At 41.1% G+C, this 144179-nt stretch overlaps 2 protein-coding genes across 4 annotated transcripts; both read left to right on the top strand.

The window, feature by feature from the left end:
- Positions 1 to 30195: 30195 nt before the first annotated feature.
- On the top strand, positions 30196 to 55998 carry LOC124269330 (long-chain-fatty-acid--CoA ligase 5-like). The gene is given in 23 exon segments (XM_046704344.1): positions 30196 to 30467; positions 38296 to 38467; positions 39569 to 39680; positions 40129 to 40196; positions 40867 to 40935; positions 40937 to 40969; positions 41652 to 41751; positions 42564 to 42736; positions 43156 to 43188; positions 43881 to 43932; positions 44275 to 44348; positions 44674 to 44751; positions 45533 to 45667; positions 46405 to 46487; positions 47385 to 47535; positions 48179 to 48251; positions 49208 to 49296; positions 50063 to 50179; positions 50831 to 50884; positions 51603 to 51692; positions 53979 to 54080; positions 55023 to 55094; positions 55715 to 55998. Coding segments are annotated over 22 exon segments (2064 nt in total). The 5' UTR covers positions 30196 to 30467; position 38296; the 3' UTR covers positions 55850 to 55998.
- Positions 55999 to 62170: 6172 nt separating this feature from the next.
- Positions 62171 to 116179, top strand: LOC124269329 (long-chain-fatty-acid--CoA ligase 1-like). 3 transcript variants are annotated; one of them, XM_046704342.1, is made up of 21 exons: positions 62171 to 62446; positions 73255 to 73445; positions 76819 to 76936; positions 79369 to 79436; positions 80169 to 80270; positions 80630 to 80729; positions 81222 to 81394; positions 82001 to 82033; positions 82460 to 82511; positions 84950 to 85023; positions 90662 to 90874; positions 92473 to 92555; positions 92895 to 93045; positions 93421 to 93493; positions 94081 to 94169; positions 97204 to 97320; positions 100319 to 100372; positions 100910 to 100999; positions 108191 to 108292; positions 109824 to 109895; positions 113968 to 116179. In XM_046704342.1, exons 2-21 carry the CDS (start codon positions 73287 to 73289, stop codon positions 114106 to 114108), a joined length of 2064 nt encoding a protein of 687 aa, XP_046560298.1. In that variant the 5' UTR covers positions 62171 to 62446; positions 73255 to 73286; the 3' UTR covers positions 114109 to 116179. The 3 variants fall into 3 exon arrangements, with proteins under 3 accessions (XP_046560298.1, XP_046560296.1, XP_046560299.1); XM_046704340.1 differs by having other exon boundaries at positions 62172 to 62442; XM_046704343.1 differs by lacking the exon at positions 62171 to 62446 and adding an exon at positions 65529 to 65588.
- The last annotated feature ends 28000 nt before the right edge of the window (positions 116180 to 144179 follow it).

Here is a 144179-nt window from a genome sequence, read left to right on the forward strand (position 1 = left end):
TGTTATACAGATGCGGATTAGTCGTTTTTCACAGGTCGAATATGACGTCATGACTTTCGTCCAGTTACCCTCACGTCAAAAGCCATGAAGTGTTTTGAAAGGATCATGCTAAATACTCTGGTATCTGACGTTGGACACCATCCTTGACCCTCTTCAATTTGCATATAGAGCACGACGGTGTGGAAGATGCTAAAGTTGTTATTTTAATCAGTATTTACAAACATTTAGAAACCCCAAATCTTATGCTAGAGTTCTTATTATTGATTTTTCCTCTGCTTTTAACACTATTCAACCACATATTTTACTGAAAAAGCTTTTATCCATGAATGTGAACCGGAACCTTTTACTGTGGATTGAGCAATTCTTGATTAAGCGACCCCAATATGTGCACGTGAATCAGCCAAATTCATCAACAATGTACACTAATACTGGAGCACCTCAGGGCTGTGTCATCTCGCCTGTGCTTTTCATTCTTTATACCAATGATTGTGTAAGCCGTAACTCTGATTGTCTGACAGTCAAATTTGCTGATGATGCGGCTTTGGTCGGTCTGATTAAAGGGACAGAAGCTCATTACAGAAACGATGTAAAGGACACTGGTGTGACGACAACTACCTGCAATTAAATGTTACCAAAACAAAGGATATCGTCGTGGATTTTAGAAACCAAAACAGTGACACTGTTCCTGTTGATATCAAGGGTGAAACTGTCGAAATTGTAAAACAATACAAATATCTTGGTACTATTATCGACAATAAACTACAGTGGGGTCCAAACACCGATTTTATTTTTAAAAAGGCCAGCAAAGATTGTGTTTTATGCACAAACTGAGATCTTTTAACATAAGCAAAAAGGTGATGCTGTCGTTTTGTCTTTGTTTTGTTGAAAGTATTTTAACTTTTTCAGTTCAATGCTGGTATGGCTCTCTTAATATCAAAAGCAAATCCTATCTTAACAAAATCATTTTGATTGCAACTAAAATCTCTGGGATGTCTGTTTCGGATTTATCTTCTCTTTTTAATTCCCGAGTTATTACCCTCGCTGAGAGAATTTTATCTGATCCCAGCCATGTTTCATTTTCTGAATACCATTTTTTACTTTCAGGCCGCCGATAGCAAATGCCCCGTTTTAAAACAAAAAGAGTTCAAAATTATTTTATTCTAGCAAGTATTCGACTTTTAAATGGCTGTTAACTTTGTCTGTCTATTGTTTTGTTTTGTGTTTTATTAACCTATATGTCATTTTTTATATGTAACCATGTGACCACTTTCAAATGTAAAAAGAATTCCCCTTGGGGTAATAAAGTATTGTCGTGTCATTGTCATGTCACTCAATACATTGAAATAATCGATGTAGTTTCTTGTCATGGAAGTCTGATAACTGCTGGTCTAGATCACCTACTGTGTGTACCCCTCTGGCGAGTGTAATCCCCTAGAAAGTGTAATCCAAAATATAAACTATGTGACAAGATTGTCGTCTTTTAGTTAAATTCACTGACCTATTTGAATATTGAAGTTCATCATGTGTACAGAGTATGAGTTAATGACAAAACCAACAAAAGCCAACTTATTACTGTGAGAGCCACTTTCCATTCTGAATATTACATACCATTGCCTGAACAGTACTACCAAGGTTTCGATAATGATAAGATCTGTGAACTGCCCGGCTGATGTGATATCATTAATTCATCTGCAATTGGATCTTGGCACTTAGAATAACTTAAAGTACTCGTTCTGAAAATTACAAGCCCTTTTTATATACACAAAGAACTTAAGTAGGCACCCCCTGTATTTTTCTGACTTTTTCTGACCCGTGTCATCATTTGACTGATAAAAACCGATAAAATAATTGGAATCCATGTTGACTTTGTGATGATATAAGCTCATATCACAATGATTTTCACACAAAACCATGTCTGGACAAGTATGGTCCTGGAATGTTTAATGTCGAATTTATTGGCGAATGTGAACATTCACAATGTCATTTTGCCTGCCTTACACGATTCAAGGTCAATACCGAGTGTAACCTCCATGTGACTGTATGACAGCCAGCACTCTCCTCTTCATACCCCCTGTCAAGCTCCTGATCCTCTGAAATGGCAGTCTACGCCACTCCTCGTGTAAAGCAGCTTCCAATTGGGCCAGGTTCTGTACAGGAGGATCCGTTTGTTGCACAAAGGGTTAAGATCGGGGCTCATTCAATCGTGAGATGTGTTAGGGTTTGCTTAACTAAGTTATTTGTGTATATAGTTGGCTTCATGGGTGTACCACATTGCAAACACATGTAGACTCACCGACTCCTGGTACACAGACATACATACAAGCAAGTAGACGTTGGAGGGCTAACACCCACATTCACAGGTAACCCATCAACAGGTTAATTTATAGTCCGAAGAGTAATTGTGTTGTCAAAGAAAGGTGCCAGTCGTTGACTGTTCTCTTTCATGTACCAGTGCCCAAGTAGACATCCAATTTCGTTTGACACACAGTTCACGTCACGTCAGGCTATCCCTTGCAATAGCCACTTAACATAACTGACTTTAGTTTTGCAATGGACTTCCACAGTGAAGTAATCACTTTCTGTCTGGTTGTAGAGTGCTGGCTGTCAACGCCTCTGTTTGGTCATGCATGTTGATATCGATCAATATAAGCTGTGATTGTTCCTCCCAACGCTATCCGGAAAGGTTCGTTTAGATGTTTTGACGAGGTGTTGAGTGTAGACTTAGAAAGTGATCATTGTCTAGAATTGGATTGGCCCCGAAGACCCAGACCTGGTTCCACTTGCCCTTGGATTAAGTGTTTCCGGGACACTTGAACCATAGTTTTGCATACTTCTGCATCCTTTGTTCATTTCTTCTGTTATTGAAAATAAAGATATGTGTTACAATCAGACTCAGTTGATGCATTTTAGAATGGTCTTTGGCACTGTTTTGACATGGTGGCCATTTAACAAGGAACGGGGCTATAAGGTGGCTGTTCCAGACTCCACATCGGAAGCACTCCACAGGTTAAAAGAGGTTAGGAAGAGTTATGTCAAACAACACGTTGAAACAGTTGAATAGACATTGTACTGGTATGGTGTTGAACTTGAGAGGTGTGGTAGTCTTGATATCAAACAGTTGTGGCATCCGTTAGGAAGCAATTGTAGTCTCAAATGAATTCAACACTCAAAAAGTAAAGACTTGCTGGAGGGTTGATAACAGTTGTGAAAAAACTATTTCCAGGTGTATAATTGGTCCTGCTGAGCCACAGTTAAATATTGGATAGTATCAAGTATGAAACGGTGTGTATAGCGCGTACGTCTGTCATTCAAATGTTGCTCCCACTGACGTCAAAGTATGGAATGAAAGGACCCTTGTCCACTGTATTTACAGTAAAAGAACGTTTTCCTAGCAGTTGTAGTTGCACGTAGGTAAGACAGGTCACTTCGTCATTGGAGTCTTGTGAAAGTATCGACAATAACATCTTTAACATGTAATGTACTTGTAGTAAATATATATGATCATCCCACGTTTATGTCAAGAATACCTGGAACTGAGATTGGCATCAAAAGTATGCAAAGCAATTTTATAGTTTAACAAATGCGGGGTGGTAATTGTGTTACCATGTTGGATTAATGAGGAACAGCTAAATCAAACCTCCTGTTACTGCCGAAGGAACATAGTCTTTTGTCTCAGACATTTCCAATCTCTCCCCCGAGTGTTGATGAGTATGTCCTACTCAGTTGAGACACTCAATGAATCTTCTTAGCTGAAGTACATCAACCTTTCTAAAATAGAAATAAATGGATAATGTCATAAAGAAAACTCATGTCAAGGATCGTATTAAAATTATTCACAGATATTTTCAGTGCAGCTTTAATGCAGTTGTTAGGTAAATGTTGAATGAGGTATGGGAAGCACTTGTATCCCCGCATCTTTGCAAAACAAGTGTTTCCATGGGAAGGGTTTAACGTGTACCCATTCATTTTGATAGTTGTAACAATTACATCAGTTTTGTTTCATTGTGTTCACAGTACACAACGCAGGCTATACAGTTTAGGAGACATAAACCAACCAACGAAAAGAAACAAATACACAAACCAGTGAGACGTATAAGAATAGGTGGCAACTCATATGTAGTTTCAACCTCTGTAGTCTTCATGTCTATGAGCACAGGTGTGTTTCCTCAGAGAGATTAACGAGTGAAGAAGTAAGAATGTCATGTTGCCGTTCGTACCCATATATATCTCGAGCGCCTACTTCAGCTTCTGATACTAAATCTATATTATTTTGGGTAGTTTTATTGACGAAACGTTTCAATTATTTCTGATTATTTTCAGGTCCTTAATGACATCCATGACAAGGCTTGACACCGGAAACATCAGAAGCATTCCTCACATCTTCATCCAGACACTCGTTTCTGGCAGGATTTCTCGGGAAGGTTCTTCATGTTCTTATATAGCAATGTGGCGGTGCATTCATGTAAGAGAGTATTTATGAAAATACATATTGTTTACAGAAAAGCAATGAATACAATTGATATTCTTTCTCAAACTACATCGTGTCGCTGTTGAGGTTACTCTACCTGACTAGATGTGTCTGAAGGGATATTTGTCAACGTCAATACATAGATAATAAATAATATCATAAAAAGATGTCATAAGAAATTCAGCCGAAATTCTGAAATGTCGTTCAGATGTATTTTTGTCTGAAACGCCAGAAAAGACTGATGGTTTTGATTGACACTTTAATTTGACATTTTAATAGTTATCCTCACAGTTCTATTTTAGTGGTTGGTATTTTCTTTCATTTGCATGAACACCACGATCTATGAACTCTTTATATGTATGATGGTATTGTAACATAGCACTAGTCTACATAGCATTAACTTGAAATAGAAGAAAGTTTGATATTCTATAACGGGTTGAATATTCAAAATAACTTTCTATAACGGGTTGTTTAGTAAAAAAAGCTACATACAACACTACGAAAGGCAATTTTCAAAGCATGGAAGTTGCACTTGCTGGTTTGGGTTCCACAAAGTTTTCTTCAACCATCTATACCTACATGTGCCGTGATCTCTCTGTGAGATTCATAAGGGCTTTGAAAGTATCCCATGTCCGACACAACGATAAATATACATAACTTGTCCTTCATGACACAGTTTCGTGCTGATAGTAATAGTAATGATGAAAATGGATACAATCGCTGACCTGCTTAAATACTTCTTCAGACAGGTCATCTTACCATAATATAAATGTACATTCACACGGGTCATCTACCTTACAATACATTTACACACCGGAGGGGCCTTTCTGTCAAGGACATTGGTGTAGCGAGACAGACGGTGTTTTTTTCTCAGTATTATATTATATACTCAATATTTGGTATGTTTTATCCATTTCAAATCATGTTACAGCAGCACATAACAATAGCCTCAAGTATCATAATATCACAATTAGTTAGGTAGCATCGAACATTCTCTTTCTACGAATATTTCAAAGACTATCAAACAACTTTTGCTGAAAAAGGTATTTTAATAAATAATAACCTTTGAGTTTATATATTTGATAGCGTCACGGATTTTCACTTCTGGAAGATATGTAAGTGTAGGTACGAGTAAACACCAACGAATTTGATATACGTACAAACAGGTTATCGATGAAACGAGCAACACATTTAAGGTTCAGTGAGCGAGCATATTTTTTGCAATATTCCAACAATGTCATTGTGGGACAAGACATCATCTTAAGGATACAGGCCCAACGTTTGAACCATCATAGAGCCTACCGTCCCTGACGTATATGGACGAAGACCTGGAACATACAATCTAGTCGCCTGTCTGGCAGCACTCCAACGGTGAGTCAGTATATCCATAAATGTCTCAATATCTGTAAAATGTCTATGAAAAAGTTTGCTTGGCAATGCGTTTTGGTTGTTCGCTTTGCAATGTTATTATCAAAGTCAAGAAACCCAGCCAACCGTTGAATATTCGCTTTTACGATCCATAGACCCTTTGAGGAACAATGCATACTTCATCGGACACGAAGCGAACCCCACATCAAGGCAATCTTCAGAAATATGCACTTAAGGTAATTGGCTGTACTTTTAGATTGATCGTTTCCAGTCTTGTAATCATCCAACAGTTCCGCCCTGGTCACCCATGTTGATGTTGATGTACTGTATGGTTTGATTATTCCTGCCAACCTCGTGGTATGTCTGTACAGATTAGGTAAGATGGATTGACGGAGATGATGTGTCCACAGTGAACCTTTGTCTTTGTCAACGAAAAAACCATAGCTGTCCCTCAAGAATACAAGATAACTGGAGCTTGAGGGAGATGGGTCACGGATACCCAAACCTGACCCTTGTGAATAGATTGTTTCTTTAACACTGAAACCTTGGTCTTGGTGATACATGTTATTAATTCCTTTCTTTGTGCCCTCTGTTATTGAATAAAGGATAATCCTCGCATCCCTACTCAGTTGGTGACCTGTCCGATCAGACTGTTCAGACACAGGTGTGACATGGAGGCGAATGAGATCTCCTGATGCGAGGGTCACCCAACCAAGACAGTTTAAAGGGGAGCGGTGTGATCATGATGTGGAAACAATGTTGTGGACATTTACCGTTATGATGTAATCTAAGCCCTTCATCCAATCGCGACGATGACAAGCGCTGTATATCCATTTTCCAAATTACTGACCCGGTTAAAATTGGTCTTCAGCAACCCATGCTTGTTAGGCTAAGAACATTAAACATGACATTGCAAAGCTGAATTTTTCAGGAAAGCTTCAGAACACCATTGCCATGTGCAAGATACAAAGTTCTGCAAATTCTACCTTGTGGCATTTTCCAAATGGCCGCCAATTTCAAGATGGCCGCAAAAATCATTAAAATTATTATGCAAACAGATATTTTGTCAATAATTATGTCATGTGATGTATCAAATGAAAGCTGGAGCACATTTGCCTCTTCGAAACGACAAAAGGACAAAGGTCATCTGATGATTAAGGCAGTCTGGGTTCAAATCCAGTGCGCCCAATTTTACACTTTTCAGCTTTTTGTACCAGATATATATATTGATTTTGTATATATATTTGTTGCTAATCTGATTGTTAGAGACTCTTACCTTTCATTGTAATTTCTTTTCAATTCCATGAAGGAGCGCAGAGTGTAGACAAGCGCTAGACCATCTTATAGTTTGTTAAGTTGCTGTAGTTTGTCCACGTTCCGCTTTATGTAATATCAACAACACATATATATGGTACTGCATGGCTTATTATGAACTTCATTTTCTATTCTGGCACTTTTTAGACCCTTTTGGCAAGTTGACTATTTGGGCTGTAAAATTGTGACGATTTATGAAATTTGTTGTATCCCTGTCACCATATCACTATATATTTGAACAAAAAGGAATCGCACGTTAGAGTGCCACGGAGAATACAGAAGTGAGACATTCCATTTGAAATGCAACTACACCAAGAATTGTCTGCTTGACACTTCGGTGTCATTTATCATGAGTTTGTCATTTTCTTCTGTTATCGATTGTCTCTTTGCTTAAAGTTGTGAATTGTTTGAAATCGTTCGTATAATATCAAAATTGAAGTGTCAGAAGGATCATCCAAGCGGACAATCATCTTGGAACTGATTATTCAATACGTGCTTCACATTCAATCCATATATCAGTTTGGAAAGCTCTGATCTCAAACTTGAAGTCTTCTTCCTCTTGTTATATCTTGTAAATAGTTTTTCCAATTTGAATCGATGAATGTTAGAAAGATGTCCTTGACACCAATGTACTTTAGTTGCTTTTAACTGACATCATAGAAATGAATGTTGTCAAAGACACTGTCAAATATCAGTGGGATTATGAAAACACAGGAAGCACTGCAAACCAATAAATTATACGGAATTGTCAAGCAAAACCGATTTAATTTTCTGTGAGCCCTTTCAGAAAACATTTAAATGATTTGTTTCAATTTTAAACGTGACCCTAGAGGGACGTTGAGATATATCATCTCTGACAAATTTGCCAAAGCTCAAAATCTTGTTTATCAGTCAGTGACATATCTTTCAAACAATTATCACGATTTCAAGCCATTTGATGTCAAACACAAATGTCACAAATGTTCTGTAATACAGACGTATCATTGTTCCCGACAGGATGAAAAGGTCAGCGTTTCGTTTCGACGTGCTTCTCTGTCAGAATTACCTCAAATGATTGTCGTTTTACAAGACGATTTTTGTTCATGCAGAAACATGGAATTTTCAGTCATTTTGTGGAAACACTTCTTGATTTTACCATCGGAGAGGACGCACGAGCCCTTCCAAGTTCCCACTGTCCTCACAGTTGGTTCACAGCAACAAATTGATTTGGCTATAAAAGAGCACCTGCGGCTCAATGTATATGATTACTGTAAACCCAAGCACCTGATTGGCTTACCAAGCAAAATCGTTCGTGCATACTCCTTTGGTCTATTTCTCAGTTGTCCTGTTGGTCAACCTGTGAAGGTCCGGGTTAGAATGAACCTTCAGTATCCCATGCTTGTCGTAAGAGGCGACTAACGGGATCGGTTGGTCAGGCTCGCTGGCTTGGTTGACACATGTCACCGGTTCCCAATTGCGCAGATCGATGCTCATGCTGTTGATTGGACTGTCTGGTCCACGCTCGATTACTATAGACCGCCGCCATACAGCTGGAATATTGCTAAGTGTGGCGTAAAACTAAACTCACTCACTCACTCCTGTAGGTCAAATGATACATTGAAACAAAAAAGGCGTTTTCTATAGTCCCTGTGCATAATTTAAAAAATATAGTTCCATGCCCGATAGCGGACAAATGATGTCCGATAGGCTGTAAATCGTTGATGGGTACAGGTTCCACAGAACGATGATTTCGTAATGTTGTGTACAGTATTTTATTAGTATGTCTAAATAATTGTGTCATTTTTATTGTTGACCAAATTTTTTAAAAAGTTACTTCACTCTGTTTTGCGTTTAGAAATGTACTCAGACTCACAAAATGTCTCCCCAAGGTACTGAATGCGATTCTTACTTTACTATCCATCTTGATCAGACAGTAAGGAATAGATTCTAAAACATTTTTCTAACATTTGTCATCATGCTGTGCTCTCTCAAGAAGTAAAATGATTAAACTCAATGTTAAAAGATTCTCTCTAAAACTGGACAAAAAACTACACATAAACTCTTAAAGTCTTTCCTCTTGAAGAACATGATCAGTTTAAAAAATCTAACACACCTTAACATGGGAGAACTGGTTTAGCGTGAACTGCACCACTGGACACCACTTCTTCGCTCGTTAGTCGTACCAAGGAAGCACTTTTCTCGAAACACGGTCGATAAAGAAACATAGATCTACAGCATGTTCTACAATTTCGTGCGTGTTCAGTTTTGGTTTAGTTGCATTAGTTTCTTGGTTTCTCTTCGGTATGTTTCGGCCAAACTCCCCCTGCATAGTGTCCAAAGCTAGGGCGACTGAACAGGTTGAGTAATTGTTTGTCAGTGTGTATATATCCTCACGATTTTCCAATTGCCGTTGTCAAATGAAATGCTCTTAGAAGAGATTTAGGTTGCAGTTTGGACAGATATTTATAGTGTTCCTGGTGTGCCTTAATTTCTTAACAGCAGTTTTAGCTGAGTTTCGTCATACATGTATAGAGGAATATAATTATTATCCTCTTCACAGACAGAGGGACATAATGGCCCAGTAGTCATGGTGCCACAATGGTGCAGATGGTCGTTGGTTCGGATTCCACATGCGCTTTCATATTTGTCTGCACCGTATCCTGGATTGAATCAAATGTTTTTCTCTGTCACGAGTTGGATTATTACAGTGATGAGCGTACTTTGCATTTGCCATTTGGACACATCATTTTCAAAAATTGGTTACATGGCCCCAAGTTAAGATCTGTATACAATCTCTGTCCCCGACGTTTCATTTCAGCAATCACCAGACATACCAGGCTGGGATTCAGCCATAACTTTCCTTAAAATTGTTCAGGAATATACGTCATGGTAAATATTAAAATCACACAGACATCAGCTGGCAATGGTCAAATATCTTTGCATTCAGTAACAAAGGAAGTAACTCCATACGAGCAAGCCAAATCTTCGATGTCAATGGAATGCTTTATTCTATAGGCCAGTGGGATCAGGTCGGGGTCTTCGCGGCCAATCTCTCTCTAGCTGCTGTTATCTTGACAGCTGAACCGATTCCATTGACAAAGACATCCACATCATACATCCAACACGTCTGACCGGTGATACAATGAGGTGAGAAGGAATAATGACGATATACAGTGTATCAGCCTCAACAAGGATGGACAAAACAGAGTTGTTGACAGGCGGGGCTCGGTGTGATGACTGGAGCCAGTGGGTGATCACTCGACTGTAGAAGTCCCACCTTAACCACCAGCCAATTATGTTAGATGCGTATTACAGGATGGTCTTGACGTGCCGTGCACTTTGTGTCAGAGGAAGCGGTCTGTATCCTTCAAACGTTCATTGGATCATGAAAGAGAATATTCAATGATTGCTTCAATTGGGTTTAGGTCTCAGCACTTAATGAATAGCATGTGTTGATAAGGAACATGTATAATTTAGGCAATTGTTTGATTCTGAGGGCCAGCATACTGAGTACGATAGCATGACACTAAACGAGACAGGTTACAGTTGAAAAGATAATGGTCTTCCTCCACCCTGCAGGGCGTTGGGGTAGTCTTAATAGCTTGTTGAAAACACCAAAGACCATCAGACTTCCTACTTATTCAATGAATATGTTGACATTTGCTCGTCCCAACAACAAAGTCACATCTTAGATGTGTCGCCTCCAACCTTTTCATCAGGCTGAATTTGTCTCTCAGGTTAAATCTTTCTCTACACTATACACTTGGATTATTCAAAATGAACTAAATGCTTAGTATCAAATGTTAGTCTCTTTGTATTTTGGAAATTGTAAATGACCAATGAACATAGCTGTAGCAAATTATGAGCCACATGACTATGTGGGTAATCCAAAATAATTGTCCCGCTTTACTTCATAGTTAATACGGAAATCGAGTGGGTATGTCATCTTTTGATGACTCGTTACCGTCCGCCATAAAATAGAAGCACTAAATAGGACCAAGGTCAACAACGTTATTGAAATTCAAATCAGCTCGATACTAGATCAAGGGTTAGTATTCTTTTATATATCTAAGTCGAAGCTACACTCAATCCTACCAAAGACAAACTTGTCTGTTATACTCTACTAAACTAATTATGACATCCCACGAAAACACTCCAGACCTATGAAGTTATAATACTTTTGTTACATGACGTGAATACACTTAAAAACGGTCTTCAATACGTTGTCTCCACAGCCGTGTCTGCCTTGTTATACAGATACGGATTAGTCGTTTTTCACAGGTCGAATATGACGTCATGACCCTCACTCATTGAAATAATCGATGTAGTTTCTTGTCATGGAAGTCTGATAACTGCTGGTCCAGATCACCTACTTTGTGTACCCCTCTTGCAAGTGTAATCCCCTAGAAAGTGTAATCCAAAACATAAACTATGTGACAAGAATGTCGTCTTTTCGTTAAATTCACTGACCTATTTGAATATTGAAATTCGTTATGTGTACTGAGTTAATGACAAAACCAACAAAAGCCAACTTATTACTGTGAGAGCCACTCCCAATTCTGAATGTTACATACCATTGCCTGCACAGTACTACCAAGGTTTCGATAATGATAAGATCTGTGAACTGCCCGGCTGATGTGATATCATTAATTCATCTGCAATTGGATCTTGGCACTTAGGATAACTTAAAGTACTCGTTCGGAAAATTACCAGCCCTTTTAGTCTCGGTATGGATATCTTCATGGCTTTTGGAAACCGGATCGATTTCTAGAAAGCCTGATTGGAATGAACAAGGTCCAATTGGTGTTGGTTTATGAAGTGCCTTCCTGCGGTGAACCCCTACATGGAGAATCAACATGATTCGTTATCTGGACATGAATGCAAATGGTAATGACAATGTTGGATGGTTTACATCCGGTGCACAAATCCGTAAATGTGCCATGTTAACAGGAGTCGTTGATGACGTTGAACTTCCTCAAGGTTAAAGACAGTGTAAACATACACTGGCTATAGCGAACGGAGCAAACGGGACAGTGGTGAATATGACGCTAGAGAATAGCTAGTCTTGATTAACAAACGAAACGAATTCTGTTGAACTTAAGGCAAAAAGCGGTGAAACATTACATGAATGGATCATATCAGCAATGACAACAGGTGTTTGCGAACTGGTATGTAGTGAATGACTAGGTGTATAACGTTTTACCTCGACTTTAGCAATATTTGAGCAATATCACACCAGAAATCGGTCGCTCAGGTCGTATGTCGAACGTGGGTCATCAACAAATCCTTTAGCACAAGGCTACCCTCATCCCCTGGAGGTGTGGTGGAAGGAAGGGATGAGTGAGCTTTCAACAGTGTTTCAGTTCTATCATGACTATTAGCACGATGAAGGATGCAAGCCCCAAGTGATGCGAATGTATGACGCTCAGATTTAGCAATATTATCCCGGTTTAGTTCAACTCTATGTACACGGGTAACTTGCCTGAAAGGAATACATATAATCTGTGGGAGTATGGGACTGTATACAGAGAAATGACTTATTATGATCACATAGAGGAAAACGATCAGTCTAAATGTCTCAAATAGGTTATTGCCAACTAAATCAATCATTCATTTAGATCGCCAATGTTGACATTTTGATACTGGATTCCCTCTCGTAAACATTGGAGAGTTCGGTCGATATTTACAAATAAGATAAACATCAATAAATGCAGTTTTACAACCAATCTTTATCCGAAATGACGTCGTAATGTCTCTGGACACATTCCAAACTGTAAATAATAAAATGGTGGATTACATATACCCAACATTATTTATCAGGGTTCACATATACAATGAGGAGAAAACGTCGCATTTTCAACTTCCTAAAGTGCTGTTCTGTTGCATCTTGAATGAACCACGTTATGCCCATAATGGATGTTCTTTTGTCATGTATGATACGTACATGGGTGTTCAGACGTCCATTTTGTAGGTAGCTACTTTCACTATCTTCAATCAAGAACTTATAATTGATTTTAATATATTTTTCTAATCTTACCAGTTTCATAAAATCACTCAGTCAGAGGCACATATGCACAAACAACGTGTTCATCAAGTGTTCATCATAATATCAGTATTTACTGACCTTCTGATGATTGTTGGCATTGTTGGCATGTGTGGTAACCTACATGTCTGAAGGTGACCATACAGTGATGACGTTGAATGTGTATCGCAATCGAAAATAGTAATATAATAATAGCTAGGGCGATAATATCTGAATATATCAAAAATACTGACTGTACATACGCCCACCTATGACAGTTATGAAGCCACATTCTCGTTCTCACATATTGAAACATTCTGGCAAAACCTTACATTGACAGAATTCAATCCAGAGCGACCCAGTGTCCGAGGGAATGGCTTCATGGACAAGTGAGTGCCGCCTAATTTGGTGTTTCAGACTCTGGCTGCCTACTGTAATTGCTTATAAACAACATCTATGGGTTCCAACAGTCCTCCGTGTCTCCAAGTATTGACATCCCAAACCTTGCAAGCAGATGTGTGCCGACAATTTGAAGGGCAGTTTTCGTTTGAAGTTTTTTTGCTTCCCATGCCGTCTCTATCAAAGTTGACGCGGATGACAAATGCCATTTGCGTTTGTAGAAAGCACCCCTGTGTTTTTGCAATGAAAAAACACTTTTTCTGGGTTTTTCTGACCCGTGTGATCATTTGACTGATAAAAAAACGATAAAATAATTGGAATCCATGTTGACTTTGTGATGATATATGCTCATATATCAATGGTGTTCACACAAAACCATGTCTGGACAAGTATGGCCCTGGAATGTTTAATGTTGAATTTATTGGCGAATGTAAACACTCAAAATGTCATTTTGCGATTCAAGGTTAATACCGAGTGTAACTTCCATGTGACTGTATGACAGCCAGCACTCTCCTCCTCATACCCCCTATCAGCCTCCTGATCCTCTGAAAGGGCAGTCTACGCCATTCCTCGTGTAAAGCAGCTTCCAATTGGGCCAGGTTCTGTACAAGAGGATCCGCTTGTTGCACATGACGACCAATCATGTCCCAGATATGCTCCAAAGGGTTAAGATCGGTGCTCATTCAATCGTGAGATATATCAGGATATGCTTAACTAAGTTATTTGTGTATATGTACAAATAGTTGGCTTCATGGGTGTACCACAGTGCAAACACATCTAGGCTCACCGACTCCTGGTACACAGACATACATACAAGCAAGTAGACGTTGGAGGGCTAACACCCACAATCATAGGTAACCCATCAACGGGTATTTTGTATTGTTGCCAGCTCCAGCTATATGACTGCGGTCTGAAAATAATCGCGTTTGGGTCAGACAATCCAGTGATTGACATCACTCGCGATTTGTATACGATGATATACTTCAACCAACATTATTCAGGCGATGAATGCTGTTTTATGCCACAGTCCTAGATGAAGTTGACCTGTAGATATCAAGGATGAGGAACAATAAACAGTGATTGATGGAAGGACTGATTATAGACAATATTATATTCTGTCAAACATACAGCATTCTCTAATGCAAACCCAGCAAAATTCTATGCTTTCTGGTCCTTCTTCCATACACGTTTTGCTAATTACACCAAAGATGTTATTTAAATATAACGCAATTGACAGTACATCTGAACACTTGTATACATATTAGCCTTGGGTAAAGATAGCAGATATATTACTGTTAATTCAATATGTAAATCCTGGTAAGACATTGACCCCTGAATACATGATGATGATGCTTTGTATGATGATGATGATGTTGTTGTTGTTGTTTATATGATGCTGATGCTTATATGATGTTAATGCTTGTATGATGTTGATGCTTGTATGGTGCTGATGACGATGATGTTTTGTACAATGTAATATGACAACACCAAACGTACTTTGGGAAATAGAAATACATAAAAACATAATAAATATATATATTCTGTCAATACCTAACATTGTCTAACAGACTTGTACTGACAGGTATATTGAGATCAATACGAGAGTAATTCAAATATAAGTTTAAGCTTAAAATGGTCTTCATGTTGTGTGTTTATGTTTACAAATACACAGGCATTTTAACATAAATACCGGCATTTTGAGGACAATTGTCAAAACAAAAGAATATCTTCTGTTATTAGCACAATTTTTCCTTAATAGTGGCATTTTAACAACGCAAATGTAAACCTCGGGGCAAAAGGGAATTAACTTTAGATAAAGTTTGAGTTCTTCTGTTGTGAGCTGAAATGTAATTGTCTGTATGGTTACATAAACATGTCCATTCGTATGAATCTATATTGATAAATCGCGATTTGAACATAACAACGTTCAGTTTGTGAATACAAAAGGTTATAATGCACTTCTATATCATTTTATATACTCTCTTGTCTGAAGCATTGACCTATATGTGTCCTTCTGTATTCTGCCTTGTCACATACAGGGGTCTAAACGTGTCCTTCTGGCAGTTCTCCTTGGCGTATAAAGGAGTCAAAATGTGTCCTTCTGTATTCTCCTTTGTCTTTTATACAGTTGTCTAAATGTGTCCTTCTATATTCTCCCTTGCCATATATAACCCTTATATGTCCAACAGTAGTCCTAATTCTGTCCTTTTATATTCCCGCTTGTCACATACAATCCCTACATGTCCTACAGTTGTCTAAATGTGTGCTTCTATATTCTTCCTTGTCACATACAATCCCTACATGGCCTACGGTTGTCTAAATGTGTCCTTTTGCATTCTACGTTGTAACGTGCAATTACGTACATATGCTTGTCTGTATTCTTCCTTGTCTAAATCTCGTCCTTCTACATTTCCCTGTCAAAAGCATTAACTCTTCAGGTATACTATATCGCACCTACCAGATACACAAGATTGCACCATGAGATATTCACACATGTGTGTTTTTCTGTGTGGGACAACGACTGGACGCAGTGACAGAATTTTTGTCACACACAGAAAGAGCATAGTATTACAAATGTCAACTATGTCGAGTTATAAACTCAGGCAGATTTGGTATAGGCATATTATGGCTTACTTGACTTAATCCTCTTAGGTCCTTGAGAAGCATAGGGCCTCAACAGTTAATCCTCCACCCTTGTCGGTCAGTGGCTATGCTCTGTGGTGTTCTATTTGAGGTGTCTTTAACGATATGTTTCACGTGGATCGGTTGATAGCCCATTGGCATAACCCAATAGGCATGTTTTATTTTGGAAATCATTTGGATAGAAGTTGTACAGAAACAATCTATATTTTTACGTCACTTATTTTACAGTTTCATAACTTCAGTGCATTTCGTTAAATTTATACAGATACTTGAAGAATAAAATGGTACTCATCTTTCTTCAAAATTTAATGTACATCTTTCAAATGTGCAATACATGAAATGTGATAAGCATCTGAATCTAGAAAATGTATCCCATAGTTGTGCATCAAATAGTTTCATGCGCCGTTCCTCAGTAGGAAAATCTTTTTTAGTAGAATAAAACATTAACATTTTTGATAATGCTAGTGATCTGTAATCTTTGTGCAGATACTCTTATTTCAGTCTTTGATTGTTAACAAACATTTCTATTCAATCTACACTTTGGCTTTTCAAAATCTTCAATACAGTTTTAAAATAGTTCTTTACTATAAGACTGAGGAATGAACGCCGAAACGTCGCTTTGCAATTGCATGTTAATGAAGTTGTTATCCATAAATTGTGTCCATTTATCATCCGTCATCTTCCAACATATTTCGCAGATATTTCCATGTGAAAACAACCTTTTCTGTCACATACAGAATATGAAACGTATTTGCAAGATTTTCCTAAAATATTCCATTTGGCAAAATAGCTGTGAAACGTACATGAATGAACCACTCAAATCAAGGTTTTGTCATCTAACACAAACGATGCATAAACTTTGCAAGCTTTCTAGAAAAAGTGCATTAACATATTACGTAACAATGTCAGTAGGTAGCTTATTTTGTTTAATGAACTAATGAAAACTTTGAAAGGATCTTTCATTTTTTGGCAGCAAAAAGACAATTACCTACACAAAGGTTTTCAATGCCTTTTTTCTAAGCATTTTACAAATATTGTGTTTGAAGATCTTCCAGATCGAGTGTCCTATATCAAAGGAAACAGCTCTCTCTATGAGATGTTTTGCCTTTCTACAGTCTTGTCATTACAGTGAAATAGCGTTACGAAGTAATGTAAAAATTAAACAAAGTCACTGTGTTATTCCACAAAGGATAAAAGCATTGATATGGAAACTGGGTGCCTTAGTACTACTTGATCTTAACGCTATGGTGATCGTAACTCCCATATCTTAACACTGACTTTCAACAGACTTAGCCCTAAGGTTGTTTTGTACAGGGAGCCCGATCAGGATCTATGGCGCTGCCCAATTTATATTTCCAATTTTGCCAACACTTGTAAAGGCCTCAGCCCTAAACACAGACTAATATTTGGATAATGACAACAATTATCACGGCACCTTGTTCTGATCCCCCAAGTCAATCTTGACTCGATCGACATCGGCGAGGCCATGTTTGTCGGCAAACGCTCAAAACACTACCCACCTGATCAGACTACTTTCAGTATTTATCTGTAAATATTTGATCAACCAAAAAATGCTTTTTATGATAGGGATGCACTTGTCTTTTTAAGGGTCACATATTGAGAAAGTATACATACTTTTGCGTTGGTGTTGTTGTGGTTGGTTATGTCTGTCTCTGTGTGACTGAGTGTCTCTGGGTGTCTGTGTGTGTCTGTGTTCATTTATTTTCCAAAAGTAATATTCCCCTGCTTACTTTACCGACTTGTCTAAGTGAAACAATTTGCCCAATGGAAGTTTTGTGGACATTCTTCTCTGTCACTATGTACCGTCCACTTCAAAACGTTTCACAATTACGCAATATATCCACCCCTAGCATATCCAACAAAGCCCCTTGATGCAATAATGTCTAGACTATAGGTTGCACAGCAACACTGCAGCCTGTCGTCTAGTTTGGAACCTTAACCAGACAAACGCCTAGCTTGTCTACTTCTACCTAACTGATTCTGATGAGTTCAGTGGAGCACAGTACACTGAAGCCTCATATCGGCTATGAGATCCCTATAAAACCTTGATAAAGTCTCCTTTATTCCTGCTTATAACCACAAAACCAGTTTTATAGGTGCCTGGAAACTCCGCTATCAGAGCAACACAAGCGTGGCCAAATCCTTAGACAAATAACCTGACAGTCATTCGACAAGCTTCTGTGTTTCCCAACAATGACTGTGCGTGTGTATTGATTCTGTATTATCTATGTAATAGGCTATTTGTTGTAGTGATTACGACTCGGTTGGGATCAGATTGTCGCCCATAAGCCAAGGCTAAATCTGCAGGGGTTACAAAAATACAATTTTCAAAAGAATCGACTTAGGAATATGGGTTTCTTGGCTCTAAAGAAGTTTTCATTCTGGCATCTTTCCACCGAAGCCGCCATATACAATCACGTTGTCAATGTATTCGTTGTGAATTGAGTTACGTAATGAAAGATGGATAGTTATTACACAGTAAATGACAGTTAGGAATTTCATACAGAAAATGACAATTCCATATCTTACAGTAAATGGTAGTTCATATCAGACAGTAAATAATCGTTCAAATACACACATACACGTACAGTAACGGAAAATTCAATATGATACATTAAATGGTTCATATCACACAGCAAATGCCTTGCATGATATATGTCATAATAAATGGCTGTTCCATATCATAAAGTAAATGGTAATCCATATTACACACTCAATGACAGTTCCATATCACGAAGTAAATGGCAGTTACATATGACGCAGTCAGTGGCAGTCCCATCACCTCATATTGCACACTCATATTACGCGGTTCAAATCCCAAACACAAAGTAAATTGCAATTCATATGACGCATTAAACTGTCGATGGCAATCCCATATCACAAAGTAAATGACAATTCCCATATCACAAAGTAAACGGCAGTTCCATATGACGCAGTAAATGGTAAATCCATATTACGCAGTTTAACATATTAATAGTTTCAGCAAAGTAAACAGCAGTTCCATATTGCGCATAGGCAATGGCAGTTCCAAACACACAGTGAATGGCAATTCCATACCAGAGCAGTAAATAAAGTCCTTATTAAAACAATAACATGTCATAAAGTAAAATGATATACATGCCAGCAAATATGCAATGAAGAACACTCTGAAGTAACTGTTATATAATCATGATGTCATTTTTATATGCTTCATATATGTATACTATTAGATATTCCAATGTGGGTGTCAGGGAATTACTGGTAAAGCCATATAGCCACAAGGCTGTATCTAAATCACAGCATCTTGTAGAAAATGCAGACCAGTCATTACAGATGGTTATGAGCAATGTCTATCAGGAAGACAGTGGTGACAGAGAGCGGTCTCTGTTGGTCACATGTGTCGTTTGCTTGCCTGTATAGTTTTTGTGGTTTATTAATACGCAAATTGTGTCATCTATGATTTAATGAGCGGAATTTAAATTATCAATCTGAAATCCATTTCCTGGGCGTAATCATTAGGTTGCGAGTCTTGAAAAAGTACGTACATGTGTAATGGAGTTTTATACGGAAATGGAAGCAAAATGATTCATGCGGTCGCACTTACGCCGCATATCAGGTTCGACTGCCAGCTCGTTTAACGCTGCAGCAACTTTCCATCAATATGACGCCGGTGTGTAAATAGTCAAGTCTTGACCCGACGATCCAGTGATTGACATCATGAGCATCGATCTATTCCGTTGGGATACAATGAAATGTCTCAATCCAGTCAGCGAGCATGGCCGCCCGATCCTGTATGTCGATTACGACATACAGTATTTATACTTATTAAAATGTTCAACTTTCTTTCCCACTCTGTCGACAGAATTTAGTACCTTGAGATGTAAATAACACGATCATGTCAAACTGTAATTCAATCTTGCCTTTGTGAAACGATTCTGTACATCTTATCAAACATGAAACAAACTCCGGTTCTATAAGCTTTTTACAAACTATATTTACTGCAACACGCTTTATTAGCTCTTAATCACATCGCTATCCAGTGTAGGCGATGGCTGGCACATGTAAACTTCGTGTTTGGTGTTAATGCAAATTTAGATCGAAACAAATCCATCAAAGACAAAGCGCTTTCACTTTTATTACCTCCTCTCATCTGGAATCATTCTATAAAGGTTATTTTATATGTCGGACAAATTCCTTGCGCCACTCTTTTTATGGAACATCTCTAACTCATTTATACACTAATTAAACACGGGGGAGCTTCATCTTAAGCAGCTGAAAGCATCCCGTTTTCTAGTCAAAGACATTGTTCGGTGCTCTTTGATACAAGAAACCCAGCCTGCAAGATACATTGATCATTGTCCAATATAGCATCACTGGTAACGACAATTTAACGTGATCGCTGTCGTGGACGTCAAAGGCGACAACATCATGCCTTTGGCTAGGTTCTACACATGTAAACATTCCGTATGATGCATCATGCAATATTGTGTGAGACCGCGGGCTGCAATTACGCCGTATCTTTAATGTCCTTAATATTAAAAATATATAAATGATGTTAAGAAGACTTGTCTGCTATTTGCGTCGTTGCCTTTTGCATTGACATCGGAAAGAAACTTTTAAACTTTGAGTTTGGAAGAAAAGAACAGTATTTTGTTTGTAATTTTGGGAGACATTAGAATGTCTTAAGGGATCATCTATAATACTAGAATGGGATATAACCTAATGACTGACGTTTACAAACTGAAGGAATGAATATATGTGACAATAAATTAAAATATATAATGTATATAAGTTATAATATAAGGTATTTATAAGGTTACAAATGTATCCAAAGGATTGAGTCTTTCAACGGCATTTAGAAGTAATACACATAAAGGCAAGAATTTATGGATGTGTTTATTCCTAACACCTTAATTCTTACATTTTATTATGATTTATTGTTATGTTTAAACCTTCGCAACACCTTTTCACTCACTATCTCTATGTTATCGTCTTCAACTACCTCCCTAGTACTGAGCGTATTTGTGAAATCAAAACCCCAGTGATAGATAACTGTCCTCATAATGGCATCAAACAAGGTAGCAAGCCAAATCAGTTCATGGCCGCTGTCCCACGTGCTAAAACGATCATGCACATGCCCCCAGGCCCTCGTCTCGTCTCGTCTAGATGGGCTACAAATTGCGTAGGCCGTCAAGGTTATAACCAGAAATGGGTCAAATGGACAAATCACAGACGAGGAACCATTTAGTTCCAAAATCGTATGAACAAATTCAGCTTTAGTTCGAAAATATTTGGTTGCCTTTTTTAACGAAATGACAAGCTACCACCGGTTTAAAGGTCCATGGACATATCAAGTTGTTATCACTCTAAGGTGGTTCGTTTACCGACAGTTGACTTACTTAATGACAAGGATGCTTACTGAGGGCCCAGGATGTTCATAGCTATGGTAAACAGGCCTAATGGTTATTCATGCTATCGATCACTGAGCATAAACAATATTTTATATACGTTCCATTTTCATTATATGGAGCCGAACTATATGTGTTCAACGTAACAATGTTAGGGGCATCTTGCAGTATTACAGTGAGATTGGTGTGTAACGACCTTTTCCGGCGGAAGGTGGTGTTTTGGGAATGTTTTTGATTCCATGTTTTCGGTGAAGTTAACGTAGATGCTTCTGAGTATTATAGCACAGAAGAGCCACATTTAACATGCTGGGTTTTTGTATTTGTTGTTGACACCCAGTATTATACAACGACATGGTGATATAGCTAACGCCAACGCCAACAACAACTGCGAGATCATCTCATGGCTATTTATATGTTACAGAAACATAATGTTGAAATGGGTGCTTTCAACCTCAATTTCAGGTTTTTAAGGTAAGGGTATGGTTGCAAGAAATACGGAGTGATCATCTTTGCTTTCAACCTCAATTTCATGTTTTAAGGTAATTGTTGCAAGAAATGGAATGTGCTTATAAGAACATGTGCAACCCGAAATTGAAGTTACGCCATTACAGCATTAGACGTAAGAGACACTTTTAAAAATCGAAACAAGTAAATATGTAACTTTTATCTGATACGTAATTTACGGACGGAATTTGTTTTAATGCTATCCCATGACTGAAGATGGTAAAGAGGTCAACAACATGTCAATAATATTTTTTTCTATATAATTTTTATTATTTATGTTGCATGTTCATGTAGTTGTGGTCATAAATAATAATGAACAGGTCCATCATATGATGACGTAAGAGATATATTGTTTTCACATTCAACAGCTATAAGTCTCAGTTGCTAACGCGGCTCTGACCAAGGTTTGAATTGTAACTCCCGGATTCAATTGGCGTTTGTGAAACATCACCAAATTTTACTAATTTGATATCACAATGAGTGGCACTGGACAATGTACATAGAGAACGATTTCAAGCACTACCCACTAAACCAACCGTTGCTGATTGATTTATCTCTTCCAGATAATCGATCGCATGTCATTGCAGAATTTACCAAGAAGTTGGGTGCCATCATTACCAAGACAGAATTAGGCTAATGCATTGAACCGATCCGTGGTTTAGTTGGCGTGCCCAGTAAAAACGTGATCATCTTTGCTCACGTGTTTTTTCAGTCGACACAACAGTCGTGCTGACGTCAGCCTCTCGTCTCCAACAGCTTCGACGACGGTGAGCGTTGAATGACCTGTGTCTTAATTGAAAGCCTCGGACTGCTTCGTAATTGTCAATATCCTTATATACCAATTACATTTCCCCCAACTGATTTCTTTGCAATTACCGTTTTCCATGACAGGGTAATATGTTTAATTCATCGACAAATACATCAGTTAGTTCGAGGGATTAGTCACAGGCAAAACAGGCTCCAGACTAATTTGATTAACACACAAGTGTACATGTACAGTGCAACATCATTTGTCGAATCCTGTCAATCCGGAAACATCCCTTACCGGACGATGACTGAGGGGAATGAGTGCACTCGTTCACAAGGCCTTATTTAATTCAAAGTTTGATCATTTTCGACATTTGTTAATCTGGAGGGAATCATTGGTAACGGCCTTGTCCATGGGTTAGTGAGTGAGTGAGGTTAGTTTTACGCCGTTTAGCAATATTCCAGCAATGTCATGGCGGGGCACACCAGAAATGAGCTTCACACATTCTACCCATGTAGGGGATCGAACCCAGGTCTTCGCCGTGACGAGTGAACGCTTTAACCACTAAGTTACCCCACCGCCCCACCGCGTAGGTTTGGCCTGTAACGGCAGTCTGTAACAACTCACCTCACATCGTCACTGACAGTTGCAGAAGAGTGAATGTAAGGAAGAGGTGTGTGGGGGAGGGGTGTGTGTGTGTGGGGGGGGGGTTTTGTTATGGCGTTTACCTGTTATATAGGGCGGTTGGGTAGCCTTGTGGTTGGAGCGTTCACTCGTCACGCCGAAGACCCGGGTTCGATTCCCCACATGGGTACAATGTCTGAAGCCCATTCCGGTGACCCCGCAGTGATATTGCTGGAATGATGCTAAAAGCTCAATTTTCTGTTATCTGCGCCCTCTGCCAGGTCACTGGGTTACATGCATTACAGTTCTGTGTCGTTCCTAATTTACTTATCGTAATTGTTGAAAATGCATCCATGTACCCATGTAATCATGTACACATGTACATCCTTCATTCTGATCAATTTCGATTTTAGAATGTTTAAACACTGCCCTTATTTGTGTTTTACGTCACACCTTTATTCTATATGGTCATCATATTGATTAATCGTTTAATTTTCATATCTGTTAACTCATCAGTTTTGTCCAGAACGACGAATAAACTGTTACCTTCTCCCGTTTTGCAGGTAAGGTGATGTTTAGGTGACACAGATCCCAGGCCACCAGTACACCCGTTTCTTCACAGACAAAATGCTTTGTTTAAGCCGGAGGACAGGACTGTTGCGAGGTGGGAGTAAGTTTTAGGTCCCATGGCATACAGCACTGCACATACTATCAATGTAAGATGTGTAATCCCCAGGGTCACCTAATTACATACATTCCTTGCACTATCACAAACACCTCTGCCTCCCGTGGTGGCTCATATCTTTTATATAGCTGCTTCACACAGTCACACAGTCTAAACAGTCACACAGCAGGAGTCTTTAGTGATTTGGGTTTTAGCAATGTGCCAGCAATATCTCGGAGTTAGGAAGGGGATGAGGGGGCGAAAATAGATTTCGTACATTGCACCATACTGGGAATCAAACCGAACCTCCGGTGTGACGAGCGAACGCTTAAACAACTAGACCATATGTCGCGCTCCATGACACCTTACCAAAACTACATGTTTTTCAAAGTTTAGAATTTACACTCCAAGGACATGGATGTCCTGCTATCAGCATCCCACTCACGTCTCAGGATATCCAAAAATCTATCTTTGATCTCTATAAACCATGCTTTCTTTAGCGGCATCCACTTTAACTATTCCACTTTTCGTCACGTGAACAGTTCCTGTTTCGCAAGTTTTCTATTTGACATTAAAAATACTCAAGTAAGTAAAACACTCATTCCAATTTATTGCGTTACTTTAACTACTTGAGTTAGCAGATGGGGTTCTGCTGCTGCCATTCTAATGCTATCTGTTCAAGTGTTCAGGTTTTCTGGAGACATTGATCTTCGAATCTTGAATGAATCCTTTTATTTAAAAAGACATGAAAATTGAAATCTAACGAACCGAATGACGTTAGATTTTATTTAAATTGACAAATTGATTTATGATCTTTGAAGAAATGTGCCTTAAAAAGTACAAAGAAATGGAGATAAGAGAATCGAGAGTGGAAGTTCATTCAAAAATCAATCTTGCTGATGATTTTTATATGACGCGTGATTTGTGAACTGTCAGAAGTTCATCTCTGAAGATAGATTTGAATGCAGATCACAGAATATGGGACACAGGACGACACAGTCCAGAATATGGAACACAGGAGGACACATTCCAGCAAATGGGCACATGAGAACACAGTCCAGAATATGGGACACAGAAGGACACATTTCACTATATGGGATAAGGGACTCAAGAGGACACATCAAAGTACAAGGGACACAGGAGGACACATTCCAGTATATGAGACTCAGGAGGACACATTCCAGTATATGGGACACAGGAGGACACATTCCAGTATGTGAGACACAGGAAGACACATTCCAGAATTCGAATATAGGAGGACACATTCCAGTATATGGGACACAGGAGGACACATTCTAGTATATGGGACACAGGAAGACACATTCCAGTATATGGGACACAGGAAGACACATTCCTGTATATGGGACACATCAGGACACATTCCAGTATAGGGACACATCAGGACACATTCCAGTATAGGGACACAGGAGGACACATTCCAGTTTATTGGACATGGGAGGACACATTCCAGTATATGAAACACATCAGGACATATTGCAGTATTCGGGACACAGGAGGACACATTCCAGAACTCGAATATGGGAGGACACATTCCAGTATATGGGACACAGGAGGACACATTCCAGCATATGGGACACAGGAGGACACATTCCAGAACTCGAATATGGGAGGACACATTTCAGTATATGGGGCACAGGAGGACACATTCCAGCATATGGGACACAGGAGGACACATTCCAGTATATAGGACACAGGAGGACACATTCCAGTATATGGGACACAGGAGGACACATTCCAGAACTCGAATTTGGGAGGACACATTCCTGTATATGAAACACATCAGGACATATTGCAGTATTCGGGACACAGGAGGACACATTCAAGAACTCGAATATGGGAGGACACATTCCAGTATATGGGACACAGGAGGACACATTCCAGAACTCGAATATGGGAGGACACATTCCAGTATATGGGACACAGGAGGACACATTCCAGCATATGGGACACAGGAGGACACATTCCAGAACTCGAATATGGGAGGACACATTTCAGTATATGGGGCACAGGAGGACACATTCCAGCATATGGGACACAGGAGGACACATTCCAGAACTATATGGGACACAGGAGGGACACACACATTCCAGTATTCCAGTATATGGGAACACATCAGGACATATTGCAGTATATGGGACACAGGAGGACACATTCCAGAACTCGAATATGGGAGGACACATTCCAGTATATGGGACACAGGAGGACACATTCCAGCATATGGGACACAGGAGGACACATTCAGAACTCGGGACCAGACACATTCCAGCATATGGGACACAGGAGGACACATTCCAGTATATGGGACACAGGAGGACACATTCATTCCAGTATATAGGACACAGGAGGACACATTCCAGTATATAGGACACAGGAGGACACATTCCAGTATATGGGACACAGGAGGACACATTCCAGTATATGGGACACATCAGGACATATTGCAGTATTCGGGACACAGGAGGACACATTCCAGAACTCGAATATGGGAGGACACATTCCAGTATGTGAGACACAGGAGGACACATTCCAGAACTCGAATATGGGAGGACACATTCCAGTATATGGGACACAGGAGGACACATTCCAGCATATGGGACACAGGAGGACACATTCCAGTATGTGGTTCACATCTCAGTCTATGGGATACATCTCAGTACACGTACAGGGACACAGGAAAACATAGTAGGAGACACAGACAGACAAACTTTTGGTGAGGGACAGTGGGAGTTTGGTAGAGACATTGTAGGGGAGTACATTTTATCGTGGAACATAAAGTCTACCATTACTTATTTCATTTTGAAAAAAAGTCGCAATAATGGAACGCGATGAAAATATTCTTTGTTCTGGGTTTGAAACTAAGGAAAACGTCAGGGAGGCCTGTTTGAACATGACTTGTCACTTCCACGGTGACACTTGTCTGAACGGTGTCAGATCACGCCTCATAGAGATAACCGAAATTAAATGTCAGATTTCTAAACTGAAACTTTGTTCAGAAATATGCCAAAAGGAATCATTTGTCTGCAGTGGAGAAAGCAATTAACAGATTGTTTAGTGAAAAATATTTGAGGGTTTTCCATTTAAAAGTGAAAAAATAAAACACGTTTTCTTCAAAACTTTTAATGGTTTGTTCAATGGTGGACAGTAAAAAATAGTTTTTTGGATACTGCTGCGAAAAGAAGACTCTTTTCGCATGTTATTTCCACCCACATACAAATCAAATAAGCGCTTCCTACTGACGTTACACACTGGTAAACATCATGATAGTATCCCCCGATGAGGAGCAACCGTTTGATAAAAGCATATTATTACTTTGAGTGGAGGGGTAGATCGAAAACGTCAGCAGGGATGTAGAAACGAATGAGTGGGTTAAGTGTAAATTTGAGTCAAATTTGAACAGTATTCCAGTGATATCACAGCGTGCCAACTTATTATTAACGGAAACCCCGGTATATCACAGCGTGGAGCTGTACGTTAGCGGAATGCCCGGTGTCAACGTGTCACTTCTACGTCGGCGGGGAGCCGGAAGTGATACGTGTATCAGACATGTAACAGTTTGATGAAGTCCTTGGGCACTGGTATGGTGCTGGTTGACCTTGAAACATAATCGGAGCTAACCGGGATTGGAACCCACGATCACTGGCTTCTGGTGTGATTGCACATCAAACTAAGCTGACGTACAAAAGAAAGTACACACCCAGTATTTTGGGACTATGGTCCAAGAAACAACAACTATTTCAACTTCCAAGAAACAAACATTGTTGTGTATGTTTTTGACAACACACCCCAGATATCCCTTAGAGTAGAGGGCATGAGATATCATGTCCTTTGGAAACTCATCCCAAAGCACCAGGTGTGTACTTTCTTTTGTGCGTCAGTTTATTGCGTCTTAGACAAACTGAGTAACCCGTGACCCCGATAAAGAAGGTATATACAACATTGGTTAAAAAAATGTTATTGTTTAATGCAGTTAAAATAATCCAGTTATATCACTGCAGTCGGTCAACAATCGTTTCTTGTCGAAACAAACCAGTGGTTGATAGCGTGAGTCTGTAGCTGCTGTACAATGACCTTCAAAGGTAACTGAACTGTCACACTTGATCCCCTAATAAGGTCGACTGTGACAAGCATGGATATCTTGGAGCCTATTCTCCTTCGGAATCCTGATGGGTAGGTGACCAGACAAACCTGTGATTGATATCATGAGCAAGGACCGACGTCATCGGATGACGTCCACTCAATTTAGTCACACCTGAATCTCATTCGGGGGTTTTCTCCTACCCCAGCTTGAAGAGCATGAGTGATGTTGATGATTGTAGGGATTCTAGAAACAAAAGAATCCTAGCTGCATGATGTAGGAATGGAAGAGGGGATGAGACTGGTACACATGTAAAACGATGACGCGGCAGGTCAACACATTCTATAAAACCCCGTTAATCCGACCAACGCTGTTTAACTGAGCGTTATCATCAGATATGAAAGCAATGAGAGGACCTTAATTAGAAGAAAGTAACCTTTCTGTGAACAGTGAAACAGTCTATTCTGTGTAGATCAATGTTTAAGAACTGAAATCTGAATTATGCTAACGATAGTAAATTTTCCTGATTGTCCAACCAGATACTATCCACGGTTATACAGTAGAACGTCCGTCTTGCGAAAACGTGGGTTCTGGGAAAAACAGTCGCACAGTTATATAGAGAGGCGTTTTCAGTAGGAATCGCTCAGAAAGCGGATAACGTACAATGTGCATTTTATCCCAATCCATAAATAGGGAAACAGTACTGAAGCGCATGTAAAATCCTGCAATAAAGTCAGATTTTGTCTCTTCTTCAAGGAGTCACAGTGAACATTCTAGCCCAAATAACACGGTCAAAACTGCATGGTGTGGTCCACATCACGTTGGGTTGGTGTTTTGTTTCGTTCGTTGTTATCTTTACATTTTTGTCTGCGGACTTTAAGGACCAAAGTAAAGTAGACTGAAATATAAATAGACCTATATTTGAAACACAACTGATAGCTGAACTGTACAAGGGGTTATCTAGAAAAACAGAAACCCGTACGATTAACAACGTGAGTGAATGAAATACGTTTTACGCCGCTATAAGCAATATTCCAGCAATATCACAGCAGGGGACACCAGAAATAGGCTTCACACATTGTACACATGTTGGGAATCGAACCCGGGTCTTCGGTGTGATAAGCGAACGCTTATACGATACCTATATGCATTACAGATACACAGCGAGATTTCGCTAGAGTCGGAAACGCTCACCTTTAACTGTATCAATTTACACTCAATTCATTTTTGGCACCTATATACTGCGTAAGAGTTAAAAAGAAGAAGTACATAGGAAACTGAAGACGAGTCAAGAAGTAAATGAATCTAAAAAGATCCGTGTGGGCTTGGTTTCAGTTTACATTGTCCTTAATAGGTATAGAAAGATGACAATTTTCATGGGTATACAACTTTTATTCTATGAAAGGCGACGTTTCGACATAGATTCTGATGTCGTTGTCAAGCAGAATAAAAGAAGTTGTATATCCCCAAAAATTGTCACCATTCTTCATCACCTGAACTTCTAAAATGCCCATAAAAGAAGGTATGTGTTTAAATGCGCATACATACAGACACATGTACACACGTACACACACAGACCCGCACACAGACAGATATCTGTATATGGTATATAGTAGATATATTTATATATATATTCTTATCTAAATAAACTTCAGCTCGGACTAGTAGAGGAGTGAGTGAGTTTACTTTTACGCCGATTTTAATAATATTCAGCAATATATCACGGCGGAGTACACCAGAAATGGACTTCAAATTTTGTACCCATGTTGGGAATCGAACCCGGGTCTTCGGCGTGGCGAGCGAGCGCTTTAACCCCAAGGCTACCCCACCGACTCTCGGACTGGTAGATATTACCTCTTATCTACTACACAGTACATATATATCTACCATCAGCGCGTGTTTGACATATGACGCGACGTTATCACTCAACACAACGTCTAACCCTATCACCTCTTTATGTTGACAATCTTTAGTTACTTGACTATTGGGGTTAGCGGTCAACTGCACATTGTGTAAAGCATTGTGTGCCCATAGACCCAGACTACTATACATTGAGGACTTAGGGGTTACGTCAAGGCATGTTTACATATCGTGGGGACACACCCCTTCTTCCACGTGGTTAGGTTCGTCGTCGGACCTGCAAGGACCTGAACATTGCCCTTGAACTTCGAACCCTTGAATGACTACAGCTAGACTTTCCATTGTACACTAAGGGATCGATAGAAGCAAGGTACGTGAATGTATGTGTATAAACATGTATAGGGTGTTTTCGCGTTGTGAGGGTAACTGTTTCTGTATTTAATTCATTTCAGAAACTTGAAAGTGGCCCAAATACTGGGTAAATGATGGCGATTAGCTCACTTGATAATGGAGTATGTTAACATGTCTTGTAGCGGATAGATTCCTGTGTGCAAAGTCGTGATGTTCATAATTCATTAGACCCTCACATGTAAACATTCATCGTTATAACCACACACACACACACACACACACACACACACACACACACACACATTAAAAACACGGACGCCCAATCGAAGGCACGCACATATATGCACCATTACCAATACACACTCATCATCATCATCATCATCATCATCATCATCATCATCACGGAGTATTACTTTCACATCAATGTATGCAACGTGTGAATGTGAAAGACAACTCCACGTCTTCCACAGTGTTCAAGGGACTCACGTGTATAGTTTAAGAACCTGTAGCGTGGACGTTATTGGTGCCAGAGAATTCGTCCGCATTAACAAATGTCCGGATTACCGAGTCATTATTGTTATTTGAACTAATGTAAACATTTAAACATAATCGTCCAGGAAACAGCTTCCGCTACAACAGGACTTTATTATGCATCCCAAAAATATCTAATTAATGGGATTTCTGTATTCAAACATATGATCATGATAAATTGCAAACGTGTCTTTGCGTATGACCGTTTAGACTTGCACAAGCCTCTACGGTAATTATTAATAGTTTAAATAATCATTTCTAAAAAAATATGAAAAACAAACTGGGGTGCTTAGACTATCCCCTTATCTAGACTTGCCTCTGGATAGAATTACTATACATGCATGGACTTATCACTCAGTACAGCCTTGGAGCAAGGCTAATGACTGTTCTACAAGCAATCATATTGCCTGTTAAATTAAAACGCTTTTCTCACGATCTCAACATAAATCACAAGCTGTATTTGTATATCCAATGCAGGTATTGAATCCATTTTCGCCTGACCCTGTCAAGATTCGATATTTAAAACACATACTCTTTCCCTAATTTCTACTACTTAGTATTTTCGTTTCTATCTCATGCTGCTCAAACTCGCAGCGTAACCTTTCCACACAGGCTCGGCTTTCACGTGGAACTCAACACCCTCACGGAACTCAAATGTTAATAAACTGTGACAGAGGGCGGTGCTACACACATGTGGCCTCGTAGTCTGTCTCACAGTCCCTGAACCACATTAAGTTCCCTACTGCCTTGCCCTCCCTGCAATGCTAAAGCCCTAAATGAAATCTAGATTTCCCCAGGTTCAGGAATCTCCCAACTCCTTTTCAATTTAAGTGGGTTTATTTGTTACCATCAAAAGTATATATATATTCAGGGACTAAGAGTTAGTCTAGAGGCCTGGTTGAGAGCATACAGCTGCATCATGCAGTAACAGTGTCACAGAGCTGCACATTGCAGAACTGCAGGGGTTTCCGGTGAGCTGCTATGTGATGGTACGTATTGTAGAGTAGAAACCGGTTTCAGTGTAACTGATTATCTGGATAACTGTTTATCGTTAAACCGATTTTCTTGGATTGGGAACAGGTTTATATTGTCATATATTAACTTGGACTCTACACTATTTGGACCCGATAACTGTGTCCCAGTTTTAAATGTCGAGCAGCACAGGCATGTTGTTCTATTTGCTTTGGGGAGATGTGTACTTCCAATGCTGTCTTATCTGGAAACTAGTTGTGTTTGTAAGTAGAAATATGATATAAACAGCATGTGAAGTTGTCCAGCGAGCAGTGATCCGTGTTGATTTGAGCTGGCTAATTGGCAGAGTTGAGGGGACTTCATTTGTTCAGTGACCGTAAAACATCGCAATTTGTCATGTTTGAGAGTGTGGCTCTGTGTGTGTGTGTGTGTGGTGGGTGGGTTGGTGGGTGGTTGGGGATTGTGGATGTGTGTGTGTTTGGGGGTGTTTGGGGTTGTTAAGGGGAAGATGGAGGGGGGAGTAAGGAGGGGTGTGTGAGTGTGTGTCGTGTGCGGGTGTTTGAAACTCAAAATGAACCTAGGTAAATGTGCAGAATCTGAGAAAAACTAGACTTGTTCTGTTTAGAGCTGTAGTATTGCTTTAAAGGCTGTATGAAAGGGAAATTATGAAAGTTCAGTAATTGCGGCCATTTTTTAGGTGTGTGTGTGCGTGTGTGCGTGTGTGCGTGTATGTGTATGTTTATGTTTATAAATGGTGTGTATGTGTTCAATCTTATAACCCATTCATATTTGTTTAAAGTCAGCCATACCTAAAACAGTTTGAACGTTTTGAGTTTCGATCAGCTTGTAAACCTCCAAATTATAATAAAGACTGTTTGTTTGGTCTGTAGAGGCCAAGAGCGGAATTAACTAGCGACAAACAGGTATCCGTATGGTGTCCATTGGAAGATTTAGTTAAGTATAGTAGGGGACTGAACAAGTGCGAAGGAAAGCGACAGTTAGAGTGAGTGAGTGAGTTTGGTTTTACGCCGCTTTTAGCAATATTCCAGCAATATCACGGCGGGGGACACCATAAATGGGCTTCACAGCGACAGTTAGAAGTGTGGAGGGGATGTTGGAATGTGTCGGATGTGAAGAAACACACTGTTTGCAAGCCAAGTTAACAGTGCGGAATGTCTGTGTTTGGGGCCAATCATTTAGTCACATACAGAGTTTCTACTTGTATTTGTTAGTCCTAAAGTTATGTCCCCTCCACCATGACATGGCCTGGGATCCCAACAAGGAGTGAGTGAGTGAGTATGGTTTTACGCCACTTTACGCAGTGTTCCAGCAATATTACGGCGGGGGACACCAGAAACGGGCTTCACACATTGTACCCATATGGAGAATCGAACCCGTGTCTTCGGCATGACGAGCGAACGCTTTACCCACTAGGCTACCCCACCGACTCTCCCAACAGGGAAAAAAGAGGGAGGTGTAGGGGAACTGCTCTATGGTAAAACTCAACAGGCAAGCAGCTGCACAACACATGCATTTTCTGGCTATAAATTATAACTAATATTCCCTCCAAACAATTACACCCGTGAAGGTCAGGGTTAGAATTGATAATCGGTTCCCACTTACGCAGATCGATGCTCATGCTGTTGATCACTGGATTGTCTGGTCCAGACTCGATTATTATAGACCGCCGCCATATAGCTCGAATATTGCTGAGTGCGGCGTAAAACTCAACCCACTCACTCACTCACTCACTCCAAACAATTACACCCGTGAAGGTCCGGGTTAGAATTGACCTTCAGTAACCCATGCTTGTCGTAAGAGGCGACTAACGGGATCGGGTGGTCAGGCTCACTGACTTGGTTGACTCATGTCATCGGTTCCCAATTACGCAGATCGATGCTCATGCTGTTGATCACTGAATTGTCTGGTCCAGACTCGATTATTTACAGTCAGCCGCCATATGGCTAGAATATTGCTGAGTGCGGCGTAAAACTAAACTCACTCACTCACACCTAACAATTACATGACTAATGTACAAGTACCTGCTTCCTACCTAATAACTTCATTTATTACTTGTCCGTGTAAGATACTGCAGTGTACTATTTTTTACGGCAATATTACACTATTTAGTGTAATACCTCTAGATATTTGCCGTCATAATGGTATATATACACAGCAAAAAAAGTTAAGCACCCCTCAAATTAAAGCTGAATTATCGGTATATGTCGGAACAAAATTTCAGTCCTCATGATGGCAAATCAAAGAGTGGTATATTGGTGATAAAATAAGGTGTTACTTATTAGAAAATGTCTCTCACGAACGCAGCCGCATGCACGTGAATCCCGCCACCCATGTGTTGCACACACCAAAGTTTCAAACAACCACAAGCATTGGGTATTTAAGGATCGGTATCGACTTCATTATCACTGTTTTTGCACTTCTGATTGACAATGGCACGAAGGAGAATTTCCGAGGCATTGAGATGGCAGATCATTGGACTTCATCGGGCAGGACTTTCTTACAAGGAAATTGCACTACACCGTAATAAGCCGTCTGGTGAGGAAGCATGCGCAAACAAATGATGTAAAGGACCTTCCCCGTTCTGGAAGACCAAAAGCTACCACGCCCCAGGAGGATACAGCTCTGTTACGGCATGTGAGACGCCAGCGTTTTGGTTCAAGCACCCTTCTGAAACAGGCCTGGTTACCTCATCGCCGCTTGAGCAACCAGACTGTGAGAAACCGCCTCAAAGCTGCTGGATTAAGAGCCAGAAGGGTCATCAGGCGTCCACAGCTCACAAATCACCACAAGCGTCAGCTGGGATTATGGTGTCAGCACAGGCAGAGGTGGAACCTACGATCATGGAGGAGAATACACTGGACCGACGAAAGTCGTTTCCTCCTGCATATTGTGGATGGGAGAGCCCGAGTATGGAGGACTAGAAATACACGTCTTGCCCCCAAGAACATTTTGCCAAGAGTACCATTTGGCGGGGGATCCGTAATGGTTTGGGGAGGCTTCTCCTACGACTGTAGACTGGATTTGGTGACTATACAAGGTTCACTCACAGGCGCTCGCTACATTCAGGAGGTTCTGGATCCTGTAATTATTGATCATTTCGATGACCACAGACTTGCCACAAGACCCTTGTTCATGGACGACAATGCACGACCTCATCGTTCACATGCTGTAAACCAACATCTGGCAAATAATGCTGTGACACGAATTCCCTGGCCATCAGTGTCTCCTGATTTGAATCCCATCGAACATGTTTGGGACATCATGGGGCGTCGGGTACAAAGAAGGAATCCTCCTCCACAAAACCTGGGGGAACTGGAGGCAGTTCTTCACGGGGAGTGGCAGCGGATACCGATGGAACAATTAAGGAACCTGGTTAGGGGTATGCCAAGAAGAGTGGCTGCAGTTAATCAGGCACGTGGTGGCAGTACACGTTACTGATGTTTTGTGATTCCTGGGACACTGATCCACTTTATTTAAGCTGCTTTTACCGGGTGGCACACCCCAAGACATTGAACTGACGATACTTCAACACACATGTCTTTTGGATGCAATTCCATTTCAATTTCACTCTGTGTTTTCATGCACTTTTAGTGCTCATACCGTTACAAAACTTCTGTTCCAAATGACCAAATGATTGTTCTTTTAATTAAAATTTGTTTTGCTTCTCTTCTTTTTCTCAGTTTCATACCATGCTTCCATGAAGTTCACCCCTCTGTGAAAAATCAGGGGGGTGCTTAACTTTTTTTGCTGTGTAGTTATGACGTCACACTGCTAATACCTCTGTCACAATGTTATTAGACCTTGTTTGACTCGCGGAAAGCTGAGAGTCATCACACTGTAAGCAGTTTCTATCAAATTATATCACCCATCAAAAATTATATCACCTATCACTCACTTAAAAGCATTCACTATATGTTATGCATATATGTGTAGTTACATGGAAGATGAATTTCTCTACTAACTTTGGGGAACCAACTGCAAACTTTAAGCAGATGAATTGCACGAGGATCATGCATTAAATTGCTAAAAAGCATGTGCATCCGGCGTTAACTCTGGTACAGGTGTTGCGGTAATTTACCGGTGAGTATAAATGGTGCTGATCTGCAGTCTTTCACTTCAATCTATTTCACTTCCGAAGCCGTGAGTATGACCATGTATCAAATACTCGTGCCTATTCACTTAACTTCGGGGGGCGGCGGGGTAGCCTAGTGGTTAAAGCGTTCGCCGGGTTCGATTCCTCACATGGGTACAATGTGTGAAGCTCATTTCTGGTTTCCCCCGCCCTGATTTTGCTGGAATATTGCTAAAAGCGGCGTAAAACTAAACGCACTCACTCACTTAACATCAGATGGCATTAAATCTGATGTAATTCAACCAGCACGGCGTTATTTACGCCGTTACTTTCGTCGTTACACGTTACACGCATAACCATCAGTGATAACGTTTGTGTGACAGACGTTTATAGAACATTTTCTTGGACATGTGGATTTATCGTGAAAGCTTGCAAAAACAGAACATTTCACGACGTTGTTACTTATATTTAAACTGTCCGAGTCAGGTGGTTTGCGTTTGTTTGTTTGTTTGTTTGTTGGTTGGTTGGTTGGTTCGTTCGTTCGTTCGTTCGTTTGCTCGTGTTCGTTTGTTCGTTCGTTCGTGTTCGTGTTTGTTTGTTTGTTTGTTTGATTGATTTCAATGGGAAACAACATACTTCTTGGATATCCCACTTTAATGAAAATGTTGTTAATAGTTGCAATCACAGTTATACATCAGGCATAGGTCGTAGCAAGAACCAAAGGACATACTCGAATGCGCGATTCCGTGTGCAAACCCAGTAAGCTGAACATTCAAAATGCTCTTGCTCAACGTTGTTTGATCAGGGTTACAAAATGCGTGGTCTCTAAGGGTGTTTTTGGTGGGCATGTTGAGGATGTTTCCAAATTTCATGCATCAGCGACAGAAATTATGAAATATTGAAATAGTCACGAGTTGGATTTACCTCCCTCACAAAAGTATTTTAGTTACATCAGACCATGTTAACTTCAGTTTTCCGAAAAACTCTTGTCGCTCATCTTTCTTTATATTCACCAAATACCAGTATGGTACTCCTATACTGCAACGATAAACAGCTATGGTCAACATCTGTGTCGCCTTCATGTCATGATTCATATTTTTATGATATTCATTTTCATAATTCTTTAATTATTGTTTAAAAGCTTAGTCACCTTCGTTCTTTATGGTAGCTGAAAGAATTCAAATTATAAAGTTTTCAAAAACATCTGGAGTAGAACCATTTAATTTGATTTAGTTTGGTGAAAATAACGTGAAACGTTCTTCGTACCCTAAATCAACAGCACGTGTCGAGTATTTTAATATCACACATGTTCAGTGAAAAACACATTGTTTTTTGAAGAAGTGATTTGATATTAAGCATTTATAAAAAAAAAAAAACAAGACTATCATTCAGTCTCGGAAATATTTACTAAATCGCCTTCCTCTTTGGTAAGACTACAGAATACCGGATACCTTCCGCCATCTTTGAAAGCATGCGAGTTTTCTTAGGGTTAGGGTAAGGGTTAGGGTTAGCGTTAGGGTGACGTGACACTAAACAATATGGCTGATGGGTATCAGATTACAGAATACCGGATACCTTTCGCCATCTTTGAAAGCACGCGAGTTTACTTTTGGTTAGGGTTAGGGTAAGGTTTAGGGTTAGGGTAAGGTTTAGGGTTAGGGTGACGTGACAGCATACAATATGGCTGGTAGGTATCCGGTATTCTGTAGTTGTACCTTGAACTCCATAAGCAGGACTTATTTTCGTTGAAAAGATGGAGGCTTGCCAAAAAACATTTTCGACGTGCTTGAGAGTTGGGGGATATTTTGTTTGAATGTTATAATGAGAGACTGGTATATGTAGTTGAAATGTCACGACTATGCGAGAAGATGTAATGTGTGGTCCCGGTACACTGCTGTGTATCTGAATATCAATCACAGTAAAAGTCATAGTTAAATACCACACCAAAGTTCAATGTACAGTTCACGTCGTCACGAAAAGAATTAACGCACTGAAGCGCCCGTTGCTGTACCACTCCTCCGTTCCACGTTATCATCGGCTGTTCAGCATCCCACTGCTCGGATCACGAGTACAAAGCTCCAAGCCGTAAGGCCCTGTGGGGGTGAGGCAGATCAACAATCGGCCTGGACATCTATTTCCTTCTTTGGTACATGCTTGATTGTACTTTATTATTTTGTTACAAACCTCGCAGGTTTCGTCTATTTTTCATGTCGACATTACACATTGTAACTATTTTTGCTATACGTTTCAGGATGTCTGACTCTTCTTCAACGTTCAAAGAACTGTACGCGGATAACGTTGGTTTAATCGGTGCGAGTGCACTAACGCTTGTTGGACTAGCGGCTGCAAGCTACTACATGACGTCACGACCCCCTCAAGTAGTCCCCCCAGTGGACCTCAGTGACCAGTCGGTGGAGTTGGAGGTGAGGGGTTGGACTAACTGTTATTTACAGAGAAATATCTGACAACGACGGAAGTGGTAGCAGCAGTTGTAATAGTATTAGCAGCAGAAGAGGTAGTACTAGTGGTAGCAGTAGCAGTAGCAGTAGCTCAAGAGCAGTAGCGATAGTCCGATCCTGTAAGTCCGATCCCTTAAAGTCGCCTCTTACGCAGTAGTAGTAGAAGTAGTAGTAGTAGTAGTAGTAGTAGTAGTAGTAGCAGTAGTAGTAGTAGCAGTAGTAGCTCAAGAGCAGTAACGATAGTCCGATCCCGTAAGTCCGATCCCGTAAAGTCGCCTCTTACGCAGTAGTAGTAGAAGTAGTAGTAGTAGTAGTAGTAGTAGTAGTAGTAGTAGCTCAAGAGCAGTAACGATAGTCCGATCCCGTAAGTCGCTTCTTACGACAAGCATTGCTGAAGACCAAATCCGAACACAGATCTTCATGGGTCGCAGTAGTAGTAGTAGTAGTAGTAGAATTCAAAGAAGTAGTGTTAGTGGCTGCACTAATGCGTGAAGCAGTACCTGTAGTGGTACCTGTAGTAGTACCTGTAGTGGTACCTGTAGTAGTACCTGTAGTGGTACCTGTAGTGGTACCTATAGTAGTACCTGTAGTAGTACCTGTAGTGGTACCTGTAGTGGTACCTGTAGTAGTACCTGTAGTAGTACCTGTAGTAGTACCTGTAGTGGTACCTGTAGTAGTACCTGTAGTAGTACCTGTAGTGGTACCTGTAGTGGTACCTGTAGTAGTAGTACCTGTAGTGGTACCTGTAGTGGTACCTGTAGTCGTACCTGTAGTGGTACCTGTAGTCGTACCCGTAGTCGTACCTGTAGTCGTACCTGTAGTGGTACCTGTAGTAGTACCTGTAGTGGTACTGCTGAAGTAGTAGTAATAGTGGTGGTAGCAGTTCTTTTGTTATTATCACCACTTCATTAATTTCAATATTGTCATTATAATTGTAGTTAAAATATTTATAAGTAGTAGTAGTAGTAGTAGTAGTAGTAGTAGTAGTAGTAGTAGTAGTAGCAGTAGTAGCAGTAGTAGTAGTAACGCGAATCAGTGAGTCTATGACGTAAACTCTGACTTCAGGATGGAAGTCGAATGTCCGCCTACCCGAAGGCCAAGGGTCAGTTGATGCACTACCTGTACGAGGACGCGAGGACCCTGTACGAAGTCTTCCAGAGGGGCATACGACAGTCTAGTAAGTACTGACCAGTCCGGCCTCACTCGTGTGTCCCCGAAATGTTGAATATGTTTCACCACAGAGAAACACTTTGGATACGAGCTGTCCCACATTGGACACCCCATCATAATATTAACACCATCACGGTAAATAACAGCAACAGTGATATAGAGCGAAATATTATTTGATTGGTCTTATTATGTTACGTTGATAATGTCTGGGAGTTAACTATGACCATGCAATCCCCGATGTGAGATATAAATACCAGGGCGAATAACAGGATTAGGTGGTCAGACTCGTTGACTTGGTTGCTGCATATCACCGGATTCCATCTGCGCAGATCAAGCCTCTTGATGTCGATCACTGGATTGTCCGGTCCAAACTCGATTATTATCAGACCGCTGCCATATCGCTGGACTATTGGTGAGTGTGGCGTTAAACAGCAAACCTGTTTCACTCATTGCAGATAATGGCCCCTGTCTTGGAGCAAGGACGGGCCCCAACAAGGAATATGAGTGGCTCTCTTACAACGAGGTAATGGCATAGTGCTAATTAAGTATAACGTAGGGTGTAACACCGCTTCAGAATATATATCTCTAGGTTTGTCAGTCTCCTGTCCCTGCTTGTGGCTCTGCGATAATCATTGTTCCCAAACAGCACTGGTCATTCAATTCATACTGTTTTCTTTTCATTTTGTATAGTTGACCACCATAGTGACCAATCAATAAGCATTCGTATATAACAGATATGATTAATTTAGGACACGCATTGGATGAGTGAGTGAGTGGGTATGATTTTACGCCGCTTTTAGCAATATTCCAGCAATATCACGGCGGGGGACACCATAAATGGGCTTCACACATTGTACCCATGTGGGAAATCGAACCCGGGTTTCCGCGTTACGAGCGAACGTTTTAACCAGTAGGCTACCCCATCCGCCCACATAAGGAATGGGAATTGGCGACACACGACTTGCACAGAAAATGAAAATGACCTATGAGCAAAATTAATCTATTTTTAAATAACAGTTTGGAATATAGGTTCACGCCTGAATCAAATCAAATATATGTGTTATTTAGCATAATAGTCTATATTTTTCTGCTTGTCATTAAATGATTTATGTTGAACTACAAAGACATGTCATATTTCGATGTGTATTCACTGTGACACCATCACCCACAAATCTTACACTCATCACTTGAAGGTATACGAGAAAGCCCGTGCCTTTGGTTCAGGACTTCTTCACAAGGGAGTGAAGCCAGGAAAAGACTCCTTTCATAGGAATATACAGCAAGAACAAAATCGAGGTAAGTATCATCCTCGACTGTCCAGGGTGATATCTGTATTCAATCATTATAAGTACCTTGGATCTACCACCTTGTCCATCTTTCCTCGAGTGACCTTCCACAAAATGACCCTTGCTATGTAGTGCTATTTGATTGCGTGTATGGTGTTTGGAGTGATTTTTTTCTGGGTGTATATTGATATATACATGTATTTAAGATTGATACACCGGACAACGTTTGTAATTTCAATATTTCGAACTTTTAACACACGCAGATCTATAAAAATTGTGAGAAGGATAAACGACAAAAATGTCTGAAAGATTATACATCCTTTGTAACGTTTCAGTGAGCGGAGGAATACACTCTCCATTGATCTACCAAGCTCTCTATACTTACAAAAATAAGACACAGCAAACAGGTTATACCATGCATACCTTAGGCTACTAACCTCAAATTCTGAAGGGGTTTAAAACACAATCAAAGCCTCTATCACATATGGCTGTTCATTCCCTGTGTAATGCTCCCAATATACATCAGTTAGTTGCCTCACAACAGACTTCAATATTCCAGTGACATAACGTGAACTAAAGATAATCGGACCTCACCCAGGCAAACCGATGACTGAAAGTACCATCACTAAAATGTCTAATGCATTCATAATCTAAAGCACTCGTTATATTTTCCCATATATATCTTCTTCCAGTGGACGGTGGCGGAACAAGCCAACAACATGTTCTCTATGGTAACCGTGCCCTTGTACGACACCCTGGGGATCCAGGCTTGCATCTACATCATCAACCAGAGTAGGTGATAGGCAGACATTGTTCCAGATATTGACTGTATGATTGATGTAGTACTTCACTATCAGCTTCACTTTGTGTCTGGTACCTATATCTGAGAATCGGATGGTTATATCCTGTGACTTAGTTGATTAAATGTCAAATCATGGGGTGGACCTTTGCTTATCTATCAGTCTCTGGTAGTAGGTGGAATATTGCCGCATGTGTCACTAAACAAAATGTTCTCCTCTGTGTATAAACCCAAGGTATCACTTATATGTTACAGACCGTATACTGACACAATATGGACTATTTTCTCAGTAATGTACAGTTTTTAGTACTGCTTCGGGTTCGTCCCATCCTTTTACAACACATTAGATGGAGCATCTTTGAAATATGGAATATTTATAGATTTCGTGTTCACATATCGATGGAAAAAGCACAAATGTTGTTACATAAAACGTTAGTTTTCTGCTAAATGTGTGACAGTTGAGCTAAGCGAGAAGTCACATATGTTGTGGCATGTGTTTAGCAAAGCACTTTGGTGTGTGACAGTCACCGTTACATGATATTATACAAATTGTTGCAATGTGTTTCCCGACTGCTGGACTGAGCACATTGGTGTTGGACAACCACCGTTACACGATATCATTCAAATTGTGACAATGTGTTTCCCGACAGCTGGGCTGAGCACCCTTGTGTATGACAACCACCGTTACACGATATCATTCAAATTGTGACAATGTGTTTCCCGACAGCTGGGCTGAGCACCCTGGTGTATGACAACCACCGTTACATGATATCATACAAATTGTGACAATGTGTTTTATAAACAGCTGAACTGAGCACCCTGGTGTGTGACAGTCCAGACAAGGCTCAGCTCATCTTGGACCAGGCTCAGCATCTTCCATCCCTCAAAAGGATCGTGATGATAGAGGCGATCTCCAAACAGAACCAAGATACTGCCGCCACATACAACATCGAGATGGTCCTGTTTCGTGACATAGAGGTATGTATCACTGGAGACGTTCAAACAACAGGGTACATGGGTAGACACTGCCGTCTAATCTAACTTAATTCGCCATGTACATGTGCACCCCTTTGGCTCTCCAGAAAAGTATAGGTTCGAATCTCGGTTCGTTACGATTATGTTTCTAGATTTTTCAGGTCGCTGGTTTCATCAATATAGTAAACGTCTCACACCTGCATTACTTCGGGTTTCCCTCCCACATTAAGCCAGCTCACGATAATACAACTAGAATAATGTTAAAAGCGGCGTTAAGCCTGTCAATGGCTACCTGCCTGTCATCACGTGGCCAGTATTATTTTAGGTAATTATTACCAGTCATTATTCAAGTCGCTCACCTCGTCTTCATTACGTTTAATTGTTGCCTGTAGCTCTGAAACTATATGATTTTCTGCTTTTAGAAACTTGGACGTGAGAATCCCAAAGACCTGGTGGTAAGTGCGTTATTCTCACGTCGTTGCAAAATATACTGAGGGACAAAAGAATGTATACCGACATTGTTTTGTATATAATTGAAAATTGAAAGAACTGTTGTTAAATTTGATTATACATGTATCTAATCAACCGTCACACATTCTTGCTAACAGTTTGTGAAATTTAATCTATGGCATGGTAGTTTAGTGAATACTGAATTGGTTCCATGGAGGCCTGGGGTATATACAATGAAATCGCAACCATAAGGAACCTACCATGTTGGATATGTTGTACAAGGGTGATGGTAAAGCTTGCAAGTTACAGTTGTTTGTGTTCGATGTATCTTTTGTTTGGATATTATTATGAGGAATCAGCTGATAGTCAGTCAAACCTGGAGTCTCTCTTGTCTCTGTATTTTGACTTCTTTGCATTACGTGTATTTTATTTTATTTTTATTTTTATTTTTTATTTATTTATTTTTTATTTTTTTTATTTATTTATTTATTTTTTATTTTTGTGTAATGACAGACGTCTAAAATGTTTATCATTCAGGCTTTTCTTACTTTGCCACAAAACCGTAATATCACTGACAGAGTGTGTGTAATATCACATTAAGGCATAAAACGCATGTCACTCACTGATTGAATTTCATATTCTGTGGCTTTTGCTGTCATCAGTGTGTTAACGGTACATTGTTTATGTTCTGTTTTAGCTCCCCACCCCATCTGATCTCGCCACCGTGTGTTACACCAGTGGCACCACAGGTGATGTACCGTTTGCCTTCAGTCAGATAACATCCTTAGTGCTTCATGGTAGGGCGTCATTGACAAAATATGCCCCCAGTATACCATGCTTGTCTTATGGTAGGACTACTTAAAGGACAGAATGGAACCCCAGTACCATGTCGATGGGGATGACTGGTAACCGGCAAGCTGCCAGGTTGTGTGTCACCGCGCGGATACCTGGAAGACTAGAGACCCTGCAACCAATGTCTATCTTTCCATTCCTCTTTAAGTTTGATGAAAAAATTCCATTGCTGGATACATGTTCTTGAATGTATGTTAGACATTTACAATCACGTGATTTAACTGTATGTTATATTTCAGGTGATCCTAAAGGGGTGATGTTGTCACATGCTAATCTCATCTCCAACTTAGGATCTGTTATGTTCCACATCTTGGTAAGAAATACAACAGCTTGTCTCCTTTCTTAATATGTTTAACTCACATAGACTTAGGGTAGTGTTAGCGCTGAGACCGCTTAATTCAATCACTTACCCATTACACTTGTGAGGATCCAGGTTAGAATTGGTCTTCAGCAACCATAATTTCGAAAGAGGCGACTAACGGGATGAGGTGTCAAACTTTGTTGATATGTTATCGTTTCCCGATAAATCACTGGACTGTCTTGTCCAGATAATTTACATTCCTCCGTCATTTTGATGGAGCATTGCTGAGTTAAATCACAAACAGACAACACTCAATGTTTTTTTGCTGTTTCCGTAGGACCACATTGACCTGAGCCCGAGTGACCGCCATCTATCCTACCTCCCTCTTGCTCACATGTTTGAGAGGGGCATGCAGGTAGGCTGCAGTAGCTATGGTTACCGTATACCGTACTTCCATCTCTTCATGTGATGATCCATTAGAAATGTCAGCTGCCAATGTGCGCCATACGGGTTGGGGAAAAGAAAATGGCGGCCCTCAAAAACACCAATCATGGTTTTTGTTTTCGATCTTGAATTCCTATTTAAAGTTCCCATTCAACAGACAAAGTTATGTGTTTACTGGTTTGGGATTAGGCATGATATCAGCATGCATGATTCATCATAACTTTTTCGTATAGCCAATAACACATGTCGAATCCACACTCGTCAATCTATAATTGTATATAGAAAAACTGATACTTAATAGTAAACGGATAAGAAGATATCTACATTGTAAACAAAATAGTCCTTGGATTTCAACCTTATAACAGATGTGTAGAAATTTGTCGTTGAAGCAGCTGAGGGCCAGGTTTACGTTACCATGTTACCCACTTTTCATTGTAAAGTGTAAATACATGAAACGTTCAGATTATAATCTGTGAGAACCGCCAGATTCGCCAAAACAAGGCTGAGGCCGACGGGGGCGATTTTACGAGTGATTCGAAATTTAACGTGAAAGTATGAAAAGAATCTGCCAATGCAGAATGTCTTGCGTTTTATACATCAAGAAAAGCCAGGTATATGTAACCAGTGGTTAAAGTCGTTCGGTCGTCAAGGCTTGGATTCCATTCTTCAGAAAGCTCCAACAACTGAAGGCTTTATCTTTGGATCTTTTGTTCCTGCTGTAATGTCAGTACCTCCCTGTTTACCCCCTCCAGATACTGATGTTCACGGTGGGGGGACAGATCGGCTTCTTCCAGGGTGACATCAAGCTTCTCACTGACGACATGCAGACCCTCCAACCATCATTCTTCCCCACGGTGCCCCGCCTACTCAACAGAATCTACGACAAGGTCAGATTAACATTAATTCAGATTGATACGTCTGGGGTTGGAAAGTCCGTAACTGATAGCTGTTCTTTTAAATGCCTCAGCAAGAACCGATTTCAAAGGTAGTTCAGATTAATCACCGCGAGTTCGCATGAAAGCGTAAAAGCTCAAGATGTTTAGACGTTTCACATTGATGAAGTCCAAGAGCACGGCAATGGCTGACAAACATCCGCTAATGAAGAATGGATGGTTGGAATGTGTGACGGAGCTGATTGTGTGTCGGCGTGTTCTCAACCCGCGGACCGTTGCTCTTGCGGCCAACAACAGAATTGTCCATTCTTAAGTCGGTTATTTACAGACCCCTTGATTTAGCTGGTACACTCCAATTGCGGTGTCAAACAATATTCAGTCAAGCACCCGTCTCCAAAATGTCACCAAAGTATCGAGTACGCATTCACAAAATGCATTTAAGGATCATCTGTTTATCGTTGATAAGGTCATATCCGTTGGGATTCCAAGTTGCAACAGATCCCCAGCCATCTATGCTGGCTGTAACAGGCCACTTTGTGGATCAGATGGTCAGGCTGATATGATGCTTACACGCTATCATATCACGACGGCGTGGATCGATGTTCATTAGACCTATGACAAGATTGTCCGTATTCATGTGTTTAGACCCCGCCGTCTAATAGCTACTGAGTGTGGTGTTAAACAGCAAAGAAACAGCAACAAATACTGATTCAGAATATTTGACAAACCAGGTGATGAACGGCGTCCGTGGCAGCTTCATTAAGAAGACGTTGTTGTCGTGGGCAATCAACAGTAAGCTGGTGGAAGTACGGGAGTGAGTACTATAACCTTTGTACCATTTCACAATGGACATGTGTTTGTAAGCAGTATGGGTGCATTTGCATATCGGGTAGTAAGGGTTTATGCCACATATAAAACTACTGAACCCCTTTACGAAGTCCAAAAGTGGGCTTCACATTGTTTGAATTCCATTTGGAGAATGACCTTGACGGGTTAAGACTTTACCCACTGGGCCACCCCCATCAGCCATATCACGTACCGGGCCTTGTCCATGGTCGAAGTGACTACCATTCCATTGCAAGTTAATATCTCAATATGGAATCCATTCGTTGTATAACAAGAACGATGTGGTATAAGACAAGTGGCGAAGAATAATGGTTAGAATATATTCCCAGCAAACTATGCTGGTCGTATGAGGTGTCAAACTTGACGGTCAGGTTGACAGGGTGTCGTAAACCGATATCCTGAATCGATGCTCAGAATATCGACCACTGGTTGGTGTGGTCCAGGTTCAATATGTTTAGGTCACCGTCAAATACCTGGGATAATGCGTTGTTAAGCAACAACTAGACATACAAACAATTCTGTTGAGATGTGTTGATTAGATTGCTTTGGTGTTAAGGATATCGACCTGAAAGGTAAACGGTACACGAAATATTCTCCGTTGTCCTTTGGATTCACGCCGAAGACCCGGGTTCGAATCCCCACATGGGTACAATGAGTGAAGCCCATTTATGGTGTCCCCCGCCGTGATATTGCTGGAATATTGCTAAAAGCGGCGTAAAACCAAACTCAGTCAGTCAGTCAGTCCTTTGGATTCAATGGTGTTGAAAGCAGCAAAAAATCATAATCACACAATGCGTCTTTGCCAGAGATGTTGTAAACCAACGAAACCAATACCCTGTGACGTCTGTGTTTTGTTTGTATCTAGTTGTGTGATCCGAAAGGACACAATCTGGGACCGCCTGCTATTCAAGAAGATCCAGAAGATCCTAGGGGGTAAGATCAGACTCATCATATCTGGGTCCGCGCCACTCTCACCAGCGGTCCTCGACTTCCTTAGGGCAACGATGGGATGCATGGTAGGTTGGGGGTCACCATTAGTCGCGTCGGGTTATCTTGTCGTAAGTCATAGAGTCATTTTCGTTACGAGTAAAATAAGATTGAACTAGTTTCAAGTAAGAACAAATTCAAGGATTATTCTTTTGAGCAAGCAAGCTCATTTGAACGTTTTGTATTTTAAAGATAATTTAAGGTGAGTTAAAACATCCTTAAAAACTCTTCCCGGTTCACAAGCATGAAGAATAATGTAAAGTCGTGCATTCCGTGCTATATGAACATTTATTACACTCCAAATCGTCTCTACTCTTTTCTTTGAACCAGTCGGATCGTGCGAATACATTATTGGTTGTTGTGTATACTTTTCTGGGCGATGTATTGTTCAAGATGGGACAAAACCTGAATCGTGAGCACATAAACCAGAAGAGATTGTCCAGTTTCTATTTCTGTGGTTACATTTGGAATTTATAAATTCTGTTTCGGCCTATGCCCTTGATTCAACTGATGTTGATTTGAATGCAAGATTCGCCGGTTTATATACTGCAGTCAGCGCACTATGCGCTCGCAGGGGATGCGAAAGCCACCTTGGGTTCACCTGTCACTTCTCACTGACACGGTGCAGCTGTAATACTGGTTAAACTCACTCACTCACTCACTCATCCGCAGGTGCTAGAGGGGTATGGTCAGACGGAATCAACAGCAGGCATCAGCTTTAATATCCCAGGAGAAAGCTCTGCAGGTCTGTTGGACAAACTTGTATACTGGTTTCGTGAAACAGGTGTCAAACAATAACAATTGCCTGCCTTCGTCAATTAGTTTAGAGGGTCTGGTTTCCCAGTCTTCATTGGCACTACAAGTCGCTTTCCTGATCGACCAACTCGCGTTACTCCAGGACAGGCCAACAGCGTAGCTTGTAGGGTTGTCTCCCTTTGGCAAGGCGGAAACTTGTGGTCGTGGTTTTTATTCCAGATTCTCCCTGTTCATGTTTCTTGTTTCTTCAGCTTCATACCCGTGCTCATAGGTTTCTCCAAAGTGGTAAAGCCACCATTCAGATATAGAGGGCACAGGGACCGGAGGCAGTTTTCCCTTATATGGTTTTGATACATATATCGGCCTATATAGCGATATGCCCTCATCCCGGAAACCTCTTCCAACGGACGGTCGCTGTAGTGAACTTGATAGAAAACTTTTCAAAAACATAACAATGGTTCACTTATTGGGGAAATTGTTATCCATGACACGTGCTCGTACGGATTAACGGGTATCATTTTGTAACCACGTTATATGATAGGTGAATAACTGTCCATCTAAACGAGTCGACATTTGGTGTACGACTTCTCATAGGTTGCGATTGGACGACATAAACAGCATCCACTAGGCTTTGGTATTCAATAGAAACTATCAGCGGCCTAAGTGAATAGATTCGTCAAGTTAATGTTATCTCTCTCAAGCATAAACGTCGTCAGAGCAATTTGATAATATTGTATCAACGAAAAAAAACAACTTTTGATGTGTCGACGTGTTTCCAGTGTATATTGAACTTAAGGACGCTAGGCATGCGCAATACAACCGGATGTGGAACCATAACACGTTACTGACTGAAAGCACAAAACTTGCCTCTGTAACGAAGCGTTGGGCCAGTTTAAGGACGTTACGGATTTTTGTAAGGTTTACAATTTTATGCTTACGCTGCAGGACACTGTGGACCTCCTCTGGCGTGTAACTACGTCAAGCTGGTGGATGTTCCCGAAATGGACTACTTTGCCAAAGATTGCAAAGGAGAAGTAAGTATTACTGAGACAAAACAATTCATAACTGAGAAAACTAATTACCCACACTTCATGATAAGCAGATCAAAAATGTTTCAAACATGATTTATAAGTTATATTGTTGTCTCCTCACAATTTATGTGTGTACACATACACACATAAGTTGACTAGTTGTGAAAGAGTTTAGACAAACAGCACGGAGATCATGTACCTCGCCGTGATATTGTTTCGGTATTGTTTACAGCGGCGTAAAACAATAGACTCACCCCCCCTCATCACAAGGTCAACTGACAATTTGTCATCATGCTTTGAGGATTCTCATTCTAGACAACTCATCTGCATCATCCCAATGCAAGGGAGTTAACAGATGATAAATATACAGATGATGTTCATTGTCAGTTAGCTCCCTTGCCTCGTGAAGACAACTGAAGTCCCAGTCGGGTAGGCAATTTGATGTGGAAGGGTGCTCTTCCCAAAGACCAATTAACCAAGGTTCGAATCTAAACTTGTCATGACCATGGTTATTGGTTTCTTAGCACCAAACCCCTATTCATGGGTTTCACCAAGGTGGTGACAGACTGAAAGCTTCATCACTTCTCTCCAACATCAGGCAGGCTCTCTGTGATATAACCAGCAACTTAGTTTGGCGTTAATGTACCAATCACAGAATATATAGTCTTATGGTACCATCCCTCCATTGGTAAATATGATGTAAGCATCTCCTCGTTTCTACCCATACTGGTCCCACCCTGGTATCCACTGATGTGTTTTCTCTTTTCAGGTATGCATCAAGGGTCCCAATGTATTCATAGGCTACTACAAGAACCCAGAGAAGACCGCTGAAGCTATAGACAGTGATGGTTGGCTCCATACGGGAGATGTAGGGGAGTGGCTGCAGGTATACAACAACTGACTGCAGGCTTGCACTCAGAACCTTTCGGCTCTTACCGCTACGAACATAATACCTCGAGCTCGGCGGCAATGGGATAGTGATATTGCTTTAATATACTTTAATCTGTTTTATACGGCTAATCCCTGCGCATATTATTCGTAAAAAGGTTTCTTTCGATGTTTTACTGAAATTAGGTATACACGTTATTTTGGATACATTTGGATTAGTACAGTTATTAAGTTCACAACTGTTTGTGTCGTGTTCTATGTTGTGCAATTCACTTGCATGTAAGCCCACTACGGTTATAACGAATTCTAAAGGGACCACTAATTTTAGTTCGTTATAACCAGAGTTCTTTATCCGAATTTCGTCTATATGATGTGACAACTAGTGAGTCGAAGTGACTAGGGCCAAAAGTACTATTCGTTATAGCCCTCGGTTCGGTATAAGCGTCTTTCGTTATAAATGTAGTGTACTGTAGTTCCGAAATGGATCCCTTCAGAACTGACCGAGATCCACTTTGGCGGAGACAAGCCAATTGACCACTGACTGGCAAAGTTACGAAGTTCGATTGTTTTAACACTTTCTTTCTTTCTTTCTATCGTTGTTTGTTTGTTTGTGTCATAATTTTGTTATCAAACCTGATTCATTTTCCAGGAAGGAACTCTTCGAATCATAGACAGAAAGAAGAACATTTTCAAACTTTCCCAGGTAATTTGTTGAACGCATCGATGACATGAATACGGAGTCACATGTGTCAGAAGCATTTTCACAAGACAATGGTTACTTGTGAGGTTACTTTAAGATCAGTTAACATCCGTTGTAGGGCTGCGCAACATTACCGGTTTACCGGTTCACAAATGAAAACGATACGTATTTCGATACGCTGATCGAAATCGGTATTTTGACATGCATTCGGAAAACTTCATAACACTTGGAAATCTTGATGATTGTGGAAATTGTGGAAAGGGTTGTGGGAATGATCGTGGTGAAAATTACATTTAACTGGATTGTTAAGTTCTTTTCCTTGTTTCATTTGTGCCAAATTTAATTTACATTTTTGCTTTGTCATGATTTAAAGTTTTTATTAAGGTTAATCAACCCTAGTGATTTTGTTGTGGTTTTGCTTTATAAATCAAGCATTAACTCGAGTATAAGTAGTTTTTAGCTAAAAAAAACCATCTTGCAATATATTGCAATACATATCGCAATATATGCTTTCGCATCGTAATATATTGCAATATGAAAATTCTCTGCAATACCCACCCCTAATCCGTTGTGAAGAAGATAAACACGTAACACGAGAAAATCCAAAATGTTGTCTGTCAGAGATGTCAAGGAACCACATAAATATAATTATATTGTTTCTAGTTAATGTTTCCGGAGGTTGCAATGGTGTTTGTACTTGTGTATCCTGTCCTTCCTTCAGGGCGAGTACATTGCCTGTGAGAAGATCGAGAATGTGTACACGAGGAGCCAGTTTGTTGCCCAGTGTTTCGTGGACGGGAACAGCTCACAGGTTCGTGTATAAGAAGGATTACGGTAGCCGTGTCACGATTCTTCACTAATGTATAATTATCTTATCTGATACGCGATGATACACTGGCCTGTGCATGGATTCAGATATTGATTCTGTCGGACATAAATATAACAAAGGGATAGAAACCCTTAGAAACACAGGGGCTTGTAACGCTAAAAACTGCCATCAATGTATATACTGTCACTGACTATAGTACAAAGACCCCGTCAGTGACAGTATATACATTGATGTGACAGTATATACATTATGGCATTACATAGGCGGATCCAGAGGGGGTTGCAGGGGTGCGCACCCCCCTTTTGTGCTGAAAGTTTGTTAAATGACCATTGAAACTCGGGTGAAAATGAAGTGTGCACCCCTCCTTTTCTCAATAGTGTGCACACACACACACACACACACCCTTCTCAAAAAGCTGTATCCGCCCCTGAGTTAGTACTGAGACCCCGTCAGTGACAGTATATACTATAGTACTAAGACCCCGTCAGTGACAGTATATACTATAGTACTAAGACCCCGTCAGTGACAGTCTATACATTGATGGCAGTTAGTACTAAGACCCCGTCAGTGACAGTATATACTATAGTACTAAGACCCCGTCAGTGACAGTATATACTATAGTACTAAGACCCCGTCAGTGACAGTATATACTATAGTACTAAGACCCCGTCAGTGACAGTATATACATTGATGGCAGTTAGTACTAAGACCCCGTCAGTGACAGTTTAGTACTAAGACCCCGTCAGTCACATATCAGTTACTAAGACCCCGTCAGTGACAGTATATACTATAGTACTAAGACCCCGTCAGTGACAGTATATACTATAGTACTAAGACCCCGTCAGTGACAGTCTATACATTGATGGCAGTTAGTACTAAGACCCCGTCAGTGACAGTTTATACTATAGTACTAAGACCCCGTCAGTGACAGTATATACTATAGTACTAAGACCCCGTCAGTGACAGTATATACTTTAGTACTAAGACCCCGTCAGTGACAGTATATACTATAGTACTAAGACCCCGTCAGTGACAGTATATACTATAGTACTAAGACCCCGTCAGTGACAGTATATACTTGATAGTAGTTACTATAGTAAGACCCCGTCAGTGACAGTATATACTATAGTACTAAGACCCCGTCAGTGACAGTATATACTATAGTACTAAGACCCCGTCAGTGACAGTATATACATTGATGGCAGTTAGTACTAAGACCCCGTCAGTGACAGTATATACTATAGTACTAAGACCCCGTCAGTGACAGTATATACTATAGTACTAAGACCCCGTCAGTGACAGTCTATACATTGATGGCAGTTAGTACTAAGACCCCGTCAGTGACAGTTTATACTATAGTACTAAGACCCCGTCAGTGACAGTCTATACATTGATGGCAGTTAGTACTAAGACCCCGTCAGTGACAGTATATACATTGATGGCAGTTTTAGCGTTACAAGCCCCTGTGCATAGAAATACCCTTTCTAGATACTAGTAGATAGTGGAGTGCACATATTCGTATTTGTAGCTCAGTCCAGCGAGACTTCACGTTCAATTCAAGGGACGTAACTACGTCATCACTGCTTGTACTCTCAGATCAGAGGGTTGTTTGAGACCCGAGTAAAATGTCAATTTGTTATTTATGGTCGGTCGGAATGTAAAGTAAAATCAACTTCTGTATACTGTACACTTTCTGTTTGTTATTTAGACCCTACCTGTCTATGGTGAATTAGCTGTTGATACTTGATGTATCTGATATTTAACATTGAAGCTGTAATAGTGTTGTTTTTCGTGATACATAAACTGACGTACAAAATTAACTACACATCTGGTGCTATATATGATTATTTTCCCAAAACAATTTTTTGAAAGTGAGTTGATTGTGACTGACAGGTCACAAACAATATGTAGGTGTTGCCATAACACCACAGATATCGTACCCAATCGCCCAACGTAGTCGATTCAGACGTTTTTGACGGGTCATTGACATGTCCCCAAATGGCGGACAGGCCCGGATGTCGACAGCTCGCAGTCGTCCCACACTGTGTTCCTGTTGATGCGGTGACCCAACAATTTTAATGCATGTTAATGAAAATAACATCGACCCCCACCCCCAAAAAAAAACAACAACAAAACAAAAAACAAACAAACAAAAACAAAAAATAAAACCCAAAAAACAACAAATGTGTATACTTATTTTTGTACGTCAGTTTACATTAGCCATACGCTCCTACCACTTAAGAACTACTCTTGCTCTTGCCTACACAGTCATGTGTGATGGGCGTGGTCACTCTCGAGGAAGAATACATCACCCAGTGGGCGAGTAAGCGCAACATCAACAAAACACCTGCTGAATTAGCGACAGACAAGGTTCGTAGCGAAGCCCCTTCAAACAAACAAACTCAAAAGAAATCGATTTCAATGTTATAAGCTCAAATCATCAAATAATTTGTAAATATGAAAGGTCAACTCGTGAGAGGAACGACTCTCTTTTGTCCACCAAAACTGATTCCGTTGGCTCAAAAGGCAAAAGATCGATTAAAATTGCACAAAAAGGATCACAGAAGTGTCTAGATGGCTACAGGTGTTCACTAAAATGGCATCACGAATCTCTTGGTTTTCATCATTGTGTGAACGAGTCGTACTCAATCCCGGACATAACGAATTTTTAAGGATGTTCAAACTAATTCGTCAAAACACAATTCCAAGAACACGATGATATGGAAGGGTGACTAATTACTTGGTGGAAATGATATGCCCAAATTCGCCATGATGATCGGTAAAATATGTTTATTGTCAAATGTGAATCATTCATGCGCAAATACAGTACTCAATCCCGGACGTAACGAATTTTTAAGGATGTTCAAATTAATTCGTCAAAACACAATTCCAAGAAAACGATGATATAGAAGAGTGACTAATTACGTAGAGGGTAATGTCCGAGTAACTCTCCATTCCTTAAAAATAATGGAGCCGAGGCACATTATTTTTAAGGAATGGAGAGTTACGAGGATATTACCCTACTTAAATTACTTTCGAAGTATTGGGAATATTTCTGTTATCAAAATTAAATGTGAAAATGACAAAATGAAGGTTTTATTTTGAAACTGGTACACATCGCTCCATTCCTGAAAAGTAATGGAGCGAACAGACAATGGAATGACGTCACAAATGTAATTTAATTGGTGGAAATGATATGCCCAAATTCGCCATGATGATCGGTAAATATATGTTTATTTTCAAATGTGAATCATTCATGCGCAAATACAGCACTTACTTGGTTTATGTTTCTGTGTACCTCTTCCGCTCCAGGACTTGAAAGCAGCTGTCCTAGCCGGCATGTTGTCAGCGGGCAAGAGCGGAGGCCTCAAGGGCTTTGAACAGGTTAATATACAACATTGTCTCTTAGCACTAAGTCACTTATTTATACAACAAGAAAAGCATTTTCTCGATATACTTGAAATTTAAAAGTTGTAACCTTTGTCGTTCATGTTTGAATTGGATTCAAAATTTTAATTGAATGAAAACAAAATGTGTTTTTCGCAGGTAAAACGTGTTGATCGTTTCATTTCATCAATACCGCCTGAAACGTTTTGTTCTGGCAAAAGTGAATGAACGTAGTTTTAAAGCTGACTTATCAATAACAAACGTCCCCATGACGTGCGTATAGTTACATGTTGGAGGGCAGACACGGGGTTTTCGAAAAGGATCCGTCACCAAGCCAAGGGTCGTAAAGGTTTGAGGAGTATTTTAGGGTCATCAATGTGTGAAACCCATTTCTGGTGTCCCCCGCCTTGATATTGCTGGAATATTGCTAAGAGTGGCGTACAACCATACTCACTCATTTTAGTGTCATGTCCACAATCACCTTGAATTATCACGTGGTGTGGTTGAAGAAACCTCGAGTAAACAAACACGTGACGCACTGACAATGGTAACACGTGAACGTTTCGCCTTCTGGTGAAGTAAAATATTAACTATTGACACTAATGTTATATTTCCAGGTGAAAGACATCTATATATTCCCTGAACTCTTCACGGTGGAGAACGGGTTCATTACCCCCAGCTTCAAGACAAAACGCCCAGTTCTGCGGAAAGCATTCAAGAAGGAAATAGATGCAATGTACGCCAAGCAGTAAACGTGCTGCCTGAACGCAAGACCAGAAATACTCACCTCACTGGTCTTGGCCCTGCCGGGCATATAAGGAAATTCCAAAGTTCGAAATAGGATTATAAAAACATTTCGTTAAGTTCTGAGACATAAAAACTCCCTCCATATCCCCCCAAATAGTTGTGAAATTGTTGATGTCAACGTTGTTGTTGTTGTTGTTGTTGTTTTTTTGTGTGTGTGTGTGTGTGTGCGTGCGTGCGTGTGTGTGTGTTTGCGTGCATGCATGCATGTGTGTGTATGTGTGTGCAGCACTTCAATTGCTGTTTACTTGAAGGTTGTTGTTTTTTTAAATTGTTCCCCTCGGATTACAGTCTTGAAACAAAACAAATAATATTTCGCCCAGCTGAATTTCGAAGAAAATGTTGAATAATATGGTGACGCGGTTAGCAGTTGCGTTCATGAAAATTAACCTAGACAGTGGTGATCATCATATATCATTCATATCACTAAACTAATAACACTCTAGGGGCGTTGGGGTAGCTTAGTGGTTAAAGCGTTCGCTAGAACCCGGGTTCGATTCCCCACATGGGTACAATGTGTGAAGTCCATTTCTGGTGTCCCCCGCCGTGATATTGCTGGAATATTGCTAAAGCGGCGTAAAACCATACTCACTCACAAATAACACTCGGCTGTTGGGTAGTATCTGTCTAGTGCTGGTTGTACACTCGTCTAGCTGTTGGGTACATGTATCTGTCTAGTGCTGGTTGTACAGTGCATGGATATCTGTCTAGTGCTGGTTGTACAGAGCATGGATATCTGTCTAGTGCTGGTTGTACAGTGCATGGATATCTGTCTAGTGCTGGTTGTACAGAGCATGGATATCTGTCTAGTGCTGGTGGGTATCTGTCTAGTGCTGGTGCATGGATATATCTGTCTACAGTGCTGGTGCTGGTTGTACAGTGCATGGATATCTGTCTAGTGCTGGTTGTACAGTGCATGGATATCTGTCTAGTGCTGGTTGTACAGTGCATGGATATCTGTCTAGTGCTGGTTGTACAGTGCATGGATATCTGTCTAGTGCTGGTTGTACAGTGCATGGATATCTGTCTAGTGCTGGTTGTACAGTGCATGGATATCTGTCTAGTGCTGGTTGTACAGTGCATGGATATCTGTCTAGTGCTGGTGGATATCTGTCTAGTGTATCTGTCTAGTGCTGGTTGTACAGTGCATGGATATCTGTCTAGTGCATGGATATCTGTCTAGTGCTGGCTTGTACAGTGCATGGATATCTGTCTAGTGCTGGTTGTACAGTGCATGGATATCTGTCTAGTGCTGGTTGTGCTGGCTGTACGGTGCATGGAGTGTGCATGGATATCTGTCTAGTGCTGGTTGTACAGTGCATGGATATCTGTCTAGTGCTGGTTGTACAGTGCATGGATATCTGTCTAGTGCTGGTTGTACAGTGCATGGATATCTGTCTAGTGCTGGTTGTACAGTGCATGGATATCTGTCTAGTGCTGGTTGTACAGTGCATGGATATCTGTCTAGTGCTGGTTGTACAGTGCATGGATATCTGTCTAGTGCTGGTTGTACAGTGCATGGATATCTGTCTAGTGCTGGTTGTACAGTGCATGGATATATGTCTAGTGCTGGTTGTACAGTGCATGGATATCTGTCTAGTCTGGTTGTAGTGCTGGATATGTACAGTGCATGGATATGTCTAGTGCTGGTTGTACAGTGCATGGATATCTGTCTAGTGCTGATTGTAGTGCATGGATATCTATCAAGTGCTAGGCAAATAGCGCTTATAGACACAACAAATTCACATTTATCTTAATTCAAATCGGTTTAGTTTATCTAGAGGTTGCATGATTTCATTTGTAAATACGGGTAGTGTGAGAACAAAAACTGACTGAACTTTCTCAAAACTGGATAAACCTTTTATGTTTTCTGAATGTCAGAGTCGTTTTCTGTCAAACCGCATTCTTTAATCTGAGACTATGTTAACAGAGTGTGGATGCAATCTCTCTTTGTAAAATATACAATGATTGTGCATAACTCTTTTCTTTGTGTGCACATTGGATACATTTGTTATGATATTCATGTTTTGTACATGTACTTTTTCAGCATGTTTCTCACTCTATGAGGATACAGCTATGCAATGTATGCATTCATGATAAACGACGATGTCGCAGGGTAGTGGTTTCTAGATAGCAACAGCTGTTATGTCAGTAGTTTGTGAATGTTTTGCATTCAAACATACGTTCACAAACACACAAACATACATACATACATACATACATACATACATACATACATACATACATACATACATACATACATACATACATACATACATACAGACAGACATATAGTTGCCTTGATTGGTATTACGTTTTATCAAAATAACAAACGAAGACACTTTATTTGCACTATGCAATAAAACATGTTCTCTACAGAATTCCGTTCTTGTGTGTGTATCACTACGACAGAGGAGGCTTAATGGGGATTAGCTATCTCCAATATGTTGTCTAGGCTACTGGTATGGCCTGTCATGTCATCAAACATTCCCACCTGTATTCCTATATGACGGCGGTGTTTATACATTTAGGTCCTGGTTCATAGCATAAGCAGTTACACACTGACGTACGGGGCGGTGGGGTAGCCTAGTGGTTAAAGCGTCCACTCGTCACGCCGAAGACCAGGGTTCGATTCCTCACATGGGTACAATGTGTAAAGCCCATTTCTGGTGTCCCCCGCAGTGATATTGCTGAAATATTGCTAAAAGCGGCGTAAAGCCCAACTCACTCACTCACTCACGTGCAGCCGGCCGTGCCTGAAAGGCTGCCCACCCGATCCCCATGTCAGTGTTTTACTACAAAAGTATACTAGCAATTGCTTGTTTTAAATCCCCACCGCAACTGGTTTGATGTTGTATTTTTACAGATAAAGACCTAACGACAGCCGTACAACAACATTTAGTCAAATTATTGTTAGTTCGCCTACATTGTTTATAGAAAGTTACGATTCAGAATGAGGAAACATTATATATTTTCTCCACGAGGAGCACTAACAAACAGCTGGGCGCCCATTGAAATCTGTTATGGTAATGTCGTCTGTCACGCTTGCATCGTGTCTATGCAAGGATGCGGGAAATGGGGTTTTCATCAAGACAAATATTGACTAAATACAGACGGAAATACAATGAGGCATGTATACCCGACGAATATTTCTGTTTTCCGTCCTGTTACAATTACGTTCCTAAGGCCACAACTATATACTCAACAACAAAAATTAAGCACCATTCCAATTTTCAATATTAAAGTATTTAATAATTCATAGTGTGATCCATATAATGCTTAAATATTGGGGCGGTCCTTTTTGGTTGAGTATATTTGGCATAAAGGGTAAAAATGGATTCAATAGTAAACAGGAGAGGGTAGTCCACCTGCCAAATTGTATTTTGTTTGAATGTAAAAATCCTCCTGATTATCACCGTCGGTTTGTAAGCAGCATACCCGAACTGTTATGTAACAAGTTTGATAAACCTCGAAGAACTGGGTGGATGGGTTTCATATGCACATTAAGCTGAGCCATACAGTTAAACTCTTGTTCAAAGCGCCGTTGGACCCAACACACCCACGTTTGGAGAATTATTACCTAGTTTTGTCTTCCTGCAAACGGGAGGTAGGGTAGCATAGTGGTTAAGGCGTGCGCTCGTCACGCCGAAGATTCCCCAAATAGACGCAACGTGTGAAGCCCGTTTCTGGTGTCCCCCGCCGTGATATGCGGCGTAAAACTAAACTCGCTCACTCACTCACCCTTCCTGTTAAACAAATTCGTTTTCCAATCTAAAATGCGTCACTCTGTCTTGAAGTTCTATGATAACGTAAATATAAACAAACTGAATATATAACGTGTCACGGTTGGGATTACACGTCCTCAGTAAAGTACAGATTCTTGTACGTATTTGGGTTGTGTTCGACCCGGGATTTAAACCTCAGAGTGAGGAATCTAATCACCCACACACAATGACATTGTGTGATCAAACTGAATATATTCACAACCACTTGGATTATTGCCATTTCAAACAATCGCGGTCCTGTCAACAACATTTTGTTGTGTATAGTGAGTGAGTGAGTTGGGTTTAACGCCGCTTTAAACATTATTCCAAAAAGACACTTGACTGGAACAGACTGTGTATTGGACGGGTAGTCAAACTGGGAGTAGTCATAATGTGCATGAACCGTTTTACACCGCTTTTAGCAATATCACGGCAGGGAACGCCAGAAACGGGCTTCACATATTGTACCCATGTGGGCGAGCAAACACTTTAACCACAAGGCTACCCAACCGCCCCTTGGACGTGAGCGAGGTATGTGGGTACAGTCCGTTTGATACAGAATGATACCGATGAATTGCAATCTAACACAAAAACAAATAGACATAAAACAATAAAACCAACGCGGACTGCAATAAACACAACAGACCAACTCTAGAAAAAAAATGGCATAATTTGTGTCACAAAAATAAAAAAGTTGTTTAAGAAACTGTCATCATATATTTGTGCGTTTTCCCAGTTTGTTACAAGGGCGCATTGGCAACTACAGGAACAGCGCGAAAAGCGAGATGCACGTGCGTTAACAGGTTCTCAACAAATTTTTGAGCTGGCGAGATGACACGTACCCCAGCTGCACAGGCAGTGCGCTGTATGTACTTAGTAATTGCATACTTGGGTCACCCCCTGTCATTTTCATCCTTGAAGAAATCATTCATTTTCTCTCACTTTGTCAATCAGCAGTAATCGCATGTCTCTGACGTCACTAGTGCACGTGCATCTCGCTTTTCACGCTGTTCCTTTTAGTTGCCATTGTTTTATGTCTATTAGTTTTTGTGTTAGATTGCAATTCATCGGTATCATTGTGTCTCAAACTGACTTACTTAGGTACTGACTTATCATATGTTATGGTTGTTACAATGTGTACAAAAGTAGTAGATTACGTGTTTAAGTAATGCATACATCTCTTTAGTAATTATACTATTCACACTTTGCTAAGGATCAAATCATGGATTCAACAGAAAACTATGATGTGGGGTCAAATTTGGTTTAAATATCTATGCTTATTGTAAGTATGGATCCTAGGTTTCAGTTTGTCATTTCGTCTTATGGATCCCATACCTGCTATTGACAAGTGTTGTGTACTTGTCAATGACTCGTTCCATGATTTGCAAAATGGTTGATTGGTGCCATGAAACCGTTTTTATGGTTACTCTTGTATCAAGTGCATAAGGTTAGATTAAAGTGAGTGTTTGCCTAAAGAGGGGTTACCATATTGTTATTTATCCAGTTTTAAATGGATACAATTTCAAATCATAAATCTACGTTTAAGTAAAGTTGTGAGAATTTTTGTGATCCTTAGTAGTGTGAGTAGTATAGTACGCTTGATCATGTATACAATTTTAGTGCATATAATCAAACATATGGTACATATTTATCTATACACTTTGCTTTAAGTTGTAAATGATTAAAAAGAAGAGAAATAATCAAATCTACAGTTCTTTTCAATAAAGAAAGCATTCTTTTGTAATTGATTAAAGAGTTTTGGAAAACAGGTTCACCAGTTATTCGAATATACACAACGAACACTGAATTCAAACGATTCGGTGCCCTGATAGTCGAGAGGCTGTACGTAGTCTTGTGGATAGAGTTCTCACTCGTCACGCCGAAGGTCTGGGTTCGATTCCCCACATGGGTACAATGTGTGAAGCCGATTTCTGGTGTCCGGGTTCGTGATATTGCTGGAATATTGCTAAATGTGGCGTAAATCCCAAATTACTACTTCTCACCCCAGACTTTCAAAATTGTTCAATGCATTTTTGCAAAGGTTAAGAATTCCTTATTTAAATCAGAATTAAAACAACAAGATGATAAAAGTGTTATCATGAGTCCTCACCTAACATATCTTGTGAGATGAACAATTTGCAAGTTAATTCAGATGTTGTTTACAGGCCGACATGGCAACGTTGAAATATGATCAGCTCTGACACGAGTGAAAACTATTTTTAGTTTCAGACACCGACTTGATCACAAGGGGTAGTTGATTTCATAGGCAACGAACCACAACACAAGGCACAAGGACATTGTCACATATTGTCACATGACCAACTGGACTTCACAGAGGATTCCATTAAACTTCGGATCACATGACAGTACATCTGATTCTACATTCTATGTGTTTTCATATTCAACTGAACAGAAAAAATATCTTCCTGCTTCATTACGACATTAATCTTCCTGTTTCGATACATGACACAAAAATGAAAGTGCTTGTGTGAATGTACATGTTAACACCATTTTCCGGTCATCATTATGCACGTGGAAAACATGCATCCCATACAAAGTGTGAGCGACTTTTGTCGTAGACACAATAATGCTTTCTTGACGGGCAAACAATCGGGTCAAAGTTCAACTGTTATGAAAACCTCCAAAACTTGCTGGCTCGTTACGTTTGTGATTCTGTCACGGTCTAATAGTCCAGCTTGAAGGTTCTGTCGTATGTGCTGTAGTCACGGACAGGGAAGGTCAGCTCTCAGTTTGCGAAGGAAATTCGGATTCGAGAGGTAGGTAAGCATATTACTGTGAATATAGATTGCCGAAACGTTATCAGCGCTGCATGTACTTTCATGGTGACAGGCAGAGCAATCAGTATATCATTATTATAGTTAGCAGGTGACATTGTGTGTTACTAGGTCATAGACGTTCTGCTATCTTAAATTGTCTTACTTTGACGTAACGATTATAATCCCTCGTCGGCTACAAATACTATCAGTTGTACCTTGACAGTCGGACTGTTCAGGCTGCACGTCCACGTGTATATAGCTTGTATCGTGAGAGGACATGGCTATTGCTTTTTATGTGCTTTTCCGGCATTCAGTCTATTCATAGACCACAAATAGACCTGTACTCGCCCTTGTGTAGACAGGCATACGTTAAACTAACATCGAACATTAGAGCCCGTTCATAATTTATTTCTAGGAGGGTGATAATGGTTTTATGGAGCAGCATGTACGATGTGACTGCCCTACTCCCCTAAAATTTATGTACAAAGTAAGTGACCCCCCTGCATGTCGTGTACAAAATCATTTCCCCCTTCCCCTTCCCATATTTTGTAAGCATACTTTTATCATATTTGCATGTACAGAATTGCTGACCCCCCTAGTACATGTGTTCAAAATTGATGACCCCCTACCTCCCCAGAACAAAATGAGTGACCCCTCCTCCCTTAAATTCATCACCACCCCCTAGCCATAAATTATTAACGGTCCCTTACCGTCCTGAATATGAACACACTTTCATCTTGTTACATTTGATACTGATAAGATATTACATATAAAGTAATATATACCGCTTGTTGATAGTAACATATCACTAGACAACTCGCGTGACATCTAGCTTGCTATCTGGTGTATGAGTTATATAATCTGTGAAATGATGTATAAACGAACTTATGTCATGTGATTCGACCCCATATGCATATTGTTTGTCTATGCTGTTTCTAAGAGTTTGTATCACAGAAATCTAGTTAGAACATGCTTATGATATTTCATCGAAACTTGTACATGTAAAGTTCAATATCTATTCATCTGAATGACCTACACTAGATCACGTGAGCACGGCGTCTGAAGGCTGGCTGACAATAGCATGGTAATGACCCTCTTTCTATATAAATATGGACACCACGCAAAGGTCAGTGTATGCATGCCTGTCTGTGACAGTCCCTGTGTACAAAGTTCGATGAATATTATCCTGACTTTGACTGACTCCCGGTTTTCACTACCTCGTCCGATATAATGACTTCCTATATGGTGACGTATGCAGCGCCGTATATCGAGGAAACTTCAGTCTAACGCGTAGCTGTCGAGACCTGTACCCATTTTTATCTGGACTGTTTGTTCACTGGAAGTCTTTCATAACCAAGAGTATTATGTTTTATGTATTATGGCTTTACAAACTATTCTAAATCCAGTGTTGCAATATCTCTGAGGGTTTATCGAATACTAATACCATGTACGAGAAAGGTAAAGCGGATTTATTCCCGGAACAATGAAATACTGAGACTTCAAGCTGGGATCTTAATCCCACACGATCCTGAAAAGCAAAGCACATGGCAAAGAAAATTTTCCTTGTCACCTCCAAAAGCAAGATAATTTCAATTTTTTGTTGAACCAGTTACTTTTTACCTTTCAGCTATGCTGTGAATGTTAGTCTATTTTCGTGCTCGTTATTGATAAGAGCTGATAATTTGAGCAGATAGCCAACTATTGAAGATTCGGTGTGTACTATATGTACTAAGTTTTCAATTTGTGATTTCATTATTACAAATACAGTACTATAAAAATAAATATGTAATATAATCAGCAACAACGTCAGTGTTTGAATGTGTTTCTAAACAACGCTAACATTAGACCGTCTTTACAATGGGGAATAACGTTCACAGTAATCTACAGTTATAACGAAGTTTAATGGCTACAAATTTTAGTTCGGCAGAATTTCGGCTAAAATGTACAGCTAGCGGGCCACTAAAATGCCAGTTCGTTATATGCGTCAGTTCGATATAAGCGTATTCGACATACTGTATATTCAATTGAAGCTGGACTAGACAATGTAGGAAAATGTCCGTGTTCACATGTTTTTTACCTCGCTGAGTTTTCATTATATTCATACCTGACGGAGGGGCGGTGGGGTAGCCTACTGGTTAAAGCGTTCGCTCGTCACGCCGAAGACCCGTGTTCGATTCCCCACATGGGCGCAATGTGTGAAGCCCATTTCTGGTGCCCCCCGCCGTGATATTGCTGGAATATTGCTAAAAGCGGCATAAAGCGATACTCACTCACACACTCACTCATACCAGACGGCCATTGTGACCAGTCAATACTCATTCGTATATCACATGTGTGAGGAAATTCACTGCATGAAATGTCTCACATGAACAATCATTCACGTTTTCACTTTCTACACAGCATTTACATTTATGAGTAAATATGTTTTTAACGTTCTGAAAGATGTGGATCTATGTAACTTTGAGCTTTTCGCGCACAGCAAGCTGAAACGCAAAGCATTTCGTGAAATGAGGCGTCAAACCAAGCTCACACTCTGACTAAGACACTGTCATAGCTCTGTGACATGTACCTTTCCTTGGTCATTAGAATGATTAGGGATTGGGTAGAGTACGGTTAATAGCTTCTGAGTACTACACATATCTTTTACTGCTTATTTATAGATGTAAAATACAAACACAACAATGATATACATGGTGAAGCTATTAAGATGTCACATAATTGTATACGGGTGTATATCTTATTTTTATAGTGGTGTCAAACAGGGTTGCATACTAAGCTCTGTTCTTTTTTCACATTTTATTAACAGAATTCGAAACTAGTCACAGACCTATTACGTGACAGAAAAAGTGTTGGTATGAAATTTTGAGTTGTGTTTATTATTACTAGCGTCGAAAACGCTTCAACCCCACTTGAAGCTGTTGGAAGCGGAGTTACATCAAACTCCATCACTTAGCATATGTTGAAAACGAGTGACGCATGCCCCTTTGATGTGATCTCGTGATCGTCAACATGTAGAACGCAGTTATCTCCCCTGGTTTGTGAACTCAAGCACAGTGCATCATCCCTTATCCCTTATCAACCCTTCCCTGCTATATTAGTGAGGCGGTATAAGCTAGCTGCAGTTACTACATCATGATCAGCTGAAGGTAAGACGTGCGTGGATAATACTGTGTTAAACGCTAGGAATAGGGATCGATATCAAATGACAAGCACATATACATGTAAATACAGGACGTTCTTGTATATGATGTTGAATAGGATGTCTCGAGATCGCCTGGTCCAGACTCGATTATTTACGGACATACATGCGGAGTATTGCTGAATGTGGCATTAAAAAAGGTGTGGGTACTAGATTGCTGATTAGAAAACGTGCACTGAATAATTAGCGACGTGGACGTGAACACATTCTCATGGGCGGCGAGTAGGTGGATTTACTCGGCGTTTAGCAATATCAAGAAACGGGCTTCACACATTATACTTATGTGGGGAATCGACCCCGAGTCCATGCGTGACAACCGAACACTTTAACTTCTCGGCTACTGCAATACCCAACTGTTCCTTGGACTTGGAAACAGGTGCAGTATCCATTGGGTGGCCTTACGGTTAAAGTGTACTCTCGTCTTCTTGTACATCTTGGTTCGATTCTCGACGATGGTCCTGGTTTCCTCGCTGTGTTATTGCCTGGTTATTGCTAAAATAGCAAAACATAAAAATACTCCGTGATTAATATGACATCATAAACAATGCACGAAAATTCGTCACGCTATGTCGAGCTATGCGTATAGATCCGTCATTTAAACGTATGATTTAATTGATAACTTATTAAACTACATGTATGTGAACATATGCATATGTAATTCTCCAAAGTTTATGTTAATAGTATGTTTTGAAATGGAAATGAACTAAAGCTTTATCTAAATGCATGATCCTATCTTGAACCTACGATATCGTTAAGTACCCATTACGAGGAGTAACTCAACTATTTTTACATGTCAAGTATTATTCTAATCCTTTCTCAATATAGATTTGGTAATGATATTGCAATTTATATACCGCAACACCCTGCACCACAGACGACATACACAAAGACCCAACGGGCGGTGGGTAGCCTAATGGTTCGAGACCCCTTATGGGTACAATGTGTGAAGCCAATGTTTGGTGTCCCCCGCCGTGATATATCTGGAATAGTGCTAAAAGCGGCGTACAAACTCTCACTCACTCACTCATCTATCTCACTCACTCACTCACTCAAACCCCCACCCTCTACCATATGTGAGTTACGACCACCTAAGCGCTTTCTATAACGGCCATGGTCAAGGGTTCAATGTCACTGTGTATTCAAATGTCATTCTAATAAATAAGGGCTAGCTGGATCGTCGATAATGATTAAAGGATTACCCTATGTTGAGTTAATCTACTGGCAGGGATTCGTAGCTGTGACAACTTACCGCTCGAGTTGGTTTCAGTTTGAGCACGCTAATTCTGCAACGTGATATGGAGAATGCAGTTGTATCAGCTAAGACCAATAGCAGTAACAGGATCCCTCAGGCTGTTCATATTTTACACTATAGCCAGTCCCAGTGAGTGAGTGAGTTTAGTTTTACGCCACACTCGGCAATATTCCAGCTATGTTTTGGCGGTCTGTAAATAATCGAGTCTGGGCCAGACAACCCGGTGATCAACAGCGTGAACATCGATCTAGGCAATTGGGATACGATGACATGTGTCAACCATGTCAGCGAGCCTGACCACCCGATCCCGTTAGTCGCCTCATACGACAAGTCGGCGTAAAACTAAGCTCACTCACTCACTGGGGACTGGCTATAAATGGTGTAAAAACAAGCAACAAGCATGGGTTACTGAAGATCAATTCTAACTCGGATCTTCACGGGTCAGTCCCGACGACTCCCCTGTGAATCGCATTACCTATCTTAAAGGATAATGTTGATGATAGCACCTTGAATGATAACATTCTAACACTGACCAATGTCGAGTTTCAAGGTATATTTGTTTTGTTTAATTTTGCCTGTTGCTTAGGTTAAATTCCATTAAAACATATTTTATTCTGCACTGGGCTCGAGATATTAAGACAATGATCGCCCCCTTCTATGGATTTACAAATATTAGCAATAGCTTTCTGGTGGGCTCATTGGTTGTAGGGGCGATGGGGTAGCCTAGTGGTTAAAGCGTCCGCTCGTCACGCCGAAGACCCGGGTTCGATTCCCCGGGTTCGATTCCCCACATGGGTACAATGTGTGAGGCCAAATTTCTGGTGTCCCGCGCCGTGATATTGCTGGAATATTGCTAAAAGCAGCGTAAAACCAAACTCACTAACTCATCGGTTGTAAGAAGTTTTGAATAGTGCGCGAGATTTCACTTGTGACCTTTCTTCCTCGTAGAAACGCGACAATTCACTATGCAGGGTTACATCCCCCAGACGTGTCAGAAGTCTCTCATGGTGGGTTCGCATTCCGGAACCTCCTGGCTATATCCAGGTTTGTCAGCAGCATTGCGCTGAGGCATCTTTACTATATAGACTTACAAAAGAAGAATTACTCAGTTGATCAGAGCTGTGAAGTTACGTCCCTTAGCTGTCAGGGTCGGCTCTTCACCACCACCAGTGAGGATCGCCGTTTAACTGGCCCGACTTGAAGTAGTCTCGGTATGTTGTTAGAGGTGAAATGTGGATAGGGTGAACACCTTTCAAAGTTTGTCACCGAGCACCATAACTGCTCGTTCGTTTGCAAATTTGGTGATACTGTCTCACATAGTGCTTTCCTCTCTTTTAAAGGCACAGTGTCACACATTTAAAAATATTTTGACCTATATTATATATATTGGGGCATATGTCCCTCACTTAAGCTTCCTATTGATGCAATAAAGACGTATCCCTTACGATTTTCCAGAAACCGATAATTAAAATTCCGAGGCGAACAACTTCAAACAGAACACTTGCCATACATGGAATGTAAACAATTGCTCCGTACATAAAAAACTGTCGCACGCGGTGTTATCAGTGTTTGCCGAACTGGTTATCAATCACAAATTTTGCGTTGGATATTCGTAAAGAGTGCTCCAAGGGACATAACTATATGGGGATCGCTAGAAATAATGTTCGGCCGGTATAGGGCGCGAGAGTCGATTTAATACAACGTTGCATTAATTCATTCGAATTCATTAATTTAATAAGTATTGTAATCTAAATACGTAATTCTTTTTGGAATAAATCATATGGTAGCTTTCCTGAGGGCTGATAGTTAGTACTATTGAGAGAAATGCGTTATTTATATTTACAGAATTATGGTGTGATTTAGTGCCTTTAAGGTGACACGTCGTGTTACAACGGGAATACTGTTCGCAGGTTACACACTTCATAACGCACTCACTCACTGTATACATGATAGCTGTTACGAAGGTCGGTATTTCAACAATAGTCATCGTGACTAGATTACTATATTTCCACAAGTCAAGTGGACTTTGTTGGTTACACGTGTACATGAACCTGTGAAGGTCCGGGTTAGAGTTGATCATCAGCAACCTATGCTTGTCGTAAGAGGCGACTAACCGGATCGGGTGGTCAGGTTCGCTGACTTGGTTGACACATGTCACCGTATCCCAACTGTGTAGATCGATATTCATGATGGCAGTCATTGTCTGGTCCAGACCTGATTGTTTTCAGACCGTCACCATAAAGCTGGAATATTGCTGAGTGCGGTGTTAAACAACTTACAATTAAAATATGCGTACATCAATGGCCGGCTTCATTAAACCACTGGCTTTGACATTTCCTAATTTCCTTCTACCCCAAGTACACACGGAACTGTTTCTTGCCTGTTCCTTTCCAGTTATGTCATGGAAGGATGTTTATAGCAATATACAGATTCTATGACCTAAATGTTGCTTCCCTCTCATGCATATTTATAAATAACACTTCCTACCAAAACTAAATTGGGGACCGCCTCCGTGGTGTAGTGGTTAGAGCGTCCGCCCGGAGAGCGGAAGGTCGTGGGTTCGATCCCCGACCGCGTCATACCAAAAGACGTTAAAATATGGTACTTGTTGGTCCCTGCCTGGCGCTCGGCATTAATGGGTACAACAAGGACTGGTCGGCTCGGAGTCAGTATAATGTGTCTGAGTGGGGTATTCATGCTTCACTGCGGCATGGTATCTCAGTGGGCTAGCACTATAAAACCAGCCTAAGTCTGGGCTAGTACAAGCAGCCGCACAAACACATACACACGCATGCACGTCGTCATATGAGCGAAATATTCTCAAGCACGACGTTAAACCCAATTTCACCTCACCTCACTAAATTGGGAAACACTAGCTCCACGTGGCAATAGTTATACAGTCATGACAAAGGGGTATGATAGCATGCATGCACCAAGTCAGCACCCCAGACCACCTCCTGCTGGATATTAACATGAAAGTATCTGGATGTTTTAGTGGTACCAGTGGTTACCTATGAACATAAATATTTTTTCTGGGTTACATCTTCTTTTTAAAAAAAAGAATAAAAAAAAGATGTAACCCAGAAAAAATCTCTATTTTCATCAAATAGCATCTTATAAAATGCCAATCAAGCATCTAACAGTTACCAAGGTATGTATATTTGCTGTGGGTTGGTCATTTGGCATTGAATATATTTAACTGTCACAAATTAACGAAATTTGACAGGTTTAACTATCATGTGTTTCAGACAATACCCAGCTGTATATATGCTGTGCATATCTTATAGACAAGAACTATTTAAACGCATGTGTAGGAATGTGCTGAATTAGCATGCTGTAGGTGATATATACTTGCGTTAAAACTGAAACAAGCAAATGATAATTCTGATTAGAATAGAATTTAATTCATGTGTAGTTACTAGTGATATAAATTTGTGATACTTTGAGTTTTATTAACATCACTTTATCGTTCTTCCATAATGGGATGGTGGGATAGCCTAGTGGTTAAAGCGTTCGCTCGTCACGCCGAAGACCCGGTTCGATTCCCCACATGGGTACAAAGTGTGAAGCCCATTTCTGGTGACCCCCACCGTGATATTGCTGAAATATTGCTGAAAGCGGCGTGACACTAAACTCACTCACTCACTATTCCATAATGTGACTGATATGTGAAAACATGTGCATGGACACAACCTAACTCAAATATGTGTTACTCTTTCAACCAAACCAAAACTACAGTAGGCAGGCCTGTCTTTTAATTTTAGGGAAATGGCTGTAGTTGAGCCCAAGCATTGTGTACAAGTCACATATACGTGCAATACTCAAGGAAAATGGGAAACCCTTCGGTTCTTAGGATGGGTAGGGACATCTGAAACACGCATGTTTTATGTGGCTTTAAACCCGTGAAGATCCGCGTTAGAATTGATCTTCAGTAACCCATGCTTGTCCAAAGAGGCGACTAACGGGATCGGATGGTCAGGCTCGCTGACGTGGTTGACACATGTCATCATATCCCAACTGCATTGATCGATGCTCATATTGTTCATCACTGGATTGTCTGGTCCAGACTCGATTATTGACAGACCGCCGCCATATAGCTGGAATTTTGCGGCGTAAAACTAAACTCACTCACTCACTTATGTGGCTTTAAACAGAATGCGATATGTTGGATGGAACAGCCGTTTTATAAAAGATGACCCCGAGTGGAAATTTCATTTAGAATCCAAACTGTACAACAATTTTAACGTCGTTAAGTTTGGGATATATCATCGTAAAATACTTTACAATATTAGCATATGCTTAAAGCAGGTGTTGCAAACGAGGGTGGTCTATTTCTTTCTAAATGAGGCTTGCTCATTCGAAAAACGAGGGACACACAATGTATTTTATGATGGTTCGAAGCGTCAGGTTGTGTATTGTTGTTCTCTTTGTGTTTGGTGTCGGTAATTGCTCGTAGAACAACCCGCCCGCGTTCAATTAATTATGATGGGTCGAAGTGACGTGGCATTGGTTGGCTAGTTATTGTATGCATTGACGCAGAGACAGGTATATATGTTCTGTATCTGGATTGATGCACACTACTAGGGATATTCCTTCACGTACGTGTTGACATCGCCAGCTCCAAAAAACAGAGGAATAGCGACCATTTCGGAATAAGGTGAGAAAACGAATTACGGTAGAACGTCACTTATCGTGACGCTTGTGTTTTCTTACATTTTCCCAGATAAACGAATGTCCGGATATCTGAATCTCGTCAATTACATCAATTACATTGCCCAATTATACGGTAGCTAAAACCACATCTTTTTTATAATGCGTAAGATTATCCGAGTGAAAATCTACACGGTATCACCTGTCAACTAACTTAAGTCCACCAACTAGCGAAAAGTAACTTGGTTTATGAAAAGTAATGAAAGTTGCGATTAAATTTCAATGGACATCATGGTTTGCCATTTATATTATGTTTCCTGTTCTACTAAGCATATGCATTGTGTAATAAGCAGGATTTGGATTATCGTATGTACTTGTTTCTATTTAGCACATTGCGATTTTTAAAATCACGGCGCTCGTCACTGTGGGGCGGTGGGGTAGCCAAGTGGTTAAAGCTTTCTCTCGTCACGCCAAAGGCCCGGGTTCGATTCCCCATATGGGTTCAATGTGCGAAGCCCATTTCTGGTGACCCCCCGACGTGAATTGCGTCATAATGCTCAAGATGGAGTCACCTGTGCTTGGCTTAAGAGGCGAATAACGGGATCGGGTGGTCAGGCTCGCTGCCTTGATTGACAGATGTCATTGTATCCCGATGTAGACCGATGCTCATGCTGTTGATCACTGGGTTGAGCAGCTGGATGATTGCTGAGTGCGGCGTTAAACAGCAAACAAACATCAAGATTGAGTCTATATGCTTTAAAGGGAATTAAAGCTTAGGTGAGGTGAGGTGAAATTGGGTTTAACGTCGTGCTTGAGAATATTTCGCTCATATGACGACGTGCATGCGTGTGTATGTGTATGTGCGGCTGCTTGTACTAGCCCAGACTTAGGCTGGTTTTATAGTGCTAGCCCACTGAGATACCATGCCGCAGTGAAGCATGAACACCCCACTGAGACACATTATACTGACTCCGAGCTGACCAGTCCTTGTTGTACCCATTAATGCCAAGCGCCAGGCAGGGACCAACAAGTACCATATTTTAACGTTTTATGGTATGACGCGGTCGGGGATCGAACCCACGACCTTCCGCTCTCCGGGCGGACGCTCTAAGCACTACACCACGGAGGCGGTCAAAGGGAATTAAAGAGGTGCGACGGGACACACACACACACACACACACACACACACACACACACACACTAGTTAGCGAGGCGCGTGTTGTTTTCTGTTCACTTCAAATGTCTCGTTTTATCCGAATATATATGCATTTATAATTTGGAAGTGGTGTTGCTGTGACAGCAGAAGTGAGTAACCCAATGGTTAAATCGTTCGCTCGTCACACCGAAGAACCGTGTTCGATTCCCATTTCTTTTGTCCACCTGCCGTGATATTGCTGGAATATTGCTAAAAGCGGGTTAAAACTATACTCACTCACTCACTCACTCACTCACTCACTCACTCACTATCTCACTCACTCACTCACTCACTCACTCACTCTGCGCGGTGTATTGCGGCGCCTCCGATGACTAGCCGGACCTGAAGCTTCACGTTCGCCATAACACGAAAGGGCATGTCTGGAACAGTCAATGAACAATGTTTTCACTTACAACTTAATTCGTTCGTCTTTCCATTTCACGTCATACATTTCCTGTTCTTCCTGTTTAGCGAGGGTCAGTCAAACGTTATCTTCAAGAAATGTTTGTGTTTCAGATCCAGTCTGAGTCTACTGCCAAACAGTGAATATGGACGCTGTAAGAGACCTTCTGGTGACCCGAGTGGGGCAAGTCGGAGCTGGGGCTCTCGCTGTGGCGGGCACCGTAGCAGCCTCATATCTTCTAAAGGGAGGACCGAAACCCATCCCGCTTGTCATCGACCCTCACAATCAGACTATAGATCTTGGGGTAGGTGTTTATTTCTTTGACCCCACAACGGAATAAAGATCTAAGCGAAGATGTTATTTGTCTGACCCACACATCCAGACTTAAGACATAGAGCCTGAAGTAATGGTAGATGTTTGTCTGACCCCACATCCAGACTTAAGACATAGAGCCTGAAGTAATGGTAGATGTCTGGCTGATCCAACATCCAGACTTAAGACATAGTGCCTGCAGTAATGATGGATGTTTATCTGATCGCACGACCAGACTTAAGACATAGAGCCTGAAGTAATGGTAGATGTTTGTCTGATCCCACATCCTGACTTAAGACATAGAGCCTGAAGTAATGGTAGATGTTTGTCTGATCCTACGTCCAGACTTAAGACATAGATCCCGCAATAATGGTAGATGTTTGTCTGACCCCACATCCAGACTTAAGACATAGAGCCTGCAGTAATGGTAAATGTTTGTCTGACCCCACATCCAGACTTAAGACATAGAGCCAGCAGTAATGGTAGATGTTTGTCTGACCCCACATCCAGACTTAAGACATAGAGCCTGAAGTAATGGTAGATGTTTGTCTGATCCCACATCCAGACTTAAGACATAGAGCCTGAAGTAATGGTAGATGTTTGTCTGACCCCACACATCCAGACTTAAGACATAGAGCCTGAAGTAATGGTAGATGTTTGTCTGATCCCACATCCAGACTTAAGACATAGAGCCTGCAGTAATGGTAGATGTTTGTCTGACCCCACACATTGTCTGACCCCACACATCCAGACTTAAGACATAGAGCCTGAAGTAATGGTAGATGTTTGTCTGATCCCACATCCAGACTTAAGACATAGAGCCTGCAATAATGGTAGATGTTTGTCTGACCCCACACATCCAGACTTAAGACATAGAGCCTGAAGTAATGGTAGATGTTTGTCTGATCCCACATCCAGACTTAAGACATAGAGCCTGAAGTAATCGTAGATGTTTGTCTGACCCCACACACCCAGGCTTAAGACATAGAGCCTGAAGTAATGGTAGATGTTTGTCTGATCCCACATCCAGACTTAAGACATAGAACCTGAAGTAATCGTAGATGTTTGTCTGACCCCACACATCCAGACTTAAGACATAGAGCCAGCAGTAATGGTAGATGTTTGTCTGACCCCACACATCCAGACTTAAGACATAGAGCCTGCAATAATGGTAGATGTTTGTCTGACCCCACACATCCAGACTTAAGACATAGAGCCTGAAGTAATGGTAGATGTTTGTCTGACCCCACATCCAGACTTAAGACATAGAGCCTGGGAAGTAATCGTAGATGTTTGTCTGACCCCACATCCAGACTTAAGACATAGAGAGCCTGCAGTAATGGTAGATGTTTGTCTGACACATCAGACTTAAGACATAGAGCCTGCAGTAATGGTAGATGTTTGTCTGACCCCACACATCCAGACTTAAGACATAGGGAGCCTGAAGTAATGGTAGATGTTTGTCTGACCCCAAATCCAGACTTAAGACATAGAGCCTGAAGTACATAGTTTGGTCTGACCCCACACATCCAGACTTCTAAGACATAGGCCTAAGTAATGAGATGTTTGTCTGATCCAACATCCAGACTTAAGACATAGAGCCTGAAGTAATGGTAGATGTTTATCTGACCCCACACATCCAGACTTAAGACATAGAGCCTGAAGTAATGGTGGTAGATTGTTTGATCTGACATCCAGACTTAAGACATAGAGCCTGGAAGTAATGGTAGATGTTTGTCTGACCCCACACATCCAGACTTAAGACATAGGAGCCTGCAGTAATGGTAGATGTTTGACTTAAGACATAGAGCCTGCAATAATGGTAGATGTTTGTCTGACCCACACACACATCCAGACTTAAGACATAGAGCCTGAAGTAATGGTAGATGTTTGTCTGACCCCACATCCAGACTTAAGACATATAGAGCCTGGAAGTAATGGTAGATGTTTGTCTGACCCCACACATCCAGACTTAAGACATAGAGCCTGAAGTAATGGTAGATGTTTGTCTGATCCCACATCCAGACTTAAGACATAGAGCCTGAAGTAATGGTAGATGTTTGTCTGACCCCACATCCAGACTTAAGACATAGAGCCTGGAAGTAATGGTAGATGTTTGTCTGACCCCATCAGACACATCCAGACTTAAGACATAGACATCCTGCAGATAATGGTAGATGTTTATCTGACCCCACGACCAGACTTCTAAGACATAGAGCCTGCAGTAATGGTAGATGTTTGTCTGACCCCACACATCCAGACTTAAGACATAGAGCCTGCAGTAATGGTAAATGTTTGTCTGACCCCACATCCAGACTTAAGACATAGAGCCTGAAGTAATGGTAGATGTTTGTCTGACCCCACACATCCAGACTTAAGACATAGAGCCTGCAGTAATGGTAGATGTTTTTTTTATCCCAAAATCAGACTTAAGACATAGAGCCTGCAGTAATGGTAGATGTTTGTCTGACCCCACACATCCAGACTTAAGACATAGAGCCTGCAATAATGGTAGATGTTTATCTGACCCCACGACCAGACTTAAGACATAGAGCCTGCAGTAATGGTAGATGTTTGTCTGACCCCACATCCAGACTTAAGACATAGAGCCTGCAATAATGGAAGATGTTTGTCTGATCCCACACATCCAGACTTAAGACATAGAGCATGCACTAATGATGGATGTTTGTCTGACCTCACGATCAGATCTGTTGGTAGGTGTTCGTTTGTTTACCCCCAATCAGACTATTAATTTGTAGAGACAGAGGCAAGACCTTGACAGTAATTCGCTTAAACGTAATTCGCTCATTCACTTGTAAGGGGGGCAGTTAATTACTGTTTCTCATTTCCTGCCCGACTTAAATTATGTGAAATAATACAAACTTTTCTGTCTTAATTTCCCCTGCCACTGTGGAAATCTATTCATTGATATGATGAATAAAATGATTTTACCCTCGCACACGCATAACGTTCAGGTCAGATTGGTCGTTTTTTCATTTAAATTTCATGGAATTATATGGAAGAAGGTAAACAATTAATGGGGACAAATACCATACTGATACCTTCCTCCCCGTTGGCTCTTTAGCTAGTTAAATTTGGAGATGAGAAACACATAAAAATACGATGAGCAAAGATTTTATCCTGTTTATATGCATTGCAATTCGTGCAGTAACTGGAATCTGTTATACAGAGCGGGTGGCGGGGTTGCCTAGTGGTTAAAGTGATCGTTCGTCAAGCTGAAGGCCCGGGTTCGATTCCCCACATGGATACAATGTGTGAAGTGCATTTCTGGTATCCCCCGCCATGATGTTGCTGGAATATTGTTAAAAGCGGCGTAAAACTAAATTCACTCTCTCACTATACAGGGTGGGGTGCGAGCGTCTTCAAAGATGAGTGACTTCAAGGAGAAGAAGCCAATGGAACGTATTTCTGACGAAGCGGACACACTGTACACGATCTTCCTCTGTGGTCTCAAGAAGTCACGTGAGTTGTTAAAGCACGAGAACTCTTAGAGTGTCATGAATGTCCGACCATGGACCCTAGTATGGTGATCTACCTTCAGTTGTTGGTGATCTATAGCCTATTTTTATATTGTGTTGTCCCCTATAGTTAAAATGTTTTAGATTCAATTACTAGTTTTACATGTATATCTGTGATACCCTAGTTGCTTTACTGTCCTTTGTCGGCAGGTTTTTATACTATCTATATATATTCTATTTTAATGTCAAGTGTTCTCGTCACGATATGGCTGATATATTGCCGATGTGACGTTAAATAATAACTCACTCACTCATGAATGTCTGATATAAGCAGTGTCCTCATTTTCTCAGACTTACAATAACGCCTCAAGAAGGAACATTATTTCCCAAACGCACACAGTCGGTGGTATAGACTACCAGTTGTCCGACTTCCATTTCTGTGGAAGCCGCGGTGGCTGAGCGGGTTAGGCGTCTGACTTTGTGTGCTGACGATTAGGCGCCTGGCTCTGAGGGTGTGGGTTCGAATCTTTCTTTACTTAGAAAGTGTAATCCCAAATGTAACTGTTACATGAATGGAATGTAGGTCATTCCCAATGCTCTTATAGACAATACGATGTATGCCGCTAATATCAACCGGTCTCTGCATGAGTTTTACCTCAAAGAGGGAATTGTCAAGTTACATATAATCACTATCAGCTATTCAATACACGCACAATAGTTGGTATCGACTTTGGCAGACGAGCTAGATGCTTTAGAAATAGGTTTTGTGCGGAAAACCTTGGAATCGTCCATATATATTGACAGTAGTAGGTGACCTCGCCAAGATGGATACTACCATGCCAACTGTCGGGCATTTCCCGATTTCAGTATGTCGCATCGCTGAGTTATCAGTCAAGCAGAGAGTTAATGAATTGACAGTATCATGGAATTGGCACACTTGAATCATTATCTTCATCAGCTGATGAACGTCAACAATACAACGTCAGTCTTAAAATATTGACAGATCTCACCCAGATGAACACTAGCAAGCTGACTGTCGTCAACTGCATTCTTCCAACAGACACTATGAAGCCACCAGCTTGCGGCGTGCATGTGTATGTTTCTTGTTGCATTTGTATGGGTTGGGGCTATGCAAGATGAAAACACAGGTCATGGTATACTAGAACGTGCTTCTTGTGTATACGAAAATATACGATGAGCATGTAGTAATGGTATAGCATTGTATGAAATGTATCCACGAAGTTGGTAAATATCTGCAAACATACGCAAATCCACTCAAAGCACGTATTTCCTACAGTGTTTTCGTTTATTTCAATATTGTACAACCAGCTTCTGGTCCTGTGCCAGCTGTGAAGAGTTACGTACCTTAGACGTGTCTGGATCTTCTGATCCTGGATTCGAATTCCCAATCTGCGAGATCATGGTCTTTGGTTTTGCAACTTGTTGATGCAAAAGAAATGCAAAGTCCCCCAAATATTGATCTCTTTGTTTCTAAAGGCGGATCAGTGACCGAAGCCCTGATGTTGACCTGCACTGAATCTGTTTTAGAGCTCAAGACAGCTTTTTGCAACTGAACCCTCCCTTCCGCTTATGGACAACCACAAGAGCCATTACACTGATGCCGTCGTCGAATCACTCAAATCCTTGAATGCGGCCACCAAGCAAATCCCACCAAAAACCAAGTCCTACCTGCAACCTCTGGATGTATCTGGCGGAGTTAACACCCATTCAAAGCTGCCATGAGTAAGCAGTGGCAGAACTGGTTAATTAATGGTGAAAAAGAATTCACTGTCGCCGGCAACAGGAAAAGACCATCATGCGAAGTTTTGATGTACACGGTATCTGAATCCCCTGATGCAGTAGCTTCTATCTCCCCAACGGTTGTCGAGAATTCGTTCAGATTGTGTGGTGTAGCTGAAAGGGAGAACAGGTTCCACTGGTGCAACTGAACTCCAGGCTGCCAGATGTTCTTCAGTCGGACTAAGGTCTTGTACTGCCAGATGATGACCAGCTAAGTGACGACCCTTTCGAGGATTCCAGTTCAGAAGATGGTGATGCTGATTGACAGATGAGGACCAGATGATGAAACCTCAGTGACGAGTCGTTTAATGTGTTTCATTTAATTTCAACGCAGCAGTTTGAATTTTAAAAGAGTTCTCTCAAATTATGATAGTTATGTTGAAAGGATGATTGAATTTGTTCATGGAATAAGATTCGTTCCATTAAAAGTTAAAAAGAAGTTTTGTTGTATTTTACTTCATCTCGAATTTCAGCCAATTTAAGCCCAGGGCTTAATTTCAGAAGAAATAAATAAAAATGTTTCTCAGATGATACGGATGAACACCTTTTCTTCATTTTGTCTGGAATCCAATTAGGATACAGATATGAATATACCAAATACAGCGTTTACCTTCAAATTCCCTTTGTTCTATGTAGGTCACAGAAAGTGTCTCGGCAAAAGAACAGGACCTAACAATGAATATGAATACCTGACATATCAGCAGGTAAGAATTCGTATAAACACAGAGCAGTAAAACTAGTTCTTGTCCGATATGCTTCATGAATTTGGGGCGGTGGGATATTTTGTTGTACGGTTGGAATCCCGTGACCTTAATAACGTGAACCATCTGCTAATTAATCATAAAGCTTGACGTAACATACTCTTCAAAACAAGTCGGGGAACTTCGTTTTCAGTTTACGATTGGGAGATACATCGGAATCAATCAATGTTGATATGATAATAATGAATGTTTTGATAGTACATCACCACTTGCACTTCCTTAGTGACCATAGTCGTTTGTACAGTAATCGCGCTAGGAAGATGATTGGTGTATGACGTGAAGTTTGAATGTGAACGATTTTCATTCTCAAACAATAAAAAGGTTAGAAACATAATTAATGGTCTACAGTGATTTATCGACCTTCTTGAAAACAGTCAAAATCAAGAATGCCACCCCATGCACGTGTATGGGGCTACTGCGTTGTGCACGTGCATTCCATGCGTTGTGTTGAGGGGTAGCGATAAAGAGAAATGGTGGTGCGTTCATAAGATTTCTGTCTTTGAAAAGTTTGTTAAAGCTTATACGTAGCAAATTGAAAGTTCACGTTCCCCTACTTTTTTTTAAATGTAATTGAAATATATATACTAGTAAAAGATGCATAACACTTACAGTCTATGCCCCAAGTAGATGAAGCTGTGTTAGCACGGTAAACAACACTTATTCACCTGATTACAGGTATACGACAGAGCACGTGCCTTCGCCTCCGGGTTGATACAGCTGGGTCTGAAGCCACACCCAGACACGTTTATTGGTATATACAGCATCAACAGAATAGAGGTGAGTGACAGGTACCCACAACTCATGGGTCGGGTTAGTAGCAGATGTTTTGAACTGTATGCTTTGTTGACAATATTATTGTCTCGCTATTCACATACGTATGTTCTGTTGACAATGTTATTCGCTATTCAAATACATGTGTTCTGTTGTCAGTATTATGGTCTCGCTATTCACATACATTTGTTCTGTTGACAATATTATTGTCTCGCTATTCACATACGTATGTTCTGTTGACAATGTTATTCGCTATTCAAATACATGTGTCCTGTTGACAGTATTATGGTCTCGCTATTCACATACATTTGTTCTGTTGACAATATTATTGTCTCGCTATTCACATACATATGTTCTGTTGACAGTGGGTGTTGGCAGAGCAAGCATGCAATGCCTACTCCATGGTAACAGTTCCCCTGTACGACACACTAGGACCAACGGCTTGCCAGTACATCATTAACCTCTGTAAGTTAACGTCTACTCCTCTGAGAAGCAATTATTGTGCAAAGTTGCGTCCCTTGAACACACCAGGATCCGCAATATTCCAGTTTCGGCCTGATCATCTGCCATGGTCATCAGCGCCATACCGGTGTCGATTGATAAACGGGGCGGTGGGGTAACCTAGTGGTTAAAGCGTTCGCTCGTCACGCCGAAGACCCAGGTTCGATTCCCCACATGGGTACAATGTGTGGGGCCATTAATGGTGTACATACGTACCTTTGGGGTGATGCTTTGAAGATAGTGTTACAGCACTATGGCATTTTATTTAAATGAATGTAATAATCAAGACGATCGGATGGCTCTATTCTCAACATATGCAAAGTGTATATAAGCCTACAACCACACGTAATATGGCTAGAATATTGGTAAAAGCGGCGTAAAATTATACTCACTCGCCCTGCTGCTGCAGCGGTGCTGGTGATGTGTTAGAAACACCGTCTCACTAACTTCTTACAGCGGAGATGGCGACCGTAGTGTGTGACACGTCAACGCGGGTTGAGAGGCTCCTCGACAGCGCCGAGACGACACCGTCCCTCAAGACTATCATCATCATGGATGACCCAACCAGTGACGTCATCAAGCAGGCGGAGGCTCACGGGATAAAGATACTCTCATTTGCTGAAGTCGAGGTGATTCTACTCGTTTATGGATATTATCAAATTGTATATGTGGCTTAAAGGGAAGGGCATAAAATCAAACAAGTCGAAGAATTAAGAACCATCACGATGTTTCTACATCTTCAGATTTTTAGGACCGCCTCCGTGGTGTAGTGCTTAGAGCGTCCGCCCGGAGAGCTGACGGTCGCGGGTTCGATCCCCGGCCGCGTCATACCAAAAGACGTTAAAATGTGGTACTTGTTGGTCCCTGTCTGGCGCTCGGCATTAATGGGTACAACAAGGACTGGTCGGCTCGGAGTCAGTATAATGTGTCTCAGTGTGGTATTCATGCTTAACTGCGGCATGGTATCTCAGTGAGCTAGCACTATAAAACCAGCTTCAGTCTGGGCTAGTACGAGCAGCCACACATACACACGCATGCATGTCGTCATATGAGCGAAATATTCTCAAGCACGACGTTAAACCCCATTTCACCTCACCACAGACTTTTTAAATTCACCTGCTGTTGATACCGACCCTTAAATTTGTTCATATTGACACAGCACATAATATTTAGTTCCATTCAGGGGAACTAAGATTGTTATTTTGAGTATGACTTTTGGATGTTTTGTTCCACAGGCACGCGGCAAAGAGAAACTGCAGATTCCAGTGGTGAGTTTAGTTGTTAGAAACGTCCGTACAATCCTCATGTTGTTAACTTCAGTCACTAAGTAATTAACTATTTTTCGAGAGGAAAAATGAGCATGTACACACAATGTTGAATAGACGCAGAAATATATATTTTACGTCCAAGCGGACATAAAAAATATTCATTGTACGAACGTATTGACAAGAAATATATATCAAGTAACTGAAGTCCTTATTGAATTGCAAGACCTCAACATTTCTATAAGCACTCTTGAAAAGAATTACTGCGTTTCCCAAGGACCCATAGTTTGTTTGTCAACGTAAGTCCATGAGGTAGGAAAAATATATTCATAAGTCGGATTCCAAACTCTTTGCACGTCATGTTACATCTGAGTTTCATATTTTGTGAAATAGTGATTGTATGTAAAGATTTATAATTTGATTCTTCAGCCTCCCAAACCATCAGACCTGGCGACAATTTCCTTCACAAGTGGAACAACGGGTAAGTACTAAAGCCAAAATAGTCGTGTGTATTTATCCCAAGTTGGTTCTTAGAGCCGGCCAATGTGGATCGGTCGATCGGGCAAGGTGACTTGGTTGAGAATGTTGCTTGGCCAGGACGGCTTACAAGCCGCAGTGATATAGTGTTGAATTCACTCAACCGCAAAATGATTATGCAATAAATATGAAATATGCTAAATTATTACGTTAACATTGATTTCCATTACTACTGGCGACAATACAGCATATTAGCAGACTGAAATCAAATATGAAGAAATATAAACAGCTAATAACTAATGCATCACTAATATTCATGTATAGTATACGAACGAGGCCTGTTGTTTGACCTTGAAAACAAACGTTAGCCACCTTCTATGAGGTTTGCTGCTACAAAAACTGCTGCATGACGTTAAATAAATGTAATTAAAGAACGATATGTGAACGTAAACATGCACATTGCAGTCAGGTGTGACATCCAGTTGTTATGAAATGAAGTACACACGATAACTAATTATCCAAATGCAGATATGGGCGGTTGGTTAGCCCAGTAGTTAAAGCGTTCGCTCGTCACCCCGAAGGTTCCCTACATGTGTGAAGCCCGTTTCTGGTGTCCTCCGCCGTGATGTTGACGGAAAATTGCTAAAAGCGGCGTAAACCATGCAGACTTACTAACTCCAATGCAGATGGTCGAGAACTGCGATAAAAAATGAACTTCGTTTTGTTGATCAGCAATCCGATATCCGATTTCATAATCTCTAAAGAAATGCCAACATCCCTGATCTAAATATTACTATAAGTTTGGCATGAAATGCATGTGGACCCGGTGTTTTGTAAATATCTCATCCAATGATCCAATCGATCTCAAACTGTGCAAGTGGATGTTTTGTCAGACAACCTAATCACATTGTAAATCACCGATTTTATGCATTTGTATTAAAGAATCTGTCTATGTAATTGTCAACAAAATAAACAGCAGAACGCAGACGGCTTGCAGAGGGAGGGAGCCAATGACCTGTAACAGCGGCAGTGATGGGTCAGAAAGGTCACTGCACGTGCAGTTCATGATAGTTACCTGTGCACTGCACAGTGATAGACAATTTGGATCATTCACATTGACTACTTCTAGCTGTCATCATGAAATCTTATTCAGATGATGCTAAACGTTTAATTAGAAATGTGTTGAATTTTTTTTAAAAAGAGAGCAAACGTAGCAAACCGATTTATAAGGTGTCTGATTACATGGAACGTACAACTTTTGCTCTTGGCATGAAAAACCAACACCCAATAAACAAAACCTTGTAAAAAAAGGTAGGCATTCAAAGTTAGATTCTTTTGACATCAGGGTCATCAGAGATGTCATTCGCCGACTATTTGCTAGAAATGAACACCTGTCCACAAGAAAGTTAAAACACACCCTTGCAGAGGATCACGACATTAATGTTTCTAGGTTTATGCTAAGCAAACTACTGCTCAAATTTGGATACAAGTACAAGAAGGTAGCAAACCAGAAACTTGTAATGTGTGAGAGATCTGATATTGTGAAAAAAAGGTGTAACTATCTGAGAGAAAATAAGCAGGCAAGAGAGGATGGGCTCGAACCTATATATCTGGATGAGACCTGGGTCAATGCAAACCATACTGCTGCCAGACACTGGCTACCCACTGATCCCAGTGATGGTAGTAACATACCAACAGGCAAAGGTGAACGTTTAATCGTTCTTCATGCTGGTTCCCACCGTGGATTCCTACCTGGGTGTGATCTGGTATTTCGGCCAAAGAGCACAGATGGTAGGGACTATCATACAGAGATGAACTCAACGGTTTTCACACAGTATGTTGAGGAACAATTGTTGCCAGCTCTGCCTTACAAAAGTCTTGTTGTCATGGACAATGCTCCCTATCACAGTGTTCGATATCCAAACAATACGTGCCCAACTTCCAATACAAAGAAGTCAGATATGCAGCAATGTCTAACAAATAACAATATACAATTTTCAATTAAGGCCACTAAACCACAGTTGTACTCTTTGATTAAACCTAACAAACCTCCACCCACATATAACATTGACAACATGCTACGCCAACACGGCCATAAGGTCTTGAGATTACCACCGTACCACTGTGATCTCAACCCAATCGAACTTATCTGGGGAGACCTTAAAAGTACAGTGGCCCGGAAAAATCAATCATTCAAGTTGAATGATGTCAACACTGACTAATTCTAACGACTTATAGCGTAACATGAAACACTCATTTCACATACAATTATGTAAGTAGTATGTTCACATGTTGAAGAGGGCTGTTGAGAAATGTAGCAAGAAATGAGTGAAGCATTTGAGAGTAGATAATATCGATGTTAAACAATGACATCTGCAAAACGGTAACAAAGATTCTGACAATATCGAAGCTGTCAACTATTTGTTTGCTTGTACATTGCAGGAGACCCAAAAGGAGTGATGTTGACACACGGCAACTTTGCTGCAGAGCTCGGTGGATTTTTGTACGGAATAAGGGTAAGAATGAACAGCTGTATGTCAACGTGGAACATGTTTCTATGTGTTATGAAGAGTTGTTTTCTTTGAAGTGACAAAAACAACTTCGACCTTTCTTTCCATCGAAATATCTTTAAGAGGACAACTGAAAAATACTACTCATCTCCTTCTTAGCTGAGGAAAGTGGCTCTGTTTGTAGTTGTGACATCGACATTTTGTCAACGGTAGTCTTTATTACACAGAGGCACTCTAAGGCCACTCGGTCAAGTGTATAAAACGGCGGGAATGGGGGTTTACAAGACGTCGTGATATAGCTGGAATATGATCTATGTTGTTAGACAAAGACCAATTATTATAAATAACATTTATTACTAGATGATTGAAATTGTGATATGCAGCCATACAATAAAGATTAAAAATTAAGAAATAAAAATTAGGAGAATACAGTTAACAAGTACTTCGCTTCGCTGCAGTTAACAGTGTAGAGTTGTCTTCCTTTGTCGTCACGGGATACACTGAGCATAGATTCGATCCGGTTAGGATCAGTGCTGAGTCAACACATTTGTGGTTTACAACAAGTATTAAACGTCTATACCCGTTATATCTGGCATTTTCCTCCCACAGTACCGGGTTAGAATTGATCTCCAGTAACCCATTCTTGTCGTAAGAGGCGACTAACGGGATCGGGTGGTCAGGCTCGCTAACTTGGTTGTCACATGTCGTCGTATCCCAGTTATGCAGATCGATGCTCATGCTGATGATCACTGGATTGTCTGGTCCAGACACGATTATTTACAGACCGCTGCCATATAGCTGGTATATTGCTGAGTGCGGCGTTAAACAACAACCCAACCCAATTCCATAGTAAGCTGAAACATCATCATATTGATAAAACAATGTTGAAATTAAGTGAAAGCCTGTGATAAGAAGATCAATGATAAACTTGTAGAGTAATCATCAGTGTTCCAGCAAGTTCTTCCAAATTAATGTTTGTGAAGAATGAACTATATTTAAAGTGTTACATTCATTTCACGGCCTACAAGTTGGACGTGTTTGGCATAATCAAGCCACTTTTGATCTGTGATGAAGTTGATGATCGATTATCAATCCGCTGTGGGGAAATTCTGACAGCATATAGAGAACGGTTTTCAGATGGGCAATTCAGATGCATTCAGCCATGTATAACGTGTCTCGACCTCCTTTTCGGAGAATTCCGATTTATGACATTTTGTTTCTCCTGACAAATGTCTTCGTTGACATCGTCATCATCTCACGGAGCTGCTTGAAGCAGAATCCTCCGCGGAAAGTGTAAACGTTTGAGTAATTTAAATAGGAGATGCTGTATGAACGAAATCAAGTGACTGATTATAATTTGATGAAATTAAACTGATTCATATGGACGCGTGTATTGAATCTCGTGGTGATGAATCGTTGTGATTATTGAAAACTTGAATATGTTAAGCCTGGGGACGCTTGTCATGTTTTGTGCGTGCGAGCAATACACCCGTGCCTCACATGGGGTGTCAAACTGACCTCCAGCATTCGTTGTGCAGAACGATGTCCAGGGTAACCTGGCACAAAGCGATCTTGTGCAAGTGATAAACTGTGTCATTTAATAAGATAAATATACTGAGCACATATATAATAATGAGAGATGAGGGAAAAAACACTAACACTTTCTCAAATGAAGATTAAAATACAGCTTATGTATGATACATACTTCTGTACTTTATGTATTTCGCTTTTACTTGTAAAGGAATTATGTTCGTCGGTCTGGGTAGTTTAATCACCACAGACCTTGATGTCGATGTATTTGCTAATCACACATGACATGTTCTGAGCAGTATGTTACATGGCATTTCAGCTCTTTGAGGGCTGTAGTGATTAAACTACCCAGACCGGCGAACATATTTATTTACAAGCAAAACCGAGACACGTGAAGTACAGAAGTGTGTATCAAGCCGAAGCTGTATATTAATTCTACTACATGTGAGAAAATGTTCGTGTTTTGTTCCCTCATCTCTCATAATTTTGCATACGTGCTCTGTATATTTCTTTTTAAATGACACAGTTTTTCACTGTCCTTGTCGTCTGACATTTAGGCAGACAACAGAATGCTGACTGTTGGAGATTTTTCACTCTGTCTGGATTCCGATTAAAGCAAAAATGTAATTGCGTCTATGCAACGAACTATTAGTCAAACGCCTTTCGCACACAGAAAGTATATGAACATCAAACGCTTTAGATGTCATTTTTAGGTTCAGATTTAAGCTTACTTGGTTTCCTTATAGCCAAGGTCGTCGGTGCGGTTGGGTAGCCTAGTGGTTGAAACGTTTGCTCATCACGCCGAATACTCGGGTTCGATTCCACACATGGGTACAATGTGTGAAGGACATTTGTGGTGCCCCCCGCCGTGATATTGCTGGAATATTGTCAAAAACGGCGTAAAACTAACCTCACCCACTATAGCAAAGGTTGGTTATGTTGAAACTGTGACCCAATCCTTGTGTGGATTTGGCGACATAATCGCTGCTTCGTCAGTCAGTTATTGGCGGTTATGTGTTATATATATATATATATATATGTGTGTGTGTGTGTGTGTACACACTACTCACACTTTGATAAAGATCACACAATTTTACTTAAACGTAGATTTATAATTTGTAATTGTATCCATTTAAAAACTGGATGAATAATAATATGGTAACCCCTCTTTAGGCAGACAGCCACTTCATTCTAACCGTATGCACTTGATACATGAGTAACCATGAAAATGGTTTTCATGGCTCCAATCAAGCACTTCGCAAATCATGGAACGAGTCATTGACAAATAAACAACACTTGTCAATAGCAGGTATGGGATCCGCAAGATGCAATGACATACTGAAACCTAGGAACCATGCTTACAGCAAGCTTAGATGTTTAAACCAAATTTGACCTCACATCATAGTTTTCTGTTGAATCCATGATTTGATCCTTAGCAAAGTGTGAATAGTATCGAACCTTGTTGAATGAGACATGAACATTTTGTCCCTCGCTCTAAATTTGTTTACAATAGGAAGAGTCGTAATTTTCTATCCCATGGTTGATCGGATCATTGTGGCTGTCACGTCGTCAGTCAGTCTCCCAGACCCCAGAGAAAAGACATTGAAAAGAACTTCAACTCAAGTCTATGACTAAGCACGTCTGACTGACTCAGGTGTAGGAAATAAAAAATAGTTGAGTTTTACGTATACAATTGTTTTGGTGCAAATAAATATAATAAAATAAGATAACCTCATATCTGTGATATATAGTCAGTCTAAAGCACTCGAATTCGCTTTACAGAGTAGTGTCCCTTTGACGTGGCCGATCAGCGTTATCGACGGTTCGAATGCCCTACCCGCCTGTTAATATTTCAATCTTTGTCGGTAGCCCACCTCATACTGACGCCCCGGTATATTAACAGTTCTAAACGCTGTTCAAAGCGATGATAAATCCACTCACGCACTCAAGCTGGTTGAGCTCTCTATGGAACACTGTCTGACCTTCACAACTGTAATGCTCTATCTCGACAGGCTCAGTCTTAAAGCTAATTACCTCGACAATAAGAAGCCAAAATCTAACGAGGTTGATCACATTAGAACAGCGTCACCTACATACATACACCCCTGAACAGCATCCTATTTTAAGATTGTTCTCCAAATTGCTTCCTATAACAGGCTACGAGGCTGCAGCAGCTAACACCAACGTTTAACATCTGCAGCCGTATCCAGCAATACGATGATGCGGTCACGCTTTCATTACCTTATACGCGCATTATTTGAACTCGTCACCGTGTTCGACAAATCCTTTCCTAATACCACTCTAAATATTATTAGATCCCAATATGACGGGTGTAAGTCTCCAGTTGCTATCGACGGACATTGATTCTGCTGTTCCACTAAGCTCCAAATCAATTTAAATGTGGGTTGATTGACCGATGGTCATTCAAAGATGACCGTTGTAATCCTGGTCAGGGGGAATCTCGTTATCGCCGAGCTTCATACATTCTGCAGTTGCTTGCACCTGCGAGTCAAGGCCACATCCGCCGTTCAGCTTTCGCGAGTTCTCAAATGGGTTAGGCGTTTTATTTTTTTTGTTATGTTTTACGGATGAATCGATCCTCAAACAGAAAGAATGTCGAATGAAATAATACACTAATGTCTTGTTAAAGCTTGAAAATCGTTTCAGAAATTTCCTGCCCGAAATTGTTAAAAATCTTCTAATTCTCAATAACCCATAAATGCTAGCTTTATTGCTTTTCATAGCTTTTCATAGCTTCCCCGTATGAAAGTAGATGTTTTTTTCGAACGCCATACAATTTTAATATACCTCTAACATATTACAGAAAATGACAATGAAAACTCGAGAATTTGGAAGCTGGTTGACACATGTCATCGTATTCCAATTGCATGGATTGATTCTCATGCTGTTGATCACTGGATTGTCTGGTCCGGGCTTGATTATTTACAGATCGCCGCCATATAACTGGAATAACAACAAAATAACATCTCAGAAAAAAAGGTTCTAAAACTGAACGGCCTTACCTAGAAGCCGAGTTGTCTTTATGAACTTGCACCATTATGACGGACAAAGACCCCACTGGCCTGACCACTGGTGTGAGTTATACCATGTGATTATGTCTGCCGATAAGAGGAATGAACGACTCAGTATTCATATGACTGAACACATAACGACTGTCTCGCGTTGGTCATGCGGGCGATTTGTTAATGAAGCTTCCTGTAATACGGATCTAAATCTGTATGGGTCTTACAGCATGTGAGGCGCGGTGCGGTAACCTAATGGCTCCAAAACAAATTAGCATGCTTTGAATTTCCTCCTCTGTAATATTTAATCCCATTTCAACTAACTGGTATGCACATTTAACTATTCTACGTATACCTGCCTAGGGGTTAAAGCGTCCGCTCGTCACGCCGAAGACGCGGATTTGATTCCCTACATAGGTACAAAGTGTGAAGATCATTTCTGGTGTCCTCTGTCATGCTGTCGCTGGAACATTGCTAAAAGCAGCGTAAAACTATACTCACTCACTCCCAGGACATGTAAAACGAGTGGGTGTCTGCATTGTTCTAAAGATACAAGCACATCGTTTCAGCCTCATGACACCTGTAGTTTCTGAGGTGTTTACAATGGTGTTTGGATAGAATTTAAGAGCACGTTTAAAAATATAACAGTCAAATTAAAAGAAAGTTATCTCTAAGGAGGTGAAATTAAAACCAGCCAATGCCAGCTCTCCGAAGTCCAGTGAAGAATTGTAAATAGATGTGTCTGGTTCAGCCTTATCCAACCTCGCGTCATTCGTATTATTGTTGCTGGGATGCTTATCATGTTGTGATTTATTTAGGTATTTCAGAAATATATTAGTTCATCGTTTATTCAACCTGTAACCCCTATGGCGGAAGAAGCCCGTGAAGATCCGGGTTAGAATTGATCTACAGTTACCGATGCTTGTCGTAAGAGGCGACTAACGGGATCGCATTGTCATTCATAGGTGTCAGTGACGACATTCAAAATACGTTTATTGAGCAATATACATCATGTAATGCAATAGTGTCGAAATATCCAATTGTGTATCATCAGTGACTAGTTGTCATCAACATGTGTCCCTGTCTTCCAGGAAATTTTAGACTTTGGCCCCGATGACTGCCATCTGTCTTACCTCCCCTTGGCTCACCTGTTCGAGAGGACAATGCAAATGGTCATGCTTCATGGAGGCGGGTATATCGGCTTCTACTCAGGGGACGTAGCTCTGTTGATAAACGACATGCAGACTCTAAAACCTACGATATTTCCCACGGTACCCCGACTTCTCAACAAACTGAGAGACAAGGTTGGTACATGTTTGTCTGTGAGTCTTATTGAAAACATTGTGTTGAGGTTTTATATTTTGTTTTTAAAAATAACATTGAAATATAACATTTCAACTGAAAAATATAAGTTGGGAAAGTATGATGCTTTATCCATGACAACATCATTATTATGATGCTACATTTCTGTATAGATTCTTATGCCGTTGTCACTCTTGCTTGACATGGGTATGAACTCCTTACTGAAACGTCGCATCATAAATTGTCATAAAGAAAGTATCATGCCTTTTATTATCCATCAATTTCTAAAAGTCCAAAGCAATAAGATCAAATATTAGGACATCTTTAAAAGTTTGGTCTTATAAAAATAATTTAATGTATATGGGATTCTTTCTTTTGGATTGCAAAGGAGCAACGTCCTTTCCCATATTTCTTCTTTTTGAACCGTCATTTAGCTTGAAAACAAAAATCGAGAGGATACACTGAATTTTACTCCACATCTTAACAATGTTTAATCTGAAATATGAACTGTACGTCTATATTTTATAGAATTGCAATAAATTCGTTTCCATACAAACGCTGTATCAATGTTCGCTCTGAACAAAGGAATGTAAATCAAATCAGTCAAGTCTAAATGAGTCCAAGCTAATATTTACATGACTAAGCTATGTAACAGTGAGGGTGTATCTTTTGTTTGTAATTAAGTGATTTTTCAATGACTAATGATACAACACGTTCAGTGACCAATGTTACACAGAACACTTTCTTCAGTGACTAATGTTACACAAAATACTTTCAGCGACCAATGTTTCGCAAAACTCTTTCAGCGACCAATGTTGCACAGAACACTTTCAGCGACCAATGTTGCACATAACACTTTTAGCGACCAATGTTACACAGAACACTTTCAGCGACCAGTGTTACACAAAAGACTTTCGGCGACCAATGTTACACAAAAGACTTTCGGCGACCAGTGTTACACAAAAGACTTTCGGCGACCAATGTTACACAAAATTCGGCGACCAATGTTACGCAAAATACTTTGAGATTAAGTGTTTTTTCAATGACTAATGATACAACACTTTCAGTGGCTAGCGATACACAGAAGACTTTCTTCAGTGATTAATGTTACAAAGAACACTTTCAGCGACCAATGTTACACAGAACACTTTCTTCAGTGACTAATGTTACATAAAACACTTTCAGCGACCAATGTTTCGCAAAACACTTTCAGCGACCAATGTTGGCACAGAACACTTTCAGCGACCATGTCACACAGAAAACTTTCAGCGACCAATGTTTCGCAAAACACTTTCAGCGACCAATGTTTCGCAAAACACTTTCAGCGACCAATGTTGGCACAGAACACTTTCAGCGACCAATGTCACACAGAACACTTTCGGCGACCAATGTTACACAGAACACTTTCGGCGACCAATGTTACACAGAACTCTTTCGGCGACCAATGTTGCACAAAATACTTCCAACGTCCAGTCTTACACAAAATACTTTCGGCGATCAGTGTTACAAAGTACACTTTCAATGACCAATCTTAAGCAGAACACATTCGGCGACCTATGTTACACAACATTTAGGTAAACGAATGTCCTTCACTGCTCAGGTGTACGCCAGTGTGAAGAACAGCACCATCAAGTCCTGCCTGCTGCACTGGGCAGTGTCCAGCAAACTGAGCGAGGTCAGGAGGTAAGTACTTCATTGTTAAAAGCATAGTGGACAATATGTACTTTCCTGACCACCAACCTCTGTTTTCTCGAGGCAATAGCTTCTATCCCTCCCCGGTACTGACTGCACTTTATTCACTTTTCTTCCGATAAACATCCCCTAATTCTGCAAATTACGTTTTCTCAAAGAACAAATAGTAAATTGAAGTTGTAAAGTTTTTGAAAAGGACCTCTACCTAACATATTCATGAATGAGATGAAATAGGAAATACACGTTTTGGCTTTATCACCGCGTTCATCAGTCAGTCATTAAACCAGTCATTCACAATGTGTTACATAATTGCGTTCATGTCTGTTACAGAGGCATAGCTCGCCGAGACAGTATATGGGACAAACTGGTCTTTGGCAAGATCCAGGCTATGCTTGGAGGACGGGTGGAGTTAATGATAACAGGATCGGCTCCAATACCCGTAGAAACTCTCGACTTCTTCAAGTGTGCCCTTGGCTGCATGGTAAATATTGACCTACCCCAACACGACCACTCTTTTTCTCCAGGAAAACCCATCTCCAGTGACACATGAATTGTTTTGTTTGTTTGTTGTTTAACCCTGCACTCTGCAATATTCCAGCTATATCTCTGCGATCTGTAAATAATTAAGTCTGGACCAGACAATCCAGTGATCAACAGCATGAGCATCGATCTACGCAATTGGGATACGATGACAGGGTCAACCAAGTCAGCGAGCCTGACCACCCGATCCCGGTATTCGCCTCTTACGACAAGCATGGGAGGCCAATTCTAACCCGCATCTTCACGGGTATAGTGACATATATGTTAATTCTTACGTAATAAACATGAGGATGACGGCTACCCTTTTCACAATCAGGTTGCTGAAGGTTACGGTCAAACCGAGGCTGTGTCAGGTGTCACTGGGCAATTTCCGGGGGATTATACAACAGGTATGACACTGTATAACGGGGTACAGGCATATTAAATCCCCCTCAATAAGACGTCTTTAATTAAGACGTCAATAATTGTTACAAGATTAACACTTTGGTATAAAAAAAACAGTTTATCATAAAGACAGTTTAATTACATATTTGATGACCGTCGTTCGATATCTATCAATATATATTTATTTCCAATTTGATTCCTTATAATTGCGTCTTAATTTTTGACTCCCCCAAATTATCACTTACTTATGGAAATGTACTTCATAAGCATGTCGTTGGCGCTTTCTTTGAAATGTATTCATTCAAAACCAATTCTATTAATGTATATTTTTTTCGAATAAGTCTTTCGTGATTGTGGTTTCTCGTGTGTGTTTATATTAATCTATGTTATATACTGAGGGAAACAAATAAGGGAGCACCACTTCATGGCAGTGTTCCTTTATGTATTCTCAGATTTACTCCCACAGCGCTATTCACAGCTGGTGATGAACATTGGAAAATATGAAAGGAACACTTGAATTTTCCTGTGTTCCTTTATTTATTTAGTATGTTTAATAACAAACGAGTAAGCACGAATATTTCAATGTCCACAGGTCACGTGGGGTCACCGTTCGTGTGTAACTTGGTCAAGTTGGTGGACGTACCGGACATGAACTACCTGGCGTCAGAAAACAAAGGGGAGGTAAGCCAGTTCTTACCGTCGAAGCAATGCAATAGTCGGGCAGATTGATACAAGGCAACACCACGTTCTCGTGTCCTTGGTGTGCTTATACAACATTGTATTACCAGTCTACTACAGGAGACCATTTTACATCGATACGTACATGGACTGAAAACGCAAGTTCACGCCAAAATTGACATGAATGAAATATACCAAAGATCCATCTATGTTTAACTGGCAATATTTTTCAGAATTGTTTATAAATCTAAGATGCATTTGAAAAGTTCCTTTAGGATCATTATACGGACTTTAGTGCCACGTTTAATGCAAAGATTGAACACGGTAGAGGCATGGATTGACAAGATTGGTTTACAGGACATGTCTGGTTGCACTGTGTCACATCACCAGAGTTAATGGATCTGCTCTTCTTGGAAAAGAGTTTGTTTTTAATAAACCCCGTCACAGAACACTGGATGCCATCAGTGTATATTTTGCATTGACGCTTCTTGCGAATATTGATTACTCGAGTGTTTGGAGTGCTCAATAAAACCGCCATTTTAGTTTTTGTCCTTCAGAATATTCCTTTCAACTCATGTCTTGTCTTATCTCATTAAAGATACATGCTTGATTATATAACCTCAACAGGGTAGTGAGCTATCCAAATGATAGTATTACATTCAACATGTAAATATAATAGAATGATAGAGGAACATTTTGCATCATCAATACATACCCACTCCTCCAACACTATACGATGTCATGCATGCATTGATGGTATCTCCCCATAAGACAGACGCTTAAAACAATACATTTTATTGTTGGTTGCATAAGGCTTAATTAAGCTGTACCCTTGATAATAATGGTATGTGCCCTGATAAATAAGACAACATTAGGTATTAACTATAGTTTTATCAATTCATGTAATGAATTATTTTGGGGTTTTTAAATTAAGACATATTGCATGAACATATATGTACATCAACATAGATTTGCCAGATCACATTTACTTGTGAATATTATCAAAAACAAAATGTATATACGTGTACCTATTAAACATTTGAGACCAAGCCGTAAGTCCCAAAACATCAAAGTAAATTTAGCTCTACCAAACTTTTAATTGTAGTATGTTTGTTATATTTAATAATGGCTAAAACTCAGCATAATCGCCAGAAGCTGAAGGGATGGTGTAAATCCTGCTAGGGTCCATGCAGGTAGCAAAAGTACTGTAAATTCCCATGGACCCTAGTGTGGTGATCTACCTTCAGTTGTTGGTGATCTATAGCCCGTTTATATTTTGTACTGTCTATACTGATTTAATTTTCATGATAGCGTACTAGTTTTGAATTTATATCTGTGATGCTCTAGTATTTTTACTGTCCTTCGATGACAGCTTTTTATGTTCTAAATTTATTGATTTTAATATTGATATAAATTAACTTTTTCTCGTCACGATATTTCTGAAATATTGCCGATGTGACGCTAAATATTAACTCATTTACTCACTATGAGACCAAGCACCATATTACTTTACATCACATGTTTGTCAGTGCACAGATAACACTTATTGGAAAGTCACTTGAACATCATCATTTTCTCCTTTCACCATGTTCTTGGCATACAAGTAGCCATCTAGAAGGGTGAGCGAAAAAAAGGTCATTGGAAAAAAGTCATGGGAAAAATAATAAGTACTAAAAACATCCTGTTCTCCGGTTATTTGAAAAAACTAATTCAACAACAACAAAAAAGTCATGGGGAAAAATAAATATTATAAAACATCCCATTCTCCTTTTACTTTGTTTATACTGTATTTTATGAATACTATTTCACTTTCATCATCAAATAATCTTAAGTAATAAAAACATCCTGTTCTCCAGTTATTTTCAAAAACTAATTCAACAACAACTGTTATATAACATCCTATTCTCCAGTTATTTACACTTGTATTATACTTGAATAAATACTTTAATTTTATAAGTTAGGTTCAAATGTGGTTCAGAGAAACTGATGAGAATATTGTTATGACTTGTTGAATAAATACATTATCAATACTGATTTTTTTTTTAGTTTATGACTTATTTTCCTCCTCAAATCAATGAATTTTTTCCTATGACTGTTTTTCCTACAACCTCTAGAAGTGCTTGGGGCAGACATTTCTAGGATGGGACATGCTCTGCTCTTCTTAGGCCAGCTCATTAATAAAATAGGGGTGGACAGCGTGGCTCAGCTAGTTATTGTACTCATTGAGTCTGTCTTATGGGAGGTCTGTCTTTTGGGAGTGAACCGCATTGATATACATCTTGTCATGGTTGCATTGATATACATCTTGTCACGGTTGCATTGATATACATCTTGTGGCGGTTGCATTGATATACATCTTGTCGCGGTTGCATTGATATACACCGTGTCGCGGTTGCATTGATATACACCGTGTCACGGTTGCATTGATATACACCGTGTCACGGTTGCATTGATATACACCGTGTTATGGTTGCATGGATATGCACTGTGTCGTGGTTGCCTAGCATTGCACTGTCTTTAGAAGGTATCCATTTAATTCCTCCTCAGTGACCTGAAAAGTTTCCAGCTGATTGCTCTCCTGTTATATAACTGTCACCCCGTGTTCATTCCATCCCCCCACAACGTCCTTCGGGAGTCCACTACATATTTGATAACCATCTCTCTCTATCAGCTATCAACATCTCGCGAACACTTCCATGAACCTGTGAATGAATGACACAGTGACAACCATATTCAATTACCGATTGATATATGTTCCGTGTTTAAAAGCAATTTCCAAACAGCAAACTCATGCTGATGTTTGATGACAAGGGTCTGGCGTGAGTTCATTACATGTATGTACGTGGGGCGGTGGGGTAGCCTAGTGGTTCAAGCGTCCACTCGTCACTCCGAAGACCCGGGTTCGATTCCCCACATGGGTACAATGTGTGAAGCCCATTTCTGGTGTCCCCCGCTGCGATGTAGCTGGAATATTGCTAAAAGCGGCGTAAAACCATACTCACTCACTCATTATATACGAGGTCATTGTTTTTTGCAGGTTTGTGTGTACGGTCCAAATGTGTCGCAAGGGTACTACAAGAATCCCGAGAAGACGGCAGAGGTGATCGACAAGGATGGATGGCTACATACGGGCGATATTGGCGAGTGGCTTCCGGTGAGACTGTTATCTGTCGTGACAATCAATCACGATGTGCTTTGTCTATGACATTTTAATGTCGACACTGGCTGTTATTTAGTAGGCTGGGAGTGATGTAACGATGCGAGCGCTGAAAGCAATGGTTATCAATAATTAAACTTAGAGCAGTTAGTACCAGAGGAATAGTGGTAGCAGTGATGATAAATGTTTGCAGAAAAGAGACGGGTTAATTTTTTCACATTAACGGGACACATGACCAATTTGTCCAAGGCACTTGAATTCATCTTTGCAGATTTACGCCTCGAGGCATGCTATGTACCTTTGTGAAGCCCATTTCTGGTGTCCCCCGCCGTGACATTGCTGGAATATTGCTAAAAGCGGCGTAAAACTAAACTCACTCACTCACTATGTACCTTTGATCGTGGGTTCGATTCCTAGAGACGACATGGTTAAATGCCTCGGTTTGTTAGTACGGAACCTGCTTGTTTGTGGGTTTATCAAAGTGTGAACGACTAAGGCTACACTTTGCAGGCTTTCCTTCCTCATCAAGTTGACACACCATGGGTAACATAACAAAACGCGTTTGATTATATTGTGTTCCAATGTTAAGGAAAAACCCACTTGAGATTCTGAATCAAAACCTATGTCTGTTTTAAGAATCGTACAGTCCAGAAGCAGTTTTCAGGCTCTTTGACTACTACTGACAGTAGTATGAGTGAGTGTGGTTTTACGCCGTCAAGCAATATTCCAGTAATATCACGGCGGGGAACACCATAAAATGGGCTTCACAAATTGTCGGGAATCGAACTTTGATTTTTGGCACGGCGAGTGGATGCTTAACCATTATGCTTTCCCATTGCCCCCAAGAGTATTTTGAAAAAAACGATCCCTCGGTATTCCGTGAAGCTCACTTTGCCAATGTGACCAATTAGGCAGACTTTCACTCATATAACTGGTGCAACAGTGGGGTTCGACCATTGGTTTCTCTACTCCAAGTTGCACTGGTTACTTAAGCCATAGTAGCCTAGTGGTTAAAGTTTTCGCTCGTGGCACCGAATACCCGGGTTTGATTTGCCACATGGGTCCAATGTGTGAAGCCCATTTCTGGTGTCCCCTCCGAGACATTGCTGGAATGTTACTAAAAGCGGCGCCAAACCAAACTCATCGCTAGCAATCCGGAAAAAAATGTAATTAAAACATGTGGTTTCCTAACATCAATAATTTTGAGTGTTTAATGTATATAAAAACTTTGTAATTCTCTAGAGCGTCTGATTAATATGTCTGTGATCAGATGCCGCAACTCCAGAGATGGGATTCCGGTGCGAATTCAGTAGGCCTGTTATTGAGGAAGTAATTAGCTCACATAGAGGCACCCTCAAGGGGCCATTAAGAATTTATTTCTGTCGCGATGTAATGAAGTTGGGCTTGCTGTCAGTTGGAATCTAGGACAGGGGTTACAAGACTGTTTTTCTAACAACCAACTTGTCGTTCCTTTTGAACAACATTTCGAGTTTCTTGTCCTGGGCTTTTTTAGAACAGGATGCGATTGGGAATTTCGTGATTATCATTTAAGTAGGTGTAGATGAAAGTTGTATTACGCTGCCCTTGGCTCTATTCCAGTGTTACTACGATGGCTTGTAATAGTGGAATCTGGGTCAGGTGAACCAGTGGTTGATAGCTAGAGCAACCACGGATTCGAAGTATGATGAAACTGTACATGACTCATTGAGACCTCCCAATAGTCATTAATCGTTGACCTGTAAGAAGTCTGGGTTTGAATTCTTCCCCAACAGCCTATGGTGGTCGAATGTGGTGGCTAAGTGGATCAGGTGGTCAGGCTAGGTGATGATTGATAGCGTGTTCATTACCTGTACCGTGACCTGGTTAGCTTAGCCCTACGGCGTGGATCGTTGCTCATAACATCAATCACTGGTTTGTCTGATCCAAACTCGATCATTTACAGGCCGCTGCCATAAACCGGACATATTGCTGTGTGTGTGACATTATCTGCCCTGTTATCTCATACAGACATACATTTCTGTACCTACATCTTTACATGTTCATAGAAGTGGGGAATAATTATCAACTGGCCTATTGTGGAACGGTTTATTTCAAAACTGTTTGACAAGAAAAAAAGACCATAATTCTTTGCAAAATCCCAGTCTATTTTCGTTGCGACTTTTTCCTTTCGTTAAGGTAACTTAATTTGAAACTACCTTTCTTTACTGACAATGGGACTCATGAAGTAGTTTGTCGTCATGCCCTGAATCATAGACCATGGTTATTGGTCAACAGTGTTCCTGGTCCTGGGGCGGTATTAAAATAGATTTTCTCCCCGAGCCTTCAAATCTAAATCAGAAATATTATCACACATGCAGTCAATGAGATATTTACCTTTCAATATACTTTCAATAAATATTGAATGGGTTTAGGGGAAAATATATAACTTTGTATTTATTTTATAACTGTAGTAAGTGTAAAATCTAATAAAAGCTGATCATGGAACAAAAGGTCGTAGTATGATGGGGAAACGAAATTGAAGTCGTAACGTAACGTTGTCTAAATGAAAACATAACATAAGTGGTGGTTGTCATTAAAAACACGAATTTTGACGAACCTCGTACTTATGATTGTTTGTTGTACCAGTTGTTAAATCGCCTCAACTGTGTTTTCAATGTGTGCCCGGATGGAAGGTCTTTGGTTCGATTCCCAGCCGCCTCTCACCAAAAGACGGTATTTTGGAGATGGTATTTGTTGTTTCCCTGCCTTGGTAATAACGGGATAGGACAAGGACTGGACTAGTATAATGTGTTGGGTATCAATGGCAGACTGGCAATGAATGTACGTTGTCTAGCACTACGAACGTCTCTACTAATACAAGCAACAACCACACGCACGCACGCACGCACACGCACACACATATGCAAGTCATTTATGAATCAGTCGTTATAGTCGACTAACATCCACAACTTCCAGTCTCCACGAATCTATAATATATCCCTATTTTCCTCCTCAGAACGGCGCTTTGAAGCTGATCGACAGGAAGAAGCATATATTTAAATTGGCACAGGTAAGAGAATAAAATCCCTCTCGGCCATTGTGAGATTTCTGGATATTACCTCATCTGGCATTCTTTGCACTTCTGTAAAGTTCATTTACTGACATTTAAAACTGTTTACTGCTTATATCCGGGGACTTCACCAACGTTGTAAGCGTCGGTGAACAGGGTCATTGAGGGTTTTTTTAACTAAGTCGGCGTTATCTAACTGAAATATTGTTCCAAGCGACATAGAATCCAAAGCATTTATGGATGATTTCGAACATCCTACGCACAAAGAAACAATATGTTTTCGAACGTGTAATGTGTTTCTTTGTAGAACCGTGACATCAATCGAGAAAAACTGATTCGTAGCCATTGTGCCGTTCTAATCCGTATAGAAGAAAGCGGCTTTAACGCAAAAACTAGCTCCAAGAGGAGTCTTATACGATGGGTTATATTGCTGCAGTAATGACGTGAATCAGTGAGTGTGTCTAATGCGTTAAGCGGAGCGGGATGAGCTGATTACCACAAGCCCCTAGCCTCATTTACCCGTGTTTGTCGCTCTAGGGGGAGTACGTGGCCCCGGAGAAGATTGAGGCCACCTATGTTCGGAGCGAGTTCGTGGCCCAGGTCTTCATAGATGGTGACAGCCTAAAGGTAGGTAATCCAATAACAAATGTCTCGAGTGGCCGATGGGAGACGTGTTCTGCTGGACTGCTATGACTTCTATGTCTCCGTTCCACTAAGAGAACCATAGCTCTACGCCTTCGTAAATCTACGTGAACGTATGTTGTTATGCATGGGATTTTCGATCACCTTAGAGCTACCATCACTTTGAGGAACGGGCCCTTGGGGACAATTATATATTAGATAGGTTGATGTACTTTGGTCCTTGGATCACCATGCGAATATATTTGGCAAAATTTCAATGTGGGTTTGATTTGTATCCTGAAATCGGTACGTAGTATTTTCGCACTGGCAATGGCTTTGGTAATTGTGACATTGGCATGTTCGTTTGAAATGGTCCGTACGTCAGCCAGACTGGTGTGTTTTGTATTGTGAATAATACTGTGTAAGTATATTAATGCTTACCTATGGTCATGTGGAAACGGGTGCCAATGCTTGTTTGCTTCTCTGACGCATCAGGATCCTGGAATCTCGGTGTGCGTGTGTCAACCATTTAGGGAGTTCTGTCAATATAAACCGTCAACACCAGGGAATAATCAGTCTAGATTGTCCTCAGAAACAGATTCCAACTGGCGTTAATGGCAAAATAGCCGTGAAAATTAAATGAACTGATCACTCGCGGAATGGAAAAACATGTCCTGTGAATGTTTTGTCCGCAGATACGTTTGGCTTTCTGAAAATACCACATTAAAACTACACTTTTAAACCTTTGTATACAGAGATCGGAGAGTTAAAACTTAATCACAGAAAATCAAATGCTAAAAAGATTATATTTTCTGACAAAAAATGTTGCATCGATTATGACAAGCCCCAGTATATCTAAATGGGATCAAAATTGTGTTAACCTTTTTTTACAAAAAGTCTTATTTAAAAATCCCACTTTAAAAAAAGGTCATAAAAATACAATGCCATTTTGGACTTTTAAGGTTTATCAGGCAACGTGATCAGCAGTTACATTGCACCTTTAAGATAGAATCCAGAATTAAAAATTCCGTTAATGGATCCAGGTTTGTGACCATAATGGGATTGGATTACGAAAAACGCATACAAAGTGGAACAAATCAATTTGTATTCTTCCTACAATCTCCTGAGAAAGCAAAGGAACAAGGCCTCTCAGGCCTTAAGTAGAAACAACCGAACTCAAGGTTAAAGCTCTTGGCTTCAAGAATCTCCTGAACGTATTTTGTGACCACGTTCTCGAGGATAATGATTCCAAGCCAGAAGTCATGGGTTTCTCCAAGAATGTAACCGTCTGTAACCTGTTCACATTGGTCTTCCCTCCCATTTCGAGTTATAAAGTGGGAGGATAGACTAAGGTTTCTTTTTTCCGATCAAGCTTAAACCTTTTTAACATTTAAGTTCCACCATAGCTGTTGTCACTTTTATTACTTTTGTCTTTTTTATTCTCAGTAATTCGTGCCAGTACCGTAAATTCGACGAGTTCTCCATCGATAGCCTGTCATTTGAAAATTTTTTTTTTAAATTTTAAAAACACTTTCCATACTGACCTATTTTTTGGAGTACTGCGCCACGCGCAGCGTTAAGCTGGGGACAGACAGTTTTATATAACACGTCCCAATTTAATTGTGGAAACTCAAAACGCCAGAATCTCTCCGCACTGTGGCCAGTTTCTGACAAAAGATTTGACATAATTCAACATGCAGTTATCATGAATATATGCTATGGATGAAAGAATGTTTTCCAAACCTCAAAATTTAAAATACCTCGCCCATGGGCCGGCCCTTGAAAGTATGTTAATACGTATCATGACACATAGTTTTAACTCATATATTTTAAATTGTGAGTGGCAAGTGATATCGGTACTTATTACCCTTTTCACAAACACCTTGTGTCATCGCTAACTTTCAGTGATCAATTCATATAATGTTCCCCACTATTTTCCCATTTATGCCCAGATCAATCTGTTTCAGAAGATAATCGAAAGTGATGGCTCTAAAGTTTTATGTTTAAATAAAAACCAAACACATTTATTCGTTTGACCTTGAGATGCCACGCTGTGATAAACAGACCGAAAAACGCCATTTTGTACAACTCACTCACTCGTTTTTCGTAGCTTCCTGACGGTAATTGACACGTAGAATGTCAAGTCGGGATTGGCGTTTTTTTCATGTTTTACCCATCCATGAGTATGGCATGAACAACTAAACTCCGTGATGCAATTTAGTGAATCAGTGTTGCCGGGCGAACATTGAAAATCAATAAACTAAGATCCAAGCTGTGGAACCTGGTTTAAACCACGTCTCATGTTAAATGATATAACGAGCGCCAATCAAAATAGCTTGCCTTGAACATGCACGACAATTCCAGGAACCGGCATTATCTATTCTTGTCATCCCACGGGATAGCATCCCATTTTGAAAACTTCCAGTCTAATTCTGAGTGAAAGTCTTATCAGACTCTTTTTTTAGTGATACATGATTATAGACAAATCACTAGAAATGTCGGTTACTGGGATGGGATTCTTTTATAAGCAAGGGAAAACACATTTCTAAAGAGTTCAAAAGGTACTGGTTCTTTTCTGAGATCACGTTTCTCTTACAGCCCGGGCGTAGTGGGTCGCCTTGATCTCATATGTCACCTCCATGTACAGCCGACTGGATGGCCAAAATGTCTTTCAGGATGTCCTTGGGCATGGAATCGGGATCGACTTTTCACTATCTATTCGCGAAAAAGTTTGCTTCCCCTCCGGTGGTATACGTCACAAACACATGCCCAGACAAGTCAAGTTTAACGAACGGGAACGTGTAAATATAATTACAACCAGCACCCTCCTGGGATCGCCAGACCCTTATCAATTTGGAACTGTCTTCCATGTGTTTTCGTAAATCGTTTTGAATGCTTTACTATGAATGAACGTTGTAACCCTGATCAAAGAGTAAGTGTGTTTTGTTTTACGCCGTTTATAGCAATATCACGGCAGGGGACACCAGAAATGGGCTTCACACATTGTACTCATGTGGGGAATCGCACCCGGGTCTTCGGCGTGACGAGCGAACGCTCAAACCACTTGGCTACCCCACCGCCCCCTTGATAAAAGACCGTTTGAGTTGGAAACATAAAATATCTTGAAAGGGCGTGCTGGATTGTACACCAAAAGGTGGAAAATGTAGACACAAATGGCTTAGCTGGGGGGATATTGCCGGACGTGAAGGAGGGAGTTATATAGGGGAATATAAAAAAAATCATTATTCATCTTTTCATATGGTCTTGTAGAAAATATGTCTAGACATTCAGTATCTTTATACAACATAGCAGTACAGGTGATCATTGAAATACATTTCACAGTGTAGCTTCAATGACCACTTGCTCAAAGCGATCATATATCATTTGGCACTGTCGCAAAGAACATTTTGGCATCAACACGATGAAGGCCTACATGGCGGATCACGTGTTGCATTGCGAACCAGACTATACCATACACGATGTACATATAAAGTGTCGAGTCATGTTTTAGAGCCTCGTGTTTTGTTTAAAATGTAATATTTATGGTTTTGTGCAAAAACAAGGGCTCCTAACTATTGGTTTCAAGTATCACACACAAACAGACATAATTACAGGCCGTGTTAATGCAAACATTGCGAACCATCTGCAAATATTGCTTTCGCAAGAAATTATTGAATCTGAATGCTAACGACTATGAGCTATACCAACATGAAGTCTCTAAACATATTTTACGGAAAAACAGTTGTTGAATATATAGTTTGATGCCAGTCAAGAGACTTCCTTTGTCGCTAGAAACTGCAGTAATCTCGGCTTGCCAAATATTACAGACTGTTTTATTGGCTGTTCCATATGTAGTTATTTCTGTGAGGGATGATGTAAGAACGCGTCTTGTACTATACGAACTCTATGACAGCCAAACTCTTTTTAGCTGGACTGTTTAATTATTGCATTTTATAGCTAAAACACATGGAATCATCATGAAACGGCCCTCCTATTATCAGAAATTTGCGGGCCTCTGCAAATGATATTGGACCGCTCAACCTTAACGACGGGCCACTATCAGTTCTGTTGTCAAGTGACGTCATAGTGGGTGCGTCGGTTCATTCGACATTGGCTTTGGACTGGCAGATATTCTGGGTCAAACAAGTTAAAGCAACCCGAATTCCAGCTTTAAATAGCTATAATATTGGCTTTCTTGCTTGTGCTAACCATAACAATTGCACTATTAACGTTGTTGTTGGACCAAAACCGAACACTGACATAGTTTGACATGTTGCAGACTATGGTCTTGTTAAAGGCCAAGGTCGAATATCGTCACTTTCTGTTGTGACGTCATTTGAATTGTTCGATGACGTAATTGCATTCGGGCAGTCAGAAGTTGGTTTTGAGTAAACTTACAGTCAAATTCCTTCATTGTTTCCTTTTTCTTTTCAACACAAATTCCATGTATTTTAGCAATAATAACGGTAATGCTATTTTTGAGGGCATTATCATTTGCAGAAGCCCTCGGTCTTTTTCAACTCAGTTAATGGAAGACCGCGGGCTTCTGCAAATGATAATGCCCTCAAAAATAGTACCCTTATAATGTCTCGAATCGAGAGGTTGGCTTCACAAAGCGTACCAATGTTAGGAATCGAACCAGGTTCTTCAGTCGATTAACCACAAGGCTACCCGGCGTTATTATTCTCGATTGTTTTCGCCGTACAACCAGTGTCATAGCTCGGTAATCGTTTAGTACCACTGGACCCTACAAAACAAATACGATCGGTGTGCAGAATGTAACAGTTGAAATGTCTTGATGACAAGTTTGTGCTTAACGGCAATCCGTAGCTCCTTAAGTAGCATTGATTGTCTAACGGGGAAGTTCTTGCAGTGGCAGTAGGATACGTGTCAAAGAATGGTTCCTTAGTACCGTCTTTAAGAGACTCCGGAGTCTCTTAGTTCCATGATTAAGTCGAGCTTCTCGCCATCTGAATCTCGGCAGAATAGTTCCGCAAACGTTTTTCCTTTCCTTACAGAGACCTGGCTTTTAACATCCAGCACCCTCCTGGGATCAGCACACGGTGCGCCAGACCCTTATCAATCTACGGAGATCGAGACCCCATTTGTACGGGATCTGTCAAACGTGTGATCCAATTATTATCAACACAAGGCTCCCAATATATTTCCCTCTTGTAGGAAACTCGAGTCGGTCAATGTCGCCCGCGTGAAGCTGAGAGGTCTACTCTTAATTATCGCCAAGCACATTCAATAGTATTGCCTTTACTTGAAGAGAGCCAGATACTCGAATACTGGTTTCGATGTGAAAGATCACCTGATTTCGTGATACCTTCAGCAGAAGAAGCCGAAATTAATATGGCTTTTCTAAACTCCGGTCATGGCCAACCAAGATAACACAAACGCTGGGATAAGACCCAAGGTTTAGTGTCTGGAAGCTGGACCATATGTGGCACTGCATTAATGGACCGTAATAAGTGATAGATAGCTCAATTCCAAGCCGCAATTCGGGATACTGTTGTGTTGATAACGTATTGCGGGACATGTGTTGCTGGATATTCCTCGTATACAGAGATGTAAGGAAACTAGCCTTGTTCCATGAATAAAATGCTGGAACTGTCTGTGGAGAAGCATGGGTAGACTCTCCATGACGTATTAACGGAATCACTGCTCCCAACTGCATACGTGATTGGTATTTACAGGAATTCGGTGTCTGTGCAGGAAGACAAGATATTAAAGTCTGTCTCTTGTTTTCTTTATTGTTCGGCTGCATCTACTCTGTAGATCCAATGTACAATTTAAGGGCGGTTTAAAAGCTGACATGCTTTACCACCTTCATTATGACTAGGATGGACCAATTAGCGGCCATCTGTCTCTGCTTTTATTTATTGTTCGGTTGCATGTAGATCCAGTGTATAATTTTAAGGGCGGTTTAAAAGCAGACATGTTTTACTAGGTTCATTAGAGCTAGGTTGGACCAATTCGCGGTCATTTGGAACCTATTTTGTTTGTCTACTGACTTAAACAACGCATGTGTGGCAATCAAAGTACATTCGATGATGGTAAGATAATTTTTAGGCATCTCAACGTCTTTACCGTGTATGTCACAACTACAAATTCTTGTTGAGGTAGTTTAGTGGTTGAAGCAGTCTCTCTTTGCGCCGAGGGACGGTGGGGTAGGATCGTGGTTAGAGCGTTTGCTCTTCGCGCCGAGGGACGGTGGGGTAGGATCGTGGTTAGAGCGTTTGTTCGTCGCGCCGAAGACCCGGTTCGATTCCCCATATGGGTATGTGTGAAGCTCATTTCTGGTGTCCCCCGCCGTGATATCGCCGGAATATTGCTAAAGCGGCGTAAAACCACAACCACTTACTCTGTGTTCCGAAGATTAAATTTCCTGGATTAGTAAACTGCGTGAAGTCTATTCCGTTCTCTAAAAGCAAGGGGGCCTGGTGGTCAGTGGTGCACGAACCGGCTGGGTAGAGCTGCGAGTCTACCTGAAACCTGTGGTTATTGTTTGACCAATGATTCATGGTCAGCATCATACCCGTGCTTCTGGGTTTCACCAAAGTAGCTTCATTTTTGGGTTCCTTCTTTGGCACCCTGTAACATAACTAAACACTGTTCAAAGGGACGACTGTATATAAAACGCACTCGCCACGACGTTGTGTTTTAGATAATCTGATCAACTCTCACTGTAGCTTGTATTATTATGCATTGTCTTGGTAAGTCGCTTCTGTACATCTTTTGACGTCACTTTTATTGCACATCTAGTGGGTTGAAATTGCTTTTGGGAATAGATTTAGACCACGTGTTATAATAATGACGTTTGAAAAATTTAATATAATGTAAATTTAACTAGTAATGATACAGTGTAGAACATAAAAAGCTAAACAAAGATACGAACTTTAACACAGAAATTACATTCCAGCAAAAGTCACAGCAGCTGATAATTTCTTATGTTTAGGTTCCTTATAATGAAGCTATAACTGAGTTATCCTGTTGACTATTTGCCAATAAACTTTCATATGTCACTGACTTATGTCTCGATTCTTTTTCCCCTTCTGTAAGTACGTGTACAATTGTCACCATTGTCGAGAGAAACATACAGTCTTTATGTCTCGAATAGTCCAAATGCATTGATGTATTGTACATGTTCTATGTAACTTATTACAAGTCATCCCCGTTATGTTTGTATTACAGATGAGCTGCATGGGCATTGTCGTTCCGGACGCCGAGGTAATGGCTCTTTGGGCACCAAACAATGGCTTCCCAGTCGACATGGAACTGCTTTGTAAATCTGAGGTAATTTTGGGAAAAAGGCACTCTGTGAAAAGAAACACCCCCTAAATGAAGCTGTCACATTCCATTGTTTCCATTACGGCTTCCATGAGAGAAGGTAGTCCATTTGCCTTTCGTTAAATGTAATTGGCGAAAGGTTCGAAGGATTCTTTGATGATTTTTTTCTTTGGTCGAATTTGAGGAGGTTGCCTTGTGAAATATAGGTCTATAGGAAACCGGCTGAATATATTTGTATTGAGACAATGGCGTGGGTACTTTAGAATCATTTAGATGTATCTGAGCGGGATCAATAGAAATCAATAGGGAAAATATATCCCGAGCATCTTCACAGCAGCCTCAGACAGAATCAATGACCCGGACGGCGTCTCCGTGGCGTAACGCGTGTTATAGCCCGAAACTATAGACCTCCAGATTACTCACAATCCGGCTGACTCGTCTTGTTATATTCAAGGTTGTAGGTGTGACTTTGTAACCATAGAGACCAACAGATTACCATTAGCAACTGCATCAAAACAGAGCATCTTTGATGAATTTGGAACAATATTATTTTGTCTTTCGTTTTTACAAGAATGTTTCTTTTTCTACGCTTTAGGGTAGATGTGTTCCTGTATCAGGAATGGTTCTGTGCATATGATTGATTTATTGGTAAACAGTAATTTGAATTGTTCAGTTATTGTTAAAAATATTTCATTTTGCTTTTGTGATGACTGAAAGGCAGCACTATTCTGCAATACCAGGTGAAAAACAATTAAAACGATTTAGCATTTTAAACCTTAGCTAAAGCATCGACAGTAAATAATATATTTTTTTGAAAATTGAAAAGAAGAGATTATTAGTACACATAAAGCAAATGTAATTAGATATTTCCCTTTTTATGACAATGATATGTTTATTAACATTCAGTCTTGTGATCAACGCACTCGAGATTAGCATTCATTTAGTCAGCAACACATTTGTTATAGTTGAAGTATTTTGCACTGTAGTGTCGCCTGCCAGTTTGAGCACTTTATCGTGTTGACGATACAATAAAACCCTGTTAATCTGAATGTTGTTGTGGTGAAATCGGACGGATGAACGAATAAATTGGGTCATTGCTTTAAAAAATCAGTTATACGAATTATGTATTTTTAACTTGATATACTTTTTACATACACCATTACGTCTTTTGAATAGACCCATGAAGATTCGGGTAAGAATTGGTCTTCAGTAAGCCATACTTGTCGTAGGAGGCGACTATCGGGATCGGGTGGTCAGGCTCGCTGAGTTGGTTGACACTTCCCAATTGCTCATGCTGTTGATTACTGGATTGTCTAGTACAGACTCGACTATTCACAGACCCCCGCCATACAGCTGGAATATTGCTGAGTGCGGCGTAAAACAACAATCATTCAACCGCCCAACCAACCAATCTTTGAATAAGCCCTGCGTAATTCGGGCTATTGCGACTATATCCAACAAGCCGACCGTTACCGAATCATGCCTGTACTTGTCGTCAGTCCGTGTAATATATTTAATGAAATCACTCTCTTTGCAGCAAGTGAAAGATATCATCCTCAAAGACATGTTGGATCAAGGGAAGAAGGCCGGATTCAAAGGCTTCGAACAGGTGATGCGTTTATAGCCAGACATGGGGTTACTTCAAACGGCGGGATCGCGCAATTAGTCGCCATGTATGAAGATATGTTTATCATCGCGTTCGCTATGGGTTCAGTTACAGCTCTGTTATCCTTGTGTCTAATGGGGGGTTGCAAAGTGATTAGTGGCTCTTGTTACAAGTTCTTTGACAACTCCGAAGCTGTTCTGAGAGTTGATACTCTCATAGGTAATCGGACAGAGTATCCGTTCCTGGTTAGATAATGGCTGTGGTGGCGCTGTCCACAAGGGAGACAATCTTTGACTGGTTGAGTCATGGGGAAACAACGCGCAAATGTCAGATGACGTGAGAAAGAATTGGATAGGGTCAGATTTCAAAATTTACTGAGATATTGTTATATGATATAAACAGCCCACATCTCGTAAAGGTTTAATATTTAAACGACAGTCCTTGCCCCGAAAGCCCGGATTCTGTGTAAAACCCGTATCTACCATCTGGCTAGACCCTGCAGTATTTCTGCCATATCATGTATTCAAGTGACTCGAGTCCTATTTTACCCAACTCGGCCCCGAGTACCCGAGTACTCGTGAGAGCCCTACTATCTATTGCTATGAAATTGCTGGCGTGTTGCTCAAAGCGGCAAAACAAATTACGCACTGCATATGTGAGGACTTGTGCTTGGCTTGTCATGCCGACGACTCGGTAAACCTGTGAAATCTCTTATGTCTTGCCAACATGATATGGCAGAAATACTGCAGTTATCAACACCCGGGGCGGTTGGGTAGCCTAATGGTTAAAGCGTCCGCTCGTCACGCCGAAGACCTGGGTTCAATTCCCAACATGGGTACAATATGTGAAGTCCATTTCTGGTTTCCCCCGCCGTGATAAGTTGGAATATTGCTAAAAGCGGCGTAAAACCATACCATGAGTGAATATGGTTTTACGCTGCTGTTAAACACTCACTCTCTCACTCGCCACTGATTGTTAAGGACAGATATGTTATATTGCTTTTTTAACATGGAACCGTAAATAAGAGCTTTATACACTGTCAGTCTCTGCGTGCGTCCGTGAGAGAAAAGCGAGGGCGGTGGTTTCGGATCGTTTGATCCTTAACTTACTTGAGTAGCATAGTTTGATAAGACGTAACTCCAGGCCGCGGGGATATAGTCGGTGTCATGGTAGGCTATATGTTGTCCCTAGTGTGGAACGACATATATCTCCCCTGCTATGTTGCTGACATAATACCGATGCGACATTAAAGTTTAATTCAAGTCTATCCATACAATGGTTCCCAGGAAAATAATTTCTACTGACATTACTTGGCTTAACGTGACGGGGATGGTACAATCGTGAATGCAATGTGCAGAGTTACTTCCCTTAGTTATGGTTCTTGGTTTGTCTGAACCATACCCTTTCTCGTGAACATCAACAAATACATAAGTGTCTCCTCCAACCAACACCCGTGGTAAAACTGTCCACAGCTCCGGGAAACTACACTCTTTCGCTTGTCCTTACATTTTAAATCAGCCGTCAAAACGTAAGATAAATATTGTTTTATTTCTGTTTCGATAGTTTCTTTAAGGGTGTATCAATTATCTCGAAACATGGTTTTACATACGTTCAACCTTCCATTCAACCTTTGTTCAACCTTTCTTTCAACCTAATGTAACGTGATTGGATTGTGATCATTCGTGACCTATCGCCTTTCTCCGGCACCTGACATTCAGCATACATCGGAATGACACAAATGCAATAAGGGCAGACGTCTACCCAATTAGGCGTATCTTTGTGAAATTTGACGTAATTCGATTCAGTCCATAGATCAGAAAGTGATAAAACATCATTATTGGAAGATTAGCGCTGGCGTGCAAACCTTTATTCAACAGATTAAAAACCAATCGTTTGAAATGATTTATCTGGTAGCTGTTTTCAATGGTAATGGAATGCTACCCTCAAGGTGAGGGACGTTCTACAAGCAGTTGCAGTGTGGTGTCTCAAGTATTGATGCCAGATCATCAAGATCTCCACACAAAATGTGGTGGTCTGAGTGGTTTAAAAATAATTAACACTGATATTTCATGTTTTATATATCTTAATGACTTAACTAGTCAGTATCGGTTAGTTTCAGTCGGGAGTTCCAGTCTAAGTAAACTCAGGCTCAGTATATTTGCTACACTGTTATACAATGCTCGTCGTAAGTGGCGACTAACGGGATCGGTTGAACAGACTCGCTGACTTGGCTGACTCATTTCATCGTATCCCAGTTGTGTAGATCGATGCTCATGTTGTTGATCACTAGATTGTCTGGTCCAGACTCGATTATTACAGACCGCCACCATACAGCTGGAATATTGCTGAGTGCGGCGTAAAACTGAACTCACTCACTCTGAATATGACACCTTGTCTGTTAGCATCATATTCGTACAGAGCTGAACTGAAGTTGGACCTTTTCATAACATTTAAGTGAACCGCCTTGACGTGAGAGCAATATTGTCCCCATACACCCACACAATCCTTAACATTTTGAATGACAAACACCCTTTATATACAAAAGACATCATTACTTCTATGGAGTCACAAGCGTCCATAATTAATTATGTACATATTACTTGATCTAGTTTTGCGTCTGGAATGACACCAGCTGATTGAACAAGATTATGGCATTTTTCTCAAAGACGTTTACCATTCCCACTACCACTAAAAGGGCAGAGGAATTATGTCAAAGAGCAGTAAAAAGAACTATTGCTGTGAAACGTGATTAGGTTACGGTTTTTTAACTTGAATACTTGCATATCACTTGCGAACAAGAACAATGTTTTGTCGGAAACTTACTGCAGGATACGATTGTTCTTAAGATACATTTCATGGAAATGTATAGTAAGTGGTGATTATTTCTACACATATTGTCGCAGCACAATTAATGAATATAGTTTTACGTCGCTTTTAGCGACAATCCAGGGCTCCGTTCCTCAAAGCGATCGTAGTGCTAAGGTGATCGTAACACCCATACTGTAACATAGACTTACGACTGTCCTAGAGCTACGATCGCCGGAAGTCTATGTTACAGTATAGGAGGTCCGGCAGTCGTAGCGCTACGATAGCTTTGTGAAAAGGGCCCAGTATATCACGGCAGGGGACTCCAGAAATTGGCACCACACATTGTTCGTCTCTCGACACAGACACAATTACAGCCAAGTTCCCTTTGACTTTAGTGATGACACTTCGTTTGACCTCCACTCCCCGTCGTGAACTGATTGATTTAGTGTCACTTGTTCGCTTTATTGCGAGTAGTCGGTGTTTAGTACATTCAACATGGCATTCTGTTATGACGAGATGTCCCTGGAAGATGAAGTTGGAGGAGACAATCTTAACGTTAGTGTATAACTGGAAATAGACGAACGTACACCAGCGGTCTTTGATGTTGTGGAATGAGTTTGAAACTGTCTCATCAGTGATGCAAGTCCGTCGTTGTGTCTGCTGCTTCCTTTGAACGTATATCAGCGTGTACTTTTCATGTGGCAGACATACACTGAATGGTTTTAAACATATACAGGGTCGTGGCCACCTCAACCTTCTGCTATTCTTTTGAACCATTTGATTCAATAAGCTGTTATAGAACGTAACGTTTCCATTCTGTTGAATGGTGAACAAAGAAATTTGTTGGTTTTGAACCCAATCGGCTGATCGTTTTATGTTAGGATATTTTCCGTTGTGACATGGGTACCCGGTAGTACGGATGAAGGCTATTGGTGGGGTTTCGCTCACTCTATCACGCGGTTTCAGTTCTTTTCCATCTGGCCTTCGCTGTATCATGGGGGATTTCACTCACCATTACACCCGTGAAGATCCGGGCTAGAACTGATCTTCAGCAACCCATGCTTGTCGTAAGAAGCGAATAACGGGATCGGGTGGTCAGACTCTGTGACTTGGTTGACACATTGCGTATATCGAAACTCATGATGTCAATTATTGGCCCAGAGTCGACTATTTACAAACCGCCGTCATATATCTGGAATATTACTGAGTGTGGCGTTAAACAGCAAACAAAAATCGGGGTTTTCACTCACTTTCATATTTTTTTCAGGTGAAAGACATCCGACTCCAATCCGAACCCTTCTCAGTGGATAACGGCCTCCTGACGCCAACGTTCAAGTCCAAGCGGCCTCAACTGAGGTTAAAGTACAAGTCTGTGATGGAGGAGCTCTACAAGAAGAACAACATGTGACACAACAGCAGCGCATGCGCGTTGGCCATACTACTAGATATACGACTAATGTCGTTACTGCCTCGTGACAAGGCAATATATAGTTGCTAACAAAGTAATAAACTGATCGAAAGACACAAGATAACGGTGAATGATAGCAAATGTGTGGTGGTCATACCATGTTTACCCCAAAGTAATAGGTCAAATTCATGAGTTTCTCAACGAAGCAGCAGTTGATATTATTCTGCCACTTTGATAATATTTTCAGTCCCAATGTTAAGGGGTCCAGGCTGTTATTTACATGTTCACCATCGAAACAATAGCTGCAATATTACTGCTAGTTTAATGTTGCTATGTGTTCCCTCATCCATTTCCAACAGTATATGTGATATATCAGCTCGAATTCCATATATATATATATCTGAAGTTTAACACCAAAGTTTACCTGGCCATACTGTGTGATATGTGTGTTTATTTTGGACGCAAGAAGAGACGTTTATATATAAACCATGACAGCCTTTGGTCCCTTCGAACAACGTGTAGTTTGAATAGAAGGTGTATAACAAAGCATACTATAGTTACCGCATTTAACCACATCATTGACGTCATCAGAGACCCGTTGAGACAGATTCAATATAGTGACAGCATATTTATACAGCTCCCTACAGCGCTGTTGGCGTGGTACAACTGTTATCCATATTGTATCAGATGTCACCGATGGCGAGTCCCAAGTCATTGATCACTTCCTCTGGCAAGGCTTTGTGATCATGGACCACGACATGCACTCTGCGTGATTAGATTTGTATATACCGCGCTTTCTCCATCTACGCTCGAAGACAGAACTCGGTACAATGTATGCCGCCATTATAATTATTATGATATTATTTACAGAATAAAATATATGAATGCAGCAGAGGGCTTGGGGGGTCCTGGCACAGGTCAGGCACATCATCAGCTCAGGGCCCGTGTCCCCTCTCCACGCAGCACAAATAGCGAGTGACACTTCTCCCAGGAAGCGCAGTCTTGTTGCACCCACATAGAACCTTTCTTATACTCCCCAACACTGCAGTTTTCTCATTACCCAGAGTGTCAGAAGGCCTGTGTCCCTGGCAGCAAAACTTGTATATCTCCCAATGACCAAGAACATTGGGGTGTAGCACATCTTGGTAACTTGGGATGCAAGCATGACATTTCGTCAGCAAGATTCGCATATTTGCCAGATTTTTCAAGAACCTTGTCAATCACATCTGGCCTTTCAACAGGTTGCCAAGACCTCTGACCCACCCACCCCCACCCCAGGTAACAATAATGACTGATCTCCCTCTTTTGCTATTATCATTATTGTTATTGTCCCCGTCTATTAGTGAAGAAAATATAAATCATCACTGATAAAATGTGATAATGGTTTGTCTGCGTTAACAAAGACTCAATACAATACAACATACACACAGAGACTCACCCCGTTATCGCTGAATCATTGCCAGTTTCATTTGATGAAAGCATAATAATTATATTATTTTTATTGACTATTAAAACAGACCTTTTTCACGTTGATAGTTTAATGCGTTCAGTGGCCTGAACATACTCATGTGATAGTGCATTCTTACAATGAAGAACAAAACGGCTTGCAGGCTAAAACCTGTTTAGAGAACAGTTCGCCCATATCTCTTCTGAATGTTGCTGTGTTTATCAAAGCGCCAAGGCTGGTAGTGGAGCCTAGCGGGTGAAGCGTTCGCTCGTCACACCGAAGTCCCGGGTTCGATTCCCCACGTGTGCTCAGTGTGTGAAGTCCGTTTATTTAGTCCATTTCTAACAATATTCAGAGAATCCAATATATTTGAACTGTAATATATTACCAATATTTTAAAACGAATACCCAAAGTATGTTTAGAGCTTACCTTCTTAGCAATAGAGTTTATTTAATATATAACATATTGTTACATTGTTAAATATGTCAGATTAGCGCAAAGGAGAGTCCCAATACAATGTATATATGGCCACGATGATTGGTGTGAGAGTGTGCATTGAATGTGTTTTGAAAATATGCCACGTCAGTGGTGGAAATAGAACAAATATATTTAAACGTTTGTAACCAAGTTTGTTGTGTTGTCTGTGGTAATGTTCCCACTGGGAATTAGTGAATGGGGGGTCCATAGTGAACAGGGATCCATACTGAATTAAGGATCTATAGTGAAATAGGCACTGAGTGTCGCGTTGATTAGTAGATTCTGATGAGAAGTGGCTGGTCTCAATAGGAGACCTGGTTGCCCATCGAGTGGCATTACCCAATGTTTCTTGGAGCCTGTGTCAATTCAATTCAATGAGGTAAGCCGAATTGGTCCCGTGCTCTCGGACTTTTTTGTGTGACTGGGTTCCGTCTAAAACGCTAAAACAGTATTCCACTCCTATGAGTACTTCCAACAACGATTCCCCCATATATCACTTTATATTCTAGGTGCTATTTAAATCGGACTTACAATGATGTAATACATGACTGAACACAATTTGATGTACCTTGGGAATAAACGTAGATACAAGCCGTATGTAAAATCAGAATGTATTCCTGAAAGATTATTTGACCGAAGTACTCGCGATCGAAGTCGCATGTGCATTCTGAGTGGGTTGTCCAACATAACTTTCCTCAATAGGGGACGAGCCTTCTTGAAGGTTACGGAAAGGGCCGAGTGATGATGAATGTCTCAGGAGGTCACATTATTAGCACGACCTTCAGCGACCTTTAAATGACCAATGAAACGGCTAACGGGAAGTCAGCGTTAGCCAATCAGAGAGCAGCTTTCCAAAGCTTTACGGACCTTGTTTCAAACTGGTAAACGTGAAATATATTTTCCCAAATTTATCGATTCAAAATTTGAAAAGTGAGCAAACAAAGGTTAGGGAATGTCTACTCAACTGATGTGAAAGACAGACAGTGATTTAGACGGTATCAGTTATCATCAACCGTACAGCCCATAACCGTCGTTCGGAATGTCTTGCATTAAACATATCGCGGCTGTATGGTTAGAAAACACGTTCATACTTTCACTTTCACAATCTGGTTAGCGACCTGTGTGGTCAGACGAAAGGACGTTCGAACATTATCTCTAATGTCAACCCCCGTCGTGATATTGCTGGAATATTGCTAAAAACGGCGTAAAACCTAGACTAACAACTAGTCTCTGAAATGAACATATTTTACTGAAAAAAGTTCATAGTAAACAAATATATATATAATGAAAAGGAGCCCTGAGACTTTCTTCATTTTCCTGAAGCTGAGTAAATCTAGACTTGCCACATTTTCTAGACTTGCGTGGCCTTTCTTGGATATATTTGCTTCAGGGTCTGTACGACAGACTACAAAAAAAAAGTTATTATATTGATCTTTTTTTTTTTGTACGTAAAACCATACTCAGCCAGCTAATGTCAACCCTCAACTTTACGGCGGTAGCAAACACAACTATCTGATTTTCACGAGATTCAGATTAGGAAGATAGCTGCTGTCTTATAACGAACAAGTTTACTTTGGGTGTAAAGCAAAATTATGTACATGTTTATTCTGGACTAGGGAACTTTAGGTAATGGGGTCGAGGGAAGGTGTCTTTTTTTCGAACAATCGAAGAGGTTTTAGGCCTCAATATACACACAAATGTATATGTAGGTAGCAATACACATATATTATCATATTATTGCCATTTAGGAATTTTATAACTTCTAATTGTTTCAGTCTTCAGGAGAAAGTTTCCATCATCGAACCATTTGTGTCTTTCCTACTACTCAGTCACATAGTCAAATGCTTATATTTGTGGCTTTGGAGTCTGTTGTCTTTTTTCAATTCATTGAAATGAAATGCCCCACTACTGTCAGTAATGAAATAAAGAACCGTATTATGTATTGACGTGTTTTGAGGCTGCCCGACGGCAATACTCACATGACTACCTGTTATTTGCCCCTACTTTATTCATCATAGGGGCAGGGACCGCCTCCGTGGTGTAGTGGTTAGAGCGGAAGGTCGTGGGTTCGATCCCCGACCGCGTCATACTAGAAGACGTTAAAATATGGTACTTATTGGCATTAATGGGTACAATAAGGACTGGTCGGCTCGGAGTCAGTATACTGTGTCTGAGTAGGGTATTCATGCTTAACTGCGGCATGGTATCTCAGTGGGCTAGCACTATAAAACCAGCTTCAGTCTGGGCTAGTACAAGCAGCCGCACATACATACGCATGTACGTCGCCATATGAGCGAAATATTCTCAAGCACGACGTTAAACCCAATTTCACCTCACCTCATAGGGGCAGGTGTAGCTCGGTCGTCTAAGGTGCTTTAAAGAATTGCGCCCCTTGGGCATGCCAGGATCCTACTCTCATTATGTTTATAGGTTTGTCAGCAACATACCCATGTTCATGGTTTCACCAAAATGGCAAGTGGCTGAGACATGCCTCATTTCCAGTCTAAGTAAACTTAGGCTCAGTATTATTCGTTACCCTGAATCACTGGCATCGTTTCGGGAACACCTCCAATAATGGCTGACACGCCGTAACTGGAACACTATGTTCAAGGCGGCGTAAAAACCAATTCATTCTTTTCCTAGTATAACAGACACTTGTGACCATCTGTATGAATGTAATAGTTCCAGGAGAAACTGGTCGTATCACAGTTATTATACTGATCAAATTCAGATCAATGTAACTTTGATATTACTAATAGGTTCATGGACGTCCCTATATACAGGGATGGTGTTTGCTCTTTAAGAGCTGTGAATACTTACAGATATCATTCAGACGTTCATTACTGGTTTCGCGATATGACGTGAACGCTGAACCAAATGTTAGCATCCGACAAATATCATAGTTTCTGGTCGAAACATTAACTGAATATTCTATGTGTCCTACGTATTTTTCACAATGGTTTCGCCATCAGTGGCTTGATCAAATGTTTGGCTAAGATGATAACTGGAATCTCCGCATTAAACAATCACTTCCACTACATGATTAACAAACATCAAAGACGACTTTAGAACGGAGTGTACGTAATAAAAGCAGACGGTATTACAAAGAGTGGGGACGCGAAGATCGATGACAGCGGTACATAACCGATTCTTATCAATCTGCCCAGAATTGTGAATCATTGAACTCCGCAGAACAGAACAGTTGATTCATCGTTGATTAGAAGTTGATATTCTGACGTTTGAGACCAGAACTTGATGGATTGACACCAGATTCTTATTGCATCACAAAACGTAACAGATGCGTTTTATTGCATGGACAGAATACAGAAGTCGCAAATCCCTGCACATCGTCAGCAGAACAGACGGAATGGGGATTGAACTGAAGGGGGGCGATTGTTTGACGACATCTGACGATTAAAGCAGGTAAAGATCGACCATTCAGGCGTTTCCATGTCGGCGATTGCCAGTGATTTGTACTGGTGTAATTAAAGCGGAACCCGCAATATGGGAATCACTACGACTGACTCATAGTCAATATGACGGACGCAGTCTGAGCATTGAGAGGGCAATAGCTTGACGAAGAGGTAACGCCAAACATCAGCGGGTAGGACTTGGAATACAAATATCAAGCTTAGCTTTAATCGAGTGCTAACTATTGATTCTGTCCATGTCTTTGAGAGACTAAAATTCAAATGTTTGCTCTTTCGGGCCCCGTATACTGGTATTGATTATGGCGTCCGTTAGATGGGGGAAAACGTGAGTCGACAAAATACCCGCAGTGATTGCTCGCTCTAAATGCACGTTTTAGGACTATTTTCCATCAACAGGGAGTGGACTCTAGATCAATTTATAGCCGTTTGCTGCTCTTTTAACTGATTAAAGTGCATTTTATAAAAATGCTTCACCGATTTTCCCCCTCTTTGGTAATGTAGTTGTTCGTGTTCAACAGAGATGCTACGATTCTCATCTTTGTTATCTTCAGGGTGAGTTGAATGAGGGTTTTTACGTCATAATAAGAATTGTATGCTAATTTCAAATGTAAACTACCCATTTAACATAATAATTTATTCATATATGGTATTTTTTCCGTTTGGGTTTTTAACCCACACAGCACTATTCTAGTGAGTGAGTGAGTATGGTTTTACGCCGCTTTTAGCATTTTTCCAGCAAAATCACTGCGGGGGACACCAGAAATGGTCTTAACACATTGTACCCATGTGGAGAATCGAACCCGGGTGTTCGGCGTGACGACGAACGTTTTAACCACTTGGCTACCCCACCGCCCCTGCTCTATTCTAGCCATACAACACCGTATGATCAGGCAAAACAAGCAATCCACCACGTCAACGAGCCTGATCACCACTGCACAGAGCCATCTTAGAGCTACGATTATTGTACGTCCTGTATTCTAACACCGACTAAAGGAACCATTGCGCCAAGATCGCTTTGTACAAGTTGGCCCTTATCAGTACTCGCCTAGTACGTCAAGCATAGGTTATTACGAACCGGTTCAAACCAGGAATCCCAATAGCGTATTAATAACTGAAACAGTTAATGAATATGATGAAATAGGTTAAAGAGAACTGCAGAGTAATCAGTCTTCCCTGTACACATGTGCAAAATGTCTAAGTGTTATGGCGGTATAATGCTTACCTGGGTTAAATTTGGAACCTGTGAGGTTTAATTATCAAAATGTTATATGCGTGTATGGAATTATACCAAATATTTCAATATAACTTGTTGAATAATGAAAAAATACTCTCATAATTCATGGATTTGAATTTGGTAATCTTAATATCATCTGATCTTTCATCTATAGCGTAATGCTTTTATTACGTTAAAAAATGTGCCTGTGTCTTTCAGCATATCATTAAAATGATGATTTATGGTACTTTGTTTCACAAAAATTTAACAGAGAAACACAACCAACTACACCTATAAAGAGACGCTTTTAACGAACTGACAATTTGGTTCCGGTCACTTGTTGAATATTTTAGTCTAATTACCTATAAACTACTGTTATGAACTGAAATAAGTAGCCCCTTTGACTTCAATATACTCGCGCTTAACTGTAATACTTTTGCAAAATATTTGCTGGATCTTTTCGCAATTGCAACTGAGAACGAAATAACTTTGCACCAGCCTATACCACCGTATTGTAACAATGTAAACAATGGCAATCAGTTTATGTACAGTTCAATCAGCTTCAGTTTGTTGTTGAACGATTTTTCAGATTGTCTCGGTGCAATGTTGTACAGCCAACGAACAGACGCCACGGTGACCATCTGATCGCCTTTTGCTTACTTTCAAGATCAAAAGCCTTTCGGTTATTTGACTGTTCGTTCCCTTTCCGCCACCTTTACGATCGAAACTGACCAAGATCCGGGTAAGAGTAATGTCGTTATTGTTCTTCAGCAGCAAATGCCCATCGTAAGAGGCGGCTACTGGGGCCAGTTGGTCAGGCTTGGTAGCGTGGTCGAATGTCATCATACCCCAATTGTGTAGGTCGACGCTCATGGTGTCATCATTGAATTGCCTTGTCCAACCTGGGCCTCCTTTCGCAAAGCACTAAGGTGACCGTAAGTCACTGAGGTAACCTTAGTGCAATGTTAAAGAATGGGAGTTAAGGTTAACCTTAGTAAAGGTTGCTTCGTGAAAGGAGCCTGATTGTTAATACACCGCTGTTATGCAGCTCAAATAGCTCTGGTTATGGCGTTACACAACAAAGACATCTTGACGATCGAAACATGTGTTGGTCACCTTGCCGAGAGAAGACGTTTTGATGACTGGTTCCATGGTTAATCCCCACTCAATAGGCTCGGACTCTGTGTTGCTTATAGCACCTGACTTTGTCAACGACACGGGTTCTTGTGTCACGACGTTTGGGCACAGATGGAATTAGTTGTCGATAGTTGCATCCTTAACTGATTGGTTCCGCCGACCGTTGTAAGTCACCACATCTGTGCTCGTGGGTTTTCCGGATGGCAGGGTGGCATAGTGGTTAAAGCTTCGCTCGTCATGTCGAAGATCCGGGTTCGATTCCACACAGGAGTACAACGTGTGAAGTCCATTATTGGTGCTCATCGTCTTGATATTGCAGAAAACATACTCACTCACTCACTGGTGGGCTTTCCTAATAAACAATCAGTCTTGGCTTTCTCGGGCCTGCAACCCCGTGGTATAACTGTAACACAAAAACAGTTCAACCTTAACCCAGTTCCCTGTTTTCTCAAGTCGCAGCCCTGTGGCAATGTGTTGATACAGGAAATAGACTTGTATGTAGGCTGTTTTGCTCTCCCTTCCCACTAGCCCGTCAGTGATGGGTCATCTATCATATTAGACTGATCAATTGTTTCAACTGTCCACTCCACGTGACAGATGTTTTCATAGGTTCCAACTGTTCATTGCACGCAATACAGACATTTGCAACCGGTATTCTGGAATGCCACAGTAACCGAATAAGTGGGCGATCTCGTCACGACTTGATTTCTGTCACAGACTGGGTTTATCTAAATTCTGCTTTGAAGGTTATTTTAGTAATAGCTGGTGGAGCAGTTTGCAGTGGCCGTCCTCATTAAGGGAGGTGACCCGTGAAGATCCGGGTTAGAATTGGTCTTCAGCGACAAACGCTTGTCGTAAGAGGAGGCTAACGGGATCGGGTGGTCAGGCTCGATGACTTGGTTGACACATGTCATCGTATCCCAACTGCGTAGTTCGATGGTCATGATGATAATCGCTGGAGTGTCTGGTCCAGACTCAATTATTTGCAGACCGCCGCGATATAGCTGGAATATTGCTGAGTGCGGCGTAAAATAACAAACAAACTAAACCAAATGAGGAAGGTAGTGCATGTGTAACTGTTAGAGGAACCAACGGACATGAGTTTAGTGCTTTAGTTATTACCTGAGCGAATCTGGGATTCGAACCACTGTCACTGGTTCTGGTAAGCCAAAATGACGCAATTCCGGACACCATATTGGAAACTATAGGGGCACATGAACCTTAATACAATTCAAGCAATACCTCCACAGCTGCTGTAGCTTTCACCGCCTTTCTTATCACGCTCATGGTGATGTCAACTCAAGGATGATAATTAAGTGTAAATCTGTGATTATCAACCGGCTAGCATGAGAGTCAAGACACATGCAGTCACTGTCTTCAATGACCCTCAACTATCCACTTGAATTGTCGTGACCAACCATTCTTCAGCCTAACTCAATCAGCTCGTACGACAAATATAGGGTTCATGTTCTAACCTGGAATCCACACAGGATCACCGCATGTCCAAGAGTCATGTTTGTCGGAACCCACAAACGCCCCTGCCTCCCAACTAGCGTTTGCATCCGAGCTATGCCTTCCACACCGAATTTGTATTTATGGAACAGTGTTCCTGGGCCTCATGCCGTGGTGATGGTTTTTTGTCGAGCAACGGAGCAGGTTCATTGTGTTTAACTGAGAGATTACCGCGCAGTTTTTGAAGGCAGACGGTCATTGACTTTTTGACTTTCCTCGTTTCCCAGTCCACAAATCGATGTTTGCTAGCGCATTACGGTTATTAAACTTCAAAAGTCAAATTGGGACAAAGGGATTGTGCTTGACGAGATAAGATGTACGATGAGCAAACGGCGTTAATTTTACCAAATGGTTTCCACCAACTGTGTTTAAGTCAGTTTCTGCCACGGTAAAGCTGCAGGCGGCGTGTTTGAGTGCCTACAGTCACTGCAGAGGCTGCTATTAGTGTATACACATAAGCGTTAATTAAGCACCACCTGAATATAAGGGCAATTTTTATAATTTTGGTCCAAACGGGCAATTATGCCCTGGCGTACAGGACAGCACATGTAAAGCACGTGCTTCACAAAATATCGTCAAAGCTGTGGGCCGGATGTTTACGTGGTACGAGAGAGCGTGTGAGTGAGTTGGGTTTATTACGCCGCTGCGTTTAGCAATATTCCGGCGATATCACAGCAGGGGACACCAGGAATGGGATTCACACATTGTTTCCATGTAGGGAATCGAACCCGGGCCTTCGGCGTGACGAGCAAACTAGGATACCACTAGGCTACCCCGTTATTGCAATAATTGCACTACAGTTTTCTGAACTAATTATAAGACGCCGGTACAAAAATATTCCTTCTTGACTTGACTATGTTGACAAAAAATACACCATACAAGGTTACTGGCATGCATGACACAGGGATGTCCGTCGCATCATCATCTAAGTTGACTGTGTGAAGCCGTGATATTGCTGAAATATTGATAAAAGCGGGGTAAAACATACTCACCCGTCACTTATGTAAGCTGACATTAGCCACACTGTTATTAGTCTTCTTGTGAGAAATCACGTGGTCACCGTGAACTAAAAGAACGTCCAAGACCTGGAAGACCAACTGCCGTGATGCAGGAGCCCTAATTCGTCTGGCAAGACGCAATCCGTCGATCCATGTCGAAGAACGGCGCATGTATTGGAGAGTGGGAGTCCGAATGTCCCCCAGTACCGTTATAAGGAGGCATCGGGCTGCTGGTCTGGGGGTCATCGGACGTCCCTTCCTCGTACACAAACACAGGCAGGAACGTCTAGTGTGGTGCTGGCTCCAAGAAAACCGCAACTTTAGGACATAGTGTAAGGTGTGTTGGTCAGAGTGAGTGAGTTTAGTTTACGCCGCACTCAGCAATATTCCAGCTATATGGCGGCGGTCTGTAAATAATCGAGTCTGGACCAGACAATCCAGTGATCAACATTATGAGCATCGACCTGCGCAGTTGGGAACCGATGACATGTGTCAACCAAGCCAGCGAACCTGACCACCCGATCCCGTTAGTCGCCTCTTACGACAAGCATGGGTTACTGAAGGTTCATTCTAATCCGGACCTTCATGGGTCTCGTTGGTCAGATGAACGTCGCTATTTTCTACGTGTTACCGACGGCCATCGTAACGAATCAATGATGCATATCACCAGAAGATCCATGCAGCGTAATTCATTGGTGGTGTCTCAATGATGGTGTGGGACTGCAAGTTGGATCTCTTTACAGTAGCCAGCCTGGGACACTCAGTGGTCAACGTTACCAAAAGGATCTAATGAATTCCGCTGTCTTGCTACATTTTGATAACCATCTTCTTGCCAGTCGTCCGATATTCATGGATAACAAGACAAACCCTCACCGTTCTCAAGCCGCCATCGCCATCGCCATCGCCATCACCATCGCCGCCATAGCCATCAACGCCATCGAAACCTTACCATGGCCCGCAAATAGCCCTGATATGAACCCCTTCGAATATCTCTGGGATTATCTTGGTTCGAGATGGACATCCTCCTGTTTAAAATGCAAGCACTCCTTGAGGAATGTCAGAAGATTCCGATGCTGAGAATGCGACGCTTGATTTCCAGAATGAGGAGGAGATTGACAGATGTTATCGGTGCGAGATTTGACCACACCAGGTACTGGTCGCCAGTGGTGGTTCATACAATCACAAAGTCATTATTTGAGGACACGATCAGATTGGTGTATTCCCCTCGGATTGCAAGTAAATTGTTACCCCATTTCAAATTCAGTTTTGTTTGTGTTTTAATCAAAGTGAATATGTTACATTTACCGTCTCAATACGCGAAATTTATTATTCAAACTGTACACAAAAACATGTGTTTTTGTACTTATCATATCGAAAAATGTGGGTGGTGCTTGATTAATGTTCAAACTGTTCAGAGCGGTGGAGTAGTCTAGTGGTTAAAGCGTTCGCTCGTCACGCTGAAGACCTGGGTTCGATTCCCAACATGGGTACAATGTATGAAGCCCATTTCTGGTGTCCTGAGCCGTAATATTGATGGAATATTGCTAACAGAGGCGTAAAATCATACTCACTCACTCACTCACTGTTCATGCAGTCACTGTTCACGACTTTTGTGATAATGTTTTTGTACACCTGTTGCCTACTGTGCCTACAGTTTACTACAGACCGCAATGTTATCATAAATACACACGTTGTTTACAACAGTCCCAAGTGTCATTATTCACCTGTACAGAGATCCAACATACAAGAATCTCCACAAGCAGGTCACTTTATATGTCACCCAGCTGCAAAACCAGCTGCAGCTAAATAAATGGTTGATGATGTAACCTCTGCCAGCCTAGCTCCACCAGGGCGACGTGTGGTTAAAAGGCTATAGACCGCGAACTACTTACGCAGGGAAATTGAACTTGCCTTCCTTCTGATGTGAAATTGGTGAAATCAAAGGGCCCTTTAGACTGCTGAAAAATGTGTATTTATATCTAATCATGTCTGGCCAACTCACAACCCACCGAACTGCCCGTCTCGTCCTGTTCTCCTGGTCGATACATAAATGGCAGAACCAATGGGACATTCCTTCGGTTTGGGTAACCATTTTGATATATCTGTAAAGACAGCCAACAGGACCATTTTTAAAATCGGGTCGGAATCTGTGAGTACAGATGAAGCAAAACGGAGACATTCCGACTCAGCTTCTGAGACCCTATACTGTAAAGGGGTTGCGTATGTGTTGTTTTTATATTTTGTACTATAGGCCTGTGGCCTCTTCAGTAATGGAATAAAGAGATTTGATAGAGTATGTGTTGTTGCCACGATCAGCATGTGATGCACGTGTAAAACTGACTAAAGGAGATCGTTGAGTCCACTTTTGTATAGGGGTGTGACATACGTTTGTACCATATTAACCCTTTTTCTCAAGGTATTTTCAATTATTTTATCGTTATGTGTTGTCATCTTAGATAAAATACTCACTGGGAGAGAGAGCCTCTTTCAAGTCATATTTCCAACGAGGGTTTTACAGTCTCGAGTATCATCTGGTAGTCCCCTCAATGTCTGCATCTTCCAGATGGTCTGTTCGGTCTGTTAAGCGAACTGTCAGTCGAAACTATGACATCTGTCTGCGGATTATTCCGCCTGGTCGGGTTTATCCGGAAAACAGCCGAACCTTCATCAGACGTGACTGAAAAGTGTCCATCGCCTGAGGTGATGTAGACTTGGAGGCTAATTCAAGTTTAATGCAGCCTCGAATTGTGTACATATATCTCGGATTGTCGGATAAATGTGGACGTTGAAGAACCCCCAAACTGGGTCCAGTCGTGATGCTGCTGAAAGCGGACCTTGGTGCTACGACCATTACTACGGGCATGGTCCTGACAGACCAAGAATGAAACCACGATCATCGGATCCTTGCATCACTAATGGGTGCAATTTGAAACATGTGATGCGACACTAGGACAATCCTTTCTCCGAGTAGATAGAGAATGAGCGCTTAAGATGGCGACATATTTAACGATGGGGAGAGTGAGTACGGTTTATGCTGTTTTCAGCAATATTCCAGTGTAGCCGTGTGATATTTCATTCTGCTAAAAAAGAAAGTGTGGTATTTTTGTACATAGTTTGGGCATATTTCAGTTCAAGCATATTTTGTTATATTAAAAAAATATAAACAAAACAAACAAAACAAAAACAATATAACTTTTTCATAAAATATTGAATTACCTGAAGTGCCATGTGGGTGCTGTAATAGCAGTCATGTCATGTCATTTCATTGTCTGGTCTTGCTTGTTTACTAACACTGGTCACCATCTTGGTTCTGTTCTTCCAATTTTCACCTTCTTCTTTTTCTGAATTGGGAATCATCCCAATTCACTTTAATTCTTCTTTTCTATAAGTAGACTCACCTTATTGCCACTTACCTGTCACTGATTGGTTTCTTACGCCAAACAATCCTCTTCTTGGCTGTGATTGGCCCTATTGGTTTGCCATAGTTTTCTTTTTGCTCACCTGTAGATTGTCCCTCAGTGTGTGTGCCTGTCCCCACTGAGAGACATTCTCCTTTATATGCAGGTGAGTCAACCTTTCACAGTTTCATTAAAGATAAGTTAGGCATAAGTTTACTAAATTTATTAAACATGTTAAACATTTGTTAAATTTATTAATTATCAACTAGAAAATATATATAAATGTTAACTTAAATCTGGTTATTTATTCTAAGATTATTTAACTTCTAAGATAGTTGCTGTCGTCATGACTTTTCATAAACTTCAAAGTCATATGGCCATGTGCTTGTTGGTGTAACATACTGTTCATGATGTGGGGCGGTGGGGTAGCTTTTAAAGCGTTGGCTCGTCACGCCGAAGACCGGGTTATACATGGGCAATCAAAGTCATAGTTGGCATATGTATTTGTTGCAGTAAAACATCAGTCAGTCAGTCAGTTCACTGATGTAATGCTTGTGGTATTAATGTAATGTTACTAGATATATTTATGGTTGGCCAAACTGTATTGTTAATAAATGTTGTTAAATGTGACAGAGTGTGTGTGCCTGTCCCCACTGAGAGACATTCTCCTTTATATGCAGGTATCCACGGTCATCTCACCATCAACAATAAACTATATTCCTGTTGGCTGTGGTTAACTGTTGTTCATACAGCGTCGTCCAGAGACTCGAAACATTACATCCCTGGACCACGGTCTCACGAGCAATCATGGCAGGGACACAGGGAACCTGCTTCATACATAGTACCCATGTGGGGAATCGAACCCGGGTCTTCGGCGTGACGATCGAATGCTTCCACCATTAGGCTACTGCACCGCCATTCAGGGAAGGGATTCAAAGCATGGTAGATATAGATAGACATACGTTAATACTTGGGGTGAATGACTAATGCAAAACAATTATCCTGGACCGATGGCAATACATTCACAGTCACGCAAGTGAAAGGTGAGTGAGTGAGTGAGTATGGTTTTACGCCGCTTTTAGCAATATCACGGCGGGGGACACCAGAAAAGGGCTTCACACATTGTACCCACGTGAACCCGGGTCTTCGGTGTGACGAGCGAACGCTTTAACCGCTAGGTTACCCCACCGCCCCGCAAGTGAAAGGAAATAAAACTATCACAAAAACGTAGTAAGCCTATTTTCAAGTTCCAAGGGTTAGCTGAACTACATCTGGAATGAACAATTTTACTCCCACCTTGACTGTTACTTGTCATGTATTGCAGGTTGGTTGGTTGATTCGTTGATTGGTTAGTTGGTTTGTTGTTTAACGCCTCACTCAGCAATATTCCAGCTTTATGTCGGCGGTCTGTAAAATAATCGAGTCTGGACCTGACAATCCAGTGATCAACAGCATGAGCAACTATCTACGCAAATGGGATACGATGACATGTGTCAACCAAGTCAGCAAGCCTGATCACCCGATCCTGTTAGTCTCCTCTTTTGACAAACATGGGTTCTGAAGATCAGTTCTAACCCGGATCTTCACGGGTGTGTATTGCAGGTACATTGGCTAAACCACTGGTTGAATTCAGGCTTGTGATTTTGTAGCTTTTTACTAATAGTTATTGTCCATTTTCCCAGGTTCATAAAAACATCCAGTCACAGGAATTAAAAATAGATACTTTAGTTGGTATTCACATTGTCACCATATATTCATACTTCACACATTATTCACCTTAGTTTGTTTTACAAAGCATTCTTAGCACCGCGACTGACGAAAGTCCATGTTAAGGTGTATGACTGAGTTAGGTTTTACGCCGCTTTTAGCAATATTCCAGCAACATCACTGCGGGGGACACCTGAAATGGGCTCCACATATTGTACCCATGTGGGGATTCGAACCCGGGTCTTCGGCGTGATTAAGGTATATGAGTTATGGTTACCTTAGCATTAAGATTGTTTTGTACAACTACACACAGGGTAACCCTTCAATAATTACACCACAAATTAAAAAACCTACATTTAAATCGATATACAATACTATCTATCATATTAAAGTTGAATTATTATTCTTTGAGTGAGGGATGGTCACTCTTCTACATTCGTAAGTCTGCTACAGTTTGACCCCGTGAAGCTCAGTGCTAGAATTGGTCTTCAGTAATCCATGCTTGTCGTAATATACGACTATCGTAGGTTAGGCTCGCTGACTTGGTTGACACATGTCAATTGTGTATATCGATGCTCATGCTGTTGATCACTAGATTGTCTTGTCCAGACTCGATTGTTTACAGACCGCCGTCATATAGCTGGAATATTGTTGAGTGTGGCGTTTAACAACCAACCAACGAACTGTTACTGTTTGGGGAACGTCACAGCCTTCGCTTAAACTAACCTTTACGTAAAGGAGACAAGCCTCTATCTTGTTCTCACAGCCCTGACCCAGACTTTTGTTTACACGTCGATCTGAGCGGTACTTTAGATTAGATAGAGAAGACATACCGCAAATAAACCCATTCTCGCGCATTCACATCCACCATTTATATCCACGGATAGGCAAACGCAATTTAAGATTCCATCGTAAAAGTCTTATGTAACAACTTTACTTCATTTTTTCTGCTTTTATCACATTTGATGAAAACTCGTCCGCATTGCACCCAATATTTTCCTTTCAAAGCGATTGCCGCGTATCTCTGTTGTTCAGCATTTAGTTGAAGCTGACATGAGCCACGAGCTCCCGACGGAAGGCAAAGAAAGACATGATGGACACGAATTCACGAGTTCTCCCGTGGGTGTTGCCTATCTAAACTCTGTATAAACACTCGGCGTACAGCGCACAATTAGGAACAGACCAGTTTTAGAGGTTTATATGAGGATGGAAATTGCATTAGCAATGGTTCTGCAGACGGGAGTGAAGATTAAGAGATATATGCCACTCCACCACCAAAAGCCTCAGCGAAAGGTATTCACAAACACTTCCGGGCCTGCTAACAAGACATCATCCGTGACTGGGAATCGACGTAATCAATCAGACACGTGGATAAAAAAGACACGCGAAGATTGCTGTCTTTTTCCGGATATTATCTCGAGACATTAAATTTCAGTTTAGCAGAGCAGTGAATGCACCACAATGTTAAATTGAATTATCCGATTGGAAAAATATATTGCTAATGGGGTAACTAGTGCTGTGTAAATTGTTCCTGTAGAGAGAATTATTTAAATTCGATGTACTCACTTTGTGAAAACAATTAAGAGTGGGAACTGGAACTTCTGAAACAGGCCTGTCATAGATTTCAAACTGAAATGGAGCGTCGCCATGTATAATTCCGTCCCTTTAGTAATGCCGGATCTGCTGATCGTTGGTCGTAATCCCGGAGACATCCCGATTATGACCCTTGGTGTTCGGATCATACCAGCGATCTTTGGATAAATCTTTGGTAAATCTCTGCGACCTGCCCCAGTGGCCCTGTCAAAGCCGCAATATTCCGTGAAGTTATGCCCCTTGGTCCCACCAGGATATGCTAGCCTACTCAAAGTAGGCCTCATCATGATCCATGGTCTCTAAGCACCATAACCCTGAGCATTAGCTTCATCAAGGTTGTAAAAGTCTAATTCATGCGTCACTTTGGACTGTGCTGTACCCACATACTGTTAAAAAAGTGCTAACCTCTGTTCTCTTATCAAATTTGAATGCTTCTGGTTATCTGAAAGTTTGTTTACCTCAGATGTACAAAACCACTTCCCACATTTCATAATACAATTACATGCTATTAGCGTGAGGGTGCGTTTGTAGCAGGTCCATGCGGAATGTTAAGAAAACCCTGTGGAATTAGATCCAGTGATTAGATCGGACTACACAAAGACCGTTTCGCTCTGCATCAAGCCCCAAGTCGCACTCCTGTCTTCGACGTTGGGTTCTCATCTGCAGGCTGCTCTTTTGCCCCGCGGGGACCCCGGATTATAACACGTACCCACCAATCCAGGATCACCAGCTCCTTAACAGATAAGGTGGTCAGGCTTGGGTAGGTGCATGTCACTGTACCCAGAAGGCGTGGTCGCTGGAAAGGGCCCGTAAGTAGGTCAAGGCACTTCAAGACCTTACGTTGTTTAGTACTTCCGGTGACAAACAACGTGTCATACCTTTTCGAATGGTCTCATGGTTGTCAGTTGACAGTAAGGAACCTACAACCCGTGCAGGAATAACAAATTTCCGATCTAACCATCCCCAAATAAGCCAACTATTACGACTGTCAACAGCATTCGTAACTACTCGCCTCTTTCCGTGACCTACAAGAAGACGCCGGCTTGCCGGCATGACACGAGTAGTTACGAATGTGCCAACAGCTGTGACAGCCAAAAATGGTTTTACACTTGGTTCGGTCTAGTAAAGTCATATATGGCAATTCGGAACCAGAACTGGTTCTTGAATATACGCTTGTCGCCACTCTCCTACCCAGAGTTCCATGCGCGTTTGATTACAAACAAGAGAAAAGTCCGGTCACGTGATATGCAAATTAGCCTGTGGCAGTGATGTTATGTTAGTCATCGCTGTGCCGGAGTGTGGCTTGTCGCGGGAAATCTGGTACCGGAAGTAAGCTGGGCCCTGTCTCGCATATCGCAAGTTGGCACGCGCATAGGGACCGGGAACCAGCTTAGTACCGGAAGTAGCGTTTCACGAGACTTATAGGCCCTATTGTGTGATCCAGACTGGCCGCTACCATTAAGCGTTCTAGCGTTCTAGCGTTCTAGCGTTTATATATATATATATAAATTTCGGGTCTTTTCCAGTCTGATAATATAACTTAGTGTAACCTGCTGGTGAATAAAGGTTGTTGTCAACTGATCAAACAGCTATAGAGATTCCTTACAGTAACCCATAAATATAACGCATATTAGATGGATAAATGAATTACTCTGCTTCAAAATATAAACTATAAAACATGGGAAATGAATATTTTCAAGATTCACTTCAAACAGAGCATATAATATGGCTATACACAATCCGTTAAGAAAGTGTAGTTGTATTGTAGTACGTGTAATGTTGTCTGTTGTTTAACGCCTCACTCGATATAATTTCAGTAACATAACAGCGGTCAGAAAATATTTTTTGTCTGGATCAGGCAATTCAGTGATTGTCACCATGAACATTGATCCAAACCGTTGGGATACGAGGATCACCAATCAACCAAGTCACCGAACCTGACCATCCAATCCACTAAGGTCGCCTCTTACGACCAACACAGGTTGCTATGAAAATGTATCCTACAAGGAATCAACACGAGTGGATATAAATAAGATATGGTTGCAACAATTGTAAAATATATCAGGATGCTTATTATTGAGTGAACATAGAAAATTTGCAAGAAGAATACATTTCTAAGCACAAAATTATAATTTCTAAGTAACACGTTTAATTGTGAAATGTACAATTGGAATTGTTTTATAAAACAAAGTGCCCTTTGTACAAGCCTATATCGGATTTAAAAATGCGTTGTAAAATCACGACATATTCTCGAATGTTTTTATTTTTTTCAACAATTTATTAAAAAATCATAATCGTGGTCTACACATAGCTGCCACCTTCCATCAGTCAGTATGACAGATCTACAGTACGTTTGCCCACTTGGACGTTGTGTCTGTTCCTGCAGCTTTGTAAGAGCATAGTATCACCCTGACAGCTGTATAAGTAAGACAGCTAGCCTTTGGCTGTAAATGTCATGCTGTACGGCCTGTCAATACCTGTGCTGCCTTCTGTGTCATAGCTTGACTCAAATGTGTAGTTTTCCCAATGCATTTTAGTGAGTGATTTGGATTTATTTCTCTATCCCATTCCAGTCACATCACGATGTCCATCCGCGATAATCTCCAGGGTATACGTTCCGAAAATCTCAACAAGTATTAGTGGAGATTTATCGGAACGTATACCCTGGAGATTATCGAGGATGCACGATGTCCCGACGTGCGCAAAAACTTCCTTTCAGTAATGTTTAGACATATATGGCAGTGGGGAAGCCTAGTGATTAAAGCGTGCGCCCGTCACCCGCCGAAGACCCGGGTTCGATTCCCCACATAGGTACAATGTGTTAAGCCCATTTCTGGTGTCTCTGCGCCCCCCCCCCCCTTTTTTGCTGGAATATTGCTAAAAGCGGCGTAGAACCATGCTCACTCACTCACTCATACATGCTTCCCATCAAAACGTTAGACTCTCTAGTTTAAATATAACCACTTACATCTGGCAACTGTTCTAAACTAAATTTTGCAAAATATCCCATACTGTTTAAACCTACTGTTTACACATGAACTGATGTATTGTAAAACAAATACGCACATTTGAAAAAAAGATTATTGTCATGAGTTCAAGAAATGCTAACACTCAGAGAAACTTGGCGAATTCTCAACAAAACTTTACACCCAAACGCAGCTGTACACATGCATGATATTTGCACATGCTTTTCAGCAATTTGATGCATGATCCTCGTGCATGTTTTCTTTGAGTCTAAACTGTTGATGGGTAGTGTATGACACCAAAGATGTACCATACCTTGAACCCACCAGGTGAACTGAGACCAGGACTTTGATTCAGGGAGTGAACGCTTTAACCACTGGGATACCCAAACACATTAGTAGAATTATAATCGGATCCACCATGAAGATGGAAAGGTCAATGAACATGAGCAATGACTGTTTCCACTTTTCCTCATAAAGCGCTATAAGTATTCCGGCAAGTCGTTAATCCGGAGGATTACTGTCAGGGCGTCTGGATATATCCAAAGGTCATTGCCTCGTAGCACTGAGTCACTAATCTGATAATTCGGACCCTCTACGCGGTTACACTGCACGAAACTGACGGTCAAAAGAAACGATACCAACATTCACAATTTCTAGAATTTCGATAAAATGATATCACTTTTAACTAGCGTAAGACTACAGTTTGGTGGGTTTCAACGAACACAGGCAATGTGTCCTCCTGTGGAATGGCAGTTTTTATCGTTTATTCAGAGGTCAATTTCATTAACGATAAAACATTCAATTCTGAACGATCTCACGTCGATATAAGTGTATAATTCAAATTTGAACATCGACATTCACCATTGGAATCTACCAAAATGTTTCCAGGATTATCCTCTAAGCACAGTCAATGGACATTGGTATGAAACAGGTAATTGGTACCAACAGTCACGTGGTGCACGTATCCTAATCACCTGAAAGGTGGTTCTTGGCATTACCAGGTTCAGGCCGATAAGCGGCAGACCACCCGTGACCAGGACCAACAAGGACAGCTAACTTCGGGGTTTGCACCTGTTGGATCTTGACGGTGACGTATGCAGTTGCAGCCAGCTTTGATCCTCTAGTAAGCTGGACGGTGTCTAGAAGATTGCGACTACATTGTGTTCGGCGTATACACCGTTCAGTAGTGTTGCCCTAAGATGTCAATATCGAGGACTCGTACAGGCGTTGTCCACCAGTGCTGGTGAACAGGTTCTGTCAATTCAGTTGAGGTATGTCGGGGGTGGGTGTTCAGGAGGTCGAGCTGTACAGTTGAGGTAGGTCAGGTGTGGGTGTTCAGAAGGTCGAGCCGTACAGTTGAGGTAGGTCAGGTGTGGGTGTTCAGGAGGTCGAGCCGTACAGTTGAGGTAGGTCAGGTGTGGGTGTTCAGGAGGTCGAGCCGTACAGTTGAGGTAGGTCAGGTGTGGGTGGTCAGGAGGTCGAGCCGTACAGTTGAGGTAGGTCAGGTGTGGGTGGTCAGCAGGTCGAGCCGTACAGTTGAGGTAAGGTCAGGTGTGGGTGGTCAGGAGGTCGAGCCGTACAGTTGAGGTGTGGGTGTTCAGGTCGAGCCGTGTGAGGTAGGTCAGGTGTGAATCAGAGGTCGAGCCGTACAGTTGAGGAAGGTCAGGTGTGGGTGTTCAGGAGGTCGAGCCGTACAGTTGAGGTAGGTCAGGTGTGGGTGGTCAGGAGGTCGAGCCGTACAGTTGAGGTAGGTCAGGTGTGAATGTTCAGGAGGTCGAGCCGTACAGTTGAGGTAGGTCAGGTGTGGGTGTTCAGGAGGTCGAGCCGTACAGTTGAGGTAGGTCAGGTGTGGGTGGTCAGCAGGTCGAGCCGTACAGTTGAGGTAGGTCAGGTGTGGTGTGGAGGTCGAGCCGTACAGTTGAGGAAGGTCAGGTGTGGTGTGAATCTTCAGTGTTCAGGAGGTCGAGCCGTACAGTTGAGGTAGGTCAGGTGTGGGTGTTCAGGAGGTCGAGCCGTACAGTTGAGGTAGGTCAGGTGTGGGTGGTCAGCAGGTCGAGCCGTACAGTTGAGGTAGGTCAGGTGTGAATGTTCAGGAGGTCGAGCCGTACAGTTGAGGTAAGGTCAGGTGTGGGTGTTCAGGAGGTCGAGCCGTACAGTTGAGGTAGGTCAGGTGTGAATGTTCAGGAGGTCGAGCCGTACAGTTGAGGAAGGTCAGGTGTGAATCTTCAGGAGGTCGGAGCCGTACAGTTGAGGAAGGTCAGGTGTGGGTGTTCAGGAGGTCGAGCCGTACAGCTGAGGTAGGTCAGGTGTGGGTGTTCAGGAGGTCGAGCCGTACAGCTGAGGTAGGTCAGGTGTTGATGTTCAGGAGGTCGAGCCATACAGCTGAGGTAGGTCAGATGTGAATGTTCAGGAGGTCGGGCCGTACAGTTGAGGTAGGTCAGGTGTGGGTGTTCAGGAGGTCGAGCCGTACAGCTGAGGTAGGTCAGGTGTGGGTGTTCAGGAGGTCGAGCCGTACAGTTGAGGTAGGTCAGGTGTGAATCTTCAGGAGGTCGGGCCGTACAGTTGAGGAAGGTCAGGTGTGGGTGTTCAGAAGGTCGAGCCGTACAGTTGAGGTAGGTCAGGTGTGAATGTTCAGGAGGTCGAGCCGTACAGTTGAGGTAGGTCAGGTGTGGGTGTTCAGAAGGTCGAACCGTACAGTTGAGGTAGGTCAGGTGTGGGTGTTCAGGAGGTCAAGCCGTACAGTGAGGTATGTCAGGTGTGAATTTTCAGGAGGTCGAGCCGTACAGTAGAGTAATGTTAGTGTGAATCTTAAGGAGTTCGAGCCGTACAGTTGAGGTATGTCAGGTGTGGGTCTTCAGGAGAGCGAACCGTACAGTTGAGTAAGGTCAGGTGTGAATCTTCAGGAGGTCGAGCCGTACAGTTGAGTAAGGTCAGGTATGAATTTTCAGGAGGTCGAGCCGTACAGTAGAGTAATGTTAGTGTGAATCTTAAGGAGTTTGAGCCATACAGTTGAGGTATGTCAGGTGTGGATCTTCAGGAGAGCGAACCGTACAGTTGAGTAAGGTCAGGTGTGAATCTTCAGGAGGTCGAGCCGTACAGTAGAGTAATGTTAGTGTGAATCTTAAGGAGTTTGAGCAATACAGTTGAGGTATGTCAGGTGTGGATCTTCAGGAGAGCGAACCGTACAGTTGAGTAAGGTCAGGTGTGAATCTTCAGGAGGTCGAGCCGTACAGTTGAGTAAGGTCAGGTGTGAATCTTCAGGAGGTCGAGCCGTACAGTTGAGGAAGGGAAGGGAACCACGTTATTTGGTGTGACGAGCTAACGCCATAACTATTTTGGCTCCTCAGCCATCCCTGTTCTTAATGGGAATACAAACAACGAACATACCGAAATTTCAAGTTAGATATTTTCGGAGATTTAATTGTCTACATTTAATTATTTTCAGGAAGCAGTAAATCAATACTCTTCTCAGTTTCAGAAGCATATCACAAATTCGATGAAGTAATAAAAGTACGCTGTTGATACTTTGGAATCCTTTAAACCTCCCCATCCTCGACAACGTTATCAGCATCAATATCGTCTCCCACTTCTCCTACTTCACAGACTCATGAAAGTCAAGTTACGTCCCCATTGAGGACACACTTTCCGAATCGGCCTCTAATTCTAATCTCTCAGAGAGCCATCGTTGTTTCGCGACGACCACAACAACGACCATCATGCGTCGTACAATCTGTTCAGCGTCCACCTGTAATTACCGACATATTCGGCCAAAATTGACATACTTTCAACGACGATAGTCTAAGAAACGTGTTAATTGTACGGCCGATGGCAAGGTAATGACCGGACTTTGGTGGATACGATATTTCCCCGAGTACTTTATCGAGTTACGACTGTATTGATTTCGGGGAGAACGCTAGTGCCCCATGAAACTCTCATCTGATGTGAACCGAGGTCACCCGAGCAGTAGAACGAGCATGTTGATTTAGCCCCGGACATTTTAAACGTCTTTATTTCATTGAAGACAGACAATGAAAACAGGAGCTAAACCTACGTAGATTCCTTACCGCTTGGAACATGTCTGGTTTGGACAATAATGTCTTAGTTCCGTGTAATGCAGATTGGTATGTCTTAGATTTTTGGACAATATTTATTGGGTACAGGAATGATTACTAGGCTAAGGTTACTGTACACGACATCCCTATGCCTGAGATAGTGTTTGATAATGCTTACCTTGGCCGATGGACAGTGCCCGGATGTAGCTTAAAGACATTTCCAAGGATTGCGGTTTTGGGGGTCTTTTCATAATTTAAAATTTGTGACTGTGATAAAGTTTTAAAGAGAACGTCATAAGATAAACCATCCTGCATTTCTGATTTTTTCAAGTGCATACTTTTTGGGGTAGTTTGTGTCAGTTTATATTCTTATAAGGGATCCCCACGCCACACTCAAAGCACTTACTGTGTATCTGTCTTTAGCATAACATTATGAACAGAACATGCCGTCGATAGCTCGAACGTAATAAAGTACGGGGGAAAGCTATATGATGGAAGATGGTACAGAGAATGAACAGTTGCCTAGTAACCATAGGTAGGATCTGATACGATCAAGTTTAGTTCTTGAAGCGAGGAGTTGCGAATGGAATACAAATCGACCGTCTCGGGTTTCTGGGGAGGCTACCGACTGTAAGCGATAGAGACGTGGCTGAGGAAGACATTGATCTGTACATGCAGCCTGCAGGTTACCAGTTAGCGGCAGGTCAGAGAGTTAGTGAGTGATTACTAACAACGCATAAATACTTCGGAGGGGCTGTAAATGGAAAGGGTGTAAAGGGACACCATGAGAAAAATGTTGACATTGTTTTCAGAGACAATCATGCAGTGTGCGAAATAGTTTCCACATTTTGCTAGCCAGTCGTCATAGCTATGCCTGAAAGTTACTAGCCCAAGAAATTTTTCACTAGCCCGAAATCTGAATGTGGACATGGGTTTCAAAATTACGCTGCTATTATGATGAACATTTTTATAAGGCCATAATCTAGCATGATTTAAAAGTGTGTTATAACTTAACAAGTCGGAGAGAGTGATATATTTACAAAATGACTCCATGAAAATTCACTAACCAGATGTTTATTAGCCACGGGCTAGCGGGCCAGTGTCTATTTCGCGCACTGCAATCATGATGTGATTGTGTTAATATTTTTTACACAGTTCAGCACTGAGAGGTTCATTTTAAAGAGGAAATTGGTTTTAACGCTGCTTTGAAGCGAATTTCAGTTTAATCATGGCAAGTCAATCACGGGAAAGTTCAGGGTGACCTCTGTCCAATACCTTTACTAGTTTGGTGAAACATTGGTCATGATGTTGATAGATCATGAGTTTGGACGTAATGGTGACAGATCATGGATCATAATCACAACATGGTACGAAAACACAATCAACGGATCCTGTTAGGATAAGGGTCGTTAATCTTCATAACAAATTGCAGCTTTAGGCATATGCAACTTGCATTTCTGTAAAGGCTAAAGGATGCAACCACTCAAAACGAATTGCTTCGCGTCACACCACTGGACAACCTTGTCCCGTTTGACATATGCCTCCCCAAATTATAACAATTAGTAGCAATTGCGATTATCCCTGCTTTGGTGAATGCTTACATGAATGAATGATGTGGATGGCTGATTACACCTTAAATAAATGTTCCATCTAGGCTGGTGCTATTATTTCCGTCAACGATACTAAATAATCAAGTCTGAAACATACAGTTGTGAGTGAGAGAGTTACGCTTTACGCCGCACTCAGCAATATTCCAGTTATATGGCAGCAGTCTGTAAATAATCGAATCTGGACCAGACAATCCAGTGATCAACATCATGAGCATCGATCTACGAAATTGGGATACGATGACTTGTGAACCAAGTCAGCGAGCCTGACCACCCGATACCTTTAGTCGCCTCTTACGACAAGCATGGGTTACTGAAGATCAATGCTAACCCGGATCATCACGGATCTGAAACATACAAGAAAACGTGATTGACATTATGCTCAACGTCCACGCCGCCGGGTACGACGACAGACAAACGATCACATCACCCTGACCACGAATCCATTCAGTCGCCTTCTTCCACCAACAGGGCGGTGGGGGTAGCCTAATCGTTAAAGCGTCACGCTGCAAACCCAGGTTCGATTTCCCACCAGGGTACAATGTGTGAAGCCCATTTCTGGTGTCTCCCGTATTGATATTGCTGGAATATTGCTAAAAGCTGGGAAAACCCAAACCCACTCACTACAATAGAGCTGTGTGGTGTCTTCTTCCACTTGCAGGGACTGCGGAGTATACAAATAGTTAAAGCGTTCGCTTGTCACGGCGAAGACCCGGGTTCGATTCTCCACTCGGGTACAAATGTGTGAAGTCCATTTCCGGTGTCCCCGGCAGTGATATTGCTAAAAGCGGCATAAAACCTAACTCAGTCACCCTTCCACAAGCAGCAGAGTTGTGGGATGCCCCTGGGGTACACATAAACATCAGTCGCTGATACCCACAGTCCTGCTGGAGCTGCAGCGTCCTCTCAGTCAACACGGGTCATGGAAGACAATCCGATTTCCAAGTTTCAGACCAAAAACTGCTGACTGAGTTCCGTAATCTTGATTTATAGCAGATCCCGGTAAATCTTGTACCCAACGAGACATAAATAAGTGCTGCATGCTTTAACAAGCTCAGACATATGTTTTACTTCGCTTTACAATCTACTTGCAAAATAACATTGTTTACACTCAGTAGTTTAAACACATATAAAAAGTAATTAAGTACCATCTTATTCAAAATCTCATTCCGAAAACAATGACAAGTAGTGGAACAAAAACTTGTCTACATGTTGTTTAAATGCACTGCCACCAAGTGAGAGCTAGATATACTACTGTTTAAAACCTGAAGGAACTGAGCCAGGCAATGCATCATGAATGACGGAGGACTCCAGTGTTGAAAGTCAGACGCCTCATCAGCGGTATTCGGAGACGCATCGCGTATGTCCTCTGTTTGCTTGTTGTTTAACGCCGCACTCAGCAGCATCCAGATATAAATAATCGAGACTAGACCAGACATTCCAGTGATCAACAGCATGAACATCGACCTGCTGGCATACGATGACATGTGTCAGCCAAGACAGCGAGCCTGACCACCCGATCCCGTTAGTCCCCTTGGTTACTGAAGACCAATTCTAACCCGGATCTTCATGGGTCGATTGTCCTCCGTGAGAAGGTTGGATACACATACATACTGATTGCAGTCAGTTGTGATTCTAGGCTGACCACAATGGTTTTCCGTGTCTAATGTGACAGTCCGATTCGTGGTGTGGACTGGGCGCTCATACTGTTCACCTAAATTGAAATTAACGTTTTCAGACTCTTCGGGCGCGATGGGGTAGCCTAGTGGTTAAAGCGTTCGCTCGTCACGCCGAAGACCCGGGTTCGATTCCCCACATGGGTACAATGTGTGAAGGCCATTTCTGGTGTCCCCCGCCGTGATATTGCTGGAATATTGCTAAAAGCGTCGTAAAACAGAGATCTTCGCAGAAAACCAGCTTCATTGTTGTGTGACAATAGTGCCAGCCAAATTGTTCTGTATGTCTGTTAAGTAATCTTCTTGTCTTTCCAACAACGAATCACACAGTCATATGATACTGTAGCACATATCAGAACCAGCGGATGGTGCTTCATTAAGGCTGACGTGTACAAACTGCTTGGGAGGTTTTTGTTATTTCTGCTGACTCAGCACGGATTCAGATGTACGCTTGACACCAATTGTGAGTGCTGTTTCCTTCTTCAGGATCAATACTAAGTGTCCCGTTCCATTACTGAGAGACATATAAATGGCCACAAACCCTTCAGTATTACGTTACCAGTCGTATAGAATAACATCTGTTTTATTCTCCTGGATCTTGTAAGGCGTTTATGTCTTAATACAAACTGACACGCGCACAACACAATAGAGCATACCGGTATAAGACGATAACACGGACGACCTAATCAATAAGTATTTACCTTATTAACAAGTATTGATAGTATGGGTAAGAAAGTTTTCTGGCAAACAAATCTTATTTCATTGATATTTATTGATGATTAAAAATAACAAGACTTAAAAGAAGGCGAGACTTCATTCCCAATGTATATTTTGAAGTAAAGCTGCACGTCAGGTGAAAATGTTTCAGATTTGATCACGTCCGCGGTCTATACACCAACTTGATTTATACCATTTTCATTAATAGCGTATTTGGAGGGTGCATGACGTTCATATTTGTTTGCTTGTAATGATTTAATAACTTCTTTGAGTGGCAGTTTTGAAGCTGGGAAGAAATAAAGAAGTTGTTATCCATAATGTTTGTCTAATGATTTAATATAGAAAAAACACACATCGCATGTAAATCGTGCCAGATTTCAGAACATCAATATCATCGTGTTGTTTAACGCCGCACTCAGCAATATTCAAGCTATATAGCGGCGGCCTGTAAATAATCGAGACTAGACCAGACAATACAGTGATCAACAGCATGACCATCGACCTGCTGGCATACGATGACATGTGTCAGCCAAGACAGCGAGCCTGACCACCCGATCCCGTTAGTCGCCTTGGTTACTGAAGACCAATTCTAACCCGGATCTTCATGGGTCGATTGTCCTCCGTGAGAAGGTTGGATACACATACATACTGATTGCAGTCAGTTGTGATTCTAGGCTGACCACAATGGTTTTCCGTGTCTTATGTGACAGTCCGATTCGTGGTGTGGACTGGGCGCTCATACTGTTCACCTAAATTGAAATTAACGTTTTCAGACTCTTCGGGCACGATGGGGTAACCTAGTGGTTAAAGCGTTCGCTCGTCACGCCGAAGACCCGGGTTCGATTCCCCACATGGGTACAATGTGTGAAGGCCATTTCTGGTGTCCCCCGCCGCGATATTGCTGGAATATTGCTAAAAGCGTCGTAAAACAGAGATCTTCGCAGAAAACCAGCTTCATTGTTGTGTGACAATAGTGCCAGCCAAATTGTTCTGTATGTCTGTTAAGTAATCTTCTTGTCTTTCCAACAACGAATCACACAGTCATATGATACTGTAGCACATATCAGAACCAGCGGATGGTGCTTCATTAAGGCTGACGTGTACAAACTGCTTGGGAGGTTTTTGTTATTTCTGCTGACTCAGCACGGATTCAGATGTACGCTTGACACCAATTGTGAGTGCTGTTTCCTTCTTCAGGATCAATACTAAGTGTCCCGTTCCATTACTGAGAGACATATAAATGGCCACAAACCCTTCAGTATTACGTTACCAGTCGTATAGAATAACATCTGTTTTTATTCTCCTGGATCTTGTAAGGCGTTTATGTCTTAATACAAACTGACACGCGCACAACACAATAGAGCATACCGGTATAAGACGATAACACGGACGACCTAATCAATAAGTATTTACCTTATTAACAAGTATTGATAGTATGGTTTAGAAAGTTTTCTGGCAAACAAATCTTATTTCATTGACATTTATTGATGATTAAAAATAACAAGACTTCAAAAGAAGGCGAGACTTCATTCCCAATGTATATTTTGAAGTAAAGCTGCACGTCAGGTGAAAATGTTTCAGATTTGATCACGTCCGCGGTCTATACACCAACTTGATTTATACCATTTTCATTAATAGCGTATTTGGAGGGTGCATGACGTTCATATTTGTTTGCTTGTAATGATTTAATAACTTCTTTGAGTGGCAGTTTTGAAGCTGGGAAGAAATAAAGAAGTTGTTATCCATAATGTTTGTCTAATGATTTAATATAGAAAAAACACACATCGCATGTGAATCGTGCCAGATTTCAGAACATCAATATCATCGTGTTGTTTAACGCCGCACTCAGCAATATTCAAGCTATATAGCGGCGGCCTGTAAATAATCGAGACTAGACCAGACAATCCAGTGATCAACAGTATGAGCATCAATCTGTGTAACTGGGTTGCGAAGCATGTGTCCATCAAGTCGGCGAACCTGACCGCGCGATCCCGTTAGTCGCCTCTTACAACAATCATTGGTTACTGAAGATCAATGCTAACCCGGATCTTCACGGGTCGAGTCAGACGTAGTGAGCATGGTTTCGTTGCTCTCAGTAATATCTCAGTCAAATATTGGCACCACTTGTGGAGCATTGGT

The sequence above is a fragment of the Haliotis rubra genome, unplaced genomic scaffold, assembly GCF_003918875.1.
Source record: "Haliotis rubra isolate DU_JTF1 unplaced genomic scaffold, ASM391887v1 Scf144, whole genome shotgun sequence".
Lineage (NCBI taxonomy): Eukaryota > Metazoa > Mollusca > Gastropoda > Lepetellida > Haliotidae > Haliotis > Haliotis rubra.

What these genes read in the sequence shown, in the direction of transcription:
- LOC124269329 (XM_046704342.1), top strand. Translation starts at nt 73,287, where the DNA reads ATGGACGCTGTAAGAGACCTTCTGGTGACCCGAGTGGGGCAAGTCGGA. An exon ending in ACAGCATCAACAGAATAGAG is followed by an intron (nt 80,271 to 80,629) that starts GTGAGTGACAGG and finishes TTCTGTTGACAG; the next exon opens with TGGGTGTTGGCAGAGCAAGC. An exon ending in ATATTGGCGAGTGGCTTCCG is followed by an intron (nt 97,321 to 100,318) that starts GTGAGACTGTTA and finishes TTTCCTCCTCAG; the next exon opens with AACGGCGCTTTGAAGCTGAT.